Source organism: Pogoniulus pusillus, chromosome 7 (assembly GCF_015220805.1).
Source record: "Pogoniulus pusillus isolate bPogPus1 chromosome 7, bPogPus1.pri, whole genome shotgun sequence".
Taxonomy (NCBI): Eukaryota; Metazoa; Chordata; class Aves; order Piciformes; family Lybiidae; genus Pogoniulus; species Pogoniulus pusillus.
In genome coordinates, this window is record NC_087270.1 from 13,561,345 (window position 1) to 13,683,531 (window position 122,187).

The window sequence follows — 122,187 nt, forward strand, 5'->3', positions numbered from 1 at the left end:
GTCCACAGAGAGCTGGGAAGGTGGCCCCAGCTCCCAGAACCTTGTATTTGCTTTGTAAACCATCTCAGGAGGTCCCAGGGCAGAAATCCCCAAATTCAATCCCCAAAGCAGCCCGACATGTTCCTTATGTGTAAGGGTCTGGGACGGTCCAACCTGTTGATCCTGCTTGCTGATAAATCTTCTCTCTCCATCTCCCAGCAGCTTCCCTAGCTCCAGTTGCTCAGTTCCAATGGGATGGGAGGGAACAAAAAATGTGAAGGAAAAAAAATTGGAAAACTCATTAGGAAAATATATTAGAGGCAAATTTAAAAGTAGGGACCAGCAGCAGAAGGGAAAGGCTCAGGAGTCCCTTCCACCAGTTTGGCAGCATCATTATGTTTCTATGCTGGGGTCCCACCAGCAAGGTAGAAAATCAGGCTTGTGCCTCCTTCCCCCCTCTGATGGCAGTACCCACAGTGCTACAAGGGACCTGAGGCTTCCTGAGCACTTCCTCTTAAATCTGGGAATGGCCCCAGGGCTTTGGGGACTGCAAAGCACCCTGGGCCCTGCAGAGCTGTAGCAGTGATGGGGGGGGGGGGTTATTGGCAGAGGCACTGGGGCTGCCAGGGGGCACGGGGCTGCCAGGCAGATGCTGCATCTATTTTCTCCTCCTTGTTCATTTTGGTCTCTGTGTGGGTGGCTCATGTGAACAGAAAGGTGGTGGGGAAAGCACTGGCTGAGAACAGCCTGTCCTTTCAAACACCTCAACTTAAGCCAGTGATTTGGGTGCCTTTACAGGGCTCATGTGAGCCCACGATTATCTGGAGAGCTGCAACCGCTAGCTTCACCCCATCTTTCTCTCAGCACATTTTCCCACCATGAATCACAGCAGCAGCCTCCTAGAACAAATACGTTTCGACTCTGTCCTCATTCCTATTGTTGTGAACCATCTCAGAGGTATTTGCACCAAAGCCACATCCCAAAGGTCATCTAAGTTTCATTAGTCTGGCACAGCACTTGTCAAGGGACATGGATGGGGAGAGGTGGAGTTTGCAAATCCCCCATCATACTGCTGCCTTCTTCCCTGCATCCCCCAACTCCTCATGGATGTCAGGTCAGGGATGCCACATCTCAGCCCTCGTCCCACGGCACTAACAAATGCTAACGGCCAATTAGCAAATCTCCCACCAGCATCCACGTTGTGGAGATGCCACTAGCCATCAGGTGCTTGTCTTCCACGTAGAAAGGAGGGGGAAGAAATTAGAAAGGAGGTGGAGGGGAATGAATAATGAGGTTGGTGGGGATTCTGTGGACCCTGGAAGCATCCCACTGGGAAATGTGTGGAGAGGAGGAGTGGGGGGAAAGACCCCTGATGCTGCCAGTGACCTGAAATCCCCCAGTACTGCAGAGAAAAAAAATCCCCCAAACATCTCCCAGACAAACATCTGCTCATCAAGCCTGTTTTTAACCAGACAACACACCAGTGGAAAAAAATAACTTCATCTTCTTCTCCAATCCATTGTGATAAATGGTTTGGGTTTGTTTTTTTTTTTCACTTGGTAATGGCAGATAAAATCATGATTAAGCCACAAGCCTTAAATATGAGGCTTTATCTGAGCCAAGCTTGGAGCCTGACCTTTACTGTGGTTCAGTGCCACATTCTCTGTTGAGCACAAGTGGCTTTCACTACTCAGAGCAGGTGCAGCACCCAAGATGCTTCCAAGGTGGCACAAGGGCCAGGAAAGAAGGGAAAGCAGGGAGAGGGAATTTTCCTGGCTGGGGACCCAAGGGAGAGCTGGAGAGGCTCATGCATGGATGGGTTGCAGCACATGTGGGTTACAGTAGCCAGTGCTGTGGCAGGCAGCTGGGCACAGATGTGGTGAGAGCAGCCACGGAACATACACCAAGCTGCCACTGGGCTCAGACACCTGCAGGTGATGTCACCAGCTCCTAAAAATTTCAAACCCTTGCCTGCCTCTCTCCCACCTAGACAGGGGTGTTGCTATTCTCCCACCCACAGTTGTGTTGGTGACATGGTGATGGACCAAAGGAAATTCCCTCAGCAGCAGCCTCTTTTGGACGTCGCAGTGGCTGAGAATAGTCCTGTTGTGACCCAAGTGATCCCTGGGCCAGAATACACCCCCGGGGGTGTTCCTTGGATTCAGTGTTGGCCCAAAGTACTTTGTTACCTGGTTCATGGTATTTCAAAATGACTGAAGTAATATTTTGTTCTTAATGAGGCTGAGTGACAATGCCTTGGATGACATTAATTATCTCACCTGGATGACAACCAGGACTGCTACCTCATTAGCACATATCTACGAATTAAAGATGGGCCCACAACTTTTAGCAACCTCAAAGTGCCTTTTTTAGTGGCTTAAATACTGCAGCAAAGATATTTGGGCTCTGCTGTGTGACGGCAGGGAGATGTTGCTGGCAGCAGGGGGTCAGTGATGGGCTGCCACCAAGGAGAGATGGACGGCCTGGGAGAGAGCAAGCCCTAGAGCCCCTCTCACCACCAAGGCATGGTCCAATGGCAAAGGGCAAAAAGTGAGTAAACTTGGGTTTACTACAGAAGAAAAAGCGAGCCACCCACTCACCAGGAAATCTCTCCTCTCCGTGTGGGTGGTGGAGGCCCCAAGATGAGTTATCTTTAAAGGGCAACTCTGGGGATACCTAGAGATCTTCATCAGCGTGGAGTCGGCGCACGCTGAGGAGGAAACATCGCTGCTGCCGAATGGGGCTCTGGGGCTTTGTGCTGGGGTTTCAAACCTGTTTTAGCAGCTTATCTTAAAATACTTTAGAAGATAGGAGCCTGCACCTGACAAAGTCCTTTCTGTGTGGAACCATTCCCATGGCTGTTGCTAGCCCTTGGCTTCTCCTGGGAATAATTTTATCCTTTTTCCTTCTGTGTCTCCTGAAGATGTTTGTGCAAAAGGGTGGCAAGAGCATGTGCCTGGTGCAGAGGCTCCTCCTTAAAACTATTTAATAGAAAATAACAGGGCACCTCCTTAAAACTATTTAATAGAAAATAACAGGGCACAGCCAACTTGAACCCAATCTCAGAGCTCTGCTCCACACCAGAAGCTACAGTAATTTGCAGAGCCCAGAATGAAAAAAAAAAACAACCCAGACTTTTGCTTGCAATTTCCTTAACCCAGTGCATTCCTGCAGGCATCCTCAGAGAACACATATGTGCCCAGTATCCCGGGGATGCTTTCAGCAGGAGATTGAAGGTAGATGTGATGCCTGCTAAGTGAGGAAGGATGCATGGCAGATTATAAAGCAAAACCATTATCTACCATATACAATGATGTGAAACTCCTACGCCTACACAAGCACCTTCTCCACTGACATTTAAGCTATAGAAGCACCCACCCAGCTGGTGGCACAGCTGGAGAGGACACATCTGTACCACAGGAAAAAGATTAAAAAAAATCACTACCTTGAAGTAGTAGTAGAAGCAAACATGCAGGTGAAAGCTCCATCCTACTCATAACATAGGCTTGGCAACCATAACTTACATATGAACAAATATACCAAAAAAAAACCCTTGAGCCTGGCAGTGATCTTTGCCTGGACAGAGAACAGCTGGTCCCAGCTCAGCATAGGAAAAATATTACCACCAAAACAGAAGAGGAAAGGGGGAAAAAAAAAAAAAGTAACCCCAGCACTGAATGTTTATATTTCCACCAGCTACAAGGAGGTTTCTCCATCTGATCTGCCTCACAATGCAACTTACTCCAGCTGAGTTATGAACCAGCTGCTTAATGTCAAACCCAAAGGCTTTTCCACATGCTGTAGAAAGCCTGGCAAGAGGCAAAACAGGCTGCACTAAGTGGTAATCTGAGAGTTGTTTGTCATAAAGGCAGGCAGAGGAGCCCCAGCTGCAAGGAAGGAAACATCATGCATTGCTCTGTGACAAGGAAAGGAACAGAAAGCCCTTCAGAACCTAACCCATCTATGCCCATTTGAAGCAAGCTCAGGACCTGTGCCCTTCCTCAGAATCCAAAACTGTACTGCCTGTCCCAGGCTTAGCTCACTTAGCCAGTCACAGAATCTCAGGGTTGGAAGAGTCCTCTGCAGATCATTCAGTCCAACCACTCCTGCTAAAAAAAAGGTCACCCACAGCAGGTTGCCCAGAATCACATTCAGGTGGGTCTGGAATATCTCCAGAGGAGGCTTCACTACCTCTCTGGGCAGCCTGGTCCAGGGCTCCAGCAACCTCACAGGAAAGAAGTTCTTCCTCCTGTTCAGGTGGAAACTCTAGACTTCCACTTTGTGGCTGTTGCTCCTTGTCCTGTCCCTGGGCACCGCTGTGATGAGTATGGCTCCACGCTCTGGACCCCTTGCATTTTAGATACTGACAGACATTGAGAAGATCCCCTCCCACTTTGCTCTTCTCCAGGCTAATCATCCCCAAGTCTCTCCGCCTTTCCTCCTTACGGAGATGCTCCAGTCTCCCCAGCGTTTTTGCAGCTTCTGCTGGACTCTCTCCGGTAATTCCCTGTCCCTCTTGAATGGGGAGCCTAGAACTCGACGCAGTACTCCAGGTGCGGCCCCTCTAGGGCAGCGCAGAGCGGGTGGAGAATCTCCCTCGACCTGCTGGCCGTACGCTTCTCCACGCACCCCAGGAGACCATTTGCCTTCTTGGCCACAAGTGCACATTGCTGGCTCACAGGCACCTCCTTGTTCCCCAGTGCTCTCCGGTGTCTCTCGGCTGGCCCTTTCTCACCATGAATCACTGTAATCGGGGGAAGCGGACCCCCGAGAGAGGGACACGCAGGGAGCTAAAGCCAGTTCTTTGTCTCCCTCTTGTGGATAGAAGCGCAAATGCAAGCAGTGCCTGGAGCTCTGCTGAGCATTCCAGCGGCAGAGAGCAGTGCGAAAGCCTCCGCAACGGCGAGCTCCTCACTGCAACGCGGGGAGCAGCGCCTAAGGGGGGGCGAGGAAGAGCAAAAAAACCCAACAAAACAAAACCAAACCAACCCAAAAGTCCGCGACACAAACCCTAACCTATTCACCTATAAACCAAATTACCATAGCAGGTGGGCATTATGGTCTCCACCCGGCAGAAGGGCAAACTCCTGGTGCCAGCTAGAATGGAGATGGGAATACAGACAGGGGATGAAATGTAGCAGCCTATGATGCAGGCCACCGGCTGCAGTGAATGCCTCAGTCTCTCCTTGGTACCAGGGAACAGTACACGCTGTGAGCAGGTAGATTCTCTACTCAAAAGAGCAGCACAGCTGGAAGATGAAGTTTAAAGATTAAAGGATGAAGTTCACAGACCCAGAAGAATCAGGGAAACAGAAGATGAGACAGACAGGCGGTGGCAGGCTCTGGCTGCCCTGATGGAGAGACAGGATTACCCACTAAAAGACACTGAGGGTCCAGCCCCTATCAGATTGAGGCCAGTAACTTAAAGGAGAGGAAGGAGTGGAGGCAAGTCCATGGTCAAGGCAGTAAACAAACTCCTGCCTTCTCCACCTCCCACTCCCCAAACTTCCCCTACTCCCTCAGCAAAAGGTGGTGGCAACAAGTCCCCACCCGACATGGTGAGAGCGTTGCTTCAGTTATTAGCAGTGCCCCCCAGTTGCCTTTGCAGAACAGGTTTGCTGTCCTGCAGGTACAACTGGCCAGCCAGGAAGCTGAGTCACCTGGCTTGGAGAAATTTCCAAAATTAAGGAAGCCTAAGCCCACCATACAAATATCTTACACCAAAAAGAAGAATTGTTGGTATAGGTGACTCCCTTTTGAAGGGAACAGAAGGCCCAATATGCAGACCTGACCCACTCCAAAGGGAGGTCTGCTATCCACCAGGGGCCCAGGTCAAGGATGTGATAAGAAGGCTTCCCTCCCTGGCATGGCCCACAGATTACTACTCATTGTTAACTTTCCAGATAGGCTATGGTGACCTTGGAAGAAAATTAAAGGCTATAAAGAGAAACTTCAGGGCCTTAGGTCAACTTGTCAAGGGAGTGGGCACGCAGGTAATATTCTCTTCCATCCTCCCTGCTAAAAGGACTAACCCAGACAGAATGAGGAAGACTCACCTGCTCAGCTCTTGGCTTCAAGACTGGTGTCTCCAGCAGGATTTTGGCTTTTTTGACCACAGGTCCCTCCACATGATGACAGATGCACCTCTCTCCAAGTGGAAGAAGGTTTATATCACAGGGGTTGGCGGAGCTCATTAACCATGCTTTAAACTAGGTTGGAAGGTGGGGAGGGTGAAAGCCAGGCTTACTATAAGCAAGCCTGAGACAATTGTGGGGCAATGTGTCAGCTCCACTGCTATCTCAGGGAAGGTAGATAACAATGTGTGCTGGAGAGGATACAAGACAATGCACATCAGGGTGGGAGACTAACAAGGGCCTTCAGCCTGTTACCTTGAAGCATGCTGAGGACACAGAAGAACTCTTTAAGTCTTACAGAGACGGACCACAGGAATCATGTATTGAGAAATTGGCATGTGCAGAGCTTACTGCTAGATTGGTGGCCGTAGAAGATGCTGGGAATGGTCAAACTGCAAGAGTGAAAGCTGGCCAGCCTGATCTAGGGTAGGGTGTCCCTGGCCATGGCAGGGGGGTTGGAACTAGATGATCCTTGTGGCCCCTTCCAACCCTGACTGATTCTATGATTCAATGCACAGAGCATGGGGAACAAGCAGGAGATATGCATTAAGCTGAATAACAATGGTATAATTGCCATCACTGAGACATGGTGGAACAGCTCCCATGACTGGAATGTTGTCATGGATGGCTACGTACTGTTGAGGAAGCATAGACCAGCAAGACAAGGTGGGGGAGTTGCTCTCTGTGTGTGAGAACAACTGAAATGTGCTGAGTTCTATCCAAGGGGGGGAAGGCAGAACAGGTTGAAAGCTTGTGAGTAAGAATTAATGGATGTGGGAAAGGAGATGAAATTGTTGTGGGGATCTACTATAGACCACCAAACCAGGAGGAAGATGTTGATGAAGCCTTCTACAGACAACTGGAGATAGCTTCTCAGGCTCCTTGGTACTAATAGGTGACTCCAATCACCCTGCTATTTGTTGGGAAGATCACACAGCCAGACACAGCCAGTCCAGGAGGCTCTTGCAGTGTATCAATGATAATTTCTTGATGCAGGTAGTGGAGGAGCCAACAAGGAGAGGTGCATTGCTGGACCTCGTGCTAACTAATAAAGAGGGATTGGTTGAGGGCATTAAGGTCAGGAACAGCCTTGGGATCGGTGATCATGACATGGTGGAGTTGAGTATTCTACAGGGTAGAATCAGACCAGCAAGTAGAATTACAACCCTAGATTTCTGCAGATCTAACTGTGCTCTTCAGAGACATGCTTGCAGAAACCCCATAGGCTAAGGCTCTAGCAGGTAAAGGAGCCCAGGAAAGTTGGTTAATTTTTAAAGGTCATTTCCTCCACACCTAAGCTAGGTGTGTTCTCCTGAGTAAAAAAAATCAGGTAGATGTGCTAAGAGACCTGCATGGCTAAGCAAGGAGCTCCTGAAGGAAATCTCAGGGAAGAAAGAAATTTATAATTCATGGAATAAGGGATTTGTAACTTGGGAGAACTATAGAGAAGTTGTCAGGGCACATAGGAAGGCAACAAGGAAGACCAAAGCCCTCTTGGAACAGAGACTGGCAAAGGAAGTAAAAGAACAATAAAGGTTTCTTCAAATATATCAGTACAAAAAGGAAGAACAAGGAAGGTGTGGGGCCACTGCTGAGTGAGGAGGCAGCCTTGATAACTGAGGATGCAGAGAAGGCAGAGTTGCTGAATGCCTTCTTTGCTTCAGTCTTTACACTGAAGGTTGAACTCCCCTAGGTACTCCAGACCCTGGATGAAGGAGGGGAAGCCTGGAGGAGGGGATGCTCCCCACTGGTCAGTGCAGACTGGGTTAGGGATCAATTGTGCAAATTAAACATTCACAAGTCCATGGGCCCTAGATGAGATGCACCCAAGGGTGCTGAGAGAACTGGCTGAGGTTATCACTCTGCCACTCTCCATCATTTTTGCCAAATCATGGCAGACAGGAGAGGTGCCTGAGGACTGGAGGAGAGCCAATGTCACTCCAGTCTTCAAAAAGAGCAAGAAAGAGGTTCCAGGGAACTATAGACCAGTCAGCCTCACCTCCATCCCTGGAAAAATGATGGAGCGACTCCTGCTGGAGGGCATCTCAAGGCACTTGGAAGAGAAGAAGGTTATCAGGAGTAGTCAGCATGGATTTACCAAGGGGAAGTCATGCTTGACTAACCTGATAGCATTCTATGATGACATAACTGAACGGGTAGAATCAAGAAGGCCAGTGGATGTAGTCTACCTTGACCTTAGCAAGGCCTTTGACACTGTCTCACATGATATTCTAGTGAGCAAGCTCAGGAAGTGTGGGATGGAAGAGCAGACAGAGGGACTAGGAACTGGTTAAAAGATAGAGTTCAAAGTGTGGTGAGGTAGAGTTCAAAGCTGGAGAGCTGTAACCAGTGAAGTCCCCCAGGAATCAGTGCTGGTTCCAGTCCTGTTCAAGATCTTCATCAATGTCACTGATGAGGGAACAGAGTCTCCTCAGCAAGTTTGCCAATGACACCAAACTGGGAGGCTTGGCTGATACAGCTGAAGGCTGTGCAGCCATCCAGCGGGGCTTGGACAGACTGGAGAGCTGGGCACAGAGGAACCTAATGAGGTTCAACAAGGACAACTGCAGAGTCCTGCACCTGGGAAGGAATAATAAACTGCAACATTACAGGTTGGGAGGTGATCTGCTCGAAAGCAGCCCTGTGGAGAGGGACCTGAGAGTCTTGGTGGATAACAGGTTATCCATGGGACAGCAATGTGCCCTTGTGGCCAAGAAGGCCAATGGGATCTTGGGGTGTACAAGAGTGTATTCGGTAGATCAGGGGAGGTTCTCCTTCCCCTCTACTCTGTCCTGGTGAGACCTCATCTTGAATACTGCATTCAGTTTTAGGGTCCCCAGTTTAAGAGGGACAAGGATCAGCTGGAGAGGGTCCAGTGGATGGTTATGAGGATGAGTAGGGGACAGGAGGGCATGCCTGATGAGGAGAAACTGAGGGACCTGGGGTTTTTTAGTGTGGAAAAAAGAAGACGGAGAGGGGATTTAATAAACGTTTATAAACATCTGAGGGCTGCTTAGGAGTGGGGGGACAGGCTCTGCTCACTTGCTGCCTGTGATAGGACAAGGAGCAATGGGTGTAAGTTGCAGCACAAGAGGTTCCACTTGAACACAAGGGGGAACTTCTTTACTGTAAGGGTCCCAGAGCACTAGAACAGGCTCCCCAGAGAGGTTGTGGAGTCTCATTCTCTGGAGACTTTCAAGGCCTGGCCTATCTGAGTGTGTTTCTCTGTGCTAGATTGTGTGGTCCTGCTATGGTAGAGAGGTTAGACTCCTTATATTCCTTTCCAACCCCTAATATCCTGTGATCATCCTTTTTTCCTATAATTTCACAGGATTATAGACAAGGACAGTGCATGAGCACAACTGTGAGCAGCATCAGGATAACTGTAGGCTGTAAACTCCCCTGGAGCCACCCCCTGTAAGGAGCAAAACCCAGCACAGATGCTGCTGCATTCAAGCTGCCTTCTAGATTTCTTTAGAGTTTGTATAATTCAGGTAATCCCTGTTGTTTGGATGTTCAACATAATAAAGTCAAGCCAGCCTTCTTTCAAACCTGAGTGACTTAGGCAGCATAATTCAGCACTGTGTGGCTGCTGTAAACAAAAATGCGTAAAGGCAGATCGAAAGAAAGAGGGAGCACCTTTAAAGAAAGGCTTTTCTGGCATTTTCCCAGAGCCTTTCCACAATATTCTGCCACAGTCAAAAAAAAAAAAAAAAAAAAACAAAAAAACCCCACCCAAACCAAAAACCACACAACAAAAAAACCACACCTTATTATCAACAGAAAACACTTTCAATCCCATTCAGGAGATATATTTGCATCTCATCTCTGATAACTGTTGCAGCTGGTCAGAAGTCAATGTAATGCAAGTGGCAAGCATGATTTCAGTCCTATCTAATCTAAATCTAATCTGTGAACCTTGGTTTCCTTCAACCTAGAAGCTCCTGAGGAAAAAATGCAGTAGAGCAGGACTGTGAATGTAGGAGCCCCAAACCTCAAAGAGTTGCAGTGGCGCTTTATTGAGTGTTGCTAATCTGCATTTGTCTTATTGCTCACTCAAAAGAGCATTTAAACATATTCACTTATTAGCTGCAGTGGATTTTTGAGACACCTATCAAAAACCTGTCCTCCTTACAAAAAGCCTTTTTTGCCCCATTCTTAGGACTACCTAATATTACAACAACTGTCTAGTCTCCAGCATGCTCATATCTCCCAAACTCGATGAATCAAATTAACCACCAATTCTAGTGCAGTTCTTTTTCACAAAAGCACAGGAGGCAGCAAGTTACCATTCCTGAAGTTAACCCCAAGAACACTTATTTCTACTCCAATTTATTATGAAAAGATTTCACAGCAATGAAACCCCAGTCTCAAGTATCTGTACAAGCTAGAGGCTCACTTCCGTGACCGTTTGTGCTCCATCAGCAGTGCAATGAGCCTGTTCCGAAGGAATTTGATCTCCTTTGCATACGACTTGCAAAAGAGATCCTTCAGCCTTCCACGCAGAGCTGTTAGAGAAGGCAGGTTGTGGCAGCTGGGGATGTTCAGCATGCTCTCAAAGAACTCCTTCCACAGCTCAGCATTGGCAAGCCTGCAAAGCAACAAAAGAGAATCAAAAAACCTTCTTAATTCCATCTGTTAAAATGCTATTTCCTCTGCTGCTTCCTCAGAGACTGGAGCAACTGCAAGCATTGCTGTTACAAACAGCGTACCTCTGCTGGGGCACACTCCTAATGACCCAGAGGGATCAAGTTCTTTACCACGAGAGTGGTGGAGCACTGGAACAGGTTACCCAGGGAGATGGTTGAGGCCTCCTCCCTGGAGATATTCAAGGTAAGGCTCGACAGAGCTTGGGTAACCTGATCTAGTTGAGAATGTGCCTGCTTACTGCAAGGGTGGTTGGACTAGATGACTTTAAGCAGTTCCTTCAAACTATTCTGATTCTATGATTCCTCCTTGTTAGTTGTCATTTCCTCCTTCCTGGTAGCAAGAAACTGAGGACACTGTGCAACTCACATCTTAGGAGATGATCACAGCTCCCCAGCATGGTGGGGGGTGGAAGACACCTCTAGATATCATCTAGTCCAACTTCCCTGCTAAAGCAGGGTTGCCCATGATCACCTCCAAGCACATTTGAATCCCTCCAGAAGAGACTCCACAAGCTCTCTGGGTAGCCTGTTTCAGCACCCTCACTGGAAAGATTTTTTTCGTGTTCAGATGGAACCTGCTGGGTTCCAGTTTGTGCCCACTGGCCCTTGTCCTGCCACTGGGCACCACTGTAAAGAATCTGATCTGTTGACCCGCTGCCCTTTAGATATTGATGAGGATTGAGAAGATGCCCTCCCAGTCTGCTCTTCTCCAGCCTAAGCAGCCTCAGGTCTCACACCCTTTCCTCCTAAGAGAGATGCTCCAATTCCCTCAGTATCTTTGTAGTCTCTGCTGCACTGTCTCCAGTAATCCCTTGTCTCTCTTGAACTGGGGAGCCCAAAACTGGACCAAATGCTCTAGATGTTGCCTCACTATGAGTGGGAGGAAGGAGAACCTCCCTTGACCTGCTGGTCGCACTCTTCATGCACCTCCGCAAACCATTTGCCTTCTTGTGTTCACTTTGCTGGCTAACGGTGAAGGTCTTGTCCACCATCACTCCCAGATTCTTCTCTACAGAGCTGCATTCCACAGCAGAGCAATCCCTAACCTCTACTGGTGCATGGGGTTACTCCTCCCCAGGGACAGAACTCTGCCCTTGCTCTTGTTGAACTTCATGAGGTTAACCCTGTTCAGGTTAACTCACCACATGAACTGCTGAAACACCTGCTGTAAGACAGTGAATTTTATCAAGCATTTCCCACGTGCTGAATGCCCACAAGTTCTTAGGGCATCAAGAAGCACAAGTAACATCAGAAGTTGTGACAGAAACTAAGCACAGACAAGGTTTTGAAAAGATTTGACACTACCAACCTTCTGAAGGCTCCCCCAGGCTTCCAGATGCCATTTTCATTCTTCACTTGCATATAGGAACCAAAAAGCATGCAGTAGACCGTTGCTGCAATGCCAAAGTAGTCCGTCTAAACAAGGCAGAAAGAAGATTCCTGTTAACAAGCCATTAAGATCACTAAAAGCTAGCTGAAACACACTCAAGCAAAGGCAACAGGACAAGCTCTGGAGGAAGATGGTTCCAGTTTTTAAAAATCAGGATCATATTTTTAAAGCAACAAGCTGAAGCTACAACTCTGCCGCAAACGTCCAACATTTCTAAACTCCATTTATTCATGCTAGATGCGTATGGTAAGCTCCAAACATCCAAGCTGTCCACACAAGCTCCTACCTGGTAGTTCCATGGTCTCTGTGTCAGCATCTCAATGCACTGAAATCCAGATGTTTCACACTTGGCAGTAAATGCTGTACCTTCAGGAAAGAGTTTCATGTCTATACTCTGTCCCAAGTCAATGAGTGTCAAGCCATGGGAGAGACTATCTATGTCACATGCATCATTGTCCAGAAACCTTCAACCATAATGAAAAGAAGCAATTATTTAAGTATATCAAGGCTGTGACACCATGTTATGCTGGCATCTCAGGCAGCAAAGGGAAATACTTGCCTTTCTCCAAGTATGAAATTGTCAGGCTTAATGTCACCATGAATGATTTTGCAGCTGTGGAGCTCTTCCACCATATGAAGAATTTTTACAGTGAAGTAGATAACAAGTGCTTGAGGCATCACTTTCTCAGGAAGCTTTTTGTAAATGTTGATGGCATTCTGTACACAAAAAGATAAGGAAGAACCATCAGCTGCACAGAAACAGCTTCATATGGACTATCCACAGGTCCATGCTGAAAAACACAGTCCAGCAAGCAGCAAGTAGAGGGGACATCTGAACATTCTAACGTAACAGTACTGTAAAGAGAACACAGATGTTCCAGAATAGAAATTGATGCCACTTACCAGCAATGTTCCATAGCTGTAAAGCTCACCAACCAAAATGCTGCCATTTTGAAAGAAATGAGCAGAATAAAAGTGGATGTAGAGATGGTGAATACTTGGGTTGAGCCTTTCCACCAGTTGTGTTGCTATGTAGAACTCCCAAGGGTTGGCAGGCTTCTGAACCTGTAACCAAAAACTTTGTTTACTAGGAAAACCTACTAGCATTTAAAGCAGTTCCTTGTAGGCTAGTGGGGCTCCTTCTGTTGTTTTTTAATGTCAGAGCAGACATTTTCTTCTTAATCCAATAAACCACTTACATCTACAGGAATTAACCTCAGGTTCATAGATTTAATGATTAATCCTCTTGAATCACTTCACTTTCATGCCACTTTTCCATCCTAGCTCATATACTCTTTTGTATTGTTTAAAATGTCTATCTTCCTGCAACAATGATGCTTCTGCTGGCAAGAGGCATTTTGTGTCAGAGAAGGCTTTTGAAGACAAAACAAGAAAACCCTTCTGATTTTTTTCCCCTGCTACAGAGAATGGCAACGAGATTTATGAGGAAAGGCTGAAGGAAATGGAATTATTTAGTCTGGAGAACAGGAGGCTGAGGGGACACCACATTGCTCTCTACAAGTTTGTGAATGGAGGTTGGAGTGAGGTGGGGGTCAATCTCCAATCTCTAGTATCAGGTGATAGAATGAGAAGAAATGGCTGAAATTGTGCCAGGGGAGGTTTAGACTGGATATGAGTAAAAAAACCCCTTATTTACTAAAAGAGCCTTGGAATAGGCTGTATATGGAGGTGGTGGAGCCACCATGTCTGGAGGTGTTCAAGAAACATGTGGACATGGCACTTTAGGACATGGCTTAATGGCCATGATAGTGCTAAGTCAATGGTTGGACTTGATCATAGAGGTCTTTTTCAACCAAAACAATTCTATTTCCATACATTAAATAGCTGATGCTCAAAATGACCTTAAATTACCTTTACATACTCCTCAGTTACATACAAAACTCCTCAGTTTCTGCTGGAAGGTTAAATATTGCAATCCACAAAAGGATTCCAGAGGCAGATGTGATGTGGAGAGACTAAGAGTGTGTGCCAACTCAAATCTCACAACCACACTTCTGCCAGATTGCCATGCTGCACATGTGCCCCTTCAGTCAACAGCAGATGCAGGCATGTGCGACCTGGTATAACCCTCTGGCCTAAGCTGACCTCACAGTTACAGACTTTCCTTTTGGCATCAGCTCTGATGTAAACACACGCTATCATCTGTTGCTCATTTCTGCACTGAAGACGACAGGGCAGAGCAGAGAGAGTGAGCTACTCAATCTGCAACTGTTACCAAAACAAGCATGTTTATTAATAAAGGCACCCTAGAGAGGTGGCACCCAGCAAAGTCAACATGACAGCCAAGGGGCACCAAACAGTCTGGCTGCACAAAAGAACATTTGTGGCATGTACCTGGAACAAAGAGTGGCCCAAATCTTGTCATCAATATACAGACATTGCAATTTGCTATGGACTAAGGGCACTCACACAAGCAGCTGCCTTTGATCAGTTGAGGAAGCCTGGCTGTAATCTTAACTCCTTAGGATACCTTTGAGACTATTTTATAATAGAGATGAAGAAGAAATCAAGTCAAGAGCATAAACAACTTCCTGTGTAGAAGGGATCAGACATCACAGAACTCAACTGGAACACAGCTCTGAGGACAGAGCAACACGTTTTACTTCATAAAAAGGAGACTAAATCGAATCCACTCAGGGTAGATGTCATTATTCTAAGATTAATGAATTTTCCAAAGCTATTTGGAATCAATGTTACTTACCTTGCATATTGCTTTCGAATTGTTTCTAGGGTTACTTGCATCCAGTACGGAAACTTGATAGACTTGGGCAAAAGCTCCCTCTCCTACCAAGCAGTCCACGTGGAATGAGTTGGAACCTTTAAGAGAGTAATAACATTAAAGTCTGCTTGCAAATTTACCAGAGAGATATCAATACTCAAGGGAAAACAAATGAGTGAAAAAAGCACCAGCTTATATATACTATTTCTCTTATCTTCGCAGCACTCATGGAGGCAGACTAGCATAAAGTGTCACATGCCAAACTCCGGTGTTTCTAATTTAGTCTGACTCCTTGGAAGTAATCAAATTCCAAAGTACACTCCTTAAAAAGTAAACATTACTTGTATGACTTAAACATTATGTTGCAATCATGGTCGTACAGATTTTGTTGACACAAGAGGGCTGCCACTCTATACAAAGTTGAGGGGTTTGTCAGAGATTACTAAGAAAGGAAGATTAGGAAGATTCCCTGTGCAGAATGTCAAATTAAAGATGCTTATGCTACCAAAGATCAACAACCACCCCAGGTCTAACTTAAAATCTGAGGTTTGCATAACCTGGATACACATGGAAGTAAACTGAATTAGAAAAAAATACTTCAGAGGTTCCCAGAAAAAAAATCAAGTTCTGCTTTCCAATGAAACATTTAACATAGCTCTTACCCAATGGGAGTTCAGCCTTCAGTATGATGGGTGGAAGTGTAGATTTCCATTCAAAGTAGTTGGTATAGGTGTGGAGTGGTTTGGGAAGCTCTGACAGGAATTTGCAAATTAATTCCTTATCCCAAGGGTTCTCAACAAGGACTTCAAAGACAGAAGAAAAATATTTAAGCTAAAAGCAAAGAGTTATTTTAAAGGGGTAACACAAGCTTAAACTTCAATAAGTATTACTGAATTTAAACAAAAAAAACCACAAAAAAAGAAAAATCAAGAAGGGATAAAGTTAAGTATTCCTCAATTCTGACAATCCATCTTTTATACTTATGCTTTTCCTGGTAAAGCTACACAGAAAGACAGATGCTTCTAAAGAATATGAGTCTCAACTAGCAAATAACCCTTAGGCAGTCCCAGGTACTCCTGTACTTTGGGATGTCTTTGGCATCATGTAACAGGTACAACCCATGCTTGTCCTGCCCTCTATCACTTGTCCACATGCAGCAATCACCTTTCAGGAGGCACAAGGACAGGTCGCTCACTGCAGTGACCACTTTCATGCTGGAAAAAAAGCAGTGCTGCAAAAACATGACACTGCTCTGGTCTCAAACTTGGATGGCAGAAAAATCACAGGCAATGCTTTGTACCTGCAGGTCTAACACTCAAGGCTGTCCTGTTCTGCTCAGCTACAGACAGCTTTTCATGGGAAGCTTTGTCCACCCCTAGAGAGCAGGAATACTCCATTCTGTCCGTGGCAGTCTGCTCAGGTAATCTTTGAGAAGAAGCTGCAACAACTCCTTGAGTTTTGATTCTTTGCAGCTCTCCTTGTTCTGCAAGATGTCCAAGAACAGGGCTGCATATTGAAAACAAAACATTATTAGCTGACAGTCCTGCTGTGGGATTTGTGCATCTTCAGTAAACAAAAAGGTGTCAGATATCTGCACTTGCAACTTTAACCATAACCAACATTAATAAAATGGACATATCTAAAGAAAACAAGATCCGATCATATTGTGCTATTCATAGCCTAATAACTTTCAAGTTATTAACCAGCAAGTTGAGCCAATATTGAAAAGAAATCAGCAGTTTTACATGCAGAGCTGCTAATGCTTTCTGGATTGTTAATGCCAAATTTAAACACATTAGAAAACTTAAATAATAGGAACATTTTTAGAGGCATTACTACCATTCCCAGGTTCATTTAACCCCAGCAAGTGCTGTGATCCAACAGATGTGTTGCAGCTCTAAGAGTCGTCAGTCTGACACAAATACATCAGCCCCTGATGCCTTGGAAAGTTTGAATCAAGAGCAGCACAGCAAACCTGCTTGCCCTGGCAGAGATATAACCAGCATTCTCAAGCCTTGAAAAATCGTGATGTACCTGAGCTTCTTAGTTTTTGTCTGCTTGTGCAGTTCTTCAGAAAACTCCAAATCCATTTGTGGCAAGTCATCTCCACAGGCTGGACAGAGGGAGCAGCAACAACAGAAAATGTTTATTTTCCCCAAAGGCAACCATATTTAGAGTACTCTTACCCAGAAAAGAAGGCTAAGTTGCACTGCAGTTGTGAAAGCTGCTCAGGTATACTTTTTCTGTTCTAGTTTTTGAGGGTTGGACTAGATGACCTTTGAAAGTCCCTTTCAACCCAGACCACTCTGTGACATTTTAAAAACATAAGCATAAAGATAATATCTTGATTTTAGGGAATGTATTCTAGGACTAAAGAGGGGTAGACAAATATAAAGGTGTCCCCAGAAGATGGTGCTGGGATTTCAGTCAGTTTTTGGACTATTTACAACCTCTTAGCACTGTTCAGAGCAGCAGTTCACCAGCCCAGTCAAAGCCTCTCGTCCTTACCACCTTCTCTTATTCCCTCAGTTAGAGACTCTGAGAAAGTTTGGAAATCAGGGCAGTGAGGGAGTTATTAAGGGCTGAATTTGATGTTCTTGACCTCATTATTTTACCTTTGTCATCCAAAGCTTGCCGTGAATGTGACGAGAGGTAACTAAACGGCGTTGACACAAGCTGGGCAGCTCGTGCAAAGTCTCTCGTGTTGTTTGGACTGGGAGCTAACGTTTTATTATTGCTTGGTACATTCCACACTGTATAATCATCCTTCAAGAACTCTGGTGTCCCTGCTTCTTTCTAGAGGAAAAAAAAAATCAATATATAAAAATATAAAAGTTAAGCCATCAGAATTATGCTGCCAGAGCTGCCCCATAACCTACCAACAGCCTCTGCAGCCAGTTTTGACAACATTGAGTCTGCCTGTGTCAATTCATAGCATTAGAAGAATAAAACAATGACAATATAACCTAAATCACAGCTAAGTTTTGTGGTGGGCCCAAATGTTGGAGACAATCAACACTACAGGAAAATACATGACAACAAAAAAACTGATGTAACAGTCTGAAAAAGGCCATCTCGTTACTTAGTGACTGCATATATCCAAGCAGACTGAAGTTTTTTGGCCATAGAAACTGTTAGGTGGTTATTAGAACATTTAAGTGTCTCTTGATTCCTGTCCTTTCCCCCCAAACCCGATGCCAAATCCACACAGCTGCAGTCAGATTTGTTCTAGAAGGTCTCCAGTATGGAGCTCCTAGAAGTGCTGCAAAAATTAACAATTGGAAAAGTTCATCTCATTGACAGGAGGTGGGAAAAGGTATCTAGGCTTCAGCTAGGTCTCAATCCTAAGAATGTTGCACAAGTGGGACAGAAGTAAATATGACCACCTCTGATATCCCCTGTAACTATGTAACCCATTTCCAAGAGTAATTCTAGCAATAAGATCAAATACTCACTTCTGTAGCCATTGTACAGTCAGTCAAGGGACGCTGTCCAATAGTTCTGAGCTCTTCTGGCTTGTTTCCATGCTGTGGGATCCTGAGAAAACAGGTAGTTTAGAGTAGCTTTTCCCCAGGAACTTCCCCAGACATCACAACAAAGATTTTTTGTTGTTTTTTTTGTGTTTGTTTGGTTTGGTTTTTGTTAAAGACTTATATTTGCAGATACTGTGAGAAGTCGCAGTTGCTCATAGAAACAAGCTACCCATAGCCATTTGGAAGATTAATCACATCAAGCACACTGTCCAAAGAGGGAAGTTGTGCAATTTGACAGAGAAGCAGCTACAGCTTTCTCATTCCACTTCCAGGCAGCTGCTAGTGACTGATTCAAGCCAATCCTGATGCAGCAAATACAGTCACAGCAAGTTACATGAAACAAAATACACCAAACTTTTTTCCTCCTTACCTACTGTTCTCTTTTTCATTCTCATCTTCAAAGATAGAAAATGCAGGTGTGACAGGAGCAACAATATTAAGTTTCAGACTTCCATCAGGCTCTTAAAAGATAAATGAAGATATTATTTTCAACCAGCAAAGATTACATGAACAGACATGTTTCCAACCCAAACAAGAACAATTATGACCATGACTGCATCTAGACAGACCAGAAGCATCCTTAGAATCCCAACTCAAATCATGTCTTACAAGCTCTTGGAAATGAGAACCATTTTTTCAGCTCAAAACCAAGACTGGCCAGAGTACAGATGCCTTCTTGGCTGCCTCTGACCAATTGTGAAGTATCTGTGCTCACTGTTGGCTGCCTGCTTTTCAGACACTTCTAACTGTCACAACAGGTTGGTGATTCATACACTAAGACCCAGCCTGCAAAGTGTTTAAGAGGAAAGCTTTACTCTTCTCAAAGTCAGGTTTAAAAAGCAAAGAAGTCCCTACAGAGAAGCAATACGTTCAATACACACATTAATAGGCTTGCTAATAGCAAATGCTTTTGACATTTGTGTCCAAAGAAGAACAATGAAGCTGGTGAAGGGTCTAGGACACAAGTCTAACAAGGAGTGGCTGAGGGAAATGTTTAGCCTGGAGAAAAGGAGGCTCAGGAGAGACCTCCTTGCTCTCTACTCCTTGAAAGGAGGTTGGAGTGAAGTGGGAGTTGGTCTGTCCTTCCAAGGAACAAGCAATGGGACAAGAGGAAAGAGGCTCAAGGTGTGGAAGTTTAGGTTGCACATGAGGAACAATTACTTCCCAAAAAGTATTGTCAAGCCTCAGAACAGGCTGCTGAGGGAAGTATTGGTGTCACCATCCCTGAAGATATTTAAAAGATGTGTACATCAAAATTTAGCACCCACCAGAAAACTGACATAATTATTAGGAAAGAAGTGTTTTCTTCACTCCACACCTGCTCAAACAATGCCAAATTATGAAGACTACCGAGAGAGATAAAAAGAAAGAGAAGAGGAGAAGCAGTAGACTGAAAAAAAAAACCCAGCAATGCTCACTGTGGTTTTTACAGAAGACTTCGAATTGCTCCTCGCTTTCATTAAGAGACAACTCAGGCAAGATGGGTGTTTGAAACATATCCATGAGAAATCCTAGAAGAAATAAACCCCACAAGAACGTATCACCCTCAGTAAGGGCCAGAGTTTTTTCCATTGCATATAGTCAAATCAAACGTCAATTTATTATCACTTAGGGAATTAATTTAAAGACTAGACAACTGAGTAAACACATGAAGAACTGAACTGGCCAACACCTACTTGGAGAGAACACAAAAAAAAAATCAATAAGGCCAAGACGAGCTCTCAAGTTTGCCTAAAGGAGCAAAACCACTACTTTTAATCTGGTTATAATTTCAACAGATTCAGCTGCAGTAGTGTGTCCCATGGTAACAGCCTTACTAACAAACCAGAACATGGCAGAAGAGTACAAAAGGGATCAGGCATATTGTTACTCCATCAGGATATTATTACTCCATTATCTGGCTTCACAAGACAACTACCATTTCCCTTTTAGAATTTTGAAGAAGGAATGTATAGAATTGACAACATCCTTTAAATAATCAAAGGCCTTTTACCTAAGTCAGCTTTAGAGTAAGCTCAACGGCAATAGTTGTCTTAGGAACCTCCTAACACTCTTCCACAGTGGTTTGTTGTAGGTCTTTGTTTCAGAAATACATTTGGGAATACTAGGCAATATCCATGTGAAATAAGGATGTTATTCCAGATACTTACCTAATGCTTCCTTCGTATGAACTGTAGGTGAAGGTTGCACTTTGAATGGTGTTGCCTGCATTGCTCCTCCCAATGAGGTGTTTGGAGTAGTGTGAGAAGCAAAGGAAGAATTTCCACCTCTAGATGCTAGAAATGAGAACAACAAGGTCATTTCTGAAGCAGTCTGGGATTGTTTATTAACATTTCAGTAGCCAGCAAAACATTAGTAGAAGTAAACAAGATTAGTAGCAGGATGACAATCCAGAGTTCTAGGAGATTTTGGCTTTTTCAGAGATCTGCTTGGAGGGTTCCTAAGGGAGATTACCCTGAAGAACAAGAGAGACCTTGGACAACTGGGCGGCCTCTGAGGACTCCATGAGTTCACAGGAATGATCCATTATCCACAAAGTCAAGCAGACAGGAAGCCAACAAGGACTAACAGTGAACTCCCAACCAAGCTCAAACAAAACCAAATTGCACAGAAGGTGGAAACAAGGACTGGCTCCATGGAACAGACAGAGACATTACTCAAACATGCAGGGATGGAGGTAGGAAAGTCAAAAAGCTTAGCTAGGGTTGGAACTAACAGCCACATGCCAATGACAATAACACCAATAGCACTGGTCTTTATCAAAACTGGGCTTATTACCTTCTTTCATATCCACAGAAGCAGTCAGTCCAGCAGCTGTCTTATTAGGATGCCTTCAAAGGAAAGACTAAGAACATTAGCTTGAAATAAAAGCATTAGTTCAGGACTTTGCAGTACTGCACTCTAAACAGCAAAGAGGCCTTTCCCAGCCCAGAACAAAGGAAATATCCCAGACAGACAGCAACTAGTGAGTGAGACCTCCCGTGCCCCCAGCGAGTGATTCTTTCTAGCCACACAAATGAAGAATACAATAGATATTTAGGATATTATTAGACACTGCCTCTCAAAAGTTTCTTACACAGTTGGCAGTAGTGATAAAAACTGAAAGACAGCATAATCCTTTAAAAGATTACAATGCAGGCATTAAACACTCTTCTTGGACACAGTTTGCCTCCAAGATGAACGGCAACTGGTTTAACGTCTTCTTGTTGGCCAAGCCTACTCAGCCATGCTGGCTTTGCCAGTCTAAGCTCTCCCTCTGTCCCTCAATTTTGTTTTCTGTATTAGCCAAGCCTCACAAGCAAGAGTGCAAAAGATAAATACAAATACTTTTCTTCTCTGGAGACCTTTGTATTCAAGATATAATGTGTGAGATCTGCACAATAAGCATATCCTGCTGTTTATTTCAGGCATACCAGGGACAATGCTAATTACTTCAGTTATACTGAATTTTCTCTTAGTTGTAACAACTAAAATAGAGTTAAAGGAATTAAAAATTGAAATGAAGATTGTAAGTTGTGTAAATTTGACCTGTTTCCATGGCCTAGTTCATTTTTTTGGTTTTTTTTTTTTCAGATGAGGAAGAAAGGGCCATTTTTCTTAGTTAATTGTCAGCTGAAGTGTGGATACAGAAGAGCACACAGATTTAGCCTATCTCTACATACTGTTCTCCAGAGCTTAGATTCAGAGCTGAGTCAGGATGTGCCTGTTCCTGGGCTGAAACATTACTGAATGGAGGATGCAACAAACTCTTCTGGACTTCTCCAAGCTCTAGCTGAGTTTTGGCTGCATTCTTCGTATATGTTGTTTCCCACAGAGTGGTTGATGCCATCTGGTGGTCCATGGGCTTCCCTGACTGCAGTGAGAGAGCAGTGAATAAAACACTTGACTGAGGCTGGTCTGGCACTAGATCTCACATGTTTTGCAGATACGAACTTTGACAAGGTGCCATCTGGTTCTGCTCTAGAGCTGCACTGAGCATCAAATGTGGATAACATCTTAAGGGATGAGAAATGTTCTTTTACTCTCAGACATCCCACCCACACACGTAGCCATTACCATTTTCCCCTTTATTTCTGCACTAGAACAGTTTCTCATGCATAAAAGAACATCTATATGCATCAGGTATTGCAACCTGCACCTCCAGATTTGGTTAATAATCTACTCCGGTTACTGTCTAATTTGGGTGAACTAAGTTTATAAAGAGTTCTCCTGTTGATCACCTACTTACCACCATCTCATTTGGTTTAGCTGACGCTGCAGATGCTGGTTCCAGTCTAGCTCTCTCCAAGCTTTTAGTGATCTGGGTAAGCTGTTCCAGCTTCTGCTCCAGGGCTTGCAGTTCAAGGACAGCTGATTCTTTCTTCCTTATGGAGTTTTTTTCCCCTTCTTCTGAAGATTAAACAATAGTATTAAGTGAAACAGTTAATCATTATCCAGATAAGTTTCTCAACACAGACAATACAAACTGCTTGAATTTAACATTTAGATACATGGCCTGTACAATAGGATGACATTCAGCTCTGGAGGCATAAGTTTAAGAGGTGCAGATATTTCTCACATGTGCAACTTTTCAGTCTTCATCTCTTAAGTGAGTGCTACACACCACTCTCAGCACTGGTATTTTGGTTTTGCTTTCCTCCTTGGTCTGTTTGAAAGCCTACTAGTTTTTCCTCCAAAATTTCCACATTCAGTCAACAGAGGTATTGCCTCCAATTCTAAACTTTGCCTTTTCTGTACCTGAAGACCATCCCGCCTACAATTATGTCACCACTGATTATAGAGTTGGAAGACCTTTAAGATCATCAAGCCCAACCATTAACCCAGGACTACCAGGATTATTGGAAGGCCAAGTGAGACTCTTGGCTGCAGCATGCCTTTGGTTGACTGGGGCCAGGGACAAAGCATAACATCAGACATAACCATATGACAGTTTAAAGAGTTCTGATTACAGCCTACTGACAGGAACGAAGATCATCTCCATCTTTAACTACAGACGGCAGAGCTCGCATCATTACTGCAATGAGTGGCTCACTTTCATCAGAAGAAACACCAATCCCTATGACAATCTAGGTCGGAAAAGAAACTCAAGGGATCATCTAAAGCAGTAAATACTGATGTCAATTTTTTGGCGCATTATTTGACATTTTCCAATCTTGCCCAACCCCATTTTTGTACAGAGACACTAATGTGGGCTTCAAGGAAGTTTTCAGGCTTCAGGAGAGAGGTTGAAAACACAGAAATGCAGCCAAGTTTTCCAAGAACATGAGAATGTTTCTGAAATAGCCAGATGGAAAGAACAGAATACCCCATTCTTGCTGTCTTCTGAGGCGCTCATATTTCTTCAAGTATCTCTTGGCTCTCAGCTCCTCAAATGAAAGTTCAGATCCTTCACATACAAGCAGATTTTTATTGTACATTGCAATCTGCTCACATTCCACAACGGCAGAGGATGACTTAGGAAAAACTTCAGATTTGGAGATGTACGTAACATACTTTCTGTGAGGGAAAAATGAGAAAGCTCTATTCGAGTGTATCAGATTTAGCCTGGAGTGTGCTTATTTTCCCCACAGTGTGACTTTAAAAAAAACCCAAACACTTACATTTCTTCTCCTCCAGAACAGGACTGAGCACCAGCAGAATCGGGACCCTAAAGCAGGGCAGGTGGGAAAAAAAAAAAAGAAAGAATTCCAGTATTATAGTTAACTGCCCATTTTGACAAGATTAGTAACAACAAAGTCTCTAATAATTAATTCTGATTGAAGTCACAACAATTAAGTCCATGATCACTATCAGTGCCTGAGGAGGTTCATACTGAAGGTTTAGCCATAGAACAGTCTGCTATAATCTCTGAGAGTTTTTGGAAGACAAACAAGCTCCTAGAGAACTTTGTGAGAGATCTAGCTCCAGAAACTGCTATCCAGGACATTAGAACTAGCTGAATTGTTAGTTCAATAAAAAAAAAAAAAAAAACAAACCAGGAGTGCTATAGATTTCTTGGGTTTCTGGAGAACAGACCCACCAAATTTCTTCCTTTGATAACTTATTCACCCTCAGGGAACAAAGAGCAGACATAGTAAGTTTCAATCTCTGTTCTACCATCTAAGGTATCTTTCAAGTGTTTGCAGAAAATACCAAACAAAAAACCACCAACCAACTGACGACCAGCCAAGAGAATTCTCTTCTTCCTCTGGCTTTATCTTTTATTCATTCTTAAAGAGGATCTTGTAATGTCTAAGTGACCCATTATTAGTCACCTGATTTTTGCAAGCATACGCTGGGTCATTAAGACTTGAAACACCTTTTCGAGGAGCCATTTGATTTGCAGCATGCGAAGTTTGAAGTGGTTTTACAGTCACAGCATCTGGGACAGATAAAACAGGTTTGCATTAATGAGAGGAAACAATGTTCTCATTTATGATTTTCTATTAGCTTTAAGCACTGGAAAACTGTCTTGTTTTGAATACATGTGCCTTTAAGAATTATAAATATGGACAGGAAACAAGTTTAAAAAAAGTTTACATGAAACTTATTTTCTTCAGTCACAAAATTCATTAATTAAAGTGAAAGATTAATCAAACTGAGCTCTATCTCATAGATATCTTTAGCCTCACCTTGAACAGGAGTCGTCCCAGGATCATAGTTCTGAAGAAAGCTAAATTGCAAGAAATGGCAGTCATTACCTTTAAGTTACCTGTGCCTCATTCTCCCACCCCCCCAAGAACCTTTGATTTCCCTTTGCAGTCATCATGCCATGAAATTTAACACCAAAACACCCAGGTTTGTTACAAGATGCTTGCTACTATGTACAGACGTTGGTGTCACATTCTCTAAAAGAGAGGACCACAATAGGGAGCAGCATTGGGTCCATTTTCTCACACAGCCTCACGGTAAACACCAAGAGAAGCACAGGCAGTTAACAGGGTGAGCTACAGCCAATTAATACAATGTGGAAGTATACAGATGTCCCTAACTTGAAAAGCTGTGTTTCATTATCATGGCAACTTATTTCAGCTTTCAAGTAATGAAGCTCACAGAGAGTAATTTCAAGGCAGGCTGCTTGAAGCAGGCTAGGCCATGCACCTTTATAGTCTGGATAAACTTAACAGACACTACATGGGAAATAAATCAGTTAAGGAATTTTCTTTCTGGGCATTACCTCACTCTTTCTCAATACACTTTTCAGAACATTTGAACATTGAACAGCAAATAAATGTTAAATTTATACTTGCCTTTAACAAAAACATAACACCATCTAAAGAGCTCAATAAGTAGAAGATGAATGAGAATTACCAATACAGCTGTTGCAAGTTCTCTCGTGGCTGTGCCTGGTTGTGAAGTCCTTTCTGAAGGACAGCTCCTGCACACTGCACATTGCCTTCATTTACAAGCTGCTGAGCCCAAGCAACATAAAAATTAGATGCCTTCACACCAACTCCTTGTCCATATAAGTAGTCAAAATACTGGCAAGGAGAACTGATGAACTTTGCCTGCACGAGATAAAGATGCATAAGAGATGCATAAGCCACAAGTAATTTCGAAAACGTCCACAGAAGTTGCAGGAAAAAAATAATTAAAACTCTTTAGTTACAATCCTGTGAAAGCATTATTTTCTAAAGGTAAAGACAGCTAGTAAATACAATGCCTCTCATCAGCTAAGCAGTTTAACAACACAGCTTAAACAAAGTTATCCTTCAGCAAGACAAAAAAGCTCTCAGGACTCCTGCAAGAGGAATACATCTTAATTCCACCCATCATAGAGTGGTTTGAGTTTTGGAAAAGATTTTTCAAAGTCCACCCTGCCCCTGCAGTCAGCAGGGACATCTTCAACTAGATAAGGTAGCTCAGAGTCCCATCCAATCTGACCTGGAATGTGTCCAAGGATGGGGCTTCTACCATCTCTCTGAGCAACCTGTGCCAGTGTATCATTATCTTCATAGTAAAAAAACAAAAATCTTCTATCTAGTATAAATCTTCCCTCTCTTAGTTCCCTCTGTCCTGTCACAACAGTCCCTGCTAAAAAAATTCTGTTCCCATCTTTCTTATCCGCCCCCTTTAAGTGCTGAAAGGCCACAGTAAGGTCTCCCAGGATCCGTTCCAGCAGTCCCAACTCTCTCACCCCCTCCTCACAGCAGAATAGTTCTAGCCCTCTGACCACTTTTGTGGCCTCCTCCAGACCTGCTCCTTTTCTTTCCACAGCTCTTTGCAGTCACAGAACTACAGAACGCTGTGACAACCTTCATTTTTTAGGACAGCTTAACTCCCCAGACTAGCACATACCTACCAGCTTAATACAGTAGTTAACGAATCTTGGATCCTGGTGGTACCTCTTGTCGCTTAAAAAGACCTTCACAAGCTGTTCCAGGAGACTGGGCAGACGGTTTTGTTTTTCTTGAAGGGGAAGACATCCTTCTACCCACTGTGCGTACCTGAAACACACCCAAGCCGGTTACAGCCCCGCCGTGGCCCCAGCAGCCATGTCAATATCCGAGCCCGGGGAGTGCTGACCTGTCCCACGGCTCCAGCGGGTCTGCCCCTTCGTAGTTCAGTATTTGAGCCTCGTAGTTTCTGCAAGGCAAGAGGGCAGGTCAGGCTGGGCCGGCGGTAGGAGAGGCAGGTCTGGGAGCTGACCGCTTTCAGCCCCACCGAAACGTTAACTACCCCACAACCCCGGCGGCAAGACCGCGGCCTGTACTCTTCTCGCTCCCCTGAGCCCCCTCCAGCACCCGCCCCAACATTCCTCCAACCGGTGGCCGAGCAGCTCCGATGCTCTCCCCACACCGAGCAGCCCTAGCGTACCGCTGGAGCCCGGGGCGGCGCTCACCTCACCATCCCCTCCATGGCCCGGCCGCACAACGGCCGCGCAGTTCAAACCCTCCGCACAGGCGCGCCGCGGCCCCGCGCCGCCTCCCCATTGGCCGCCGGCCGGGCCGAGAGCCCCGCCTGGAGCCCGCCCCCAGCGGCCGCTTCCTCGGCTTGGTCCGCGCCCTGCTGCCGGCAGCCCGAAACCAACCCGGGCTCACGCAGGCTATTCTGCTGGAAAAGGCCTTTAAGATCATCGAATCCAACCATTACCAAACTATGCCTAGTCTGGTGTAAGACCGTGCCCCTCAGCACCACACCTGCGTGTCTTCTGAACACCTCCAGGGATGGGGATACAACCATGCCCCTCTGGAGCCCGTTCCACTATTTGCTAACTCCTTCAGTCAAGAACTGTCTTGTCATACCCCACCTAAAATCTCCCCGGTACAATTTGAGGCCGTTTAGTCTCATCCTGTCACCTAGTACGAAAGAGAAAAACCATCACCCACCTCACTACTTCAGACTGGTAAATTTAATGTAAAGAGCTGTTTAATGCAGCTTACACAGTCCATATACGCATACAGAAGTGCTGTAGTACAAGATTCCAGTTACAAGTAGGTATTTTATAGGATACTGAATACGGCACCGTTACTCGACAGGTACACCAACTGTCCCTCTGCTCTCCCATGACAGTGGTTTCAATTTCAACACTTATATGAGACTTTACACGGAATAAAGCTCCTTTACATGATGAAGCTGTGTCTGGCATCAGCCACCCCTTCCACTGTGATCTGGTCCTGACATGCATGAGCCAGCCAGGGACACATGCTTGACACCCAGGCAGGTGATAATTAGCTCCTCCTCATTGCCTGCTGTGTATTGTCCGTGTTACGCAGCACTCTCCAAAGTCAGATTACTGGGTAGGGCAGCAGCAGGAGACAAGTTCAAGATCTCTTCAAATGAAGGGCCTTCATCCTCCAGGGGTATCTCTGCCTCAAACATACGCTGGAGCAGAGCATCAACTGTCCTGTACCCTGCAGGTGACAAAAAAACAAGTGTTAGTTTCAGCATCCAGTGCTGTTTCTCAGCAGAAGGCAAGTGGTTGCTACCTTAAGGAAGCTTCCCATGTTTCACACTAAAAAAGAAAGAAAACAAACGCCTCAAAAATGTTCCTGGTATTTTACCCCATACATTTTTAAATACTAAGACCATTATTTTAAGATTTAAGCATTTCTGTTCCTGTGTGTCCATCAGTGGATCTGTGATCCCCATCAACTGCTATGCAAAGAAATGCCAGGTTGGGGAACTGCTAAGGCCAGAAGAAAAGTAGTAATTAAGCATAGGAAAGGAATATATAGTCACCTCGTGATCCAATCCAGGAGAAACACAAAGTGCACATAGGAAAGAAAGAAAAGGGGCTTCTTTGCCACAGCAGAACTTCAGCCACCACAGTGGTGTCTTCATAGGCTGACTAGTGAAGAAAAGCCAAGGCAGAAGAGGGGAAGAGAAACAGCAAACATTAGTGCCCACAGATCTCTCAAAATCTCTAGCTGGGTTTTAGCTGATTTTATAGCTCAAAGAAAGCAGAAGTGCTTGGAAGCTCTCTCAGACAGCTACACACAGGGACAGTTCAGAGCCCTGGTCTCTTAAGGCAGTGCTGTAAGGCTGCACTTACGTTTGGAGGCAATTTTAAACACTAGCCCTTTAGACTGTGGCTTTGATCCGTGTTCTCCCTCGAGGTCATGGTCAGCACTCTCCATGTTCTCCAGGAGCTTTTCATCCTGGAGCTCATCCCTACACAAGAAGGGCCAGAAGTTAACCTGGGGGAGGGGTTGAGGGGTGAGGGAAGGGGAGCACATTCTGCCTCAGGGGCCCACGTGTACCCAGCAGCAATGGATTCTCTCAGGCAGAGTAGACACCAGTTGTAGTGTTTTATTTCCAGCATCTCTCCTGTCCTCTGGACTGGAAGAGCTCACAAAGGCAAACATGAACAGTCTTCTGCTAACATGGTCACGACAGGTAAGATCTTTGTGACAAGGAAGAGCAATCTCAGCTCACACCTCAGGCCAGAAGGTGGCTTTTTCCTCCAGTCACACTCTTGTCAGCTTGGCCAAGCTAGCCACATCAACTACAACCCCTTTGGTAGGCTTACTCATGAACTCCCATTCCCAGCTCCTGGATTTTCTGTTCAATGGCTGTTTCTACTTCACTCTTCTCCAAGGAGTACTCAACAAAGAAAGCTTCCAAGATGAATGACACAAAGATACTGAAAGAAATGATAAACAGAATAATGCAGCAGCATTTCCTTACTGGTACTTCCTTGCTTTTGGGCTTCAACTACTGTCAGCATTCCTAGGCTCAGTCCTTGGTGCTTCATGCTTTCCTTTACTGGGGATGGGGAGCAGAGTCAGAGCAGCATGCAGTGGACATAAAAACAGATGCTACAAATTCCCTATTACACAGAATCATGGAATCTTTTTGGATGGAAGAGACCACCAAGGTCATCAAATCCAACCATTAACCTAGCACTCCTAGGTCACTACTAAACCATGTCCCCAGCACCACATCTACACAGCTTTTTAATCCCTCCAGGGATAGAGTCTCCACCACTTCCCTCAGCAGCCTGTCCTAGGACTTGCTAACTTTCAGGGAAGAAATGTCTCCTAATATCCGAACTAAACCTCCACTGGCACAACTTGAGGCTGTTTGCTCTTGTCCCATTGCTTGTCCCTTAGGAGAAGAAATCTATCACCTCACTCCAGTCTCCTTTTGGGGAGTTGCAGAGAGCAATGTCTCCCCTCAGTCTCTTTTTTCCAGGCTGAAGAACCCAAGTTATCTTGGCTACTCCTTGTAAGACCTGTGCTCTTGACCACCCTACAGCTTAGTTGCCTTTTGGACACACTCTATGTCCTAAGAATCACACTATGTGTGATCCCAGTATCATCAGAGCTTCCTAGCAGGGAGCAGAGCTCCTCTTCTCTTCAGGGTGGAGGAGAGCAATCCAAAACTTACTTGATAATTATTATCACCATCACAATGTGGAAGGCAATGAAGTACAGCTTTGCAGGCTGAGCTGTCACGCTGGCAAATCCATTGGCAAAAAGTATAAAGGAAGTTAAGGGCAAGTGTGCTGAAGAAGATCTTCCTGTAGAGTGCTCAGGAAGCAACCAAACAACACTGCCCAGCAATGACAAATCCCTCAGCAGGGACTATTTCTCTGCTATTTGGCACTATGTGTGCGGGTGCTGGGCAATACAAGGGGAAGAGAAGAACTGGGGGAGAGCAAGGATCACCAAGCTCTCACTTGGATCTTCTATCGCAAAGGATATCATGCCACTGGTTGACTACAGTGAGCTCCATCAGGACAATGAAGGATGATGCAAAGTTGTTGAAGTTGTTCTTGCAGTATTTCCCACGGGCAAAGACAGAGTCCTTGAGAGCTGGGTTTCCACATTCTAGGGCATGAGGAGCATTTGAGCTCGCAGGGAAGAACCGAATCTTTCCATGGAATAGCTCCATGCCAACTATAGCAAATACACAATACACAACCTGGAAAGAGAAACCTTCTTCAGTAAGCAACAAGCCCACATCAGTTTAGAGTTTCAGCAGGGCATTTTTTGCAGGCAAGACTGCTGAGGAACAGTGCAGAATCTAAGAGACCCAAGCCATGCAAGAGCAATTACCAGGCAGGAATAATAGCCAAGAAGTACAACGCATGGAAATTAAATATTTTCAGATAATAAAAGCTATTTTTAGGAAATCACTTGAGAAACTAGTTCCTTGTTCAGCCTCTTGCCTAAACTATAGTTTGATTCCTCACTGTGTGAGGCCCAGACTGAACTTCCCCAGTCTCACTTCCCCAAGGAGCAGAGAAGCATATCCTGACCCAGCAACAACCCAATCTCTTTGCACACATTTACATGTGCAGTGATCAAAAATGAAATGAACACTTAAGAGTTTCAAAAGTCTGCTATGCAGAGATATGCATTTATTCTCTTGGAAACAGTGAGAGAGAGACATGTTCCTGTAAAGCTGGAGTGCTGTGAGCTAAGAAATAAGGATTTCTTACCAGAGTCAGCCCACCAAACGTCAGCATTGTTGGCATGATGTTTATCAGCGTGTTCATGATGACTCGGAACCTACAAGCAAAGGATTCACGACCAAATGCTGTGGAGAGGTTCTTTTAAAGCCCATACCTATCATTATATCACCTCCAGCATAGGGCTCCCACCATGCTCATAGAATTTTATAAATAAGTCTCCAGAAAGGCTGCAGCAGCTGGACTCATTCCAGAAACATTAAAGATAAGGCTTTGGGACAGTTTGAGTGGCCAAAGTTAGTCCAAAGCAGTCATACAGAGCAAGTCAAGGCACTGTCAGCCAACATCTGGCACAGGTTGCCCTATCCTGCTCATTACCTTTGAATGCTGTCAACAATCCTTATCAGCCTGAGGACCCTTAAGATGAAAACAATGTCCAGGATCTGTTGGCTGTTGTACTTTGTGCCTGAGAAAGGAAAAAAGTTTTTGGTTATGGAGAATCAAACACAGAAGTATAGGAGACAAAGCATGGTCTTATATTTGTTAGAACTGGGTCCTTGTTAAACACTATTTGTAACAGGTAGCTATTAAAAAAAAAGACTGACTGATTCAGTTCTTAGGAGCCCTATAAGAAATTCGTTGTCTTGTCAAAAGACCTCCCAAACCCAAGCTGATGGGAAAAGACAACTTGAGACCACCGAGTTTCCCAAATGCATGCAGACTGCTCAAGCTGCACTTACTCGATTTCAAGGTGGTATTGAGTATCGTTGCAGTCAAAGCAGCAAAGATGATGAGGGTATCAAACCTAGCACGAGGGAAGGCAGTGCCGTTAGATTTGTGGGGGATAGAATGGGCTGTTTAAGCTGCCACATAAGTAGTGTCTCCTTTTCTGCATATCTGCATCAGGCAGCCACATATCACCTCAAAGTACTTGCAGGATGGGGAAGACGGGAAAGGTTTGTTTGGCAAAGCACTGTCCCCTGCCCAGACACTATTTTCACATGCTGCAGTTACTTCTGATTTAGACTGAGGCAGAGAACAGTAATGTCTGTCAGAGCCAGATCAGCCAGGAAAGAGCATTGTGTCTTCTGGCGTGTTCTGTCACTGTAATTAAAATGGTAATGTAATGTAATTACACACCGGCACATGAGTTGAGCAGTCCATCTCTCCAAGAGACTTGCAGCTCTTGAGAAGCACAACACAAAGATCTCATTTCCCACTACCTTTAACACAAACTTTCATCTCACTCACCAGTTCCAGAATTGATTTTTGCCAAAGAACGCCCTCGGTTCATAGGTGTACACTTTCAGGAATATCTCAATTATATACAAAGCAAGGAAGACCCACTCTGCATAAGAGATATAAGGAGTTTCCTCATCCAGAGCAATGAAGATAGCATTTATTAGAATGATCACATCATAGGTCCAAACAAATCCCCTGCAAGAAAAGAAAATCAGTTTGTCACTCCCAAGAAAGTAAAAGTTACACAGTTATTTCAGGAATTTTTTGCTTCCCAAATGTTGCCATTTAGGAAACTACCTTTACTCAGTTTTCCTCAGCCTGAGAATTTAGGAAGTTTACTGTAGAGTTTAGCTTTGCTCTCCAAATCCAAAGCAGAGCACAAGGCATTGGAACGGACTGCCCAGGGGAGGTGGTTGAGTCACCAGCCCTGGATGTGTTTACAAGTTGTTTGGATGTGGTGCTTGGGGATATGGTTTGGGGTGAGTCTTGTAGAGCAGGGTTATCAGTTGGACCTGGGGATCCTGAGGGTCTTTTCTAACCAGAATGTTTCTGTGATTCCGTAAATGTTAAACTCGGAGACTGACTGCAACTGAATTTTCAACAACTCAAGAAGCACTTTTCATGCAGAAAACCTGGACAAATCAAACAGAAGAATTGGGAGGGGTGTAAGGTACACTACATGGATGTGCTGCATTTAAGAGGGACCTGGACAAGGTGGGAAGTAGGCAGAATCCCACCATATTTAGCAAGAAATGCAAAGTAATGCTCCTAAGGAGAAATTACTTTAGACACCAGCACAAACAACTGCCAACCATCTGAAAAGCAGCACTGAAGAAGACCTAGGATCTTGGCTGACAAGTTGAACATGAGTCAGCAATACACTCTGGTAGCAAAGAAAATGGGCTGCATTAGGAAGTGCTGTCAAGAGCTTGAAGTACGGGATCTTCCACCTACTCAGTACTGGTGAGGCCATATTTGGAGTACTATGTTCACAGGTGGGCTACCCAGTACAAAAAACATGAACATACTAGAATAGGTGTGGCAAAGGGCCACAAAGCCTATCAATGGGTGGGATAGTGTAACACACTGCTCCCAGAAGGAGGATTGTTCAGTCTGAAGGGAAGAAGGGTCAGTGGGTTCAAGATGTATAAATACCTGATCGGAAGGTGTAGAGAAGATGGAGGCAGACTCTTCTCAGTGGTATCCAGTGAAAGCATGAGAGGCAAGGGGCATAAATTGAATTTTTTTTGTTTTAAACTGAGGGTGGTCAAACACTGAAACAGGTTGCAGAGAGGTTATGGAGTCATACGTGGAGATACTCGAACCCCAGCTAGACATTGCCCTGAGTAAGCTGCTCTAGCTGACCGTGCTTTGAGCAGGAGGGGTTACACTAGGTTATCTCTAGATGCTCCTTCCAAACTCAAAACTTCAGTAATTTCACAGTTCTGAGAAGCCTCAGCTGTGAAACAGAGGACTAGTAGATCATATTACCAGCTTGATAAGAGCTGATGAACCAGCACAATACAGCTTTGCAGCAGAGACTTCAGAGGTAAATTTACTTTTAAAGTATTTGGTCTGGTCCTTCAAGACAGGCCACACAGAGCTTCTTGCTTTCACTAAAAGCTGTTTACATTTAGCATCTACAGAAGATCTGAACAAGCGGGACTGGAAGAAGTATGGACTCACCAGTCTACTGTCTTCACACTGAAGGTAGGCTAGAAGTGAAGCTGTCCACAGGGTGTTTATAAAACACAATTCCCAACGTTTGCACCTTCTAGCATGACACCCAGATGAACATCTGCTTGCAACACCTCTGCTTCGCAGCCCTTTGAACATTAAGAGCTGCTTGCTCTATCAGCAGAGCCTCACCTGTGCCTAACCATGCTGCGCAGGAACCGACTCACTGCTGACTTGTACATGCGAGGCATCCACTGGCCCAGAGGATGGCTGCGGATTTTCAGGGTAATCACCTGGATGTTGAGGAGATCTGCCAGCTGTATAAAGGACTTCTTGTCTGCAGCAGGAGAGACAGCAACACACGTCAGTCTGCTATCATGCAAATGCAAACCTAAATGCAGAGAAGCTGCAGCAGTCTGGCTGGACTCCGCATCTGTTTACAACAGCAGGCAACATGCAAGCTCGAAGTGTTGCCCACCACCAAACAGGCTCAACCCAGTACTTGAGCAGCTCCTCCTTCCTGGAGGGACGGTTCAAGCCATAGCCCAACAATCAAAATAAAATCTTTAATGATCAGAACGGGTACTACCTAGTATGATAGAACTGAGCCATGAGGATGCTGACTCATCTCGCATCCCATCTCAAGCAGAAACAGAGCAAGAGAGTCTAGAGGACTGTGTGCAAAGCCACATTGCTCAGAGGAATCTAATAACAAGGGAGGCTTTCCTTGTCCTGTGCTGAGAACAGGAGCTCATATTCTCCCTAGAAGGCTCAGCCTCATATCAAATGGCCATGAAGAGCTGCCCATAGCATACCTGACACAGGCTGCAGCACAGGCAGAAAGAATATGTTTTCAGGATTTTATCAGATTGAAGCAGAAAGAGGGGCCTGGAGCCTCTGGGTCCATTACAGATCACAAGTTCCAATGCCAAAACCCTCAAAGCTCCTGACCTTGGCCTCCTCCCCAGTCCCTTCAGCATAGCAGGAAGCCACCGCTCACCTATAAAGCTCTTCTGCTCATCATCTGAGATGCGCAGCAGCAGCTCTCGGTGGGAATTGCTGATATCAGGAGCCACCAGCTTGACAAGCTGTTTCCACCGGGCTTCTCTAACCACAAACTGTGCTCCTTCCTCTTCCTTCAGGAGGTTGAAGGCCTCTATCATTTTGCGGCGCTTCATGTAAGCAAGCTTACGGATCTCATTCTAGGGAGCAAGAACATCACAGTGTGTAGACAGAGGACACTGGCAGACAAAATATAGCACCTAACAGGAAAGTGATGATAAAGACCACAGGATCTGCACTTCCATGGGTCAAACATGCTTCCCATCCATAGTGAATGCTGCTGAGATCAAGGGTGGAGGTTCTCTTTAACACAAATTTAAATGCAGGCTTAAGAACCTTATATTCTTGGGAGACCAGCTCCTGGGAAGATCTGGCAGCCTGCTTACTGAGAAAAAGCCAATCCCCTCATGGAAGCACCCAGGAATTTCCAGCTTTCATCTTTTGATCACAAGTATCAAACTGCACCGACTCTGGGTAAAAGCAGCAAGAATTCTGATTTACTTAAAGCAAAGGAAAAATAAAGAGATGTCTAAAGAGCACACAGGGTGGTAGAAAAAGTGTGCAGAAGTTTTCCAAAGGAAAGGCAGTTATATAGAACTGCAGCAGTCGCTGATCATAATTTGTTCCCCCAAATATTACCTTCAGGTGTTTTTTGTAGTTGTTGTATACAACAGCCAGGAAGAGAGACATGAAGATGTACGTGTTGACGATGACAAAGGCAATAAAAAACAGGGCATACCATGAGCTGAAGTCAAATGCTGGCATCCTACAGAAAGGGAATGAGATTGCTGCTTGCTGGGCAGATAAACACAGATAGTAAAAGAAACTACAAGAAAAGTCTTCCAGATGGATTTCTCAGTACTGAGTTGGAGAGCCAGAAAACACCCAAGCAAAAAGAACAGGCATGAGTTCAGATATTTAACACTTTTCTTCTACTTCTTTTAGTCTGTTGGGCTCCAATTGAAGAGATGAAGAAGAGAAAGCACAGAGATTAACCTTCTGTCAGCATAGCTAAGCAGAGTCTTGAATTTATGCCTCAGTCATAAAATGGTTATTTGCTTCACAGACTCTCACTGCACGCATATTTCCTCCTCCACGCTTTACAACCAGCAGCATTTCTTGATCTGAATGCCTAGGATCCCTTTAACATCCTAGTTCTGTTCAGTACATCCCCAGCACACTAGCAAGTCTGCCATTCTTCCCAGGCCCCCTCTCTGATGGTACTTTCAGAGTGAAAAACCAAGATGACAATCCAGTAAGAAGAAATAAGGATGGAAAGTCATTAGTGTTTTTAATTCATCTTTTCTAGAAGTCTTCCTAACTTCAGATTCCAGTTTAGAGCCATCTGCAGAACACAAAACACCTGCAGGCTGAAAAAAATCAAAGCCTTGCTGCCACTCAGAAATACCTTGTTGTGCAAAACAGTATTGTTCTAACCAGAGAACCTGCCCCTAAGAGCAGAACACTAGCACTCACAAGGGGAAAGCTGCTAGCTCAGCATACATACATGACATCAGGGCTGTTTGCTGTTGTCACCAGCACATAGAGGTCAAACACAATTTGTAGGTAGTTTCTGAAATATGGCAAGCCTTCTGCTGTCTGGAGATTCCTAGAAGGAAAAGGACAATCTGAACTTAAGCACAGAGGTCACAAGTACCAGCACAGAACTGCACACACCAGCAGTTCTTGTATTCACTGGTAGTCACTTGGAGTTGCTGGATTCCCTCTCGTGCCAAAGTACCACATTCTTCCCACCCAGCTCTAACCAAAGGAATTATTCACACCTCTCACCAAACAGCTTCAAGGCCATGAGAGAGAACATGAGAAGGCTAAACATGAAGAGCAAGAAGACATAGGTAATCTCTGGCAGTGTGTTGCGGATGCTGCGGAAAGCTCTCCGAATCTGCCAGGAAGAAGCAAATATTTTTTAGAGTCAAGTGATACTTGTTTTTCCCCCTCACCATTCCATTTGGATTGGACACCTACACAGGAACTGACAGAATGGGACAGGATTCTGTCACCCAGAAGTGCCAGCTCTGTTCTGCAAGAGAAGTAGGCCTTTTCTCCTCATTCCTCAAAGACATTAGGAGGACATCTTACCCATAGGCCATCGTGAACTCAGCTGTCCAAGGGACAGCAGGCCCCGTGGCACTGCTGAGATTCTTGTGGCAGGAGACCAGTCAGGGGCAGAAGCCTATCACTCCAGGACACAGAACACATGCTCTGATCCTGCAAGTTCAACTGCTCCCTCCCCCAAGCCTCCACACTCTAGCAGTTTATTCATTTGCTAGTGAGGACCAAAACACTCTTGGGCAGCAGGGCAAAGATCTCCCTGTGACAAGAGAAACCAGAGTCCCAGCTGCCCACTAGACTAAGTTCAGCTTCCAAGAACAGCATGACAAGTGTGATTGCCTCACAGATTTCCAGAAATAAATAACCTGGTCTCTGACCCAAGAGGAAGCAGTTTTCTCATCTGTACTACTGCTCATGTTCTTGAGGACAGCATCTAATTCTGCTTGCAAACAGAGACAGCTCCTCTACAAAGGTTAAACTGAGCATAGACCTTACAAGAAGTATTTTCCTTCTCCCTGTAGTCTTAACTTTAAGTGTGGCATTTCCTAAATTATCACCACACCATGTTTGGTGAGAAGCTCTAGTTCCAGCCTCAAGAGTTCCTAGGGTTCTGGACAACAATAACCTAGCCCACAGGGACAGGTCTTTTGGTACTCTGCAAAGTCCAAGTAGCACCAGTTCTCTGAATTTCAAATTCTTGCTTCATGCTACCTCTGAGAGAAACCTTTACTTACAGAATCCTAAAATTCTGCAATTTCTACACAATCCCCTCTGTTTAAAACCCCCTAGGTCTCAGAAACCATCAGGGTGTCCAAAAAAAAGGGACCTTGCAGCAGGGTACAATCCAACAGATCTCTTCCTTACCTGACGACTCTCTGCAAAGTTGATCAGGAAGACGGGTCTTAAAATTCTTGACCACCGAATGCTCTTCACATTGTATACCCTGAGGACCCCATATATGGCCAAGTCAGTTAGGGACAACTGTAGAAGAAAGAAGGAAAATTCCCAGAAGCCATGTTGGGAATGAAGGTAATAGGGTTAGCTGATAAAGACAGACACACACACAAGTTTGTGAGAATGGGCCCAGCTGTTGGTTGATTTGGCCATGGCTCTTGCAGAGCCCTTGCACATCAGATGCACATTACTAAAAAACTGATAGGAGGAAAAGCCACCTCCACCTTGGAGGCTCTCCTAGACCCAACTCACCAGGACTGCAGCCATGATGCAGATGTTTTTGGTATCCTTCCAGAATATGCTGCGATGGGTGACCTTTGCAAAATGTGTCAGTCGGCCAAAGAACACCAGAAGGCACAGCACCTCAACCAGAGAAGTGACCTGCAGACAAGGGGCAGAAGTCCTAACAGACAAGAACAGTGCTAGCCCTCTACATAGACAGACTAGGCAGAGTCAGTTGAGAAGATCTTCCAGTGGGTTTTGCTGTTGTCTGTTTTACAAGCTCATAGATCTGGCACTAAGCAGCAGTTTCAGGTGAAACTCTCTGCCACACACAGGTTAAAGACAGTAAATCTGTATTTACATAGGATTCAAGGAGAACATTGCTTGCATGCATGCTGATGCTAAACAAATAAAGGCTAAAGAGAAGACAGTACTCAAGGCAACACACTCCTCCTGCTTTCAGACGCATAGAAGCCTGGAATTGTTCTCCAAGATACAATATGAATTTGTCTGCAGTCACATCAGTCATTCCTGATGACCACGATGGGTTCATTAGTCCTTGTGCTCTGGCTCCTATGGCTTTTTTTTTGTCACCATTTCAGTAGATCAAAGATATCAACAGAAATATCAGCATCAATTATCTCCTAGTGCATCTGACAACTACTTTCAAGCAACAAATCCTTGCTTGCTCTATCAAGTAATGCAATACTAGTTGCACTGCCACTCCTACACCCAAAACTTACCAGGAAGGGGAGAGGATACACAGCAGGTTCTTCAAACACTGCAAGAGACAGGTTGAGGAAGATGAAAAAGTAGGTGGCTGTTCGCATAGTCCAGTGGTTATAGAGACGATAAAGTCTGTAGAAAGAAGGTAGTGGCACCATAAATAAAGGGTTCAAACACACCTTGAAAGACAACACACTGTCCTCCTGTCATGGAAGGAAAAGGGTAACAGCAGTGTATTTTTTGACAGTCAGGGATTTAGCAATTTGTTTCCTGGCCCTTCTTTATGGCCTCACAGCTGACTGGGATAAAAAAAGCCCAGGAAGGTGGAACATAGTTGTTTTTCAGTTCAGATTGAGACTGCAACACACAGATTTGGTAAAGCTGCTTCATTTTTGCATTAACTGCATTCCCTGGGTGCAGGCTCCTACTGAGCTCAGGTATCCACATGAAACACAAAGTAAGTCTGACTTGTTATCTAATACCCTTTATTTGCAGGCTAAAAAGCAAAGAGATAATCACCAAGGAAGATGTATGGGACCACACAGTAAACAGTCTTAAGAGTTCAAGCATTATTCTATCCCCTACAGCAGCAAAACCTCTGGTGAATGCTGACAATTACCATGTACACATCCAGTTGTAAGCCTCCCACAGGAGGTTTCACATGATAGCAAGTAAAAACAGCTCCTTTAGGTAGACACAGAGCAGATCTACAGAGCATATAGCTCCTTCATCAATAAAAAAAGTCTCATCTGCCAAATAACCACCTGCATAAAGGCCAATGGTCAGATGACACAAATAACACTATACCCTTAATAACACCCTCAAGACAAGATCACATAAAACCTGCTCAGCTCTACTATTTGTACTAAGAATACCTACACAGGACATGATTTTTTTTATCCTCCTTTTAAGGTTTACACATGAATATTGCTTGCCTAAAGCAATCCCATCCTGAGTGTAAAGTCACTTCTGAAGTTGCTTGGCCTCTTACCATCAGCTAAAAGCTAAGACAGGCAAAATAGTTTTCAAGTTCAGTGAAATGCCCGAAGTCATTGCCATTTAACATAAACTTTTAACTACTCCTGCCCCTTGCAGCTACTGACCTTTCTGAAACACACCTGAGCAGAGGTACCATGCTCTGATTAGCTGTCACCACTGCCAAAACAACCAGTAATAGTTGTGAGCACCTGGCATAGAGCTGTTCTCCCAACCATGCCGCTCCCGGTCACAAAACCCCCTCTACTTAAACCCAGCTCAGCAACACTCCAGAACTTCCTTCCATACGTTAGAGGGCTACACCGAACTGTCCACACTCTTCATTCCCACAGAGGGCTGCGGCTTCAGTTTTGGCTGATTTTAGCTATTTTTGCTTCCTCAAAAGACAAGATTTTATCTCCTTTCCCATTCTAGACATATGGATGCACAGATGTCCGGCTTCGATCCAGTTCTTTGCACCCCACCCACCTTTCTCAGCAGCCAGCTGGAGATGAGTTGCTCAGCCCTTCGGACAGTTGTCCCCATATGTAGTGTGTTTGAGGGAACGCAGATCTCCTTACCTGACTGCCTCCGGGGAGGTCTTGAAAGGAATATTTCTATTGTACTGCGCATCAGAGACAAACGCTGCCGCCAGGAGAAGATCCTGCGGAAAGAGAGACAACATAGGGCTGGTCAGGGGGTGCAGGAACCTGAAAACAAAATTTCGGACAAATAAAGACGGTCCCGTTCATCCCAGGGCGCACTATACATGCGAGAAGCGGTACAACGGATGCCGCAGCTTGCCGCATCCATATCCCTCCTCTCCTAGCGGGAACCCGATACCCTCCCAGGGGAAACCTCCTTGCCCTCGAGCGGGACACTACAGCCCGCTACCTCCGAGACCCCCTCCGCCATGGCGCGACCATACGCTTCCCCTCCTCGGTCCCGCCGCCTTTAACAGGGCCCGGGCCCGCCCCCGCCCCGGCGGAAGGGGTGGGCAGGCGGCCCCGAGCCCCGCCACCAGACCTGCGAGCGGGCATGGGTCTAGAGGTCCTGCGGCCGCGGGCTGTGCGCTGGGCGCTGCTGGTAGCTTTCGCGGCTGGGGTGCTGGTGGGCTGGCATGCAAACAGTGCCCGCCGCCGATTCCTGCGCTGGCGCCAGCACCGGCTCCAGTGCCGGCTCGCCGCCACCAAGGAGAAGCTGGAGGCGGCCTGATCCCGCGAGAAGCGGTCGGTGCGTTGCTGCTGTTGGGAGCCGGCGTCCCTGCCCTCACAGCAGGTTTAGGGAGGTTAGCACCACTCTCTGATTGTCTTCTCCAGCAGCTTGGACTCGGCGGACGCTGCGGCAACAAGAGCAGATGGATTCCGCGCTGCCGCCGGAGCGAGATTTGCACAGGACTGGTGAAAATGGTGTTGGAGCGCTGGTGGAAAAGAACAGCACCTGTCGAGTCCCAGCGCCTTCAAAAAACAAGATCCTGAACCACGCCGATCTGACATACAGAACCTGAGAACCTAGAAGCAATGACAGCAGTGGTTTTGTCTGTCTGTTTGTCCTAAGTCTGCCACACCTCAGCACTGCTGTGCCCTGTACAAGAAATGCTGCTTTTACATTAAACTAGCAAAAATGATGCTGTGATGTGCCTAGGCGTGTTTATTTCTCTGACGACCGAAAACAACGCATATGGGGCACTTGAGAGAGAGAGTCTCATTATGTAGTGAAAATAACCTCATGGGGCCAACTAAGTGGTGAAATGGCTAAGTCTGTTGGTAGATGAGTAAATTAAATGAAGAGTGCTTGTGCTTTTGGCGGTGGATTTCTTGTGCTTTGGACAAGGAAACTGTGGAGCTACAGTGCTTCCTTCTTCCCCTGCCACCACTTCCAAATTCCAGGGAGTATTTTCTGGAGTACGAGAGCAGGGAGTACTACTGCTTTGCGCTGGAGAATTTACTGCAGTAGAAGCAAGATTTCAGACCCTTTTAAGTTTGTTTTATGCAAACACCAGAACGTGCAGTATCGAGTGCCTGTGTTCAGCAGAACTGCTGTTAAGGTGCTTCAAATCGCATCATCTCCCACCGAGCCACTCATTTTGCCAGTGGAGCGCTGACACGTTTCACGGCGTGCCTTTTGGTGTTTTTAATGCCAAGACTAGCAGATTGTTAGACATGGGCGTTCTCTATGCCATGGCCTGGTCTGTACTTGTGGAGGCACAGGGCCAATTCAGCGCTGGGCTAACAGCTGGACTGGATGGTCTTAAAGAGCTCTCCCAACCGAAGCGATTCTGCAATTACTAGTAAGTAGGAAGTGTGCACTCACATTTTCGAGCACAATCCAGAAGCTAACGTTCCCCAGCCTTACTGGTTGCCCTGGAGAGGGCTAAACGGGCTTACCGGCAGGGTTGCTGCAGGCCAGCTCTGTCAGTCCCCAAGCCCGGCCCTCTGTGGTGGCCCAGGGCTGACTGATATGCAGAGGGTGGCCCACTCTGCAGAGCAGCTCCGGAGGATGGCCAGGCCGTGCCTAGCCTGGGCTCGGCGACCTCCGAGGGAAGGGGAGACGGCGTAAGCAGCCCCCGTTCTCTTGCCCTCGGACGAGCCGCCCGCGGCCTACGCTTCCCGGCGTGCAGCCCGCCCCAGAAGTGACGATCCTGGCGGCGCCGCGGCGCGCCGTTGCCCAGCAACCATGTCCGTGCGGCGGGCGCGGGGCCCACTGCAGCGGGTGCAGCGGCGGAGCCGGGAGCTGCAGGCGCAGGTACCTGGGGCTACACGCTTCGTCCCGTCCGCTCCTGACCCGGCCCGGACTGGGCCTGCAGTTCCGTGTCTTGTGTTTCAGCTGGAGGCGCTGCGAGCGGAGAGTGCGGCCCTGCCCCCCGAGCAGCGGAAGGGCCTTTTTCAGAGGTGAGGCGACGCCCGAAGCGGTCCCCCAGAGGGGACCTGGGCTCATTCCCATCGTACAGTCCCAGCCCTCAGCCTTCTCTCCGCCCCCGCGCTTAGCTTGAGTTGCGCGTCCAGGAGTTCATTGGCTTGTGGGAAAAAGCATCTCCTGGTTACTCGGAGCAAATACCTCTGCATGAGAAGAAAGAGCGGACAGTTATCAGTACACCTTTCCATTTCCCTCCTAATGGTACAGATCTCTTCCCTGCTGCTTCTCGCTCTTCTCCAGGAGAAAGCAAGTGTCTATCTGCTTCCCAGTGCTTAAGGGCTGAGGTGTTTTTAGCTAGGAACTTGTATGTTACAGGCGACAATCAGATAAGCTGCCGTTTAGGACAGTGTTGCTATTTGTCAAGCTGTATGAGCACAGAGCTGGGTGAACGTCTGGTCTCTAAATCAACATGTTCCTATAAGTGTGCATGATTTGGGCCACCCATCCGTTAGAATTTTAAGGAAATGCTGTTTTGTTTTCAATGCAGATGTATACAGCTGAAGAAGCTGGTGGATGAAAATACAAATGCTCTTCATGGTTTGAAAAAAGTAAGTGCAGAGACAAACGGGTTTTCTCAAAGAAACGTTGCAGAGAGCATTTAGAGGATCCTGGGATTGTAGACTGGATTGGATTGTAAGTGACCTTAAAAGTTCATCTAGTCCAGCCACCCTGTAGTGAACAGGGACATGTGCAATGGTATCAAGTTGCTGAGAGCCCCATTCTCATTCTGCTGGCCTTGAACATTTCCAGAGATGGGACACTCTCAATCTCTCTGGGCAACCTATGCCAGTGGTTTACCACCATCACAGTGAAGAATTTTTTATATCTAATCTAAATCTACCTTCTTTTCACTTAAAGCCATTACTCCTTGTCCTGTCACTCCACTTTATGATGAAGAACACTTGTGTCCTGGTGTTTAGATGCCACAGGGCTTTCCCTAGAAACTGCCTAGAACTGCTCAATCCCTGATTGGGATCCCTGAGATCTATTTGTGTTATTTAAATGCACATTTTTTCACGTTGTGCCTAAAGCCTTTATCCACCCAACACATTATGTTTATCAACCCAGTACACTGTATTGGAAGCAGAGAATGCTGACTTGACATTTAACATGAAATTCAGTTTGAAAAAGGCAAGAAAGATGTCACTAAATAGGGGGTGACAGCACGCGAGGAATGTGAAGGCTTCTAAGACACATCTGGAAAACTTATTTTATAGGGAACTTTAACTCTGAGCAGTTTGTTGTGTTCTCTCTCAGGCTGATGAGCCTGCACCTGTAGGGAATTACAATCAGAGGAAAGAAGAAGAAGAAAAACTCTTACTGAAACTCTCTCAGCAGCTGCAAAGGCTTATACTGGTCTTGGATCAGGATAGCATGACTACAAATTACACAGTGTAAGTGGCTTAAACAGATATGATCTGCACATTAGAGAATCATATGTGTATGGTGGGAAAGGACTCTGAGAAATTGTTAGGTCATCTTAATATTATCTTAACACACAGTTAAAAGAGAAGTGCTGATAAGTCAGCTCTTACGAGACTTGTCTTCTTGATGCAGTCAAGAAGGACTGACTGGAATTTTCTAAGAGTGTTGGTTGATGGCTGAAATATACCATGACTGATGAAAGGAGAGGATGCAGTGCAGTCTGAACTTCAGAATGTGGTTTAGTGGCAATGGTGGTGTTGGGTTGACAGTTGGACTTGATGGTCTTAGAAGTCTTCTTCAACCTTAATGTGTGTATAATTCTATGATTTTGAGGTGTTATTTTTTTCAGATCAGGACAGAGAGTAAAACATAGGAATGAAAACTCTATCTGGATAATGTTTTTGCAGAAAAGCCTGTATTTCAAGGCCTTAAGCAATTTCAAGTTTTGTTGAAATAATACTAACAAAAGGTTGATTTATATTGGGTAGGGATGAGGAACATCAGAGAGATGGCAAAAATGAAGAAGAGGATGAGAGTGAAGATGAAGAAAGTAGTGAGGAGGACAGTGAAGAAGCAGATGATGAGGATAAACAGTTGGATGACCCAAATGTTAAAGAATGTATCACAGTTGGAAACTTCAGCGCACAGCAGGAAGGGGATCTCACATTTACAGTAATTATGGCTCTGTAGAAGTTATTTGGCTGCATATCACTCTGTATTAAGTGATAGCTGTAATTAAATCTCATGCTTCTGGGATTCAGCTGGTTCCTGGTGGGATTTAAGGAGAAATGGATCGGTGGAGTCCAGTGTCCTTTTGCTGCCTTCCACAGTGGTAGGGCTTCTCACAACAATCTGTGATCTCTGTGCTGGGAAAAATTAAGCTATTTTGGTTTTCTTCTGACTGTACTTGGAACCATTTTGAAATATTTGCTTTTGTCTCTGTGTCTCCTCCTAATGGCAAAGAAAGGTGAAGTCCTGCTTATACATGACAAGAAGGCAGATGGCTGGTGGGTAGCTGAAAACTCAAAAGGTTTGAGAGGCCTCGTTCCTAGAACCTATCTTGCGGTTAGTGTGCTGTAATCTTCTTCTGTTCTAGCATCACCTCTATTGTTTTACATACATTCATGACAATGTAGCTGCTTAAATTGATCATAGTACTTATATTCCTTGCTTGTAGGAATCTTCCAGTCCCTTGCTGTAGCTGCAGAACTAAAGGCAGTGTTCTGTGGTTATAGTGCTCTGGAGTGATAAATCACAGACAAAAAGTCTCCTGAACCATTAACATGTGCTATGGTTGGAGAATGTATTGTAAAGAACAGAACTGTAGAGATATCAAGCACTTTGCCATTCTGAGTCTGAATCACAGGTCCATAATGAAGATGGGGGAAGCCAAGAGGAAGGTGAAGAACACGTAGAAGTGGAAGATGAGACAGCAGACAGAACTGAAACTAAAAAAAGGTAAGTGATGTGAAAGTAATTAACTGTAGTATTATTATTATTCCTCCTTACATTTGGCAGTGAGAATACCTCATAAGGCTGTTTGATTCTTTGCATTTTTGTTGAAAACAAGCCAATATTTAGTGCTTAAATTTTTGTCCAGACAAGGATGGTACATTTTCAAAACCACTTTATTTTTCTTCCAGAACTGATTCTCACTGGAGTGCTGTAAGAAAAGCTATTGTGGAGGTATGTGTGTCTCTTACACAGCAACTTCACCTACCATAATGGTAATTATTTTGTAGGCAAAGTTTGCTTTTACCAAACACTGCTTCTCCTGTGTATACCCCTAGGGTCAGGTTCAGGGTTAGTCCCCCTGGAGTATTAACCCCATACATTCTATTAGAGACCATTGTTTTTACTTAACACTTTAGGGTTTTTGTAGCAAGAAATGCTACAGAAATATTCACTAATGCTTTAAAACTGCAGACCAGCCTATGTGTCTGAATTAAGGTGCAAGTAAGATGTTTGCCACGGTAGTACTATAGCATTTCCTTGTCAAAGGTGTGCTTTTATTCAGTAAGTGCTGCTTGGGAAAGGGAAGGAGAAAGCAATTTAATGCAAGGGAAATCTGGCTAAACTCATGCTTGAAATAGCAAAGCTTCCTTAGGATGGGCCAAATGAGCTTCAGATGAGGTGACTGATGCTTCAGATACTAGTTGTTCTAAATGAGGTCAGAATTAGCTGTTAAATGGCAGAAACACTAACATCTTTTTTCTTTCTTTTTGGTAATAGAATGACACGGTAGAGGTACTGACCACCATGGGAGCTGTTCCTGCTGGATTCCGCCTATCCACACTTTCCCAGCTCTTAGAAGGAGGTAAGGTTTTTCTCATACTTTCAGTGCAGGATTCTCAAGGGTCTGTAGTGAGCTTCTTACCCTGGTCACTAGCCTATTGGACTGAAATCAGTATTGCTTAATAGCTAATCTGAACAGGCTCATAGTCATAGAGTCATAAAGGTTGGAAAAGACTTCCAAGATCATAGAGTCCAACCATTAAATACTGTACAAAATGTTTTGGGCTTTTTTCTTCAATTAAGTTTTAATTAATCTTGGTGAAATCCTGGCCAACAGAAGCAGTGACAAGTTTCAAAATCTTTCTAAAGATTTTTCTCTTTTGAAGGTATGTTCTGTTGACATGAGAATGCAGAAAATAAAGAAATCTTTTGGAGTCTCCTCACCAAATATGTTACACATTTTCTTGATCTTACTGTTTAAAACAAAGCTGTTTCAAATCAACAGCTCTTTTTGTTAATTAAATTGCTTCTGGGATGAAATACTGCAGAACACAGATAGCAGAAGTATCCTTTTTAAAGAGTGCCTGGAAAAGATTCCTTCAGAATTTTGTCTGGACCAGACATATTCAAATGGACTTTAGCCATACCTGAATTTTGTCAATGGAGATACTGTAAGATATTAAGATGTTAAGAATTAAAAAATGTACTCTTGTTGTAGGCACTCAGTTTCGAGCAAGTTACTTTTTGCAGCCTGAACTTACTGAATCACAGCTGGCTTTCAAAGACTTGGTGTGGAACTCTGAAAACAACACTGTGAGTATTACTGGCATACAAGCTATGATACTTTTGGTCTGAGACAAAGAACAGGAGCTCTAAGGCATGAACTGCTATCAGTATTTAAAATTGGTGGGTAAATATTGCTGTGAAACAATGGACAGATTTTGATATGAATCCACAGGCTGTAGGCGGTAGATATTATCCCATCCTATTCTCTAATAGTCAAAAATAGGCACAAATTGTTGGGTTGGGTATCTCTAACAGTCACATTTCATCCTGAGTTTGTGGGTTCCTTCCCTGTCTGAGGTGAAGCAGATCTGCATAGGTGAGTAGTCTGAATTTTTAAACTATGAGCTTCTGCTGGGCACTGTGAAATCATGGATTAATTTGCCTTCTTTCATTTTGGCTAATGATTATATCTTCATTTACACCACCTTTAGGTTATTTTCAAACTTTAATAGGACTTTGTCACAGACACTAAAAGTAATTTCCTTAGAAGAGAGCTAAAGGCTTATGACAAAAAATTGCTGCTGCTGGTAAAGCTACACAAGCTTTGTGGTTATAAGAATCCAATCTAGTGAAGGTCTCTGTAAATAAACCCAAAATGATACCATGTGCAGGAGTAGCCTGTAGACTAATTCCTTCTTCTGTTGTCTGTACTTCAGATTCATCCTAGACCAACTCGAATATCCCTGATCGTAACACTCTGTAGCTGTAAAATGATTCCACTCCCAGGAGTCAGTATTCAGGTTCTCAGTAGACACATTCGACTCTGTCTCTTTGATGGCAGTCGGGTAAGTTGTTTGGCTATCAAAAATAGTTGTGATGAGGTGTGGATCTTTCACACTGATTTCTCTGTAGCTGGCTCCTCTGATTGTCTCACTCAGAAAGAGAGGCACACAATCTGCCTCCCAGACTCCTTAATTTACTCTGTGATGACTCTGGCTGGATACTTGCCTGTGCTCACATAATGATCATAGAACCAACAAGGTTGGAAGAGACCTCCGAGATCATCCAGTCCAACCTATCCCCCAGCCCTATCCAGTCAGTTAGACCATGGCACTAAGTGCCTCATCCAGTCTTTTCTTAAACGCCACCAGGGATGGCGACTCCACTACCTCCCTGGGCAGCCCATTCCAATGGCAAATCACTCTCTCTGCCAGGAACTTCCTCCTCTGACATCCAGCCTATACCTCCCCTGGCACAGCTTGAGACTGTGTCCCCTTGTTCTGTTGCTGGTTGCCTGGCAGAAGAGACTGACCTCACCTGGCTACAGCCTCCCTTCAGGTATTTGTAGACAGCAATGAGGTCACCCCTGAGCCTTCTCTTCTCCAGGCTAAGCAACCACAGCTCCCTCAGCCTCTCCTCATAGGGTTTGTGTGGACATACACATGCATTCAGAATTTAGAGCCTATTCACTCTCAGAAGTAGGTGTAAATGGAGATTAATGAGAAAACAGGATAGGCTGCATTTATCAGGTGCTGGGCATGGCCAGACACGCATATTTACCCCTCTGTTCTCCCACCCTTGTATTCTACAAAGCACCTTGATCTTTCGATTTTTCTGGATTTGTCCCCTGAACATCCTTTAGTAAGTCATGTGCAGTCACAAAATACCTTTCTCCTGCACACCAGTGTCTCATACCCCTAAGCAGTCTGGAAGGTTAGCCGCTCCTGTTGACTCATTGTAATGAGAGTCACACCTGGGCCCTGGGGCTGAGGACTGTCCTGGGAGGGGCTGGGGTGGGAGTGAGTCCATAATTTCAGTTCCTTCACCTGCCATTATACCTCTTTGCTCCTTTGTGTTTGTGAAGATAAGCTTTTTTTAGGGCTGATCTGGCCTTTGATGGGCCCGGGAAAATTAGGTCAGGGTCATATTCAGATTTCCCACTTGCTGTTGAGCCTCTGTATAAATGTGTAGAGCAGCTTCTTCAGAACAGAATCTAACATTAATGATCTTGTGGTTTTCTTTCAGCTGCACTGAATGCTTCTGGGGGTAAAGGAACTGTTACTGGTGTATATGAACCAATGAGGGTTGGAAAGTGCTCTCTGGCTGTTCTGTAGTCCTTTAAACTGAAATCTGATCGAGCTGAAAAGAAAGTGCATTTTTGTCTTCATGATGTGCAGTGTTAGATCACTCTAGGATGAAATTGCATTTTCTAAAGCTGTTTAGTTTTCTACGAAAAGTTGTCTTAGCTTTTTTCACCATTTACAATATTTCAGGTGCTGAGTAACATTCACTCAGTGAGAGCTACATGGCAACCTAAAAATCCTCAAACATGGACCTTTTCTCCAAGGGTAGGTATCTTGCTCAGAGAGTGACATAGCTAGGAACTACCTGTTTACAGCATCTATTACTTCTGGTGTTTGTGTTGAAATAAAATGTACTGCAACCAAAATGAACACATAGAAGAGAAAAGACTTTTTGAAATGCACAAATAGAAACTAAACCAAATGTTTCGGCAAAAACCACTTTGGAGAAAAGAGTTTTGGGGAAGGAGGAGTAGTGAGAGGGACTGGTGATCCAGCAAGTGGTACTGGTTAACTCTGAATCAATGTCAAGTGCACTGAATGTGGTGTTCATGGAAAGAAGAAGTCGTTGCTGTGTTCTTAGAATCATAGAATCAACCAGGCTGGAAGAGACCTCCGAGATCATCCAGTCCAACCTATCCCCCAGCCCTATCCAGTCAGTTAGACCATGGCACTAAGTGCCTCATCCAGTCTTTTCTTAAATGCCACCAGGGATGGCAACTCCACTACCTCCCTGGGCAGCCCATTCCAATGATAATTCACTCTGTCAAGAATTTCCTTCTAACATGCAGCCTATGCCTCCCCGGCATAGCTTGAGACTGTGTCCCCTTGTTCTGTTGCTGGTTGCCTGGGAGAAGTGACTGACCCCCACCTGGCTACAGCCTCCCTTCAGGTATTTGTAGACAGCAGTGAGGTCACCCCTGAACCTCCTCCAGGCTTCTTGCATGGAGTTAAGTGTTTTTTGGCATCTGAAACTCTTTAATAGCTTGTCACACATAAAAAAGTACCTTGGTAGCATAACTATTTCATAGCAAGGTAAAGAAGGGTAGCAAGGTTTCAACTGAAACTGGCTTTCTACTCATGATTTTCTTCTATGTGAAACAAGATTGGATCTGAGATCTTACATGAATGAGTGATGTTTGCTGGCCTTTAAAAATCAGAGCATTCACTTTTGTTCCTCCCTCCCTCTATATTAGGTAACAGGCATTTTACCCAGCTTGCTTGATGGTGACTGTTTCGTCAGGTCCAACTCTCTGTCTTCAGATATTGGTGTATTATTTGAAGTCGGCATCACCTATATTCGCAACGTAAGTGTGTAAAGTTGCAGCATAAAACATTTCAAGCTGAGGTTTATAAAGTGAACCAGCTGTCCCATATTTAATGTTAAGCTGCAGTATGCCAGCAGCAAACTGTTGAGACCTGTGCTTTTTCTAGCTTACTACAAGACTGTCTTCCTTTGGGTTTCTAGGAGGGACGAGAAAGATGCTAGGGTTTGGAACTTTAGTTCTAATCAATATTTAGGGAATGGAAGACTTTCCCACTAGTGGGCATGTGTGTACCTTTACCCACACAGTCTGCCAAAAATCTCATGCAACTTCTCTCTTCCCTCCTGCATTGTTTTGCTATCTCTGTCATTTGTTTCAGATCACTGTGCTGTCTAGTTTGAAAACTAAAAGTTTGAACTGTTTAAATAGCACAGATAATGGTTTCTGTCTGGGATTGATCCTACCCAGCTGGGCTGTGCCTCTGCAAAGTACGGTCAGTAGTGACACAACAGATGGTAAAGCCCATACTGTAATAGAAGGTGGATGCACACAAGAGCACAAGAAACAGTATTTGGAGGGTACAGTGGCTTTTTGGATGAGGTCTCTGTAGGAACTTGGGGTGCAAGACTGCAGTGCCTGTGGACTTCTGAAGGAGAGACAGGATGACGGCGTGGTGGGGATGCAGAACTGTTGTGCAGAGAGATAAACAGAGACAATGTTGATAGGCAAGTGGGCCATTTAAGTGCTGAGGATGAACAGCGTGTTGGTTCACAGAGACCAAATGGGGCGTAATGGCTCTTCTCACGTTAATTGGAGTACTCAAGGTTAAGCAAAACCATCTGCTTCTGTTTATGCACTAAGCAGAAGTGCATACAAGTTCCTACCTGTTACTGGTGCTGTTGGGGTCTGAAAACAGATGGCCTGACAGGCAAGATCAGCTCCCTTTCCCAGGCACTGTCTCTGTTACTATGAATAAAACATTCCAATGCACAAAGTCGCTGGCTTGGAAACTGTTGACTCAAATTGGATGGGTATATCCTCTGGGTAATTTCCCCCCCGCTCCTTCTTTCTACCCTGCATTCTGTGGAGCATCAGTGCAGGTTTGGTTTTTTTATCCTCTGTGTCTCTGCATTTCTTCTTTTTCAGGAGTTGAATATACTTAATTTTCCCTTAACTGTGTATTTCTTGGCTTTGTAAGTCCTTGTCTTTTAAATATATTCATGGATGATCAACTTCAGCGTAACTGCATGTGCTATATGATAAACATATTCAAACACTTAGAATCATAGAATCATAGAATCATAGAATCATAGAATCAACCAGGTTGGAAGAGACCTCAAAGATCATCCAGTCCAACCTATCACCCAGCCCTAGCCAGTCAACTAGACCATGGCACTGAGTGCCTCATCCAGTCTTTTCTTGAAGACCCCCAGGGACGGTGCCTCCACCACCTCCCTGGGCAGCCCATTCCAATGGGAAATCACTCTCTCTGTGAAAAACTTCTTCCTAACATCCAGCCTATACCTACCCTGGCACAACTTGAGACTGTGTCCCCTTGTTCTATTGCTGGTTACCTGGGAGAAGAGGCCAACCCCCACCTGGCTACAATGTCCCTTCAGGTAGTTGTAGACAGTAATAAGATCACCCCTGAGCCTCCTCTTCTCCAGGCTAAACAGGCCCAGTTCTCTCAACCTCTCCTCATAGGATTTGTGTTCCAGGCCCCTCACCAGCTTTGTTGCCCTTCTCTGGACATGTTCCAGTACCTCAACATCTTTCTTGAATTGAGGGGCCCAGAACTGGACACAGTACTCAAGGTGTGGCCTGACCAGTGCTGAGTACAGGGGAAGAATAACCTCCCTTGTCCTGCTGGCCACACTGTTCCTGATGCAGGCCAGGATGCCATTGGCTCTCTTGGCCACCTGGGCACACTGCTGGCTCATCTTCAGCTTACTATCTATCAGTACCCCCAGGTCCCTTTCCTCCTGGCTGCTCTCCACCCACTCAGTCCCCAGCCTATAGCGCTGCTTGGGGTTATTGTGGCCAAAGTGCAGAACCCTGCACTTGGCCTTGTTAAATCTCATCTCATTGGCCTCTGCCCACCCATCCAGCCTGTCCAGGTCCCTCTGCAGGGCTCTCCTACCTTCCAACAGATCAACACCTGCTCCTAGCTTGGTGTCATCTGCAAACTTACTGATGCTGGACTCAATGCCCTCGTCCAGATCATCAATAAAGATATTGAACAGGACTGGGCCCAGCACTGATCCTTGGGGAACACCACTTGTGACTGGCTGCCAACTGGACGTGGCACCATTCACCACCACTCTCTGAGCTCTGCCATCCAGCCAGTTCTTGATCCAGCACAGAGTGAATCTGTCCAAACCATGAGCTGCCAGCTTGGCTAGGAGCTTCTTGTGGCAGACAGTGTCAAAGGCTTTGCTGAAGTCCAAGTAGACTACATCCACAGCCTTCCCCACATTCACCAGGCGGGTAACCTGATCATAAAAGGAGATCAGGTTGGTGAGGCAGGACCTGCCCTTCCTAAACCCATGCTGGCTGGGCCTGATCCCTTGGCTATCCTGTAGGTGCTAAATATGACGGTGTTTTCTTAACACAAATCTGGAGCTTTTACCATTTTTACATGATTGTTGTAAATTATTTGTGGGTCAATTACTGCTCAAGTTGGTTTTGGTTTTATTTGTTGGGTTTTTTTACTAGTCAACAGGTGAAAAAGGAGAGCTAAGCTGTGGCTGGGCATTTCAGAAGCTATTTACTTCAAATGGAATGCCTGTTCCTTCCAAGTAAGCTCACTATCTCTTTTATGTAAAATAGAATCTTTATCCAAAGGGAAGGTGACAATGTCTCCTTTGATTCTGACACTTTATGTGCACTTTGCTCTTTATTCCTTCCTCATTTAAAAATTAGGAGATGAGTTTCTAAGATGTGGACCCAGATAAGAGCTGTTGTGAGTGAGTTTCTTCCTGTTCACTTGCAGTTCATGGGTCCATCAGTCTTTAATAATAATAACATATATGCATTTATGTTTCATTAAAAGCAAGAAAGCTTTCTGTGAATTTACAGAAATGATTCATTGTAGAGCAGACTTGCAATACTTGTATATTTACCAAATGTGTGCACACATGTGTATTCCAAATATATTTGGATTACAGGGGGACAAAAACCCACAAGAGACTTCCACTGTTCTGTATGTCTCTGAACCTCTTCCAGAACTGCTCTCTAACATTGTTTTTCTATGCAGCTGAGCTGCAGATAGTACCCAGATGGTGAAGTTGCATGCTTGCTTCAACAGTGACTTACTCTTGACAGAATGAAGATAGTATTATTCTTCAGCATTTAAAATCTTCAATATCTAAGTAGCTTTGATACTTGAACCATGACTCATCAAAAATATTTTCATGAAACAATTAATAAATTTGGTATAAGAAAAATATTGCCTTACCCTGTTTTAATTATGCTGCTCTTTCCAGGATGTATGAGCTGCCTTTAAGTGGTGGTACTCCCTATGAGAGAGGAGTTGAGGTTGACCCGTCAATATCAAGAAGAGGTGTGGTTTCTCCTAAGCATTACATAAATTAAAGGATACAACAAATGTTATATCTATTTTATCACATGCTTTCACTCTCTCTTACTAGCATGTAGTGATCACAGCATGGTTTGGTTTTGGGTGTTCTCATTTTGCATGAAAGATTGCTGATTGTTAGGGCTGGTGGGATCCAGAACTATCTGCCAGTGACAGTGTTTCTTTAATTTCCACTTTCCAATATCTGCAGATTGAGATAGTAGTTCTGAGAAATGTATTCAATTATTTCTTCAACTGCATTTTCATTAACTGCAGAATATCTGTCCTAGTTCTTCCCTGCAGGGCTGAATAAAGCTTCACTTATTTTAGACAACAATAAGCTTCATTTGAGCTTTAGACAATTAAGCTTCTTTTTAGTTTAGACAATAGACCACTTATAATTTAAATAAATAACACCCATTTCCAATTACACATGCTGCAAGCTACAGAAAGCTTTTTGCCTTTTGGGTTTGTATGTTTACCTCCATGTTACTCCATGTATGTTATGAATTTGCCATTCTAGAGAGAGCTGATAACTTACATTAGACCACACTCTGATATAGCTGAATTGATTCAGATTTTCAATTTCTTCTGGTTTTTAGACAATATTTCAACCCTTAAAGTCTTGTCAAATTTAAGTGTCCATTCTTGTGACAGAATTCTTAATGTTCATTGAAAAACGATTTATCTCACATAAATATTTATTTCTTAAGCAGGCAGTGGTGTTTTTCATCAGTTTATGACACTCAGGAAACAGCCCGTGCTTGCAGTGAAGCTGAGGTCATTAAGTGTGCAGTCAAAAGACATCCTGAAGTAAGTATTTTGTGTGTCCTACCATAACATGACAAAGTATTAATTTAGCCTAGAATGGTCCCAAAGACCTAAAGTGTTCCCCCTCCCTGGTTCACTTTATATGGAAAAAAAAACAAGGGTCATGTCACCTGCATACTGTACATGATCTCTGTTTGATGCTCAGAGCTACTTGGCTGAAATCAACTAAAAACTTAGTTTTTAGCAGGAGTCTGGCTGTTACAGCTTCATCAAAGCACATCTTCAGATACTGTGATAGATTAATAGATACCAATAATCATCATCTCCACAAAGCTGTCATTACCCTCAAGTTTGGATGACCAATGCTTTGTAGGAGCAGTTTTCAATAAAAATCTCAACGGTGTGTTCTCTGTTTTCTCAACAGTTTGCTACCAGAAACATTAGTTGGCAGTATGTGCTATATCCACCTCTTAATATTTTATCGACAGCTGCTTGGTGATGCTCTCCTGAAAGACAGGATAAGCATGCAAAGCACAGGTAAGAGTTGCTGTTGCGGAGAAGAACTCGGTAGCAGAGGGCATGCAGGAGAAACACTCAGGTTTCCAAGGAGAATTACTCTGTAAGAGAAAGCAGGGCTCTGCAGGACCACATCTCCCTGATACTCACAGAATTTTGTTCCCTGGTAGTGCAGGCAACCATCTCACAAGGTCAGTTGTGCTCCATGTGCAGAGGATTTCAGTGCTTCAACTTTCAGTCTGCAGGTGTTGTGAGGACAAACAAAACTCTGCTGTCCTTGTGTGGCACTACTCAGTGTGTTTGCACTTCAAACGAGTAATATTTTAACTTGATTCTAATGTTTTGCCCTCACATCTCTTCACATTGCAGACTGCAAAACTCACAGGAACAGTTTTGTTTTCTGTGAGGTACAAATGAAGTGCTTTCAGTGAAATTCTCATTAAAAAGGGTTATTTCACAGAATCACAGAATGGTTCAGGGTTGGAATGGACCTCTGGACATCATCTGTTCCAACTCTCCTTGCTAACACAGGTATGCCTAGATCAGGTTGCACAGGTATGCATCCAGGTGGGCTTGGAGGAGACTCCAAAACCTCTCTGGGCAGCCTGTTCCAGTGCTCCAGCACCCTCAAAGTAAAGAAGCTTTTCTAAATGAAAGAATAAGTACATAAAAAATAATTCAAAGCAGGAAAAGGATTCTCTTGGAAGATAAATATTCCATTTTCATTACCCATACGATGATTAGACAAGCACACGACATTGCTCATTCATTTCTAGTGTATGTGTGTTCTCTGAGCAACAGAAGAGATTAGGCAGATGTCTTTGTCATTGAGGGTAAGTCACCGCCTTTATCTTTTTTAATTGTTACTTACTGACTAATGCAACAAAGAGAGACAAGTGGAAGAGTTCTGGTTTTAGAACTCAGCATCTTGTTCTGATTTTGCAACTGTGTCATTCTTTCTACTTATTTTAATGAAACTGTAATGGTTTAGTGTCTTCTCCATTTTAAATAGATTTGAATTATAGAAAAAAGTACATTTCTTTATGTTGGTACTGCAAAGTGATTTTTGGGGTGTTCTTTCCCCATCTCTTCTCCAGGATGAATTATATATCATTTCATCCTGTGGCAAATAAATTTCCTTGGGCACTCGCTAATATTTTTCACTTAAAATCTGTAGCCCTACTCAGTCATCTGAATTACAGGTTCATCTTTCAAGCTTGCTCAGATATTGCTGCCCTTCCTGATTTTCTTGAATGTCAATATATATTCTGAGTATACTGATTTCAGTGTCTGCAAGGCAGACTATTTTGTAAGTGAATGCTTTATTTAATAAACTTCTCACAGAGAAATGAAAAATGCTTCATTTCTAAAGTACAGTTGAGAACCACCATACTTGCTTGATGTGATCTTGTAGGACAGTAGATCAGGTTGATGACCTCTTCTGGAGTTAAGTCATTCCAAATGCGTACAGTTTAAAGGCTTCAACTTTGTTTTGGTGGCTGTTTTTTTCTGGCATAACAAGAGAAGGTTATTTCAAATTCAGCTATCATTTTAGAAACAGGCAACTTGAAATATTTCACAAAAGCACTCAGTTCAGGCTTCCATGAACTGTTTTGGTACTAGTGAATGGTTACTGTTTGCTGAATTTTCTATCAGCATGAAGAAACAACAGGGTAAATACTGAAAATAAAAGAGAAAGAAAGCTCTTCAACTGAAATTCCTCTGTATGTCACTTGTAATCCTATCCACAGTCTCATTAATGAAAATAATCAGGGAAGCCTAGTTCTCCTTCCCCTCTACTCTGCCCTGGTGAGACCTCATCTTGAATACTGCATTCAGTTTTGGGCTCCCACTTTAAGAGGGACAGGGACCTGCTGGAGAGGGTCCAGCAGAGCGCTACAAAGATGATTAGGGGACGGGAGGGCATGCCTTATGAGGAGAGGCTGAGGGACCTGGGGCTTTTCAGTCTGGAGAAGAGAAGACTGAGAGGGGATTTAATAAATGTTTATAAACATCTGAGGGCTGGTCAGGAAGGGGTGAGGGAACAGGCTCTGCTCACTTGCTCCTGTGATAGGACAAGGAGCAGTGGGTGTAAGTTGCAGCACAAGAGGTTCCACCTCAACACAAGGGGGGAACTTCTTTACTGTAAGGGTCACAGAGCACTGGAACAGGCTCCCCAGAGAGGTTGTGGATTCTCCTCTGGAGACTTTCAAGGCCTGTCTGGATGCGCTCCTCTGTGCTAGATTGTGTGGTCCTGCTTTGGCAGGGGAGTTGGACTCGATCTCCTTGAGTCCTTTCCAACCCTAATATCCTGTGATCTGTGATCCTGTGAACCCCTGTGCCACTGGGTCTCAAAATTTACTATGTGGTAAATTTACTCTGCTACTTGTTGCCTGGTTATCTTAAAATGGCATGCTACACAAGCCAGATTAAAGTAGAATGGAAGTGTGTTTATTGATAACATCCAAATTGGGCAGGACAGTTTCAAGTGTTTGTAAAAAAAAAGACAGGTGCAGAAACAAGGAAGAACACCTCGGGTCTCTAGCTTGCTGGCTTTCCCTAATAAACCAGCAGTTGTTTTTTGTGCATCTCCTCTTTCATCTTAACTCTCTCTCTGCTGTCATCAGAGAGTGCAGTTGTAAGAGAGCTGTTAGACCCTTCATGCTCTCTGCAGTAGTATTACAGCTAATTTTTGCTCTGAAAAGGGGAGGGGATGTTATGAATACCTTGATGTATTGATACCTTAAACCACATCCTATTCTTTAGCCTTGAATGTGCTCGTTTCCTATTTCAGATTTAATCTGTAATCCTGTTTTAGCAACTTTCCCTCAACTCGTGGATCAGCCAGACCTGATGGATGCACTTCGGGTATGTTACCTACGCAGCGTTCAGTTCCATCTGATGTGTCAGGCTTTCCTTGTTGTTTTTTGGTTTGTTTGGGTTTTTTAATCCTATGAAAAGATAAATGGAAAAGTCAAAGAGCAAAAGTGTTTTACAATAGTTTTAAGTACTCTTTGGTGTTAGGCTGGATTTCTCCATGCTTGTAGGGCAGAAATAGATCAACCTCGGTGGCAAATGTTTTTTTCTAACAAGTGGATCCCTTGATTTCACCTGTGAGTTTGATAGTTTCAAATCTCCAGCTCCTCACATCTGTGAACTTTGGTGGAATGGCTGTTTGCTTAAATCAACTAAACTGGCACAAAGGAGGAGTGGGAGGTGCGAGGAAAGTGGGACTGCAACAGGAGCTTAAGCTGCTATAGGACTGCAGTGAGTTGAAACTGGAATTGCTTTAGATCTCCACAATCTCAGTCTAATTCTACATTTAATTTCAGAGTGCTTGGGCAGATAGAGAAAGAACATTGATGAGATCTGAAAAGGTAATAAATAACAGGGGTTTTCTGTGATGTATGTTCACTGTAATTTGAACTAGAAGGTTTCTGTCAGTGTTCCTGCTAGCAAGCCTTCCCTCTCACTGTAAATTTATTTAGAAGTATAGATGTTACAAGTATAGATGCACTAAATGCAGTTCTTAACATTTCTTGCCCATATTTACAACAGGAAAGTAGGAGAAAAAAATAGGACATTGCAACCTCTTGTCTTGGTGCTTGTATATAGTTGTTAGTGGGGAAACTATTACAGGTTCATACCCAAATTGTGGCTTCACCATGTGCTTCCACTACTTGACTGGTAAAAGTTTTCCCCTGGTACAAAAGGGCCTGTGTATGGCCTCCGAGTTCCAGCCTTCCAACAGTTTGCCTGGAACAAGGGCCCCAGAATTCTACCAACTCCCTACCTCAGACTGTTGCAATCTCCCATTTTAGTGTTTAGACAGCTGCAGAACTGGCATCTGACCAGGCTTACCCAAACCTCATCTTACCTTCTGTCCTCTGGACAAGGAGAAGATGTACATAACTGAATGAGGAAGTTGTTGGCTCTTGACACAAGACCCTTTGCTTCTTAGTAGCAGCAGCAAGATATTTCATTTATTGGGCATGCTACTGAACGGACACACAAGGAAATCTCCCTGTTTATGCAAACAAAAGAAAAGGCTGTTGAGTCAAAATAGCTTTTTCAAGGCCATTCATCCAAAATGAAAGCTGATCTGCTTAAAGAATTAGCACCTCCTTGGTATCCCAGAACCATCCAGTTTTACCTGACTGGTCAGGTGCCACTCCCAGGGTAGGATTGCTGCCTGGAAAATTCTTACTCCTTCTTGCATGGTTCTGTGGCAGCTTCCAAATCTTCTGTTGAGGTGTAAACTGCTCAGTACCAAGTGTAGAGCTCACATTTGTGGGACACTTCTGGAAGACTCTTGGTGGTCAGTGAATTTTCCAGGGGGCAGAGCTCTGTGTCTGTGCACAAAGGTTTTTTTCTAGCTTGCCTGTGGAAGGTGAGGGACAAGGACCTTGTCTAGTTAAAGAGGTCAGGATATTTTAGTGTTTGATAAGCGACCAGGCTGATTCTTAGTTTCTGGGTTTGTTAACTGGACTTCACAGGGGAGAGTGTAGTTCTTACCACACACACAGTGTCCCAGGTGTGAAATAACTGTACTGACAGTGTGGCCTTACCTTCTGCCAAGAGGCACGTGCTGCAAGGTGTAGGATTGTTACAAGTCTCCACCTAAAGCATTAGAGAAATGAGTGGAGTTTGAGCTTCCAGGGCAGTGAGGATGTGGCACTTCCCTGGTGTACAGAGCAAACAGTCTCACTCTGTACCTGCAGAGGCTGTAACGAACGGTCGCCACACACTGGTGTTTTCAGGAAGGAATATAAATCCCCCTGAGCAAAGGGCTCTCAGTGACAGGCTCATTTGTCGTAACACTGGTAGGGTTTGTCTGCGTATTGCTGCTATTTCTTGTCTGGAGAAGTAGGTGGGTTGGAAAGCAGATTTGTTGATCCATGGTTTATGTAGCGTAGTTCTTGGTGGTGAATTTAAAGCTCATCCGAGCTGATGTTTGTTTAGGCAGATCGAATCTCTTCCCTGGGAACTGGGCATTGGTTGAATGTTTTCTTGTCTGTTTTTCACTTGTGTGCAGTAGTTCTATAGCCATGCTGCATTAACGTAGTTTCCAATATTCTTCTCTGCAGAGAGATCAAGAATTTCTGAAGTCTCTGTTTGTCCTGGTGTACCATGACTCTGTCTTCCCTCTCCTCCAGTCCACTTTTCTCCCCAAGTACAAGTGGGCTGATGAAGAATGTGAAGCATCTCGCTGGAAGGTGATTGCCGACTTCTTGAAAAAGAGCCAAGAAAATGATGGTGCACTCCAATATCTGCTGTCATCAGAAAACACTCACAAAGCCTTTGATATCTCAGAGCTGACTTACGATTTCTTAGGAGAAGTGAGGACAGACAGTCCTGGAGTATGAATGGATTACAGAAAAATGATTCAGGCTATATAACAATGGAGTAACAATACAAAGAAATTCTTAACAAAGTGTTTACTAGCTGAATTGTAGCAACTATATTAACACATTTAACACTTTAAGAAATTAAAACTAGTTCATCATTTTAACTAACAAAAGTTGTCTTTTTAATGTTCCCTGTTGCAGCCTTAGACAAGGCTGTAGTTGCCTGTTAGTACAAGTACTTGCTGCGACCTTATGGACTGTCACATTTTGCAAAGCTGAGCAAATTCTGAGGCAGCATTTTTCTCCTCTCATGCAGCTTCCAATTAATTTCCAGTTTTGTTTTAATCAGGGTGAACAAAAGACTCTTTGTCCCAGTACCCCAGCAGACTGGTAACAGGCAAGGATAACAGCAATGATCTTTAAGAATGCTGCTGAGCAAGGTCAGGAAAAAAAATCTCTTGTCCAATCAGTGGACAGCAGGTTCTTCTGTATTTAGACCTGTCTACTGTTTTTCATCACCACTCAGGAAAATATTGGGTTATTCACAGGTATGTACTTGACCCACCTAATACAAATAAAAGCTAGTGAGAATCCAGAGCATGCTGTTTCACCTACGTGTTGTCGTGCAATAGAGTAGTGCCTTCTGTGCTGCTTCCCTAGGGCAGGCTAATGAGCTGTGGGGTATTCCTCTAGAGGACCAGGACCTTAAAGACTGCTTTCCTGTGAGCAGTTTGTACCCACAGGCCATATGTGCTGCTTGCCTCTGGTGAGAAGTTACTACTTCCACTTCTCTTTCATGCTGGAGCGTTTGGATGCTTTCTGCATGGTGATGGGGATGCAGCAGGCAGCGATTTATGTGGATTTAAGTCCAAGCCAGGCAGTGGTTTTGTCTGGTGTAAAATACCCAATATCTTTCACAAAACCAGCTGCCACTGACAGCATTTGTAAGCTGGAGTCTCCAGAAGTGCCACAAAGCACTTCCCCTGGCCTAGGAGGGGGTCAGGTGATAAGAACAATCATGCATCTGATCCTTGCTCTGTATTGCACAAGAACTTGGCACAGACACCAAATCCTTAAGACATCACTTGGCTCTTCTAACAGAGAGATATGGTATCTTTCTAGGATATGATTGTCTTCCTGCTGCAGAGTACTGCCCAAGTCTAAGAGGACAGAATGATTTCACTAGGCCATGAGGCTAATATGCCATCTTCAGCCTTTCACTCCAATTATCAGTTATGGTGTGAGGCAGAGCCCTCTGGAAAAAACATCATGTGCTGGCCGAATCCAAAGTGCATCTGTAGGAGGTAGAAACCTAAGCTGTCCTGGTAGTCATCCTTGAGACCTTTCAGGGCACTCAGAAGCACACAGGCAAACCCTCCTGTCATCTACCAGCGTGTTGAGTCATCCCTGAAAAACATTTGGCTGCAAGTTTTTGAAGCCTGGACGTGCCGGATGGGTGTGGGGGACTCTAATGTGATCATGGAGCAGAAACCTGAACAGAATGGGGAGGAGGTAACAACAGTGGAAGTGAAAATATTTTAGGCTTGAAACAGTGCCAAGGATGAAAACTGATTGCAGGAAACATTTCTACCCTGGTGTGGTGTAGGATTTTTCTTTCTACTCTGGTTACAAAGACCTTGAGCTGATTGTGTGCAGGTGGCAGGGCCAGGGTCCTCATTGCTTTACCTTCCTAGTGCTGGTGGCAGAGCGTGTGAAGCCAGCCACAATAACCAGAAGGCTGCTGAGGGCTCCTTCAGCTGGAGGAAGCAACATGCTGCCAGCCTGGGCTGGTTTCTGTGATTACGTCCCAGCGGGTGTGTCAGTTAAAACCCTGCACAGGAGCAGCATTGCTCAGGCAAATGCGAGCAGAGCCAAGCTGGAGCAGTCGAGGTGACAGCTGAGAAGAGATGGCCTCAGTGGGTCCTCCTCCAACCTCCACACAGCCTGACTTACCCTCTGGAATCGCCGTCTTCTTAAAGATCCCTTACGCCTTCATCCTACCAGAGATAGTGAGTATGCTGAGCTCTGCTGCTTTACAGCACTAGCTAATGTAGAAGTTAGGGAATGCCCCCCAAAATGATTCCCAAGACAATGTTAGTAGGAAATAGTGTCTCTTCTTTTGGCTTATATTGAATACACAAAGATGGTCTACGTGGTGTGTTTCTTTTAGAACAGCTTGAGGACACTAGCTCTGTGTCAGAACCTGTGTGGGCATTTGCTGCTTTGGGGCTGGAGAGGCTGAGAAGCTTCTGGCACCTCTGAGGCAGGAGCAGCACTAGTTATTGCCTAGAAATGCTTGAAAAATCAAGGGAATTTTGTTCACTCTATTAAGACTTTCCAAGGCCCTGAAAGAAACTGGGCATCTTGTGTGCCAGCCCACGTCTGTCAAATTATTGTAGGTCCAGAGGGCATCCAATGTAATTGGCAGAGATAACCGTTGGTGTACTTTGACACATGACACAGTGCTGCTGACCCACAGCAGCCATGCTCCATGGGTGCAATTGCTGTGGCTGAGGTTTGCTGTGAGCTGCCTTTGGTGTCAGGCTCAGCTCCCCACTCTTCATCTGAGGGAGTTTCATCCACCAGAGCTGGAAGGGCACAGGGCACCATGAACTTATTCAGATAACCACACGTGCTGTTTGTGCACAGCAAATATTTTAGGTGGATCCAGAGCAAGCAACTCCATGTTGGTGAACAGAGCCAGGAGACTTCCTCATGCCATGATTTCAAGCCCAGAAGATTTACAACAGGCATAGCTGGGCTGATGGGGCCGTTCACCTTTCCCAGATAAAAGCACATTTTATGGCTTCTCCAAAGCCCTTGGGGGAGACATTTCCTTGTGTTGAACACGACAGCAAGTCTTTCCCCTTTTTTTTGTAAAATGCACTTTCAAGTATTTCCCAAGAGCATTCAGGGAAACTTGTGCCAGCTTAAGGTGATGCTGTTGTGCTGGTTATGTGCTGGGAGGCTGGTTAATGCTGCCTGAGGATGCAGGATTTCAGGCCAGCATGGAAAGGAGATGAGGAGGGATTTGGGGTGGAGAAGGGGCTTTCCCCATCCCATGGTCATCAGAGGTGACTGCGCTTGTCCCTGGCAGGTCTTCGGGATCTGGGTGTGGATCCTCGTCGCTGCTACTTCTGTCTCATTCCCGCTGCTGCAGGGATGGGTGATGTATGTGTCCCTCACCTCTTCCATCATCTCCGTGCTGCTCCTCTTAGGCTACCTCCTAGGCTTCCACAAAAACAGCGAGAACTGGAAAGTGCTGGTAAGGCGGGGCCGAGACACCAGTAGATGTTGATAGCAGCAGTGTGGGTGCGAGACCATCATGGCTTGTTGTGGGTTAGCCAGTCAGTTACCTGACCCTTAAACAAAGAACCAGCTCTTTTTCCTCCCTTAGCCTTGGCTACAAATGCCTTGGTTGCTGCATGGGCACAGGGGAGGGTTCAGTTTGGCATGAGGGTTTGGCCCCAGCCTCTCTCTGGGTGTGCATCTCATTCAAGCACTTTCAAGTGCAGAAGATGGTGCTGGGCAGACTTTGATCCTTGCCGCTCCCTTGTTGTGCAGGACAGTTTGTACCACGGTGCCACAGCCATTCTGTACATGAGTGCTGCTGTCTTGCAAGCCAATGCGACCATCCGCTCTGAGTCCAGCCCCAACTCACCACTCTACTACCAGCTGAACTGTGCTGCAACGGTGAGTGGGTCCAGAAAACCCCAAAGAACCTGCAGGTCCATTTGGGGAGATGCAAGGGCAAACATAAAAACCGCAGCAGAGTGATCCTAAGTCAAGCTGTCACACTGGTCAGAGCTTCAGCTACTTGTCTCTGCTGCAGTGTGCAGCCAGCATGGACTTCTCAGCATCTAGCAGCTCAGGGACAGTCTTGAGTGGCTGCCTCTTGGAAAGCGTGTGGGGGTTTGCCTCTTTGAGGCTAGAGACAGCTTTAGGTTGGGAGGTTTCCCCAGTTTGAGAGTACCAAGAGGAAATAAGTTTATACTCTCATAGCTGACCCCAGCTTTTGTTCTTCTTCTTGTACAGTTCTTCGCCTTCATCACAACCCTGCTGTACATCCTCCATGCCTTCAGCATCTACTACCAATGAGCTCAGCAGCGCTGGCTTTGCCTCTACAGCATGAGGGCTTTCCCAGTGCAAGGGATGCAGCTGTTTTCCATCAAGGCATCCCTGCCCCAGCCCTGTCACCCACCCTATGGTGACAGCAGTTGCTTTTCCACATCACTGAAGGAGGGATTTTGGCACAGCAGTGTTGTGTCTGTGCTTGCAGGGATATTTTGTGCCTTGCCCAACAGCTACACAAGGGGAGGGACTGGATGCAGGCTTCAAGTTGCCTCCTACTCTGACGTTCCACCAAATATAGATGATGAAGGAAAGGAAAATAAAATCACTGTTCCTTCAGCAAACCATTTCCTTTCTTACATTATGTTTCAGTCTCTGATTCAGCTAAGTCTCTCCCCAACAGATAAATGTGTAACGGTAATACAATACTGTGTTCTTTGGTTTTCAGATAGCTTCACTTGGTATATGCATCATTTAGAACAAAGCATCTATTAACAGTGTCTGACCAAACAGCTTTCCACCACTATCCAAGCTATGTTCATTGAACAAGCTCATTTTACTCTGTAAGAGTTAAACACTTCCTTTCAGAAACCATAGTATGTCCACAGACTGAGAAAGCTACAGCAGCCTTTTTAGAGAAGTAAATCCTAGGAACTTCTAACAAACTTCTAGTTACAGTATAAAACTACAGCATGAAAAGATGACTTATTTCAGTTATTTCAGGTAGTTCTTCTCCAGTGCCTACTAACTACCATTACAAAATCCACAGCCACAAAGTTCAGTCACTGGCAGCACCATCAACTAGCACCAGTGTTAACGGCATCTCTGCTCTCTTCATCTTTAGTGCTGGAGTGGCTGGCAGAGGGAGTTCCCTCCTCTCTCTGCCTCAGAAAATCCTCCACTTCAGGGATATCATTGACTCGCAGGACATCTAAGTAGAGAAGGTAGTCCTGGAGGCAAGCTGGCAATGGCAGTTCCCGGATAAAGTGGTCTGAGCGCAGGCGTTCACTGGTTAAAATGGACCGGATCTCAAGACGACAAAGATGAGACAGGGAAGGAATGAAGGCTGAAAAATTAAGAGTCAAACACTGAACACCATGGGACTGCATTGCTTGCCTACAGTTAGCTGCTCTAGTTGGATCTCACCCAAACCACCCAGCTTCTGGCAGATAACAAGGCAGTGTTCTTGATAGTGAAGTGCAGCTGCCTGCTAGAATCAGCATTTTTGGAATTTCCCTATAGGAGCTGGAAAAGTTACCCTAAACTTCTAGAAACAAAGTGTCAAAGAATCATTTTATCATTATCATCAATCATTTAACCAAGCTAGAACAACTACCTTCCTGCAGGGGAGAGAGGCCCATGCTACCGAAGTAGTAAATCCCTTCTTAGGAAATCCCTTTTATAGTAAGTATGAAATGACAGCATGACTCAGTTGGACCATGATGCTTGATGTTCTAGTATGTGGCGAAATAACTCAACTCAGGACAGGCACTGTGCCAAAAGACACATGCATGCTCACTCAAACACTAACTTTCCATCATAGATCAGTTTATCCTGATAGAGAGCTCTAGTGCCTCCAAACTTTCCTGGAGCAGCTTCTCCATTTGTGTTATTCACAAGGAATCTGTGATATCAACTGCAGTAATTTCTGGATTTCAGTATGGCAGGGTAAGGACAAAAGGTGTGAAACTCCTCACAACCGTTCATTTTGCAGGCCTTCAGCTGGACATGTGAACACCCATCCTGGAACTTCTCTGCACAAAGTGCCAGTTTTTGCATTCTTGTGCTCACACAGAGCCAGCTGAAGTGCTTGGTTATTTCTCGGGTGAGGAAGCCTGCCTCTCAGCACAGCAGCTGCCCTGCCTGTGCTAGGCTAAAAGAACGAAACCTTCCATCTTCCTCCCACTGCTTTTTCCTTTCTGCTTTCTCTCTCTGGCTACTACAACACAAAACCTTTTATTATATATTTACTAATACAAAAGTAAACAAAGAAAGAACTTCATCTAAGTGTCCCCATATAAAATGTTTGTTGGCTTTGTTTTTTTGATCTAAAAATATACTAGCTAGCTTCAAAGACTCCAAAGAAATTGCTACTTAATAACATTATCACTCAGACATTAAACTTATTAAAGACCCTTTTAGAGAAGAATTTGCTTTGAAATAGATCACCAATGAAGATACCCAAACAGAGTTTTTGAGTTAGGGTCAGAAAGCTGTGACTGGTTTCTGAATGGTGAATGCAGCAAGCACTGGCCTTTCGAATGACCACCTTTTGATTACACGAGCGACAAAGAACAGCTAGATTTGCAGGTATTTAATATGGTATTTTGTATAGGTTGTATTTTAATTACTGTCAGGTGCTTATAGAATAGGATAGACATTTGATTGAAACACAAATTCACCTACAGCCTGCAGGCTGGCATACACAGACTTTTTCTTCCTAGTTTAACCACTTACCAAAATGGCTTTCGGGAGACCAGGCAAACTGCTCTTTGTAGTCCAAAAGGTCTTTCTCTACAGCTGGAGGAAGCCTCTTCCAGTTTGTGAACTCCAACATGAAATTAAGGACATCCTTGCTCACCAAGAAAATCCTGCATAACAAAAACTCCCATAAAATATCATTTTACTCTAATTATAATAATGGAAACAACATCATCTTCTTCTCTGCAGACACTCTAAATCTGCCTGAATGCATTCCTGTGTGACCTACTCTAGGTGATCCTGACCTGGCAGGGAGGTTGGACTAGATGATCTTTTGAGGTTACTTCTAACCCTTACTGTTCCATGATTCTACAAAATGGGAAGCTTTATGATTTTCTAACAAAAATATATATCCTAAGCCCAGAAAGAGAAAATCATTAAAGACAAACCCAAAGAAATTTTCACAGCACAAGCCTCTAGTAATCTGATTTTACCTTCCTCCATTTCTTTTTAGAAGTTTGGACTGTATGAGAAAAATATCTGCTCTGAAATTCACATACCTCAGTAAAAGTGTGTAAAGAGGTTTAAGTAATAGTAAGTAAACCAGTCTGATTTTAGTACTGTGAGTGCTGAAGAGCCATGCAGTTTCCTGAATGGTTTCTTGGCTAGATCCTGAATTTTCATCTGAATGGAAATATAAATGCTCTGAACACACAAAAATACTAGACTGAAAAGTTTTAATACATCTCCCTTTTTTTGGGAGGTTGTCAAAGTTATTTTATGTCCTTTCTAGTTTTTATGATTACATTTTTCTCATTCGACTGAACTTTCACACGTTCACCAAAACCCATTCACAGGAGAGCTGATTGCCTGGCTTCTCTAAGAGAATGGTGATGTTACTTTTCCCATTGGTAATTTGTCTGTGCTCTAGACTGACTATGATTTATTATACAGTTGTTCTGTTCTGCATGAAGAGCCAAAGACAGTTAAGGAACCACACGCAGAAATATCATTTGCCATCTACTATCCTCTTATAGTCCAGGAAGATAAAGTTACTGAAGTTAAAACTTTCTAAAATATTAGTTTTGTAGATGATGATGTGGTGCTACTTTGAAAAGCTGACACTTAAACAAAGGAAGTAATTGGTTTAGAAGTACTTGTGGATACTGTAATAAAATAATCAGAATGCATCATACATGATTCACATTTCTCCTCCAGCTACTATGAGTGGATTTCTTTCAGACTTTCCCTAAGCCTCACTATTTCTGATCACAGCAACTAATGATGAAGTACTGTCCTCTGAAAGCATATGTAAATAACACTGGCAACAGCTTTGCAGACTATCATACAGTATTTAAATAAGCAAGATCACATTGTCTCCTTACCAGAGCCTGCACATCAAGTTCACTGGGTTAAAGCCAGCCAAAAGCAGGTGAGGCAGCCATTCCTTATACTCCTCGTGAACCTTAAGGGTGTAACTTGTGAACTTTTGTAACTGATCCCCAGAAGGTAGAGAACAACCCAGCTTCAAGAAACGTTGAAACAAAGGAAACTTCTCATGGAATAGGCAATATCCCAAATTAATCCCAAGTAAGGTGATCCCGTATTTCAGGAGAATATCAATGAAATGAAAAAATCTGTGAACAGCACACAAGAAATGGGGCATCCTGTTAGTTCTTCCTCAGAAAGCAGGTACCGTTTCACTTTTTACCTCTAAGAAAGACAATTTCTTTATCAAAACTCTCCTGAAACCAAAGAAAAAAACATCACACCATTCTAACTGCAGTTCTTTCTGGAAAGCATCCGTTTAGAAACACAGAACTAGTTCAGGAGATCCCAGTCCCTATATTTAACTCATGATTTCTTTTTCATCCTGAAATCTAAGGTTCAAACCAGCTTCCAGCTCTTCACAGCAAGCTTTTCATACCAAACAGATCAATTTTGAACCAACAGCCCAAAGTCATCAATTGCTTCTGTCTGTAAGCCATAGGTATTACCATAGTACTGATCTGCCACACACCTGCTAGAAATAGAAAGCACTGTGCCCACTTGATGAGTTTTCGCCTTAAAATATGCCAGACACAATAAATGGAAATCCCATAAGACTTTGCCCCAGAAATCAGGGATCAGTCTGCTGTTCAAATTTAGTTAGGATTTAATTTACACCCAGCTGTATTTACAGGAAGTTCTGAAACCTGCTGAATACTGTACACATTATAAAATGGTTCTATTAAAATCGTTGTATTGCTATCATACTGTCATATTCTAAGCAATGAAGATTAGGATTATGACTGATAAAGTGTTAGTAATTAGATCATACATTATTTCATCAAAGTGGTGACACATGTTACTTTCCTCATTCACAACACATTTTAGTAGGTATGTGGTCTGTATCCCTTACTAAATTGTTTTTATGTACTGAGAATAGGAAAGAAGGGGATGTGATGGTTTGGGTGTTACCCACCCCCCCACACTTTGGAAATCATCCAGACTAGACTCATCTGGCTCTGGAAATTTGAATGAAGCTTATATTTACATCTAGCACAATATACAAGCAGATATTTACAGTATATACAGCTATAAACAGAAATATACAAGGTAAAAGGTAATACAAAACCACAACAGCCCTCTCAGAAACCTGAGTCCCCAGGAGGGGCTCCTAACCACTCTTCCACCTTCTCTCACCCCTCTCAACCTTACCCCAGTCCCAAGGAAGAATGGAGGTTCAGCCAGGGGGTTAGAAAGCAAAGTGGATTAATCAGAGAGACAGCAGAGAGACTAGAGAAATGCAGCCCAGAGCTTCCAAGCAGAAGTGCCTTCTACACCTCAGCAAGCCTATGAGTGAAGTAGACATCACCACTGTTTTCCTTTCACAGCCTGTAATCCAGTTCTTCTCACCAAAGCATTCTAGCTAGCTTCAAACTAGCACAGGGGAAAAGTCTAATGATTTTTAAAGACCTCAAGACCATAATTTTATGCTAAATCAAGCTTTCTTGTAACATACAAATCTCTCAATCAGGTTCTGCACAGCTGCTCAAGCAGTTACATTACTCAGAGCACCAAAGCACATCCTCTAAACATTAATAATTTGGCTAAAAATGGCAGGTTCTATTCTAAATTTCTGGAATCTAAGAATTATTAAAATATTGCATATTTTGATTTTTCTTCCTTAAATAAAAGGAACTGGAGCAGGTCCCATGTGGAAGACATGAGGCAGGAAGGAGAAACTGAAATTGTGATTCCCAAAGTTCTACCAGCCCTGTAGCTCTGATTTTGCATCTGCTGGATGAACTGTGTGTGATCTAAGCTCGCTGCTACCAAAAGGTCACTAAATAAGCCTCAATATGAAAGAATTTTCAGTCCTCAAATCTGAACAGTGATCCCATCAGACAGCTTCTTATCACCAGCTGGTTTGGTCTTTGCTTTCTTAGTGTGTACTGCATTTCTGAATTAGGTAACCTGTAAAGCAGAAACATCTGAACTAAACAATTGGTTGTTTCAACTCAAATGAAATGGGAAGCATGTAGAAGTGTACTCAATTTAAAACAGCAGCAGACCAAAGCTATTGCGTTATGGCACTTAGTGCCATGGTCTAGTTGATTGGATAGGGCTGGGTGATAGGTTGGACTGGATGATCTTGGAAATCCTTGGCAGGAACTGGAAGTCCTGGTCCACCAGGGTGACTATGATATAGTTGCCATTTCAGAAACTTGGTGGGATGACAGGCACGATGGGAGTGCTATACTGGGGGGGGATACAACCTCTTCAGGAGAGATAGGCAAGGGAGAAGAGGAGGAGGGGTGGCCCTGTATATTAGGGAGTCACTGCTTGCCACTGAGCTTGAGGTGAGGGATGAAGGGATTGAAAGCTTGTAGGTTAAAATCAGAGGGAGGACTAACAAATCTGACATCCTGGTTGGAGTCTGTTATAGACCACCCAACCAGGATGAGGAAACAGATGAGATATTTTACAAACAATTGGAGGCTGTCTCAAGATCATCAGATCTTGTTCTTGTGGGTGACTTTAACCTGCCAGATGTCTGCTGGGAACTCAATTCAGCAGAGAGGAGGCAGTCCAGGAGATTTCTAGAGAGCATGGAGGACAGCTTCATGACCCAGCTGTTAAGTGAGCCTACTAGGGGTCAAGCTCAGCTTGACCTGCTGCTCTCCAACAGAGAAGGACTGGTAGGAGATGTGACAGTGGGAGGCTGCCTGGGGTATAGTGATCATGAGATAGTGGAGTTTTCAATATGCAGGGAGATAGGGAGGAACTATAACAGAACCCACACCTTGGACTTCTGGAGGGCAAACTTCAGTGTGCTCAAGAAACTTATTTCCAAAGTCCCCTGGGCAGCAGTCCTTGAGAACAAAGGGGTCCAGGATGGTTGGACCTACTTTAAACAGGAGCTCTTGAAGGCTCAGGAACTGGCAGTTCCCATGTGCCGAAAAACGTGCCGAAAGGTCTAGCCTTGAGCTCTGTGGTAAAGGGTTGGAATGATGATCTATGAGGTCTCTTCCAACCTTGTTGATACAAAAGAATACAAAAGAATCTCTTCCAACCTGGTTGATTCTATGAAATTTAAATGGCTGCATGTAAGCAATAAATGTTTATCTATGTACCTGAAATATTCTGTTAAAATCTGAGCTTTAAGAAGGCTTAGAAGCCTTTATTGAAGATATTTTCCTTAAGGCAGCACACAAGCCATGTAACATTAATTCACATTCCCAAGGAGTGTCTACAAAAGATGAACTAACCACAATTCTGGGAAAATACTAAAGGACAAACAGCAATCAGCTGAAGAAAAAAAGTTTTCTAATACATTCTCTACCACATTAAATTTCTCTGTTCTAATGCATAGTTACCAGGTAACTGCTCTCAAGCCTCTATTACAGTGTAAAAGACAACAGTTCTCAAAAAAACTTAGAAAGACCAAGAGGTAACTGAGATTTGATTCTCCACCTAGATTTGAGCTGTGCCACTATTCAATCCTTTGATTGTTATTTGATACACTGAAGTAGTTGGGAGGAACACAAGGTGAGCTTGGGAACAGCAATAGCTCACTCCTCCATGAATTAATTCCCCACAGAAAAAGGAAGAAACTTCTTTACTACAGGAAAAAAAATAAAAAACAACAATATAGACATGAAAAACACCTTGCTGACATATCATATACAAATACTTTGGAGTAGGGCTTTTACACATCATTTTTTCCTCCAAAGTTACAGCCTTTGCATTATAAAATTAGAACAGCTTTATTTCCTGGTATTCACTAGGGGTGAACATCACTCACCAGGCATAAAAATAAATGGCTAATGATCTAAACTGACATATCACTGTTTCCCAGTCGTCTTTAAAGCTGTAGCATTCAGTCAATTAACTGCTTGTTTTATACACGACTGGCATACAAAACTCACTATTTTCCAGTAGCTCATCCTTCCTGAAAACAACTGGGCTACTTAAGAGACACTTTGATCCAATTACGGTATATCAAGTTATCTTCCTAGACAACAAGAGATGTGTTGATGAGGCCTTCTAAAAGCACAAGAACTGAAATTATGCTCCACACAACTCCCTTGGAGATTTCAGTGAGGTTCTTCAGCTCATGCACCATTTTCATACTTAGAGTTTAGCTCTGTCAGCTCAAAAATTAAGGAAGAAGGGCAGGAAAACAGAGTATGTAAAAAAAAAAAAGCTAAATAAAGGACAATGTAATTATGAATAGTTTCAAAATATAATAGATATACTTACTCTTTTTGGAAGACCATACACATGGGTGAGGTGCAGTTGAAGCTAAGGCACTCTTGAGCATCTGGACTATAGCCTCCTTTGAGTAACATTTCCAGACATTCTTTATTACCACCATAAACTGCTGAATACACAGGGCTCACTTTGCCTTTGCCTTTGTCACAAATCCGATCAGTAACTGGTATCAGCAACTCTAATATCCTGCAAATAAACTGACCTTATGTGATAACTGATTTTAAATATGTGGTCATTACACTAGTCTGCTCAGAGGTGCCAAGAGGCAGGACAAGGGGCAATGGACACAAACTAGAACATAGGAGGGTTCATCTGAATGTGGGGATAAAGCCTCTTCCCTGTGAGGCTGCTGGTGCATTTGAACTGCCTGCCCAGAGAGGTTGTGGCATCTGCTCCCCAAAGCCACCTGGATGAGATCCCAGGCAACCTATTTTAGCAAGAGGTTTGGACTAAACTATCTCCAGAGATCCTTCCCAACCCCTACCACGCTGAGAATGTGTAATTGCTTTGTGGCTTTGATGTTCTGGCTGGTTCAGCTAATTCATTATTTGCACATGGTTATTTCTACTATGCAATGCTAGGAATACAATTCTAATCAGCTGTTAAGCATGAATTAAAGCATTTAACGTACAGAGCATATATTATTATTCACGATGCAAAAGTAAGATGGCTACTGAATTGAATGAAATAGTATCTCATTCAGCACTGTGGAGAACCCTCTAAACTCATTAGGATATGGATCAGAACCAGGTCAGATGCTGAATTCTAATGGTAGGTGACTTCACTGGAAGTACTTACAGGCATTTAAAATGTGGAAAGAAAACACACATTCTGAACTACAAAATAGCCCGAGAACTTAATTTTCCTCCTTATGGGGCTGAACTTCCTCTTTGTGAATTACGCAAATCATCTATCAGAATATATTTTCTGAGCACCTACTTTTCATGGCCCATTTCAGCTGCTGCATGAATCGGTAACTGCCAGTTATCCTCGTTGCAGTAAAGGTTTGGGTCTGCGCCTTTGGACAGCAGCAGTTCCACGCACTCAGTGTGGCCCTCTTGTGCAGCTATCAACATGGGAGTGGCTCTGTCCTTGGCTTGACAGTTTACATCTGCACCTGGTACAAAAAAAGCCAAGACTTTACATCATCACCCAAAATAAAGAACAAATTAGTGTTAATCAATGACTGGTTTTCACAGAGTAAACCTCCCAACGCAAGAGGTTTTCTGCAGCAATAACTCAATCAGCTGGCTGCCAACTTTTTGAACAGTCAGTGTTTAAGCATTTGTAACATTAAACAAGTACTATTTCTCTGCTCAGGTCATGGCACACTCAGCCTTGCTAGCAATGGCAATTAAATTTGGTTGTGAGAACATGTCCGCTTAGACATATAAAGCTTGTTCATTATGTGACTGAAGATATTGCTTTTAATTTCTGGCTAGAGAGATGTATCTTCATGTAGCCTGAAAAATATCTGATTAGAAGAGCAATGTCCTCAAAATCAAACTACTAATGTAGTGCTGTTGAGGACTGCTAGAAGTCTCTGAAGACCCTGATGATCATTAATCTTTTAAGAGTTTTTGATTTATTATTTCCCACCACCGTGTGTCAAAAGTTACCTGAAATTACTGAAACAAAATTTAAACAACAAAGATGGGTTTGCATACCTATCTGCAACTAAAATTACATCAAACTCACTAAAATTTCAACTTATTAAGTGCAAAAGTAGAATTAAAATGGTGCCTGGTGCAAGATTGCTACAAGTTTAAAAACAGTGAAGCTAAATGAATGATCATTATTACCATGGGATACAAGCAGTCTTAAACTCTCCAGCTGTCCATACTGAGCAGCCACAAATAAAGGTGTAATTCCAAAGTCATCTTTACATTCCTTGTTTGCCCCTTTCTGCAGCAGTATTTCCATTATCTCAGTGTATCCCTGAAATGAATATTTTTACTCTTAACCAACCAAAAAGTGAAAAATTAACATGATCTGCTCTTCCCTACACATTCCAAACAGAAATAAGAAAAAGTGCAACATGTTCAGTATTCTAAAGATATGCAAAAAATTAGGCATGTTAAATGTTTTTTTGTTATTTTGTTGGTTTGTTTTTCCCCCACATTTGCTCATTTACATGATACATACAACTGGAAATTAAATTATTAAATTATTGTACCCCAGGACAATCATTTAATGAGAACCAGAAAGCTAACATATATCTGCTCTGCAAAGGGGTCATACATCTCACTGATGATGACAAACTAAACAAAACATTTTGTAGGGGACTCACTTCCCAAATACAACATGTGAGTTTGCCAGTACTTAAGTATTTATGATACTTAAATAATAATTGCTTCACAACATCAACATTTTGTGTAGTTTCAGATACACTCTTCAGTTTCTTGCAAGCCTTTCAAGCATTTAGACAACCTTAGGATTGATGGGGTAGGTTAGAAAAAAAAATCACCAGATAAAAAGGCAAAAAAACAGATAAATTATCACTCAGAATACACCAGTTACAAGGAAACATACAAGTTACCTGAAAAGAAGCTTGATGCAAAGAATTCCATCCAGACCAAGAATGAGGTCCTTCAACATTTGCTCCATGTTGGAGCAGAAACTTTACAGTGTTGGTGTGCCCATTTTCAACAGCTTTGAAGAGAACAATTGAGGGGAAAAAAAAAGTCTGAAACCATTTTAAACACTTGTACACATAAATTAGTTTTATGTATCAAATTTATGCTGATAAATTGACTCATTGACAAAGTCCTCTTTGGCAGCCTGATCCACCGCCAATTCTACTAAGGTACTTTTCATTTTGATATGGTGCTAAATGTCTTGCTAATAGCTGCTACTGACTGAATAATTCTTGGAGTGTTACTGCAGGAGATCATCAACAAAGAGCCTCTGCCTTGTAGTTCTCAATATCCAACACAGACCTGTGCCACCACCTTGTAATGGGATTAACCTGAACAGAAACTTTTTCCATTTCAAAAACCTCTTGGGAAGACAGTCGCAGAGTTGTTTTGGCTCTAATTTATGTTAAGATTTATACATTATTCAGTGTGCTTTTAATGATGATTTCTCCATCAGTGTTACCAACTACTTGAAGCAAATAAATTATCCAGTTGTTTAAAAATAAAATAATGTGACAGTCATATTCACCCGAGGATCCACTACAGCTGAAGTTTTAAGCATTTAATTATGTCAAACAGAAATCATAGAAGAAACACTATGGAAAAGTGCTCAATTGCTAAAATAGGATTTTCAAAAAGAGTAAGAGGTCTTTTATAGAAGAAGTAGGGAAGAATTAAATAAGACTGTCTTGAAACACCCTCTTAGAGATGCAATTCTGTACCTAGAGAAAGCCTAGCATTTAGGCTGGAAAAATCTGAAACAAGGTAGGTAGCAAAGGAATTCTGATGAGTTTAAACTCATTGAGTAAGCTTTTCTCATCAATTGTTCTGAAATTTCAGGCTCATGTCACCTAGGAACAGTGGAGTGGTTGCTTCAGTGGTAACTTCATTGGAGTCAGCCCCAGCTTCCAGAAGAACATGAAGACTTTCTAGAGAGCCGTGGCGTGCTGAGAGGTGCAGTGCACACAATCCTTCAAATGTCTTTGAGCTTATGTAGTCAACAGATGATGCTACAAAGGAGGAAAAAAAAAAGAAATTAGTATATTTAGCAATTAATTACAACACAGTTATTTGAGGTGTGTGGCCCACAGTGTATTCATAAATGTGCTGCTACTGAAAGCAGTGTCTGGTGTCTGTTAGTGCTGGACCTATGCAGATATCCACCCTGGACAGTGAATATAAAGTAAAATCAAATGTTGTTCACAGACTACATCACGCCAATTTCTTCTTGAATACAAAGAGAGAAATACATTTAATTTCCCTTGTATTTTGCAGAGTAATTTAGCAAAACAACACACCCCCAAAATACACCCACAGTTTCACATCGATTTTTCCTTACCTGCACGAATAAGCACCCTCAGACATTCACTTGAATTATGAGCTGCTGCTTCATGGATGGGCAGCCACCCCCTGTTATCTGGAACGTCGATGCTGTAACCTTGCTTAATTAGTTTCCTCAGCATTTTAACATTTCCCTCTCTGGCTGCAAGCCCCACGGCAGAACATCGATCAGAATAGGCTTCCGTGAAATCCATCCTTGTGTGAGGCAAACTGCAGGAGGAGAAAAGGGAAAGAGAGAAAAAAAGAGTTAGTACAAATCATAGAATTATTTAGCAAAGACCTTTAAGATCAGGTCCAACCATCAACTCAGAACTACCAGAACTCGTATGTATACCAGTTTGGTTTGGTTTCCGGAGGTTTTTGCTTAGTTTACTTGGTGATTTGAGGGGAGTGCGTTTGCTTGCGGGGGAGTGCAGGGGTAACAACTGCCCTGCTGCTCCCTGGGAAGGGAGGGCAAAGGACTGTTGTTTCCTGGGCCAAGGGACACAACTGTAAAGGCAAAGCGGCGAGCATGAGGCCAGCTCCCCGACACACCTTAGAGAGCCACCACGGCCGCCGCGCTGCCATCACACAGCAGCCCCGCGGCTCCTCCCGCCGCCGGCCGTGGGGCCGCCCCGCCGGCAGTGCGCACGCCCGGCCTCCTCCCAGCCGGGCCTGGCCGCCCGGCAGCACTCAGTGTAGCCATGTGGGTGTTTGGCTACGGCTCCCTCATCTGGAAAGTGGATTTTCCTTACGAGGAGAAGATGGTAGGCCGCATCCAGGGCTACAGCCGCCGCTTCTGGCAGGGCAGCACCGACCACCGCGGGATGCCGGGCAAGGTGAGGCGCGGCGCGGCGCGGGGCAGAGGACGGGGCAGGCGCCTCACGGCAGCAGCGGCACTCGGGGGCCTCGATCCCCGCCGCGGGGAGCGGGCCGGGCCCCAGCCCCGCGGTTCGAGTGGATCAAGTTCCGTGAAGCGGCGGCGGCGGCCCCGGGCCGAAGGGGCTGCTGTTGCCTCGCATCCGGGATCCCTGGCTCTCCGGACTCGGGAGCTCCGCTGTCCTCCTGCAGTCCTTGAGGTTATTGCCACTTGCCCTTCTTTTTTTCTTAACAAAAAAAACCTTAAAATACTATGTTAAGTCTATCGAAATGAACCGAGTTAGTTATAGGTACTAGGATACAGATATATAGTTCCTGTAGGCATTAAGTAACTGACTGTCCGGCATTGGAGAGAAGGGCTGCTAAGTCAAGGCCAGAAACACCGATCTGAGTACTTCACTGTTTTCCAGCTGGTTTACTTCCATATGAAAACTCTTGGAGGAGAAAATATTTACTGTTTGGAAAGGGAAAAAAAAAACAAGAAAAAAGCTTTCGACCTTATTTGCTGAGCTGTTATGAATTATATGTTAAAGAAGGTTACAGAAGCATACAGCAGTTTAGATTAAGGATTTTGATGTGGCAGGACTGCTCTTGACAGCTGCAGATACTGTCAACAAAAATGGAAACTGGTAATAAACGTGTAGAACCTGAGACCTGCATGCATCTCTCCAGCAAATAATCTACTGTGAATACTGGGTTTCTATCACATTTTCCTGATGCTCACTAAAGCAGTTGTCTAACCTGCATCCTGGTAACCACTCTCAAACTGGAATATGGCTTTAAGAGCTCCTCCAGAAAAGGCATAAATAAATCTTTTTATAAATAAAACACAGCAGCCTACATGTAGCATGGAAGAAATGTTCATCTAGTTCTAAATATCACTACTTAGAACCGGTGTGACATCCATCACACACGGTTCTCTATCCAGACCTGCCCTGTGTTCTTTATCAGCAGGAGAACCGATTGCTCACTGACCAGTCATCTCCTTTCAAAGATGGTGTTTGGGTGAGAATTGGGAAGATTCTTTGCTGCTTTTGAATTTGGATGAATTGAAAAGCACATGCAGAAGCTAGGACGGGGCATAAAAGAGCGTGACCTCATCGGCCTCCCCTGCTTAGGAGACAAGACTTGAAAAGCCTGCACAGGGCAGTAGTTCCTCCTTTTGCAAGTATCCTTGGTGACCTCACTGCCTTCTCCTCTGTGGGGAAAGCTGAAATTCAGGGGAATACTTGGAGCACCTGCCTTCATGCAGATACTGGAAATTTCCCAGAATGGCCCCACCAGGTTACCACCCACTAGCACGGAGTGGTACCAGGAAGCGTATCCGGAACCACCATCTGCAGGCATACAGAGCCTTGCAAAACTACAGAAACACTGCCGAGACCTCACATTTCACCAGGCCAAATGCTCTCTGATAGAAAATCTTTACAGTCCATGGCAGCAGAGATGAATTGCATTTCTTGTGGGTGAGCTACAACTAAGTGGAACTGGTCCTTCTGTTCTTTCATACCAATAGTAGCCAACAAGTTAAAAACCTACTCCTGAAAACACTCGTTGCTCCAACATTCCACATGTGCAACAAAACATTATGCAGCACTCTTCCCCACAGTGGCTGCAAGATTTTAATACAAAACTCTGATGACCTTGAACTGCTCAACTTGTACTGCAGTAATACAGTTAACTGGTTATAAAGTGTGTAAAACTTAAACATTGGGCCATGTTTTTTTACAGGACATTGAAACAGCTTGAATTTTACCAGGCAGTAACAGTGCTCCCTGAAAAAAGTACTGCTGGCTAAGTAATGAAAGGGTAAATGGCAAATTCAGATTTCTTAGTGCAAGCTTCAGAAAAAATGGCATCAGAAGTGCAGACCTGCAGGATTCAGATAAACCTTCTCCAACACTAGAGCCTGGAGGTTTGGGTTTACACAGAACAGCGAGGAAGTGTAAACATGGTCAAGGGTTTGAAGCCATTATTATCACAGTGCGGTTTGAACCACACCAGTAGCTTCCTGCTGACAAAACTGTGACATTTGACTCCTCTCCTGCCTCCCTCCCAGCTTCAGCCCACTTGGTTTGGCTGTTCTTCTGGACCTGGCAAGGGCATGGCACGCCAACAGACCAGACACTTGGAGGATCTCTGTTCTGGCTCTGCCCTCCAATGTGTTTAGAAAACATCCTGGGGAAACTTGATAACAGTGCCTCTGTCCAAACATAAACTCCGAGTTTCTGCTTGCACAGTGTTACTGGATAAGCTTAAACATACTAAGATCATGAAAGGTTTTTACTTTGTTAAAAGTGAAATGGAAAGGAAAGGAGGTTGGGTGAGAGCATCTCCAAAGGTGCCTTCCCACTCCATGATTCCCTCATAGCCTTTGTGATGGTTGTGAGAGCTAGAGGGTAGAGGATGGATAGCTGGCCTCCTGTTAAGCCATTGTGAGCCATGGAAAAGTAATTAGGAAAGGCTACACTTTGTTTGGATAAACTTGTGCTTTTAAGGAAACTATTTAAAATTATTATATTCCTAATTATAAGCAAACTTACACCTCCCTTTCTGAAAAAAAAAGTGATGTAATGAAATGAAAATTATTTCTAAGGTAATAGTTCCTTTTAATTCCATTTTACTCTTACATCCAGATGCAAAAAATATTGATTCCTCTATCAGTAAATATTTAGTAATTTTTAGTTTAGTAAGTTTTAGTTTATATTTAGTAAATTTAGTTTATGGTACCGCTGAAACCAATGTAACAGTGGAAGCTCTTATTTCAGCTTACCCCTATTGTTTAGCACACATTAGCCAAGCTTCAGGAATGTCCTGAGCACCTGTCTTTATGCAGGCAGACAAAGCCCTCATGCTAGGAGAATGTCACAGACTCCAGTGCAGGCTCTGCACCATGTTAATACTGGTTTTCTCATTTTACTGGATGGTAAAGAATCTCCTGCCATGCACACTCTTAAGACAGGAGTACCTCGGGAGCTCTAGTGTACAGCAGTTAAGGGCTTGACATGATAAAAAACATTAAGTGCTGAAAAAATGTGCACTTAATTTTCCTCAGCGGCTTCCCTTGTGATTCAGAGGGATGATGCCCCTTACCACAACAGATGCCTTAGAAAATCCCAGTATGGCCAGAGAGCATACCTATCCTGTGCAAGGTGGCAAAGTTGCCCAGGGGAAGCTTGTGAATGCCCCCTCTCTGGAGGTGTTCAAGGCCAGGTTGGATCAGGCCTTGAGCAACCTGCTCTGATGGAAGGTGTCCCTGCCCATGGCACGGGGGTGGAAACAGATGATCTTTAAGGTCCCTTCCAACCCAAGCCATTCTATGATTCTAAGTTCTGGCTGCACAGAATTGACACAAATCCCTCACAGACATCTGATGTAGGAGGTCAGGTCTGTCCTTGTCAGTGCTCTCTGGGCATGACAAAAATGCGTTTGGTCTGTATTGTATAGCCTGTCACTGACAGACTTACTATTTTCTTTACTTAGCTAGCAGAGGTAATACCCCTGGTTCCTTCACAGTGTTAAGTTTTAGGTAGTTCCATGTGAGACAAGGACTCTGCAAGCTAACACAATAAATATCTTGTCCTTCTGTAGATAAATAGATCATGCTTTTGTCACACAGCTAGCCTGAAGATTAGGTGCTGTTCAGTATTTCATCTTAGAATCATAGAATCATAGAATCAACCAGGTTGGAAGAGACCTCAAAGATCATCCAGTCCAACCTATCACCCAGCCCTAGCCAGTCAACTAGACCATGGCACTGAGTGCCTCATCCAGTCTTTTCTTGAAGACCCCCAGGGACGGTGCCTCCACCACCTCCCTGGGCAGCCCATTCCAATGGGAAATCACTCTCTCTGTGAAAAACTTCTTCCTAACATCCAGCCTATACCTACCCTGGCACAACTTGAGACTGTGTCCCCTTGTTCTATTGCTGGTTAACTGGGAGAAGAGGCCAACCCCCACCTGGCTACAATGTCCCTTCAGGTAGTTGTAGACAGTAATAAGATCACCCCTGAGCCTCCTCTTCTCCAGGCTAAACAGGCCCAGTTCTCTCAACCTCTCCTCATAGGATTTGTGCTCCAGGCCCCTCACCAGCTTTGTTGCCCTTCTCTGGACATGTTCCAGTACCTCAACATCTTTCTTGAATTGAGGGGCCCAGAACTGGACACAGTACTCAAGGTGTGGCCTGACCAGTGCTGAGTACAGGGGAAGAATAACCTCCCTTGTCCTGCTGGCCACACTGTTCCTGATGCAGGCCAGGATGCCATTGGCTCTCTTGGCCACCTGGGCACACTGCTGGCTCATCTTCAGCTTACTATCTATCAGTACCCCCAGGTCCCTTTCCTCCTGGCTGCTCTCCAGCCACTCAGTCCCCAGCCTATAGCGCTGCTTGGGGTTATTGTGGCCAAAGTGCAGAACCCTGCACTTGGCCTTGTTAAATCTCATCTCATTGGCCTCTGCCCACCCATCCAGCCTGTCCAGGTCCCTCTGCAGGGCTCTCCTACCTTCCAACAGATCAACACCTGCTCCTAGCTTGGTGTCATCTGCAAACTTACTGATGCTGGACTCAATGCCCTCGTCCAGATCATCAATAAAGATATTGAACAGGACTGGGCCCAGCACTGATCCTTGGGGAACACCACTTGTGACTGGCTGCCAACTGGACGTGGCACCATTCACCACCACTCTCTGAGCTCTGCCATCCAGCCAGTTCTTGATCCAGCACAGAGTGAATCTGTCCAAACCATGAGCTGCCAGCTTGGCTAGGAGCTTCTTGTGGCAGACAGTGTCAAAGGCTTTGCTGAAGTCCAAGTAGACTACATCCACAGCCTTCCCCACATTCACCAGGCGGGTAACCTGATCATAAAAGGAGATCAGGTTGGTGAGGCAGGACCTGCCCTTCCTAAACCCATGCTGGCTGGGCCTGATCCCTTGGCTATCCTGTAGGTGCTTTGTGATGGCACCCAAGATGACCTGTTCCATGACCTTGCCTGGCACTGAGGTCAGGCTCACAGGTCTGTAGTTTTCTGGCTCCTCCTTATGACCCTTCTTGTGTATGGGAATCACATTGGCCAGTTTCCAGTCTTCAGGGACCTCTCCAGTGAGCCAGGACTGCTGATAAATGATGGAGAGTGGCTTGGCCAGCTCAGCTGCCAGCTCTCTCAGCACCCTAGGGTGGATCCCATCCGGTCCCATGGACTTGTGAGGATCCAAGTGACTTAGCAGATCCCTTACTGCTTCCTCATGGATTAGAGGGGGACTGTACTGGTCCCTGACTCCATCCACCACTTCAGGAGTCCAGCTGTCCTGGAGACAACCTGTCCCACTAGTGAAGATTGAGGCAAAGAAGGTGTTAAGCACCTCTGCCTTTTCCTCATCCTTTGTCACTCTATTCCCCTCTCTATCTAACAAGGACTGGAGGTTGTCCTTGGCCCTTCTCTTGCTATTCATATATTTAAAGAAACACTTTTTATTTTCCTTGGCAGCTGTGGCCAGCCTGAGCTCCAAGTGGGCTTTTGCCTCTCTAATTTTTCCTCTACAAGACCTAGCAACCTCCTTGAACTTCTCCTGGGACACCTCCCCTCTTTTCCAAAGGTGATACACTCTCTTTTTAATCTTTAATTCCTTCAGCAGCTCCCTGCCCATCCAGCCTGGCTGCCTCCCTCGTCGGCTCATCTTCCGGCTCAGTGGCACTGCCTGCTCCTGTGCCTGCAGGAGTTCTTTCTTGAAGCAGGTCCAACCTTCCTGGACCCCTTTGTTTCTAAGGGCTATTTCCCAAGGAACTTTCTGAATTAGTTCCTTAAATAGGCTGAAGTCTGCCCTTCGGAAGTCCAGTGTGGAGGTTCTGTTGATGCCCCTCCTGGTTTCTCCACGTATTGAAAACTCTATAATTTCATGGTCACTGGACCCCAGGCAGCCTCCAACCACCACATCCCCTACCAGCCCCTCTCTATTTGTGAGCAGCAGGTCAAGCAGGGCTGCCCCCCTGGTAGGCTCACGTAACAGCTGGGATAGGAAGTTGTCTTCCACACATTGCAGAAACCTTCTAGACTGCTTCTTCTCTGCAGTGTTTAAGTCCCAGCAGATGTCTGGTAGGTTAAAGTCGCCCACCAGAACAAGGGCAGGTGATCTTGAGGCAGCCTCCAGTTGCTTAAAGAGTAATAAATCAACCTCTTCTTCCTGGTTGGGTGGTCTGTAACAGACTCCAACCAGGATATCAGCCTTGTTGGCCTTCGCCTTAAGTCTCACCCATAATGACTCAACTTGATCATCCCTGATTTCTACCTCCATGACATCCAGAGCATCCCTAATATACAGAGCCACTCCCCCGCCCTTTCTCCCTTGCCTGTCTCTCCTGAAGAGTCTGTAGCCATTGATTACAGCACACCAATCATGTGAGCCATCCCACCATGTTTCAGTGATGGCGACAATATCATAGTTTCCCTCCAGCACCAGAGCTTCCAGCTCCTCTTGTTTGTTACCCATACTGCGTGCATTAGTGTACATGCACTTCAGCTGGGCTGCTGCTTTTACTCCTAGCTCTAGCCTACCTTCCTCAATTCCCTTTGATTTATCTCTGGTGCTGTCATGTTTAACCCCCTCCCCCTTCCATTCTAGTTTAAAGCCCTCTCAACAAGCCCAGCCAGCTCATGTGCCAGGGTCCTTCTCCCCTTCTGTGATAGTTGTGTCCCATCTGCTGATTGCAGACCTGTGGCAAGATGAAGTTCCCCAATATCAAAGAATCCAAAGTTATGTTGGATGCACCAACCTCTGAGCCACTTGTTCATCAAATATGCTTTCTTATTCTTCTCTGTATTCCAGCCTGTGACTAAGGGTATAGATGAAAAGATTACCTGTGCCCCTGCTCCCTCAACTGCTTTCCCCAGTGTCTTAAAGTCCCTTTTGATAGCTTTTAGCCCTCTGTTATTAATCTCATCATTCCCTGCCTGTATAACTAATAAGGGATAGTAATCAGAGGGCTGCACTACAGTAGGCAGCCTCCTGGTAACATCCCTGACCTGGGCTCCAGGGAGGCAGCAGACCTCCCTGTGGAAGGGGTCTGGTCGGCATATGGGGCCCTCTGTTCCCTGCAGAAGGGAATCACCAATAACAATTACCCTCCTCTTTTTTTTCTGGGTACTTGTTCTGATGCGAGGGGGCAACTGAGTTGCCCTCCCAGCTGGTGATGCTTCTGCCTGCTCCAGGATCACCTCATCCTCAACCTCTAGCGCCCTATATCTGTTATGTAAGGGCAGCTGGGGATGTGAAGATGGCTGGAAGGGTTTTCCCTTGCCCCTTCTGGCAGGCACCTGCATCCATTCTTCTTGGTTGCTCTGTTCGTCTCCCTCTGGCAAGGGGGACTGCAGAGCATGTTGCTCTTTTGTACCTTCCCTTTCAGCCTTCAGTCGTTCCACCTCTCCCTTGAGTTCAGCCACCAGGGTAAGCAGACAATCAATCTGCTCACACCTAATGCAGCCATTGCCTGTGTCGAGTGCCAGGCTCCAGCACTCCTCACATCCAGACGTCTGGACGCCTGCACTCCTACAGGTGGGCTCTGTTTGGGTGCCCACAGTTTTACAAGTATTATACAGCTTGGACCTAGTTCGAACCATGTCTGCTATCCTGAAGGTCTGCTGCGAGTTGTTAGCTGTGGTGGGTTTTTTTTTTTTTTTTTTTTTTTTTTTTTTTTTTTTTTACCAGCGGCGCGCGCTGGGCTCAGCAGAGACAACTAGCTTCGCCTCTGCCGCTCCTCGTTTAAATGTGCCGCTCGCCAGGCACCGCCCTCTGACTCACCTTCCTGCGAGCACTTAGCGCCTGCTTGCCGCTCCCTGCCTCCCTCTGGGCTCCTCAGAGCGAGAGAGCCTCAAGAAAAGAGGAGAAAAAAGGCTGCGAGAAAGCGCGTTTCAGCTGAGCTAGCCTGGGTCCTGCTCTCTTGCCGAACCAGGCTGTGGCTTCGCCTCTGCCGCTCCTCGTTTAAATGTGCCGCTCGCCAGGCACCGCCCTCTGACTCACCTTCCTGCGAGCACTTAGCGCCTGCTTGCCGCTCCCTGCCTCCCTCTGGGCTCCTCAGAGCGAGAGAGCCTCAAGAAAAGAGGAGAAAAAAGGCTGCGAGAAAGCGCGTTTCAGCTGAGCTAGCCTGGGTCCTGCTCTCTTGCCGAACCAGGCTTCATTTAGTATTTAGTTTCAGATACAGAAATTTCTGGTAATGAGAGTTGTTGTTTCATCCATGGAATGTCTCTTTAATCCATCATTTACAAAATCTTAGTGACCACTATTGAGTACACAGGTCAGGGAAGTACTTATGGCCACAAGAGAGACTAAAAAAAGACAGCATGTTTAACAGACTGACCACTAGTTTCTATCTTAGCATGGCAGTTCTGACAATGTGTATTCCTGTCTGTTAAACAAAGTACTCAGGGAAATATTTGATCATCAGAATTTTCCCCTCTATTAAAGTGGCTTTCCTCTCTGTTTGCCTGAGTACACTATTGTTGTCTAGAGTATATTTGTTAAGATACAGTCTGTAGATAAACAGTCCAAGGGGTGAATCCTTCAGTACTGTCACTAGCTGAATGTATTGACTTGCTACCAGATAATAAACTGAATTCTAGCAAACAGTCCTCGTTAATTCACTGGTTGAGACTGGTTTGAAGTAGACTGGATGAATAGATGCATTTATGATGCCATTACTTCCCAAAAGGAACACCCACTGACGTTATAATCAATTAGCACTCATTTTGTTTCACTGCCTTATTTTATCAGTCAGATGAGGAATAGATCACTGGTGCTGGGAAGAGAACTGGTATAAAAATGAAAAAACACAGTACTTCTGAGCATATAAATAGCCTTTAAGATTATTAAAAGATCTGATACTGAATATCTGTGCTGGATGATATCTATGAAGTGCTCGGCAAAAATGGCATTTCATGTTTGGCTGGTTACCAAAAGACTGCATGGCTTGCCAAGAAGAAAACCCTTCATTTTTACTGTGCCAGAGAGACAAACACAAGCTCACCAGACAGAAAGGTAACACGTCAATGCAATTAGTAGTGATGAGTCATAAAAAGACCCAGATTTCAAGTCGGCTAAGATTAAATGAAAGGCATGCATTCAAGTACATCAATTTTCAGTATTTACAAATTGTCTTCTTACTCCCTGCAAGAATGAACTTACTGAACAATAAGCCTTTGCCAAGGTATCCTCCCTCTGCCCAATAAGGCAGAAGGAGCTAGGAGAGGGAAGTGCAGAGGAAAAGAAGTCTTTTGCACAGTAACATGATGCTTAAAAAATTGCCAGCAAATATTTTTTGTTCAAAAACATCTAATTAAGTAGGATCTTCTAACCCTAGGTGTTGACATTTGTCCTATTGTGTAATTAACATTTGCTAAAATCTAGCTAGTGCAACCCCAGCCAGACATGTTAACATCTTGCTTGGTTCTGTACAAGCTGTACTTCAGTGTTAGGTTATTTTCCATGGCTATGACATTTTTGAATACAGGTCACAAAGTTCACCAATTAAAAAAAAGTACTGGAGATTTAAAAAAAAAGAGTAGTGTGGAGAAGCTGCCTGACTGAGGAACGTGTGTGTTCCTTGAGGATAGTTTTCACATCAATGGATTACTGTCACTATTTTAAAGTTTGGAAACCACACAGAGAGCAGAGACATTCAAAACATCCCTTTTTATGACTGTGCTTAATTTCTGTGTTGCAGACACTTTGCACTAAGAATTTAACTAACTTACTAATAAAAATAAAAACCTATTATCAGAATATATTTGTACTGGCTCAAAAAATAGATCTTATTGAGACCGTCCTGAATTAGTTCTCTGATCTGATCCTTTTGTTACTTTTTTCCCCCTTAATTCTTTTGTTTTGCTTATGATTTAGGGTAAAGGCCTCTAACAGAACTTTTTCATTTTTATTTTAGCCTGGAAGAGTTGTGACTCTGGTTGAAGATCCTGAGGTATAGTACTCCTGTTCTGTCTCTGTAGTGTACAGAACTTCCAGTTGCATTCCCAACCAGTGTAGTAAGTCTATTAATTTTTACTTTTCTCCAAGCAAATTATGGAGTTATCTTTAGTGCAGTTAAAAGTTCTCTCCAGATTTCTTGTAGTTAGAGTAATGACACTTCATTGTTTCAAATAAATTCATAAGAAACTGGCAGTAGTTTAGGGCAGTTATCACCAGATATATTTTAATGGATTTTCCAGAACAATTACTTCATCTATCAATTTATAAGATGCAGAATTGTACTTCCAGCATTTGTACAGTGGTGGCAGTACAACAATAACAGACCCCAGATGTTGGGTCAGAATTGTAAACTTGCCCTCCCCAAAGGAAAACAGAAACAAATCAAGATCACTTTGCAGTAATAAGAAAAAAAGATACCCTTGCTTTAGTTTTTGCTAAGCAGATAGAACAATTAAGGTATGAAATGCTTCAACTGTGCTTTTGTTTTCTATATAGTGTTGTGAAATTGGATCTTATTTAGAGGAACCTGTAATTGGTCCATGTCTGCCATTCTTGCTTATCTTTTGACCTTTTCCCTACGTCTCACATGGATGTTGTTTCTTAAGAGTGTTTTGCCTGGGCTGGGGAGGGAGGGAAGATGAAACAATCATGCAAGCTGTAGGAAAATCAAGATTTTTCTGTTTACAAAAGTACTTAAGAGTTACATCTTAGCCATTTCTAATTCTGTTTGATAGTAAAGAAGCTATCTTACAAGTACAGATTTTTTTACGGATCTTTCCCACTGGAAAGCTCTGGGTTGGAGCAGTCACTTTCCCAGAGATATTTGTGAAGAGGATAATTAAATATTCAGGTTTTCAAAGCCTGTAATGAAATTTATCCTCTTTGGTGAGGTGCTGGAGATGCCACATTTATTTTGCAAAATTAGGTTAATCTCTCAGCTCAGCAATTCAGCTTCAGTGCAGTAACATTACCACGCTCATCCCTCCATGTATGTTTAACAGATGTAGGTGACATTTGGGTCCTTAGAAATTAAGAGATCTGATCAAAATTACTCTGAATTTGGCACTTTAATTTTCAGATACAAATTTCGTGAGGTCAGGGAGATACTCTGTACACTTTTGGCCTTGGCTGCTAAGGAGCTGTCAATTTACTACTTCAAAATTAAGTGCAGTGTTAAATTGTTTGGTAAGAAAGGCCTTGCCATTAGTAAGAAAGCACATGATCCACCTGCATAATTACCATTTTGACTGCAGATTGCCTAGATAAAGCTTTTATGAGTCCTACAAACAGTATGAGGAATAGCTGTAAAAAGACTGAAAATGGAAGAAAATTAATATAAGAAAGTTTTGCCTAAATACAATAAAATACATTAATTTGTAAGTATCTTTATGAACACTGCTTGGATTTTCTTCTATGTCTTCCGACAGGGGTGTGTATGGGGTGTTGCTTACAGATTGCCAGCAGGACAAGAATGTGAAGTGAAGGCATACCTGGACTTCAGAGAAAAGGGAGGCTACAGGACTACAACTGTAATTTTCTACCCAAAGGACCTGTCAGTAAAACCATTTGATGTGTTGTTGTACATTGGAACTTGTGACAACCCAAACTACCTTGGTCCAGCACCTCTGGAAGAAATCGCTGAACAGATTTGTAATTCTGTTGGTCCTAGTGGAAGAAACACAGAATATCTCTTTGAACTTGCTAATTCTATCAGAAATCTTGTGCCAGAAGATGCAGATGAGCATCTCTTCTCCTTAGAGAAACTAGTCAAGGAACTCCTGGAAAAGCATCAAAACCTCAACTGCCTATAAAGTAACTTCTTAGTTTCAAGTGTCTTGCTTCATCTTCAGAGGAATGGTTTCACTGTACATGGGTATATGACTTGTAGGCATGTTTCACTGTTATCGTGATATCCTCCTTATTATAATATTGCATTCGAATTAGTAGTTGATCATTAGAACATACTGTGGCAACATTCTTGCAGGAGTCTACAAAAAGGGGAGCAAGGGAAATGTTTTAGGTTTGAATTTGGTGTGTTGTTTTTTTTTAATCCAATGAAAATCTCAAGAGAACCACTTAAATTTCCCATGGTCAGAAGATTTACCCTTTATACATTAGGTTGTCCTTAAACACAGAGGATAAACCATTTCATTGAAAACAAAATAATTCTTTCCCTTAGTTTATGTCAAGCCCCTGAAAACTGAAGTACAAGGTACTTTGACACAAGCTTGCCATAACCTATCAGTGTCTCATGTTATTTCTCAAGATTAATATAAAGAATAAAGCCAAAACATTAAAACAGCTAAGAGTATGACTCAAAGTCACAGTACAGCAAGAACGCTCAGATGCCTTTTGATGCTGTTCTAACCCCATCTCTTAAATTCACCAGTCTCTGACAACAGATTTTAAGCAAGGAATTTTCAGCCACTGTTCCAGGGATTCACATTAAAAAGGTACTTAAGGAAGGAATGCTCTTTGCAGTAACCTTAGGCACATTGCATGGAGAGCCAGAGAGAGAGCTGGAAGCCACCAGTTTAGGAGGCTTACTTTAGGAAAAACATAGGCAAATGGAGTTTCCGTCCCAGAAAGAAACTTGTCTGGCTTTTTAAAAAAGGAAATTTATTTTTGTTAACTTTTAACAAAATATATTTTTGTATGTTAATATAGGAAAGGTGCTACGTCAAACACCATGTCACATCACCTTTTTTCTTACAGAGAATGTGTGTTTTGTAGTAGCTTGGAAGCATGTATTTTGTGTCAACCACTGGAAAAAAAAGGCAAACAGTAAGCTGCTAGTATTTTTCATAATCACCTACAAAAGCCGACAAGAACTGAATGTTAATAAACATTTGACAGGATATTAAAATCTACACCTAAATATTTTAAGTGGTCTAATTATCTGGAGTTTAACTCAGAAAGCTGTAATTTTTTACATGCCACATCTCAGGCATATCTCAAGCACAGATTCACTGAGGGATGAAAAAACTGTGTTAGTTTTTTAGAAGCCACTGTTTCTTACTAGTAGTTCAGTGTCACTATTTCAAGAGTACATGATGGAGTATCAAGTTGGACTACTGCAGTAACAAAATTACCATGTGTAGAGAGGCCCTAAGTTTCCACTAGTACACACGAGCTACCTGCAAACTGATGAAATAACTTTCAAAACTCTTGATTATCCTTTGCACTGTGCTGCTTTAGGATTGACATAACTGAGTAGAAAAGCAAACCCAACTAATTGAGCTGTACAGTAGAGCAGTATGCTCAGAACTTCCCACCGTCTGTATGTAATGAGTGTCATTAAAATGCCCAAAGCTGGAGCAGTGTTAAAACATGAACAATGGCATGTCCACTCTGCATTGTTTTACAGTTATTTCCTCAAAGACATCCTTGTTGCTTAAAACAAGGCAGGGGACACTTAGACTTAGAAAAAAAAAAAGATCAGTGATGATTCCCTCTAATTATTTAAGCACTGTGTTGAGGCATTGTGATTATATACAGCCCTACATTGTGCATCTCCTATTATAGAGAGGACATTGCTGGTTCATTTACTTTCCAAATTCAGAAAGTTTGGCAATAGTATCTGTCATGATATGTTCCAGTTTGTGTGCACAACCTCAGTACAATAAAAATGCATCACATTTATGAATGTGTGGTATCAATGTGTTAGACATCAATGTGTCTTAATTGCATCTTGTTATGATAGGCTGTTAGAGCTAATGATTAATAACAATAATCAAAAGCTGCTGTTGTGCAGTCTTAAACTGTGTTGACATTAGGAGTTACTTAAAGCAGTGGAAATATACATTTGTCCTTGCTGTATGGGATTTGAGCCACCACTCTTCCTACAGCTTAAATCACCACCAAAAGCCCAGAATGCTTCCAGATCTCTAACCTGACACACCCCAAAAAAGAAATTAACATATGCTTTTTATGTGCCATATATGCTTTTTTTCCCCCTACTGGTTAGAAGTAAATCTGAATTTGTGATAAATCACAGAGATTTTAGATACGGTTTCATTGTACAGCCAGACACATACTCCAAGCTGGAGTCCAGCTATGGAGCCCTCCAGCCAAGAGGACATTAACCTGTTGCAACAGGTCCGGAGTAGGCTACAAAAATGATCAGAGGACTAGACCTTCTCTTCTGTGGGAACAGGGTGAAAAAGTTGGAATTGTTCAGCTTGGGGAAGAATCCTGGAAGGCCTTACTGCAGCTTCTCATAATTAAAGGGGCCTATAAGAGAGATGGGGACAGGTTTTGATAGGTCCTGTTTTGACAGGACACAGGGTAATGGTTTTAAACTAGAAGAGGGGAGATGTAGACTAGATAGAAGGAATAACTTTTTTTACTGTGGATTGTGAGACCATGTCCCAGGTTGCCCAGAGAGGTGGTAGATGCCCCATCCAGGTAAGAGAAGCAATGTGACGCAGTTGAAGACAGCCCTTTTGACTGGAGATGGATGGACTAGGTGACCTTTAAAGGTCCTTTCCAACATAAAGCATTCTATGATTCTAAGACATGAAGCTACCTGTACACTTGTTTCCAAACTAAGGAAACAATAGTCTTATCTGTCTTGTCAGATTTTACTCACATGTGCAAGTAGTCAGCGCGAACCTCTGCCCTTCCAAAGAATCAATATACATTAGTATGTGGCAATGGTCTTTCTCTGTGACCCTACAATAAAGTTTCTAAGACCATATGTAGGCAAAAGAAGTTGCCCTGGGTGGTCAAGGCAGACCCCTCCCCATGCTGCTGACGGGGATTAGTAGAGCAGTACGTATGCTGATGTATCAAATTGTTTTGGGATCTCATAAACAGAAGTCCTAGATTAATTTAAATTACAGGGAAAAAAAGTCAAGTTTGTACAAGGAATGCCATAGGGCAGTTTAGTTGTACTGTAATGTAAGTGAAAATTAAAAAGCAGATACTAAAAGGTAGCTTATGTAATGCCTGATACACCTTAGTATGATCAATTAACAAGTCATTAAATATGCATTCATCTCTGTGAATGTATTGATCTATAACCCAAATATGCAACATCTTACTTTAGTAAGTACATGTAAAACATATTTTGACTGCTGACAAAATTTGTGTCATCTGACTCAATTAAAACTTCTGTAAACAGATCTACATTTCCTAACAGAAAATTCACCAACAAAGGGAATTAAAATATTCTGTAATTACCACTTTCTTCGTAGGATACCAAATAATAACTTATGTCTTTTCTTCTTCAATCATTTGTCTGTCCCCTATTTTCTATAAAATGAACCAAAGCTAACTTGTGCCCCTATGACACAGAAAGAGGTACTGATTTCCATACTTTTGTTACATCTTTATCCCCATTTTCATGCTCCCAAATTACTTTTTTTCACAAGGGTAGGTAAAGACTAGGCTCTTTCTAGACTAAGCTGCTTTCTAGAAACCTGTATTTCTGATTAAAGTCCTTCACAAAGATAACTAAAGAGCACCTTAATCATGCAGAAGAATGTTTGGTAATTCTTAGAATAACACATTCAGTAGAACAATTTTCACCAAGGATACAAGGATAACATCATGTCATACTGTAGTTCTTTAGCAACTGACAAAAAAAGAGAAAATGTACAGCCTTAACAAAAGCTCCACTAGCTGGAACATTTTGGGCTGTTTTGCTAAGAAGCATAAGAAAACAACTTACTTATTTGCACAAAAGAGGGATACACCTGCCTTACAAGCATAAAAACCACACCATTTTGTAAGCGATACCCTTAAAAGCTAAAGCAACAGTTCCTTGCAGCACCCCCTATTAGCATTATATCAGTTTTATATCATTATTTCCTGAAGTTCATCATGTTTATCTCTGATTTCTATCACTTCTAATTCCCTCATCATAGAATGTGGAAAAAACCCAAACACTACAGCTCCCCCATCCGACCTACTCCCGTGTAGCAATGTGTGCCTGCTCTGTCTAACAAAGTTCTTAGGAGGCAATTTTCCACTGTGCAGCCAAGATACTAACTGGCAGAGGAGCTGCAAAAAGACATAAGGATAGCAAGCCTTGAACAGGGCCCTGTCTTGACTGCCTACTATGCGATGCAGAATTTTCACAAGATTAGAAAGAGGCTGTTTTTCAAGCAATTCGATTTCTCTAACGATCTTCCGCAAAAGCTGAACACTGACTACACACTCATTCTGATTATTAACTACAGACCTGATTAATCCAACTCCATGTTCACTCCTTGCTCCTCCAGCTTTTTCATTCAAGTAGCTCCCCTTTAATTGCTGCCCTCCTTTATCGCAGTCTTGCCTGCATCTTTCTAGTCTTCTACAACTCAAGACTTCTCTGCAGGTATCCTGGTGCTTTCCTCGTATTGTGCTTCAACTAGAATATTAATTCTTCTCCCATCACAACTATATCTACTTCACTATCAGTTTAGGGGTGGGGGGAAAGAACCCTGAAACAAGAAAATTTTGGCAGCAAAGCACAAAACTATTGAATAGGCTCAATGCAGCAACTTCATAAAGTTTTAAGCTATCTCAAGTGTTATTTCCACCTGGAAACTGTTCTGATCAAAGCAAAAGTCAGTCAAGGGATTACAAGACATTTACTTAAAAGTTCAAACATGGATAGTTTTGCCCAATGTTGCTAGCGAAGAGCGATGAAGAATCACAGTATCATCAGGGTTGGAAGAGACCTCACAGATCATCAAGTCCAACCCTCCACCACAGAGCTCAAGGCTAGACCGTGGCACCAAGTGCCACGTCCAATCCTGCCTCGAACAGCTCCAGGGACGGCGACTCCACCACCTCCCCGGACAGCCCATTCCAGTGTCCAATGACTCTCTCAGTGAAGAACTTTCTCCTCACCTCGAGCCTAAATTTCCCCTGGTGCAGCCTGAGGCTGTGTCCTCTCGTTCTGGTGCTGGCCACCTGAGAGAAGAGAGCAACCTCCTCCTGGCCACAACCACCCCTCAGGTAGTTGTAGACAGCAATAAGGTCACCCCTGAGCCTCCTCTTCTCCAGGCTAAACAATCCCAGTTCCCTCAGCCTCTCCTCGTAGGGTTTCTGCTCGAGGCCTCTCACCAGCCTCGTCGCCCTTCAAGCCATCTGAATTTGCAACACACCATTCCGTCATCTTTCTTCACTGCCACTGTCATTTTTCCCAGCATCAGCCCCTTTATGTTCATACACTTCTCTCACTAAATATTTCAGTGCTCACTCTGCTCATTAAAGTGCATTAAGAATTACTACTGTGCTAGTTTGAGGCTAGATGGAATATTTTAGTGAGAAAAACTAGATTATAGGCTGTGAAAAGAAACAATGCTGATGTCTACTTCACTCATAGTCTTGCTGAGTTGTATAAAAACAAGAACATAAACACAGATAACCCAGTGGGTCTCTGTCGCAGATGGTGCCTGTACTTTTCTCCCTAACCTGCTTTCTGTGTAACTAATCCTTCTGCTTTCTAATCTCCCTGGCCCATCCTCCAAACTCACCTTCCACGTAAGACAACCTCTGGCATAAGGCAGAAGGGTGGAAAGAAGGTGGAAGGGTGCTTGGGAGCCTCTCCTGGGGACTCTGGTTTCTGAGAGGGGTGTTGTGTTTCCATATTACTTTTTAACTTGTATATTTCTGTATATAGATGTATATATTGTAAATATCTGCTTGTGTACTGTGCTAAGCTCTAAATATAAAGCTTCATTCCTTAATTTCCATCTGGCTGAATCTAGTCTGCGTGATTTCATAAGGGGGACACACACGGGTAAAACTCAAACCATCACAACTCTACGTTGCCAAAACATTACTGCTATCCCCATAGGTCACCCTATCACTGACTACAAAGTCAACTGACTCAGTTTTCTACTCCCAAATCTCCATTCTAGCTCCTATCGCTCAGTTTGAACAGGAGATAACATGAAGTATTTCAGTGTATTTATTGCAATACCAAATGCCGTTCCTAACTTTTCTGTGTGTGTGCCTTCCAGACTTAGCGCAATCTTGCTGGCACTACTTTATCAGCAAAATGCGTGAAAAATAAGAGGAAAACACACCACAAAGCAGCCAGCGGCACCTCAGCGCTCCCACTGCAAGCTCTGCTGTGAAAAATACACATCTCCAGCGCCGGAGGCTGCCAAGTGCATTTCAGCAGTACTGACCTGTAGAGCTGGGGATGGATGTGCTGATACAGGTCCTCAGTGCAGAGCCTTTTCTTTTGCTGATGAATTCCACAAGCTTCTGCCTAGGGACACAGGGGAGCTATCGAGGAGCTAGCCCGGAGCGCAGAGAGGGACTACAACGGCAAGGCTGGGCAGTTTTCTGAAAAGCCAAGGCAATGAAGTTTCAAATCGGTTAGAGAATCAACGCGGCTGCACCGCTTCCTACGGAGGGCTTTTACCCCTCAGGCGGCTCGGCGGGAAAACGGCTACACCTCCGGCGAGGCCCCGCCGCGCTCCCCGCCCCCACTGCTGCTGTTAACGAGCCCAGGACATTCGCCATCCCCTTTCCGTGAGGGTTTCCACGCAGAACCAGCGGTCTCGGCCTCCCCAGCCCGTGTCCGACTCTTGTCGCCCTCCCGCCGCCCATACTCACCGCAGCCTCCCGCCTCAGGCACAGAGTGACCCGGATGTTGATGCGTCCTGCTCCGCCCCGCCGGAAGCAGACGTGGCGGCGGCGGCGGCGCTGCCCGCCCTGCCCCGGAGCCGCTGGCCGGCATGAGGGGCTGCCGGCACCGGGCGCCTGTCCCGGTCGTCCCCCGGGCGCTGCTCTGCGGGCTGCTGGCGGCAGTCACCGTGGTGGAGGGCGGCCGTGCTCTCCCGCAGCTCAGCGACGACATTCCCTTCAGGGTGAACTGGCCCGGCACCGAGTTCAGCCTGGTCGGTACCGGGGCGGGGTTGTGAGGGGGATGTGAGGGAAGTGCTAGGGTCTGTCCTTCTCTACAGCCTCCCTCACTCAGGAGCCGGGCTGTTCGTAGGTAACTTCGGCAGCAGGAGTTAGGTGCAGCCACCAGAGCCCCCCTCACACTCGGCGGTTGTTTTCGAAGACCCGCAGAAAGGTCTGTTTGGCTGTGGAGTGTTCTCCGCACAGCCTTGGCGGTGCCTGCCTCAGCCGGCACCCCGGGCTTGGCTCTGGTGACAAGCAGTAAGTACACACGCACCAGACCTTAGGCCATAGCTTAAACTTGGCACCTGGGAAAATCCCAGGGAAGCCTGGCCCAGAAGTCAGCGTGTGCAGGGATGGCTGCAAAATGTAATGGCTGTGGATGTGGGCTTTTTAAATAAAGAACAAGAAGTGTGTAAACCGGAGTCAGATAAGGTGTGGAGGAGTGTGGGAATGTGGCTGGAGATAGAAGGATCAAAGCAAAGGAGAAGTCAGGCAAAATACTAGCAAGCTCCTTCAAGCTTAAATGCCCAGCCTTGCGATGTAACTGAAATCTGCGCCACTTGCTCTGCGAGTTGGCTGTACCACTCATGAATTCAGGAGTGTTTCTAACAAGTAGCATTAAGAATTCCACCTTACTAATCCATAGAATGCTTGTTTTCTTAGCCTACGACTGGTGTCCTGTACAAAGAGGATAACTACATTATAATGACCACTGTAGATAAAGAAAAATATAAATGTATTCTTCCACTGGTAGCGAGTGGCAATGAGGTAAGTCCAGTCAAGGCCCTTATGTAATTGTAAACTGTGAACAAGTCTCTACATGATCCTTTTTTTTTCTTCCTTCCCCACAAAACAAAGACATTTCCTGTGAAAGGAAAATCATCTTGCCTTCACTTCGTATTACATACCAGCCCTGTACTAAGTGGGGCCAGTCTGGACAATCTGAATTCCTTGTTTGGCAACACAATTCCCCTGATGTTCTGTTTATTGCTAAGTTTATCACTGTTTGGGTTATTCTTTATTTCAAGTATTGCTGTCAGATTCTAGGCCAGTAAACAACTGTGGAGGCTTGCACTGCTGTCATGATCGCCATATCTGAAAATACAATCTCAGTAGTGCTTCTGCCACCAATAATACAAACTTTTTTCTCTGTCATTTCTTCCTTAATTGGAAGTCTGAATTCACAATGTGAGGTTTAAGTTTAAAAAAAAAAAAAGAAATACATACTTTTGTAGAAGAGAAGGTAGATTGAGGAGGCCTTTGGTGGAGCTTGTCCTTGGTAATTTGTTCCTCCGTTGATGGGAACCTCTATTTTGATGTAGCTCTCACCCTTTATATGATTGACTCTACAGAGTGCTTCAGACTAGATGAGAGAAATCTTTGGTACTAAAGAACTTTGTGTGGAAGTCTCTTCAATAACATTCTCATTCACAGGGCAAAAATTATGCAAAACTTCCACACTGTGTATAATTTGTGACTTTTATTTGCCCCTTCTTAACAAATTACAGTATTTTCCAATCACCACACAGCTCCTTCAGGACTGGGACTGAGGTTTTGTACATTGTAATTTTGCTATAAGATTTGTGATTATGGGGTTGTTTTTTTCATATTGCAGATGAATGTTATCTAAACAAACTATTGATGATTTTAATGTAATGAAATACCTTTCTATTCTAGGAAGAAGAAAAGGACTACAAAGGTCCTACTCCAAGAGAATTGCTGGAACCTCTTTTCAAGCAAAGTAGCTGTTCATATAGAGTATGTTACTTCTGTGTTGATAAGTGAAATGCTAACCAAAAGTTTACAGTCCAGTCCATTATGGCATAATATGTCTCGGACTTCAAGTATTGGTTCAATCTGAAATGAGGTTTCTGCAACTTCATGACTGTATCTTAATATTGCTAGTAAAATTCTATATAACTGAAGATGTCTGGATTCCTGACATTGTCAAGATGAGAGATCATTCACTATGCTATTGTTTCTGAGGGTCTCCAAGCCCATCTGCGTGGGCTGCATTTCACTACTGCAAATGCCAAGATTTGGGGGAATTGTTGGGAGTTTTTGTGTCTAAACAGAATTTTTATATTTTCAAGATTGAATCTTATTGGACTTACGAGGTCTGTCACGGAAAACACATCCGCCAGTATCATGAGGAGAAGGAAACAGGGCAGGTAGGCTTCTTCCAACAGAGTTGTCTCAAACTCCTTTTCCAATGTGCTTAACTCCTCTAGAAGACTTAAATTCCTATATGCTTGAAAGTGTGGACAAAGGCAAGTAAAACTTGTTTTAACTTCTTTTGATTGTAGAAGATAAACATCCAGGAGTATTATCTGGGAAATATGATGATGAAGAACCCATTATCAGAACCAGGTCTGTTTGCTGATGCTAATTTAATTCTTTGTTTTGTTGTTGTTTGGGGTTTTGTTTTTGTTTTTGTTTTCTTTCTTTTTAGTTATTACTGTCTGAGAAACATGCTTTAGAAAACTGACTCCCAGTGCAATACAACGTAATTTTGTAGAGTACTAATTTTTTACAACACATTTTCAATTAATTCCTTTAAGCAACTTGACTTGCATCCATCCTGTCAATTCAGCCATGCTGTCTTATTGATTAGAGTAATTAATCTGCAATAATTAGTGTTAGGGAAAGAAACTACATAATACAAGAAATAACCCCAATATGTGACAGAATAGGTTTTAATAATGCAGCTGTTTGCCACTGTTTTTTTGAGTGGGGAGAAGTGTCTTTAAGACTATGGGCAGAGGGCAGAGTGTGCACCTTGGGCTCTGCTCTTTTGTAATAAAATGCAGTGTGCAAACCCAAACACAGCCTTTGCAGGTAGATTTGATTCTTGAAACTGTTTAAGAGTCTTTTATTATTGTAGAGATCTTGGTGCACATCTACAGAAATACTGAACTGAGACTTTGGTGGAAGTTTGGTAGCTGACCTCAGATTCAAATGGCACTTCAGAATAACTGATTTTCTGAGCATTTGTATTTTATTTGCCTGCAATTTATCATTGATGCTGAAAATTCTGTGGCTGTATTTGCTAAACTCTGCTTACCTGTTTGAGCACTTTGAACAGTGTATTAGTCCAAAGGACACAAAAAATCTACAGACTTAAGTGTTCATCAGTGTTGATAGAAATACTAGAAAAAACATTGTCTAGGTTGTTTTCTTTCATTCCAGGCTAGCATGTAAAAGGTTGGCACCACGTTTTAAAAAGTGATTAACTTGAACACCTCAGTCTTGGAGAGGAATTGGCATTGTTAATCCCATTCTTTTGCATTCCGACTTCCAGCTTTCAGTTAGGTAACTGAATATTGAGAAGAAACATGGCTTTAGAAACTGCATTGTTTGGCATTTCTTCATTAGTGAGTTAAGAGTGCTTGTTTGTGTTTATTAATTCTGTGTAGAGATACCCAATTCTCCCTGGATGTACAGGAAACAACATGTTTGAGTTACCAATTCTTTGGGGATAAAAGCTAAAGTTACATATGATGGTATTTCAAACATCTTATTGGAGTCTTTTGGGATGTTGACCCTTGTCCTCTCTGCTTAGATGGCAAACCATATTCTTGCTACACTTCCCATAGAGCAACTCACACTACTTTTCTTAAGAATAGTGAGTGTATCCTCTGAGGCTGGCCACTGGGTGGGATGAAGTACTTGCCTGCTTACTGCCCCACCTTGTAATTCACTCCCTTTAAAGAGCAGTCAGCTACCCCTTGCAGAATAGCATCAGTGCCATGCTCCTGGCCTTCCTGTGGTGCTAGTGTGGGACCTGTGCTACAACTAAAAATTTGTTTTAAGATGATGCTAACTCATGTTTTGTTCTGTCTTCTCTGAACACCAGATTTTTGTTTTTTAAGCTTCTGTTGCACCTGCAAGTTCATGAGACTGACTCAGCAGCATATACACAAAGTAGTAGCAAACATGAAACAACAATTTCTCTGTATATAACTTCGGTTATTTCAAGTTCTCAGACTTTATGCTTACCTCATTCTTAATTATTCCCTAGATCAAGAAGAGAAGGAAAATCCAAAAGAGAATGCAAAAGAGGCAAGTGAAAAACATCTATTTTAACTTTTGACCTGGAGGCAATTTATGTGAGATGATGTAATTAAGTTCCTTAGCAAAATGAGCATCAAAAAATTAAGCTCTGTACCTGAGTCACACTGTTCTCACTTTTGATTATCAGTCCCAGTTCAGAATGCTTCAGGCCAGTTAGTCACATTTCTTGCCCTTCTACTTATTGATGGTAAAGTTACACTTTTAACTTAAATGAGATTAATTATGTATTCTCCTTCTATACGTATAACTATAAAGTCACTAGATCATAATGTGACTAAAGTTATTTTTTTCCAGCTACATCAGAGATTCCAGCTCCCTTAATGACACTGGTGCATTTTGCATAGGAAAGGAAGGATGAACAAAATCTTTTAGCACAAAAAAGTGATGAAAGTTTTTGCAGCTGTGCTTCCTTCTTTCATTTCTTTAGGCCTCAAATATCCATTCTGAGTTACCAACTTTGTAGCGGAGCAATGGTGAAGTACCTGAAGGATGTTGGAGTTTGGAATTAACTATAAACAAAACCCAAAGAAAACTAAATTATTTGTAACATAACTACAGTTGTCACAGAAAGATGAGTTGTTTCATTCAGGAAGATGGAAAGGAAAGGCATTGCTACCCTTTTTGTCAGCCATTTTGCATACAATCAGAATATATCTTCATTTCTCATCTTTGAAGTAAAGAGTGGATAAGTGAATGGAAGCTGAGGAGCATCTAAGAAATGACTGACCATTCTTTAGCCTCATCACTTCATTACTCATGGAACTGTTGTCAGGAGGAGAAAGCTATGGGAGGGTGGGATGATTTGAAAATCAAAGTAGGTGAGATACAGAAGGGTCTCAGGTGCCCAGGTTAGTGTCCTAACCACAGCCTGATTTTTTTTTTTTAATTTTGTGTGTGTGTGTGGTGAAAACTTTTTGACAAGAAGAAAAAGGTCTAGGTTGTGGGTTCTAGCATGGCTTTTGCACCCCTGAACTTTAGTGGCTTCCAAGACAGGAGCTGTGAGAGAGTTTCACCATTTTGGTTAAACCAGGAAGGTAATGTGTCTGGCCAGCTGTAAGCAGTCAGGTAGAGCTACAAAAATCTCCCTGTCTTCTAGACTGCAGGGTAAACATGGCTGGCATGGTGCTCTTGGTTCTTCGAACTGAAATGTCAGGCAGTTTGTGAAGAGAACCAGCTGCTTTTGCAGCCAGAGCTTGTGCAGTGCTATGCTGGAGGTAATAAACCAGAACGTGTTTGGATGTTGCCGAAACACCAAATAAACTACACAGGGGCCATTTTCAGTCCAGTAGTGCTGGCTGTGCACAGTGCCATCATTTTTTATTTGTTAGTTTGTTTCTGAAGTCACAGGAACTTTACAGTGATTCTTAACTTACACTTTTTTTCACCTAGGTACCTACAAAAAATATAGAAGGGCAGATGACCCCATACTATCCTGTTGAGATGGGAAATGGCACACCTTGTAGCCTGAGGCAGAACCTGCCCAGGTCAAGTACAGTGATGTACATCTGTCACCCAGAAGCTAAACATGAGATTCTTTCAGTAGCAGAAGTTACAACCTGTGAATATGAAGTGGTTATATTGACACCCTTGTTATGCAGCCACCCTAAATACAGGTACGGTACTCATGTTTTGGCTAACGTCACTTCACGTTTTTATCTGTTTCCATGCAAGTAAGTGATACATGCAGATGTGTTTTCTGGTACAGAGCTGTGACACTTGTGTGTACATACCTTGTCAAGTGCAGTTTTGCCAAAGTTGCATAGCATGGTATTGAAAGACTGCAGGTGTCCATTACTTGTGTGCACAGACTTCAGCTTCTCTAATTTCAGAAAACAGAGCATAGCCTTCAGCCACAACCTTAGCATTTATCTTAGCGGTATTCCCATTCTAAGGAGCTCCCATCTGTCCCTGCCCTGCTTTATTGCCTTACCTTCAGCTCTATGAGTCATTTTCACAGGAAGAATTCATATTTTCAATGTTACTTTTCAACAGTCAAATTTAGGATTATTTTTCTGTTTTTTTGTGAACTGTACCAAGCATCTAAGTGGTACCCATAGTCTCAATAGTACAGGTTTTTGACCTTTGAAGGGTGTGAACAGAACTGCAAATGGAAGAGAACATACAAATGAAGAGGAAAATAAGGGACAGGAGTTTGAATCCCCAAATACACCAATGTCAGAACGAGTGAGTATTTAATCACTGTTCTGAAAGAGGCAGCAAGGTCTAAAGGACAAACCCTTCAATCATGCATTGTATAAACACTTGCCAGCTGGAGCAGATAAGTGATGATGTTGTTAAATATTTAGTATCAACTACAAATTTTTCTCATGTGGGTGGGTCTGGTGATAGTGTGTTATCCGTGACACAGCTCTTGCACTAGTATCTGTTTACTACACGAGTCTTTTAAGTCCCTGTATCAGCAGGAAAATAGAAAGCACACAGGGATTGTTCTATTGTTTCAGCATAAAATCTTGATCTGCTGTCTCCATCCAAAAAAGGGAGGATTTTTCCTTTGGAATAAAGGAAATACTTTTCATTTCTATGAAATACTTCCTGGCCACTAGCAGGAAATACTGAAAATAAATGTGCAAGCTCTTTATTCTCCCACTTAGTAAATAAGGCTGGGTGGAGACAGCAAGCTGGAAATGCTGCACAGCAGAGGTCACACCAAACAAACCTCATTTTAAGTGAGGTGCATTTTTCCCCGTCATATCTTCGTTAAACAGCTGAGTTGTACTTCAGCCACCAGCACTTCTCTACACCCATCATCTTATCTCAGCAAAAGTCTATTCATTAGTTATAATTGTCATTCTTATTTGGATAAAACTTGATTTGAAATTGTTGGGAATTTGGGACAGGGATGCAGGCAGTGAGAAGCAGCATTTGTCTGCTATATCTGTTAGTTTTAATGTTGTTTAACGTTCAGGCTTCTTTGGTGTGGGGTTTATTTAATCTAGAGTACAGTTACTCTTTAGGAAGTGTTTTAGCTACAGTGGTGATTATACACGGCTACTACTGGATATTGGCAGACTTCTCTGTTAACGTATATTGGTCTTTGTCTGTTATTGTTACTATTATGATTTATTGAGACCTTCACCTGTATAAACCAAGGAAAAGGTCTTTCTTGCTCTATTTCATCTTTCTGCCTTTGTTTCCCGACATAAGATTATTTTTGCAGGTGAAGTTCATGAAAAGAGTGGTAAAGGAATAATGAGTGTATACACAGTGTGAAAAATATATGCACCTCAGCTCAGCCAGAAGCTTAGAGCAATAAAAAAGTCTGGGTTTACTTTAAGGCATAATAAATTATGTATTGCTGATGCATTTGTACAGGTTCAGGGCTTCCCCTGTGAATGACATCTTTTGCCAGTCTCTGCCTGGATCCCCACTTAAGCCCCATAATCTGCAACAGCTGGAGAAACAGCAAGAAATGCTGAAGATGCCTTTCAGAAGGGGGAAGGAGGTAGGATTTATGGAATTTTAAATAGAAAAATATTTATTTTCCATGTTGTTTAGACGTACACCTCTTCCAGTTCTCTGGATTAAGTTCTCTCACCCACCTTTGTGAGACCATATCGGTTTTTGAACGGTCTTTAAGCTTGTAGACGTAATCTGTAACCTTATCTTAATTGGAAGGAAAACAAAGCAAGTAGGCCTGGGCAACTAATGTGAAACTTCTGCAGCCTAGAAATGTGTTTAGTTTTTGACTTTTCATCTTTCTTTGAGCTATGCTGAAGACAGTGAAAACAATTTCATACTTTTTCTCACAGCCAAGTTCGTGTAGTACTAAATAACTTTGTATAGTTGCTAAAATTGCACAAGGGACTTAGAAAACCTAAATGGGTGTATTTGTATATACTTCAATTTCAGGAAGAAATACATTCACCAAAAGAGGAAAAATTTTCTGCCATTCACAAGCCTGTTGCTGTAGGGAGCCATCAACTACTAACTGTGGGAACCACTCACATCTCCAAACTGACTGATGACCAGCTTATAAAGGAATTTCTTAGTGGTTCCTACTGCTTCCATGGGGTGAGAAATAAAGCTGTGCATAACAAATTAGTTGCTCCATAATTGCACATGCTGCTATATGTACCTGGTTTGTGTTTTTTTTCTGGTAGTTGCATTCTTACAATAATTTCCTTTCCCTACCTTGACACATGAGAAGGAAAGAATATTCTGATTAAACTTGAGAGACCAGCCAGCAGAGAATAGGCATCTGAAGTTTCCCCTCTCTTTGAAAGAGGAAAATATTTCTTCAGAAGATGATCAGGAAGTACACAAACAGTTTAATGAATTTGGTCTTGTGTGGCTCTTCTAAAAGTCTTTGGTTAAACTCATTTATTCCATCCCTTGCCTATGTCAATTAGCCTAATAAGAGATTTTCTCAGTGGAAATCTTGAATCAACTTCTCTCATAGGTATGGAGGTCTACAGCCCATTGGTTAGGATGTGGAGAGAAAGGGATGTGGTTGTTTTGGGGTGCTGTATTTGTTTCGGGGGCTTGGTTTTAACACTGAAATTATTCCTCTCTCTAAGGGTGTTGGTTGGTGGAAGTATGAATTCTGCTATGGAAAATATGTTCACCAGTATCATGAGGTATGTTTAAATAGTTGTTTGTTCAACTAATCAGTGTCTTGGGTTTAAGAAGTTGGATTTCAGAAAAGAGGTCTTACATGTACTGCTACAGTGTATGCAGGGGGAATGTAGCTACCATGCCATATAGAGCACAGTGACGATCAAGGCTGAATAAATATGGGGCTTTGTGGGAGTGCTCCTGTTGTGATTCAGACACTTTAGCAGCTCATACAGCCTGGGTGGCTGTTCTGAGGAGAACATCAACTACACTCTTGAACCTAAGACTAGATCAGTCACATTCTGTCCCAAAGGCAAGGACATGTTCTGTGGGCAGCAGTAGACTAGACTTGCTCTTGAAATTACATTTATCACATAATTTAAAATGAACTCACTGCTAAATGTATCCTGCAAGGCATAATGATCAGCCTTTCCTTTCTTAGGATAAGGAAAGTGGCAAGACATCTGTGGTTGTGGGTACCTGGAGCAGGGAGGAGCACATTGAATGGTCCCGGAAGAACGCTGCTCGAACCTACTACCTTAGAGAGGATGGCACACGGACAGTCAGGTATGGTCATGCAAGGCCCATTTCTGCAGTGCCTGAATGGTCAGTATACCAACAGATACAATGAAGTCAAAAGCACAGTATGCAAATACTAATTCTACACCCCCAAATCAACATGCAGCATTAGAAAATGTAATTCCACACTTGGGAGATGCTGGGGAAATTTTTCCTGTAGTGAACAACAATTTGCTTCTGCAGTAACTTATGTACAGCATGATACATCTTTGTTCTCTGTATTGGAATTAAATCTGTTAGAATGGCTTGGGTTGGAAGGAACATTAATGACCATCTAGTTCCAACTCTCTGCTGTGGACAGGAACACCTACTAGACCAGGTTGCTCAAGGTGTCATCTGGCCTGGCTTTGAACATCCAGGGTCGAAGTCTCCGTAGGTTCCCTAGGCAACCTGTTCCAGTGCCTTACCATCCTCATGGTGAAGAATTTTTTATCTAATCTTTAATGTAAATCTGGCTTTTCCCAGTTTGAAGCCATTCCCCCTCATTCTGTCACTACACGCCTTTAAAAAGCCCTTCCCCAGCTTTCTTGTAAGCACCCTTCAAATACTGGAAGGCTGCTATAAGGTCTCTTAGGAGCCTTCACTTCTCTTAGCTGAGCGACCCAAACTCTCTCAGTCTATCTTCATAGGAGAGGTGTTCCAACACCTCTGAATGATGAGATACTGTATCACACACATTCACCGCATGCTTAAGAACTCTGTTTATTATCTCCAAACTTTTCCACTCCAATCCTTTGTGGCAGGATGGTGTCTCATTTCTATGGAAACGGAGATGTTTGCGACCTAACAGACAAGCCAAGGCAGGTGACTGTGAAATTGAAGTAAGTTAACTTTTTTAGTAAACTGGTGTTTGTGTCTCTGTCAGAGGTTAAAGCCTCTGCTCACTTCATAAAGCCATGACTGTCAGTGTAATAAAAATGCCATAGGTATGAGGGAATAACATGTTTTAGCTTTGTTCTTGTTGTGTGCTAGACATTGCAAGTGTCTCTCTTCTGTTTTCAGATGTAAAGAATCAGATTCTCCTCATGCTGTGACCATATACATGTTAGAGCCTCATTCTTGCCAATACATCCTTGGGGTATGTAAAGACATGCTTGAATTCCCTGAGATTGGGTGTCACCTCCTAGTGGTCATCTCCAGAAGTACGTTTAAAATAGGCCCTTCCTTCCAAGTGCTTTTTACTGGAAGTTGCATTTGCTTCGAGAAAGGAGGGTGGGTTACTAATTACAGTAGTTACCTTCTTAATATGCTACAGAGGTCAATTTTGGAAGCTTTTTAGAGTGATGCTGGAATACTGTGCCTCTTGTCATTAATCTTGTAAGTATTTATCAGCAATTTAATGATCTTTAACACTTCCCTCCCTTCTGTTCAAGGTGGAGTCTCCAGTCATTTGTAAAATCCTGGACACAGCAGATGAACATGGGCTCCTTTCAGTGCCCAGTTAAAGCCTGTGAACAAGACCTAACCCTCACTGACCCACTGGCATTGCCCATGTGAGCATCCCATCGGAGATAGCGAAGGCAGAGAGATGCTTTGAGCCAACCTCACCAGCACTATTCTGAGAGATGAGAGACTCCTGAACCACTCTGTGTATAACTATCTGTATATAAGAGGTTATGAAGAAACTTTTAATGATTAAAATCTTGTCTTGCACTTCCTGTTTGGCTTCTGTATGACACATTCTACAACCAGCATTGCTAAGGTAGAAATTACTAACTTGAAGGCAAAATACACAAGGTCCAGCTTCAAGTGAGGAGTTCAGCTGCAAAAAGAATGAAATGCTGCTTGCTTGGGAGCTTCAATAGCCACTACAGCACTAACTCATTCTACTGCCATAACTGTGTCCAAACACAAAGGTTACCTGAGTTTGAGTGCTTGGAAAATATTAATATCCTGCTCTTTCCTCACCTTACTGTACCTTACCTCAATTATTTTTTCTACCTCCATCTGGGCTGCTTTCTAGCACGTATAAAATATATTAATGTGCAGTGCAGGAAGTCCAGAAATTGCAAGTTTACAGCTGAAAAAGCTTACTGAATTGTCATCACAGGGTTCTTGAGAGCATAGTGTAAGGTGTGTGGTGATGCCTCTGCTGGAAGGGGCAAAGGCTTGGCAGCATTTCAGGCTGTAGCGTGGAGTGCGCTGAGCATGTTGGTGACATGTAAGACCACTGCACTTCCTTCTAAAGCTATTGTGCAAGGTATGACGAATTGTGCTAACTGATGTCAGACAGAAGTCCACCAACACCTGGCATCTGACTAGTTGACTGCTGCCCAGAATAGCAAGTTAAAACTATTGCAGGAGGACCCATTTTACTGGTTCACACAGCAGAAAACTGAAACAGCACTGTCAGGATGATACTGCATTTAAAGCCAAAGTCCTTATTCATTGCCATATCCATGTCTGATGCCTTAACAATGTAACAGAGGAAACTGAAAAAGGGGAAAGAGTCTTCTGCCCAGATTTCCCCCACAATCCTCTGCAGCACTAGATAAATAAGCATATGTTTTATTTTGAATCACTGATGTCCCATATCTACTTGGTTGCTCTTAAGGAAGGCAGTATAGTCATGGTCTTAGTGCTGTGCAGAGCTCTCTAGCCCCAGGTTTGATGTGGATCTATGTGGCACAACACTGGTGTGAAGCTTTTGGGATGGCGTAAAGTAGGTCATATTCCAGGGAAGTGAAAATATGGCCTGATAAAGCTTCCTGCATGCCTCTCAGCTGTGGTCATTAGAAGAGAGGAAAAACAAGAATAGTTCTTTTACAGGACGTAACAAATTCCACTTCCCTGCATAGAGGGAAGTCCCAGTGTGATGGAGAAGCATAAGCTATTTGACTAAGCAGCCACAACACCTTGGTGTGCTGCTCATGCCAGCTTTAGGCCTACAAACAAACCACACTGTTGCCAAACCCATGAAATCCGTACCCAGTTCTGCATGTCCTCAGCTTTGACTTCCCCTTCCACAGGAAGCAAAGCACTGTCAGATGTTCCTACTCTGTGCCCACACTAACTGCAAACAAATCCACACAGAAAAAGAAAATGCTTTTTTTTCTGCTCACATCCTGCCCAATATGATTTCAAGAGAATCACTGAGGTAAGGGTGAGGGGTGCAGGGAAGATGCTGCCAAACACTCACAGACCATGAGTGCTACTGCTAGAAATAATTAATATAATTTTTATGTTTAGCACATTTGAATCTAAAAGTAATGTGGAAAACAGTAACTTGCTCTGACCCTGTCCTAGACAAGCCATGAGGTGCAGGAACCTGTCAGTACTAAATGTGGGGGAAAAACAAGCCTCTTCTGGAATGCAGAAAGAACAAAGCAGAAGTGGAGGGCTGTGGATTTCCATTGCTGGTCTGCTTAGATTTATGCCTGAGCTCTTATCCAGGTTTGCTCCTCATCTGAGAGGGAGAGTTGTTTCCCTGCTCATTTCCACAACAACCTGGAAATAACATGAAAGGCAGACAGCAAATTTGCAACCCTAGTTCTGATCTCATTGTCGTGGTAGGCCTAAATATGCCAAAATAGGCTTATGCATGTCCTGGCTTGCCAAGACATGATTTTCTGCTCTCTCCCCCTTCTGCTATGGGGGGTAGCAACTGTGGGAAAGAGGACAAAGAACCTGGAGCCACTGAGTCTAAGGACTCTGGCTTACCCAGACATGTTCTCCTGCTCCCCTTCCTTCTATGCTGGGGGAAGCAACTGCAGGAAAGCAAAATGAAAACCCTGGCTTCACCTAAAGCCAGGTCAATCTTGGAAAAGTGCCATTCTGATTGGCTAATGTATGTCCAAAGGCCCATTAGTCTCAGGCTGTATTGATAAACAGCAACCCCTCCACATGCTTTGGGTACTGATACTATTTTGTGAGTAAATACTTAAAGCCTCCTGTAATTCACTAACTGCCTTCTGCCATAAGCAGAAAGGAGCTTGCTGTGTCCACTTAGTGGGTAAGTGGTATAATTAACTGCAAGAACCTTCTCTTCCAGTATAATGTTTGCATTTGCTAGTTACCACTTAAAGTGTTCTAGTTTTGCCTGTTCCCTGTGCGTATTAGTATCCAAACTGTGCGGTTTGAATCTCGTAAATAAGTTTTCTGGCGAGGTTTAATGTTAATAAACAGTTTTCATAGTTATTAACAATCTTTGCCTGGATATCAAAATTAATACAGATTACTAAATTTGCATAATCCATAACACTCCTCTGCAATTAGTCATAGGAATGACGTCAAAGGAAAGCACATTTGAGAAGGAGAAATGTGCCATTTACTTAGATATTTACTCTTATGTGAATAGTTCAAAGGATGAATGGGTTCAAGCCCTGAAGAACAGGATTTATCCAAGCAGGAAGAAAAAACATTTAGTAGTAAGCACTTAACAAATCCTCCAACTCACCCGCACAGTAATGCTTAAAACTCACTTGTGGGCTCCTCCAAAGCACCCTAAACCAGCATTGTAAGAGCAGCACTCCTCACTTCTTGGCACAACCTTATGACTATCAGAAAACAAAATCAGAACTTTCTACAGAAGAGTAATGTCGATGTTGCTATGTCTTTATTTGCATCTCCGCTCAAAGACACTGCTCAAATACTGTCACTGTTAGACTTTCAGACCACAGACGTTCATTCTAGAGCTCATTTTCAATTGTCATTTAAGCTCACAAATTATCAACTTGCTGCAAGACTAGATTGAAAAGCAGAGACAATATTTACATAAAGATATCTGTATGGCGAAGAAGAGGCAGTGACTCAGTGTGCAAGGTGAGACAGCCCCTGGGGAGTTTCACTTGGCTGAGGGGGTGAAATAAGATGATCAGACTTGGAAAGATTTTCTCAAGTGGTAAATAAATACAGGGCATTATTTCCTCCTCCTGCAAAAAGGCAAACAGGTGCATTTACTGGTTGTAAACATCTTACTGTTTCATCCAGCACCTGGATCTAAGTCACCTTAATAAATGAAGAAGCTCCTTCAGGGCCTGGTTTCCTGAAGGCTGCTGGCTCATTTTTTCTGTTTTTCAGCAGTTCTTGGACAGGTTCAGCTTTCTAGCACAAAAAAAAATATCCCCTGCAGAGAGACAGTGAACAAATGGAAGATCAGTTTCAGGAAGAAGAGCTCATTATTGAGTCCTCATGAAAAACCACAACCCTGCCTTGGTTCTGCTCTCAGCCACGGTGCGTATCCACTCCACACTGATTGACACAGAACTTTCTCACGTGCTGCTTTTCTTCCACAATCCCCCAAACAGGAGATTGATTAGCAAAAAACAACAACAACAAAAAAATTACAATAATGTCAGCACAACATGTGGGTAGAATAACCATTACTGCATCCCAAAAATACTCTTTTTCACTTAGTCACTTCCAGCCGTGATTTACTCTCAGGAATAGACAAGGTCTGATGAGCTCTGTGCTGGATACAACTGATCCATCTTCCAGAGAGGGACCTACAGCCTCAGTCTCAAAAGCAGCACAGCTGTGCTTAGGTGAAGAAAGTAAGACTTGAGGATACGGGGGTGACCCCAAAGAGCAAGAATGTCTCCTGACCCATTCAAAATGTTCTTAATTTCCTGTCTGGTTTACCACAGCAAGTTAGAATCTGTCAGAAGAGATAACCTCAGGGCAACTCCCATAACCTGCCTGGGCAGGAAAGTGCTCAGTCAGACTGGAAAGGGAGCATGAACAACACTGGGGTTTTTCAGCCCCAATGCAGGACTGGACAGGGGAGCCTCTGGGCTGTTGTAAGAGTTTCCTGTCACTAGCAGTTATGAAACAGTGGAAAGACCAGATCAACAGCAGAAAAAGCAGAGCAGAGGACAGAGCTCTACACCTCGTGTAATCTGATGGCTTTCTGAACCAAACTAGCTGCACACAAGAAGTGCATCCTTCAAGGCAGCACTAAGAACACTGAGAAAATCTCCTGTTGTTACCTTTCCCCTAGTGAAAGTTTGCACAAGGCACACCTGCTCGCTTTGCTGGAGCACTTCTGGCACGCAAGACCTTGTCTTCACACATGAGAGCCCACTATGAAGCCTCCCCACCTGAGAAAACACATCCCACCACAAACGACACTAGGATACTAAATCAGTTGTATAACCCGGTGGTCCAGACTTTCCCTGTGATGCTCGACTAGGAGAGAAGTCAATAGATCCCTTGGGACAACAGCATTCACAGTATCTAAGTGTCACAACGAGCAGCTTCAACCTCCTCTCAGCAACAGGCTGAGCAGCTGCCTGTACCAGGGCGATGGGGAAAATATTACGGCTTTCACAGGGAAGGATCACCAGAGGAAAGGCTCCTCGGCCAGCCTCACCAAGGGCAGTGAGGCTGCAGACGCTGCTTGGGCGGTTCCTGGGTGTGTCCTGGCACACTCCGCTCTGCTCCCCGGGCTACAAAAGGCAGCGACTGCAGCAACGGGTACTGCCGGGAGCAGCGCCAAGGAAAGCAGGTGAAAGCGGGGTAAGAGGGACAGGGAGGGTCACTGGATGTTTTCCAACCTTAAATCTACAACGCTTTCAATGCCGCAGGGGCTGTGGGTTATTCCTGCTTGGTGCAAAGCCTGAGGTGGGGAAGTCCGTTGGGATGATGGTGTCCTACTTGCAGCCAAGGGTCCAGAGGACAGAGCTGGGATGTTGGTATCTTTTCTCTCTAGTTAAAGTTAACGATCCAAGTCTGGTAGCCAGGAGAGGCGACTATGGAGACACCAAGTTGCTCACTTGAAGGTCCACACCTCCATATTCATGTAACAGATACAAGACACTGAGCAGAGGTATCAAGAAACTGGAGACAGACAAACGCAGGACAGGAGAGGAGCTTGGCAGTGATTCTACCAGGCAATGGGAGGTCTCCAAAGACAAATGATACAAGACACTGAGCAGAGGTATCAAGAAACTGGAGACAGACAAACGCAGGACAGGAGAGGAGCTTGGCAGTGATTCTACCAGGCAATGGGAGGTCTCCAAAGACAAATGATACAAGACACTGAGCAGAGGTATCAAGAAACTGGAGACAGACAAACGCAGGACAGGAGAGGAGCTTGGCAGTGATTCTACCAGGCAATGGGAGGTCTCCAAAGACAAATGATAAAGAGGCAGTGACCGAGTCTCCTAGTGCAGCTTACCTCTTACAAGCCTCCAATATCCTGCTTCAAAGCAAACCTTCTCTTTTCCTTACCCTAAGAGGGAAGGCTAAATAAATAAATGGTCACTAGTAAACTCATGGCAGAGAGCAAAAGATCCAGTTACCTGGAGCTGCCAGAACTTCTACTCTTGGATACACCACTGAAGTGGCTAGGCAGGTTTTGGATGGGTCAGACTTAGCTGTTTGTTGTGTGCCAGGATGAGAGACACAAAACTCAAGTCCCAGACAGTGCTTATGAGAATGCATCTCAGGTTATACAATGGGAAGATGCTATTCCAATGGCTGCTCATTATCTGCCTTAAAGGGGAAGAAAAAAAGTCATTCAAACTTTATCTATAATGACCTGAAATGAACAGTGCTCTCCTTCAAATCGTTCTCTGACATCATCTTTTAGCATTACCTCTTGAAAATAATAATGAAGCAAGATAAAACTTTTTAATGTAAGTAAAAAGGGAGTCATAGATTCAACTAAAGAAACAATTTTTGTACTTGCAAGTAAATTAGAGGTGTTTTTTCAAAGGTATTCGTTAACACAGAGCCTGTTGTAATGATGGATTTTTGCATTTCTTTTCCCCAGGATGAGGATCCTTGTTGGAAGCCTTTATTTCTGCTTCATTTCTTTCTTATTTAGTAGAGCAAATGGATTCCTGACTCTGAGAACACCTACAGCCTGTGCCTTACTGGCATGTAACTACTCCTATTTAAACCTCTCTTCTGTACCAGAAGCACAAGCTCCAAAAACAGCAAGAGTTCTCAATTTCTCACATAACCTAATTGAAAAAATAACCAAGAGAGACTTGGAAGGCTTCAAGGTGTTGGAAGTTTTAGACCTTTCCTACAATCAGATTAAGGACATTGAACCTGGTGCATTTGAGAGTCTGCTCAGCCTTATCTCTGTGAATTTAACATTTAATGATGAGAAACTTCTTGTCTCAGGTATTCCACCCAACCTGAAACTCTTGGCCAGTGGCAAAGTCTCAAGCTCTTTGCAACTTCCTACATGTTTTGACAAATCCTCAGGGGCTGCTCTGGAGCCTGCCAAGGAGCTGCCACGTTCAGATGGTCCATCTGTCCTGCACAATCTTCACCTGAGGCTGAGGCGAAGTACAGACAATCTTCTTCGAAGAGGAGAGAAAAACACAACAGACTCTCCAGCAGCCACACCACAGCCCAATCTCTGTGCAGCACCAATAAATGGGATGCTGAATCTGTCACACAGCAAGCTCTCTGACGAAGAGCTGATGTTAAAACTGGATCCAGATCTCTGCCAAGCTCAGCTGGACAGCATTTTGGAGCTTGACATTAGTCACTGTGACCTGGAAATGGATCTTCTGTCACTGTTCGCCCTGGTTTTGCCAATGACAAATGTGCAGTACATTGATGCCAGTTACAACAAATTAACAATTAACATTCTTGATGCTGAGGCAATCTGCAAATTCCCCTTCAGCAAGCTCTTGTTTTTAAACATTAGCAATAATCCCATAAACAGTCTGGACACACTGTGTCTGCCTTCAACCATCAAGGTCATCGATCTGTCCTCCACCAACATAAGTGAGATCCCTCCAAATTTTGCTACAAAGCTCTTTAACTTAGAACACATGTATGCACAAGGAAACCACTTCATCTATACTGCTCGCCCTGAAGTCACTGAAGTTCCAAAGCTTCCCCCCGGTACTGTAAAGATTAATGCCATTTCATTTGTCAGAAACCAGGCTGGTACACCCATCGAGAGCCTCCCCAAGAAACTCAAACACCTGAAGATGTCCAACTGTTCCATCGTAGAACTGCCAGAGTGGTTTGCTGACACCATGAGCGAACTATTATTTTTGGATCTCAGCAGCAACCGGATTTCTGCGCTTCCTGACCTCCCCACCTCCCTGCAACATCTTGATGTAAGCAATAGTGATATTAAAATGATTCCTCCTGGTTTTAAATCTGTCTCTAACTTAACCACATTTAGCATCCAAAATAATAAAATCACAGATATGCACCCCGAGTATTTACCCTTGACGTTAACAAAATGCGATATTAGCAAGAATAAGTTGAACCTGTTGTCATTAACTGATACCCTGGAGAAACTTGAACATCTAAATGTTTCTGGAAACCTCATCACCAGGCTGGAGCCCACCAGCACCCTTTCTGCACTCACTAATCTGGACAGCAGCCACAACCTGATTTCGGAGCTCCCTGATAACTTTGGGAAATCTCTTCCAGTGCTGAAGTATTTTAATTTGTCAGGGAATAAGATCTCCTTCCTACAGCATGGCTCTCTCCCAGCCTCTCTGGTTGAGTTAGACATCAGTGATAATGCCATTACCACTGTAGTGGAGGACACTTTTGGTCAGTTATCAAGTTTGCGTGTTTTGACTGTTCAAGGCAAACACTTCTTTTGTAACTGTGACTTGTACTGGTTCGTGAACATCTACATCCGTAAGCCCCAGCTGCAGATAAATGGCAAAGGAAACCTCAGGTGCAGCTTTCCACCTGAGAGAAGAGGCTCCTTGGTGGAAAGCAGCAACCTCACTCTTCTGCACTGTTCACTGGGCATCCAGATGGCCATCACAGCATGTGCTGCCATTCTGGTGGTTCTGGTGTTGACAGGCTTGTGCTGGTGGTTTGATGGCCTGTGGTACATGAAGATGGGCTGGTACTGGTGCATGGCCAAGAGGAAGCAGTATGAGAAGAGGCCAGAAAACAAACCCTTTGATGCTTTCATTTCATACAGTGAACACGATGCTAACTGGACAAAAGAGAATCTCCTGGAAAAACTGGAAACAGATGGATTCAAAATTTGTTATCACGAGAAGGATTTCAAACCAGGACATCCTGTGCTTGGTAACATTTTCTACTGCATAGAGAACAGCCATAAGGTCATTTTTGTTCTCTCTCCTAGCTTTGTAAACAGCTGCTGGTGTCAGTATGAACTGTATTTTGCTGAACACCGAGTCCTGAATGAAAATCAGGATTCCCTCATCATGATTGTGCTGGAAGACCTCCCACCCAACAGTGTGCCACAGAAGTTCAGCAAGCTCAGGAAGCTGCTGAAAAGGAAAACGTACTTAAAGTGGAGCCCTGAGGAACACAAACAGAAAATGTTCTGGCGACAGCTGGCAGCTGTCTTAAAAACAACCAATGAACCACTTGTGAAAGCAGAAAATGGATCTGCTCAGGAAGTATATGAGATGGAATGAGGTTCAAGAACATGTAGAGGTTGTACTTGGAAAAACTGTGGTCAAATAAAAGTGTTTCTGTGTTTACCTCCTGCAAAGGCTGCTGTGTGCAACTGAGGTTTGTCTTGGATCAGTCCCAGGAGATGTTACTACTGGGTCTGTAGCACATAGGTTATTAGATCTGATAGAAGAATCTGCTATCTGAAGGCATGAGACATAAGCACTGACAAACAGACTTTTATTCCTGGGTACTTGGTTGGCTTCAGCTGTTTCTTAAAGGGCCAAGGATGTCACCTGAAAGGCAGAATGTCCTGAGTCACACTGCATGTCCTACCTGTCTTTCTGAGTTTACTGCAGTGAAAGGTGATGGCACTAAAAGATAAGGTTGTAGTTCAGAACCTCAGTTCTTGCACAGTTTGAGATGAGAGCACACACTGAGTACATCTAAGGAAAACACAAACCACAACAGCACAGAGGTAATAGCTTCCTTCAGTGGTTTTGCAAGAAAAGATTTGCCACTGTTCATATGCAGGAGCTGATTCTTGTTCTTGTGTTATAGATTGCACCAGCTACACACCTGCTTTTTCTAAACCATCAGGAATTCACATACTATTATCATTTACTCTCTTACCCTCTTTTCACACACATTTTCCAGCTCCTTTGTCCAGCACTCTGTTGCTTCCCTGCTCAATTAGATTTCTGCTTTTTTAACATTGCTGTCACACTGTGCTGGTCCTGTGCTCAGCAGAAGAGGATTCCTATACAAGAAATGAGCTAAAAGAAAGAAGAAAAATTACACTCCAGAAGGGCCTAAAACAATTATTTTATCACATGATGATTACTTCAGTTCACGATTCACTTCAAAGAAATTGTATGTATTTTCAAATCCATTTTCTATTTACTCTCCTCAAACAGTTATTTAGTACAACTGACAGTTTAAATCAGGTTTTGTTCCTACTGCAGGTTAAAAGGTGTTGCACTTTCCTATCTGGCATTATAAGAATATTAACACATTGGTGGTATTAATGCAACAGGCTCCAGGAGTTAAGAGCAATATAACAAAGTTCTTTGAAAAGACTTCAGTTCTTTAGTACTACTACTACCTTGCACAAAGGCAGTAAAACCTCCTTCGATCCTAAAGCTCTACCCTTCTTGCTTTGTTCCCACGTGAATAGTCAATGTAAATTACTTTTATAAATAAGATATGAGAGATTTTATCTTTTGTCATGTGATAAAGTTCCTACGATAAAAACCAAAAGCACAGCAGGAATCAAACACACAGACAGCAAACCTGAAATCTGCTTCATATTTAAATGAAGTCTTAATGCATATCTTCATCTCCCTTGATGTACACCCAGGACTCCATCTTGCAACCACTTATGGGGGCCTGCCCTATGCTCCTTACTGCTAATTGCTGCTAACAATGTATAGTTTGAGACAAAACCACAAGATGCCACATGTTTTTTTTTTTTTCCTCCAAATTAGTACTAAAGAGAAATGCAAAGAAATAAAGTGCAAGCAAGAGGGATCTTTTGGTTATCTTTTATAGTTGCTTTAGAAAGAATCGTGATATTTATTCATAAAGTACTTGGGCAGAAAGAAATAGCTATGGAATTAATTTCCATTTTACAGGTATATTAGAAAGTTGTTCACATACAGTTTATTGCCAGAAAGCTGTCATGAATTATTCAAAATTAATTAAAATGCAGAGTATTAAACAAAGAATAGTGTTCATGATGTCAGTCCTCTAGGGAAATCTTGAAAATAGTTTAGTTAACAAAGATCCACAACAACTGACACAGGGCAAAGAGGTGAATGGGTTGTTTCATCTTTCCATTGCTGTAATTTTGCTTAGAATGTGGCATTTCCTTATAACAAGGCACTCAAAGTCTGTGGCATCATTATTCCAGAGATACAAAGGCTCTGCTGAAGTCCACAGAATTTGAAGGGCTTTGACACGATCTGGCCACTTAAAATGGTAATCACCAGGAATTTAAATTCCTCGAATCCTTCTTTTTCCCAAGGAATTCCCACAACACCTGACACCACACAAGCCATAAAAACTTATTGGTGGCTTTGCTCAGTGTGCAGCCCGACTGATGAAGTTCATAAGCAGACAGATTATTCCCCTTCTTAAGAAAGCCTCCAAAACTTGTAGTTGTTGTGTAGTCATTCTGCTTCTAAGAATGCTGGGAATATCACAGCTGAATCACCCCTTCCCCCCTCCCCCAAACTTCTGCTTTTACAGAAACTCACACACAAAAAAACCAACAAACAACCAGCAATGCTACTCTTTGAGTAACTTTATGAGTATGAACATTCCTGCAAGGCTTATAGTGTATCAGTACCGTAACATTACAATATTCATCTTTATCCTCCAGTAAAGCCTGTCATTGGGTATTAAGCACAATTACTTCTACCAGGTGGAAAATACTTCTCTAAATTATTTTGGGATACAGAACATCACCAATCTTCAGAATAAATGTAAGTGAAGATATATATATGCCTCACAGATTTATTACAGTGCCACAAGGCTTCTCAGAAGTTCTTTCCCATTGACACTGTAACTCCATAAACTGCTCTCTCTTGCTTTAGGAAGCAGAGACTGAAACCCTAAACTTCAGTGCAAGTTCACGGAAATGTTACCATCTAACTCAACAGAACCAGGAATTTACCCTGCAAATAGAAAGGACTTTTATTATTACTGACACTTACTACGACAAAGCCCACCGAACCTTTCAACCTTCTGCAACAAATGGAGGTTAAACTTGGGCCCACTGCAATTCTGAGCACCCTTCTAATTCTTGTTGAAAATACAGCAGATGTGCAGATTAACAGGTAATACTTCTGGCACTGTTCTCTGAGACATGCTATCTCATGAAATAACAAATTGTATAGCTGTCAACATTTAGTCTTTTCTACCTGTCCAGTAGTAAAATTTAGTCACAAAACCACCCTTACGTAACAATTCCAAATACAGACCTACTACATCCTCCCTTTTCACTTCCCTCAGAAACTCAAGACAGCATGATGGAAATAATATCCCAGTATTCACTTCAAATGCAGATAGTTGGGTATTAGTATTAGTGTCACCTTCCTTAATTGGCAGCATCAGGTTCAAAATAACCATTAACAGAAACAAAGAAGGGATCAGCCACATCAGAGCCCTTTCTAAGGATACACTGAGGGCACTGGTATCTGCTTGGTCGAAGCTCTGTCATAGTCTCGCACCAAGTCGTTGGTGGTGTGATAATGCATGGCAAGGCAGGGTTTGGCAAACACGAAAGCTGAGTTTGCCGGCTGTAGGCTGTTGGGGGTGCTGACTTCCTGGGAAGGGCTGCTGTTATAGATACTGTAATAGGGCTCGATTCGGGTGTTCATGGGGGTGGAGCTGCTCTGTGCATAGTGCTGGTGCCCATCAGAGGCCTTAGGACTCAGCACGCTTTCCTTGGAGTGACTAGGACCACAAGCTTGGTCCACAAACTTTTTCTGAGGTTTTGGAGACAACATGTAGGCTGAATTTGTCTCATGGTGGGATGACTTGTTCCTATTGACTTCCAGGCTGCCTTTGCCCACGGCCCGAAGCCTTGTCTTCTGCTTGCAGCAGAAAAAGACGAGTGCTACATACTGCAGGCACCAGAGGAGCCGCCTCCGGAGCCCCACACTGTTGCGGGAATATATAAAAGGATTTAATCCAGATTTGAAAAAAATGAGAGTAAACCCACACAGCTCAAATTGGTAGAGAACAAAGCCACCGCTGCTGGACAGCATGTCCTGCACCAGAGAAATGCCCAAGGGCAGGCAGCAAACCAATACCGACAGCACGATGATGATGCATGTCACCACTGCCCTGGTGTCTTTGGCTGCGGACAGGTTGACTGCTGACACTAGCTTCAGCCGGCCAGCAGTAGTGGCCAGTGGCTGGCCGAGATGCTTTGCATAGCCATGCATCTGGACGTCCTGTGGCTTGCTGTAGCTCTGGTTCCTGTACAAGGCAGGCACAGAGCTCTGCATGCCCTCCCTGGCCATGGTGGCCAGGGGTTCCACGAAGGGCTGTGGTCTGCAGGCGTCTACAGCCACCACAGGTGGACATTTCCTCACCTGGGCATTCCTCCGCAGTGCTTGAGCGATCATGACATAGGAGACAGACACCACGGCCACACAGCAGATGAAGTCGGTGACATAAAGGTAGAGGATGATCTTCCCCTCGTCGCTGGCAAAGCTGGACATGGGCAAGCAGAGGCGGGAGCCACGAGTTTTGAGTGTGGCCAAGGTGGCCAAGGTGAAACTGGTAGCCCATAGGAGCAGGGTGAGGAGAAGGGTGCAAGGGAAAGAGGCTGCGCAGTGTGGCTGCTTCCCCAGCACCATGCGCAGCCGGTGCAGGGCGATGACCGCCACTGTCTTGAGAGACATGATGATGAAGCCGGAGCTGGTGAGGTGGAAAGTGAAGCAGAAGGCACCCGGGGCGCCTCGGGTCAAGTCAAAGAAGAGGACAAAAGCAAACATAGGGGCGGCCACCCCACAGATGAAGAGATCGCAGAAAGAGAGATTGAGGATCATGAAGTCGAAGTTGGTCCTGAATTTCCTGAGGGCGGGGTCGAAGAAGGACAGGAGGACGATGAGGTTGCCGTAGGAACCCAGGCAGAAGATGAGGGCCAGCAGGGTGACGCAGGCCGCCAGCGTTACGGCGTGGGTCGCCTCTCGCAGCTCCCCAGGGCCGCTACCCGCGCTGCCGTTCCCGCCCAGCGGCAGCAGAGCAGCGCCGGGGGGCTCCTCTTCGCCTCCCGCCGGCAGCCGCCCCGACGCGTTCATCGCCGCCGCCGCCGCCGCCGCCGCCGCCGCCTCCTCGCTGCGGTCCGGACGGGCCCCACGGCGGGGGCTCCCCTTCCCGCTGCCCCGCAGCACGAACGCGGCCGTGCCGCCGCCGCCGCCGCCGCTCCTTCACGGCTGTCCCTGCCATGGCGCCGCCCGCCCCACCATGGCGGCCGCCTACCCGCAGCCACTGCGCCCGGGGCTCGGTCGCTTTCCCGCCCGGCGCATCCCTCTGCTGAAGTCACGGCCGAGGTGTGGCTGCAGGGAGAGGGCCCGCGGCGCACACAGTCCCAGCCCCTGACCTACAGCTTGCGACGCGGAGAGCCCGCCGCACCCGTGACACCGGAAGGACGCCCTGCTGCTTGCTCCGGGAAAAGCTGCCGTGGGAAGAGGGGTGCCGGGGTGGGGAGGGGGTGCTGTAGCCCCCAGGGCTTCTGGAGCTGCACGTCCCTTTCCAGCTTGGTTTGCAGCCATGGAACAAACACAGAGGTCCAGTTGAGCTGTGTGCAAACAGCCTCAAGCACTGTAGCAACTTCGGTTTTGATCGGTTTTTCCCTGCCCCACTGGTTTCCATCATCGCCCCCAGTGTCCCAGAACCGGCCATACGCCCTACATAAACACGATCAAGAACTCTTCCCAAGCAAGGGGCAGGCAGGGCAAAGGGGGCTGGACACCACAGGCTTCAGTATGAGGCTTTCATGAAGCACAAACCTCAGATAAGGCAGCTGGAGGTTTTGCTAGGTCACTGCCTAGGTCACGTCACAGCTATGTCCTTAGCAAGTCAACAGCTAGGCAGGAAGGTCAGCCCCTGTTGACTTGGCACGAACAAACACCACCCCCACCTCCCCAGTCCAAAACCTACTGATGATCAAAA

The 122,187-nt window shown here is 43.9% G+C and overlaps 9 protein-coding genes across 16 annotated transcripts; 5 read left to right on the forward strand and 4 right to left on the reverse strand.

Moving 5' to 3' along the window:
- Positions 1 to 10,398: 10,398 nt before the first annotated feature.
- On the reverse strand, positions 10,399 to 27,306 carry BUB1 (BUB1 mitotic checkpoint serine/threonine kinase). Its single transcript, XM_064145955.1, is given in 25 exon segments — positions 10,399 to 10,704; positions 12,072 to 12,178; positions 12,439 to 12,616; positions 12,712 to 12,869; positions 13,056 to 13,217; positions 14,875 to 14,990; positions 15,555 to 15,695; positions 16,193 to 16,398; positions 16,927 to 17,005; positions 17,508 to 17,688; positions 18,348 to 18,429; positions 18,796 to 18,886; positions 19,844 to 19,936; positions 20,576 to 20,701; positions 21,204 to 21,256; positions 22,088 to 22,420; positions 22,646 to 22,814; positions 23,731 to 23,921; positions 24,026 to 24,072; positions 24,680 to 24,786; positions 25,037 to 25,077; positions 25,716 to 25,912; positions 26,707 to 26,851; positions 26,931 to 26,990; positions 27,247 to 27,306. Coding segments are annotated over 25 exon segments (3,276 nt in total). The 5' UTR covers positions 27,264 to 27,306; the 3' UTR covers positions 10,399 to 10,508.
- Positions 27,307 to 27,738: 432 nt separating this feature from the next.
- LOC135176713 (uncharacterized) lies at positions 27,739 to 41,835 on the reverse strand. 3 transcript variants are annotated; one of them, XR_010302791.1, is made up of 20 exons: positions 41,089 to 41,159; positions 40,776 to 40,858; positions 39,237 to 39,351; positions 38,524 to 38,652; positions 38,182 to 38,298; positions 37,029 to 37,147; positions 36,752 to 36,853; positions 35,884 to 36,010; positions 35,183 to 35,384; positions 34,375 to 34,519; positions 32,515 to 32,700; positions 32,004 to 32,068; positions 31,642 to 31,729; positions 31,294 to 31,363; positions 30,554 to 30,773; positions 30,237 to 30,327; positions 29,377 to 29,490; positions 28,900 to 29,018; positions 28,587 to 28,695; positions 28,168 to 28,258 (listed from the first exon to the last, which is right to left on the reverse strand). XR_010302791.1 is itself a non-coding variant. In XM_064145957.1 (19 exons), exons 3-19 carry the CDS (start codon positions 39,321 to 39,323, stop codon positions 28,113 to 28,115), a joined length of 2,127 nt encoding a protein of 708 aa, XP_064002027.1. In that variant the 5' UTR covers positions 39,324 to 39,351; positions 40,776 to 40,858; positions 41,221 to 41,835; the 3' UTR covers positions 27,739 to 28,112. The 3 variants fall into 3 exon arrangements, 2 of the variants coding, with proteins under 2 accessions (XP_064002027.1, XP_064002026.1); XM_064145957.1 differs by lacking the exons at positions 28,587 to 28,695; positions 41,089 to 41,159 and adding an exon at positions 41,221 to 41,835 and having other exon boundaries at positions 27,739 to 28,258; XM_064145956.1 differs by lacking the exon at positions 28,587 to 28,695 and having other exon boundaries at positions 27,739 to 28,258; positions 41,089 to 41,156.
- Positions 41,836 to 42,829: 994 nt separating this feature from the next.
- On the forward strand, positions 42,830 to 61,227 carry NPHP1 (nephrocystin 1). Of its 3 annotated transcripts, none has more exons than XM_064145960.1 (20): positions 42,830 to 42,939; positions 43,021 to 43,085; positions 43,598 to 43,658; positions 44,368 to 44,504; positions 45,024 to 45,207; positions 45,499 to 45,600; positions 45,902 to 45,993; positions 46,179 to 46,221; positions 46,768 to 46,852; positions 47,489 to 47,583; positions 48,213 to 48,341; positions 49,770 to 49,844; positions 50,774 to 50,884; positions 53,558 to 53,640; positions 54,328 to 54,404; positions 55,133 to 55,232; positions 55,615 to 55,727; positions 58,525 to 58,574; positions 59,039 to 59,083; positions 60,794 to 61,227. In XM_064145960.1, exons 1-20 carry the CDS (start codon positions 42,871 to 42,873, stop codon positions 61,070 to 61,072), a joined length of 1,995 nt encoding a protein of 664 aa, XP_064002030.1. In that variant the 5' UTR covers positions 42,830 to 42,870; the 3' UTR covers positions 61,073 to 61,227. The 3 variants fall into 3 exon arrangements, with proteins under 3 accessions (XP_064002030.1, XP_064002028.1, XP_064002029.1); XM_064145958.1 differs by having other exon boundaries at positions 42,831 to 42,939; positions 58,501 to 58,574; XM_064145959.1 differs by having other exon boundaries at positions 42,831 to 42,939; positions 55,136 to 55,232; positions 58,501 to 58,574.
- Positions 61,228 to 62,934: 1,707 nt separating this feature from the next.
- On the forward strand, positions 62,935 to 65,469 carry MALL (mal, T cell differentiation protein like). Its single transcript, XM_064145969.1, has 4 exons — positions 62,935 to 63,063; positions 64,152 to 64,319; positions 64,619 to 64,747; positions 65,090 to 65,469. Exons 1-4 carry the CDS (start codon positions 62,962 to 62,964, stop codon positions 65,150 to 65,152), a joined length of 462 nt encoding a protein of 153 aa, XP_064002039.1. The 5' UTR covers positions 62,935 to 62,961; the 3' UTR covers positions 65,153 to 65,469.
- Positions 65,470 to 65,662: 193 nt separating this feature from the next.
- ASB3 (ankyrin repeat and SOCS box containing 3) lies at positions 65,663 to 96,729 on the reverse strand. Of its 3 annotated transcripts, XM_064145962.1 has the most exons (11): positions 96,676 to 96,729; positions 96,243 to 96,402; positions 77,282 to 77,493; positions 76,794 to 76,952; positions 75,846 to 75,958; positions 75,109 to 75,244; positions 74,246 to 74,423; positions 73,295 to 73,492; positions 68,932 to 69,183; positions 67,583 to 67,716; positions 65,663 to 66,191 (listed from the first exon to the last, which is right to left on the reverse strand). In XM_064145962.1, exons 3-11 carry the CDS (start codon positions 77,475 to 77,477, stop codon positions 65,923 to 65,925), a joined length of 1,635 nt encoding a protein of 544 aa, XP_064002032.1. In that variant the 5' UTR covers positions 77,478 to 77,493; positions 96,243 to 96,402; positions 96,676 to 96,729; the 3' UTR covers positions 65,663 to 65,922. The 3 variants fall into 3 exon arrangements, with proteins under 3 accessions (XP_064002032.1, XP_064002033.1, XP_064002034.1); XM_064145963.1 differs by lacking the exon at positions 96,676 to 96,729 and having other exon boundaries at positions 96,243 to 96,655; XM_064145964.1 differs by lacking the exons at positions 96,243 to 96,402; positions 96,676 to 96,729 and adding an exon at positions 77,618 to 77,681.
- CHAC2 (ChaC glutathione specific gamma-glutamylcyclotransferase 2) lies at positions 77,833 to 91,752 on the forward strand. The gene is made up of 3 exons (XM_064145968.1): positions 77,833 to 78,101; positions 88,067 to 88,102; positions 89,538 to 91,752. Exons 1-3 carry the CDS (start codon positions 77,967 to 77,969, stop codon positions 89,919 to 89,921), a joined length of 555 nt encoding a protein of 184 aa, XP_064002038.1. The 5' UTR covers positions 77,833 to 77,966; the 3' UTR covers positions 89,922 to 91,752.
- Positions 96,730 to 96,739: 10 nt separating the features above from the next.
- ERLEC1 (endoplasmic reticulum lectin 1) lies at positions 96,740 to 107,847 on the forward strand. Of its 2 annotated transcripts, XM_064145965.1 has the most exons (14): positions 96,753 to 96,959; positions 97,630 to 97,734; positions 98,644 to 98,724; positions 99,060 to 99,137; positions 99,273 to 99,336; positions 100,988 to 101,028; positions 102,430 to 102,653; positions 104,374 to 104,503; positions 104,911 to 105,072; positions 105,579 to 105,638; positions 106,058 to 106,182; positions 106,938 to 107,015; positions 107,197 to 107,272; positions 107,568 to 107,847. In XM_064145965.1, exons 1-14 carry the CDS (start codon positions 96,798 to 96,800, stop codon positions 107,637 to 107,639), a joined length of 1,458 nt encoding a protein of 485 aa, XP_064002035.1. In that variant the 5' UTR covers positions 96,753 to 96,797; the 3' UTR covers positions 107,640 to 107,847. The 2 variants fall into 2 exon arrangements, with proteins under 2 accessions (XP_064002037.1, XP_064002035.1); XM_064145967.1 differs by lacking the exon at positions 104,911 to 105,072 and having other exon boundaries at positions 96,740 to 96,959.
- Positions 107,848 to 112,628: 4,781 nt separating this feature from the next.
- Positions 112,629 to 116,924, forward strand: LOC135176719 (toll-like receptor 2). The gene is made up of 2 exons (XM_064145970.1): positions 112,629 to 112,639; positions 113,909 to 116,924. Exon 2 carries the CDS (start codon positions 113,910 to 113,912, stop codon positions 116,520 to 116,522), a length of 2,613 nt encoding a protein of 870 aa, XP_064002040.1. The 5' UTR covers positions 112,629 to 112,639; position 113,909; the 3' UTR covers positions 116,523 to 116,924.
- Positions 116,925 to 118,029: 1,105 nt separating this feature from the next.
- Positions 118,030 to 121,332, reverse strand: GPR75 (G protein-coupled receptor 75). Its single transcript, XM_064145971.1, has one exon. The coding sequence runs from the start codon at positions 121,311 to 121,313 to the stop codon at positions 119,673 to 119,675; it is 1,641 nt and encodes a 546-aa protein (XP_064002041.1). The 5' UTR covers positions 121,314 to 121,332; the 3' UTR covers positions 118,030 to 119,672.
- Positions 121,333 to 122,187: the final 855 nt, after the last annotated feature.

Excerpts from the sequence above, each read along its gene's own strand:
- LOC135176713 (XM_064145956.1), bottom strand. The coding sequence starts at position 41,109 with ATGGCGGAGGGGGTCTCGGAG. Across the intron at positions 36,854-37,028 it reads TTGAAGCTGTTTGGTGAGAG|GAATCTCCAGACAGCAGAAG; the intron begins GTGTGAATAATT and ends TTTTCCTTCTAG. Across the intron at positions 36,011-36,751 it reads GCAAACAGCCCTGATGTCAT|GATGCCAGCATTTGACTTCA; the intron begins GTATGTATGCTG and ends CCCTTTCTGTAG.
- NPHP1 (XM_064145958.1), top strand. The coding sequence starts at position 42,871 with ATGTCCGTGCGGCGGGCGCGGGGCCCACTGCAGCGGGTGCAGCGGCGG. Across the intron at positions 42,940-43,020 it reads GCCGGGAGCTGCAGGCGCAG|CTGGAGGCGCTGCGAGCGGA; the intron begins GTACCTGGGGCT and ends CTTGTGTTTCAG. Across the intron at positions 58,575-59,038 it reads ACCTGATGGATGCACTTCGG|AGTGCTTGGGCAGATAGAGA; the intron begins GTATGTTACCTA and ends ATTTAATTTCAG.
- MALL (XM_064145969.1), top strand. The coding sequence starts at position 62,962 with ATGGCCTCAGTGGGTCCTCCTCCAACCTCCACACAGCCTGACTTACCC. Across the intron at positions 64,320-64,618 it reads GCGAGAACTGGAAAGTGCTG|GACAGTTTGTACCACGGTGC; the intron begins GTAAGGCGGGGC and ends CTTGTTGTGCAG. Across the intron at positions 64,748-65,089 it reads AGCTGAACTGTGCTGCAACG|TTCTTCGCCTTCATCACAAC; the intron begins GTGAGTGGGTCC and ends CTTCTTGTACAG.
- ASB3 (XM_064145962.1), bottom strand. The coding sequence starts at position 77,477 with ATGGATTTCACGGAAGCCTATTCTGATCGATGTTCTGCCGTGGGGCTT. Across the intron at positions 69,184-73,294 it reads TGTATGGTCTTCCAAAAAGA|ATTTTTTCATTTCATTGATA; the intron begins GTAAGTATATCT and ends TGCTGTTCACAG. Across the intron at positions 67,717-68,931 it reads AACTTGATGTGCAGGCTCTG|GATTTTCTTGGTGAGCAAGG; the intron begins GTAAGGAGACAA and ends TTTGTTATGCAG.
- CHAC2 (XM_064145968.1), top strand. The coding sequence starts at position 77,967 with ATGTGGGTGTTTGGCTACGGCTCCCTCATCTGGAAAGTGGATTTTCCT. Across the intron at positions 78,102-88,066 it reads ACCGCGGGATGCCGGGCAAG|CCTGGAAGAGTTGTGACTCT; the intron begins GTGAGGCGCGGC and ends TTTTTATTTTAG. Across the intron at positions 88,103-89,537 it reads CTCTGGTTGAAGATCCTGAG|GGGTGTGTATGGGGTGTTGC; the intron begins GTATAGTACTCC and ends GTCTTCCGACAG.
- ERLEC1 (XM_064145965.1), top strand. The coding sequence starts at position 96,798 with ATGAGGGGCTGCCGGCACCGGGCGCCTGTCCCGGTCGTCCCCCGGGCG. Across the intron at positions 96,960-97,629 it reads CCGGCACCGAGTTCAGCCTG|CCTACGACTGGTGTCCTGTA; the intron begins GTCGGTACCGGG and ends TTGTTTTCTTAG. Across the intron at positions 99,138-99,272 it reads AGGAGAAGGAAACAGGGCAG|AAGATAAACATCCAGGAGTA; the intron begins GTAGGCTTCTTC and ends TTTTGATTGTAG.
- LOC135176719 (XM_064145970.1), top strand. The coding sequence starts at position 113,910 with ATGAGGATCCTTGTTGGAAGCCTTTATTTCTGCTTCATTTCTTTCTTA.
- GPR75 (XM_064145971.1), bottom strand. The coding sequence starts at position 121,313 with ATGAACGCGTCGGGGCGGCTGCCGGCGGGAGGCGAAGAGGAGCCCCCC.